A 123,678-nucleotide genomic window follows, 5' to 3' on the forward strand; every position below is an offset into this window, starting at 1 on the left:
TCTTGTTGCCCCAGCTGGTCGACACCTCTTTTAGCATAAACAAAGGCTACATTAATGTATTAAATCGATGTTAATCCATGCGTGTGGATGTGGAATTAACGGACGTGACGTTGTGCGATTGAGTTGCCAAGCAACAGCTTCGGTTCATGTTAATTTACAAACTATTCAACTACAACCGTAGTTATATTTAAAAACATGTTAGAAGGCCTCACGAAATACTTTAATGCACATTAAAATGTAAATGTGAAGGAATGTGTGTATAACAAAATACATCGGTCATTAAACGAAACCGGAAACAGACGTAGGCAAGATCCTCAGCTCGATGATTGGATGGTTATCCGCAATGCATGCTGGGATTTGGTGTTTATGTGATGTGAAATCTGAAAACGTTTTTTAAAAATACAATAATACTTTATTCCGAGTGTGCTTGCTTTTCTCTTTGAAAGTCATCACACTTTCCATCTGATGAAGGCAAATGCCTTCCCAGATGTAAAAAAGTAGAAAACATTACATTCAGTTATAACTGCCAAAACAAACGTTATTTACACTATTATGGCCCCTGTTAAAAATGTTTGTAATGTTATCTACTGTAAGTTGGTTGAACGAATCCGGAAGCTGACCGAGCAGACCCGAGCAGCAGTCGAGAGGAGCCGAGCGCATCCGCGAAGCACACAAAATGGCGACGTCAGAGTTCCCGTTAGCCTGCAAATCTAAATCTCTTCGGTCAAAATAATTTCCCTTTAGTGCAATACCGCTTCAGTTGCGCCACTTATGTGACAGACGAGAAGAGTATGTGACAGACAAGAAGAGTATGTGACAGACCAGAAGAGTATGTGACAGACAGAAGAGTATGTGACAGACCAGAAGAGTATGTGACAGACAAGAAGAGTCAATTCTAATGTCTAACACTTAATGTGGAGAAATAGATGTCCTGTATGGGTTGATTGTGCGTTGATCTGTTGGTAATGCCTCGGGGTTCCGGTGGGCATGTAAACAAAGGCATAATGCTGCGCTATACTTTGCGGCCTCACCCGGTTGCATAGCGACGACGCTTATTGTTTAGGTGTCTTTTAATAAGCAGGTAGTCATATCATTAGCTAGAAATAGCTGGATCTGATCGATATGGACATAAACGCGTGTGAAGTCTAATCTGACGGGAGAGAGAGATCAGCTGCTGCTGACGAGTCGAGACTCGACACGCAGCTCTGCATAGTCACATGCAGCGGTGAGCGGACAAAACACACACTTCAGGTTAGAATATCACACGTAGCTATTTTAATTACCTCTCAAACTACCTAAACTAGTTATAGATATGTTTAGTTTTACTGTCGGGTCACTCATTAATGGATCCGCGAGCTGCATGATACTGGCATAATAGATTGCCCGATCGGGCAACCAGCAGGTGAGGCTTCATTGCCCGAGCTAAATACTAGATGGCCCCGGGCCATCGGGCAGTCGTTAATGTCGAGCCCTGTGATTGACAAACTAAAATTACCTTGCGACCCCTTTTCTAATCGTCACCCAATCTGACAGACGTTCTTGACCCAAAAAAACTAAAACACTAAAAAAAGATGAAAAGCTAAATGATTAGCTAAATGCCTTACGTTTTTGCAGCTAAAGATCTTAGCCTGGTCACTAACTGGCTGACAAAGAAAATACAAAAATGATCGGCAACACCTCTTATTCTGATCAACTGTATTTCACATCATTTTCACAAACTTCAAAAGAACATGACACCGCATTTTAGGACGTTTGTATGCATTGTAAGGCACACTTCAGTTGCTAGCGTTAGTTAGCGCTAGCTAACATTGACACTTAAGACAACGAACTTACCACAGTGGAAGACGATGCATCATGACCAGGACTTGGGATGTTTTCGTTTCGGGAGTCGGCAGAATTGGGGCTTGCATCAGGGGGCTGTTTATTCAACCACCTCAGCATTTCTTTCTTATTTTTTTAACTGTCGTGACCGTTGCATTGGCGCGAGTCTAGCAGCAGTCAGCAGCAGAGTGGATGACGTAGAATGCATTCTATGATTTAACAGCCCAATGACTTTGCAAATAACACCCATTTTGAAGTTTACTTTTTAATTTTTTTTTCACTGTCCCGAAATAGTCCCAGACAAAATAGATTTGTGTCTCAGTAGGAATTTGTATGGTCCCCGGGACATCGTTAATTGCGAGCCCTGGTTTATGGACACAATGAAATCGGAGTTGGTTGATATAGAGAACCGCAGTGACGCATCCTAAAACCCGGATGTAAACTCCTTCCGGTTCCTTCGTCAAAAACGCAATGCAATTTCTCCATAGGATTTTGGAAAATAGCTCGAAATAAGGTCTGTGGTTGACACACATTTAAGAGACGGATCACGTTTTGTTCAGCCGGATAATATTCACATGTCTATCCTACTGTTATAATTTTCGAAGCATAAATCTAGTCGCAAGAAGCAAAATGCTAACGTTATGCTATAAAGGAACTACAGCAGGGTCGCTGCTTCAACGTCACGCCAACTTAAGATCCATATTCAAACATACAGATTGTAAATGGTACAAGTTGATGTGTTTGTTTGAACAGTTTGCAGGAAGCAGGTACTTGCTATCAAGTGAGCAAACTTAGCGGGAGTGTTTTACGTGTTCGGTGTAATGACGTAAAACGGCCTGGACAACTTCTGTAGTCCTATTCAGTCACTTGTTAACAACCATCGTTTTTCAGACACGTAAACTCTTCAAAAATCGCCAGCGGGGTCACTGCTGATTAGGGATGGGTATCGTTTGAAATTTATCGATTCCGATTTCGATTCCGGTTCTGCTTATCGATTCCGGTTCTTATCGATTCCCCGTTTCGATTCCAAAATTGTAAAATAAAGAGGTCAAACGTTTAGATAACAAAAATATATTTATTCTTAAAAGCTTTAACTGAAATTGTTACTAAAAAATATACATGCAATACAAATGTATTGCACAATAGCTGTGCTTTATTTTAACTGAGCTATGCCTGTGGCAAGCTATTAACAGGCATTACACTTTGCCTTTTATTTTTATTTTTTAGTGTAGTGGAGCCTCACTTCAGAGTGTTTACCGCGACCTATCTTTGGTGTTATGAAGTGACTGAGCTCGTGAAATGTCTACGGGAGGGCGGGGGAGCATCGCTGCGGGGCAACTGTGGACCTCTGTCGCCTGTCAGCGCAATTTATATGATGCCGTTTAAAAAAATGAAGGGCGGTGCCGGCCGTCAGCGTACCGAGCCGGCCGTCAACGGCCCGCTGACGACCGGCCGTTCTGTGATTCTCCAGGTCCGCCGTGTATTCCACCGGGTCACCGCAGCACCGCGGTGCAGACGGACCCGCTGGAATACAGGGTCTACCGCGTTTAGGAACCGTTAAGCAGAACCAAAATTGTGTATTTTGTATGGGTACCCGGTACCCGGCATTTTCTTATCGGTTCTCATCTGGAACCGAGTTTCGGTTCCCAACCCTACTGCTGATGTATTTATTGTCGTAGAACAAAACGTGACCTGTCTCTTCAATTTGTGTCAAACACGGAGATATTTTCCAAAATCCTATGGAGAAATTGCATTGCTTTTTATCGAAGGAACGATAGTTACAGCTGTAACTACGGTTCTATGAGTCCCGGATGACCGCCAGAGGCGGTGCTTTAAGCACTGGATATGTCCATCGCGCGCATGCGCAGCTCGAGTACCAATAACAACAAAGTCACCTGTGACCCACGTGACACCGGCTATATATCAGCCGGTGTCGTCAGAGGATCTGTTCCCAGAATCTTCTCGCGAGCACACAAGAATTCTGAGTGACAGGAAACTCTGGCGGTCATCCAGGACTCATAGAACCGTAGTTACAACCGTAACTATCGTTCTATTTCGTCCCTACTGACCACCAGAGGCGGTGCTTTAAGCACTGGATGACTTATACCAACAATGTCATGAAGAATCCAAGCCCTTGCTCACCACTGGAAGCAGCGGAGCTCGGCAAAAGGACCACGCCCAAAGAATGGGGAGTGGCGACATTGACCTGATGACAACTGGAGAATGTGCCAGAAGACACCCATGACGCCGCGGCGCAGATGGTCTCCAGGGGCACCACCCTCAGGGCAGCCCAATATGTTGAGATGCTCTTTGTAGAGTGGCATCTCAGCCCGATGGCAGGGGGGCGGCCACTGGCCCCATAAGCCTGTGAGATGGTATCGACAACCCAGTGGGGCAGCCACTGGTTAGAGGGCATAACCTCCTTTAGTGCCGCCAGGGCAAAATCAAGAGTTGCTCCTACTGCCGTATACAGGCAGTAGCCTTGATATACGCCCTTTGGGCACCCCCAGGGCACAGCAACTTCTACGTGCCGTACTCCTGAATGTCTCTCTCAAGAGAAGCCATACAGGCGCTACATGAATGAGCCATTCTGTAGGTAGCCAGATGCAGCGGGAACACAGCCTTCACCGGCTACCTGCTTAACGGAAAAACGAGGCAGTTCGGCGTCTACCAGGAGCGGGGACGAGAACTGCCTTCACCGGCTACTAGGGCTGTGCATCTTTACTGGTCTCACGATTAGATTCGATTACGATTATCCTGTCAACGATTCGATTCAATTCGATATCCCGATGCATCACGATTCATACCAATGCGTTGCATCCTCAATTTTCTATATTACTGCACATGGCTTATTTTTCATCAATGCATACATGCAGTAAATACATATGAACTCTCTTTTTATTATTTAGATAGTGCTTCAGAAATCAATAACATAAATGTCTTGACATTCATTTATAAACCAAAATAAATGAATTATATAGGTCTAGCCTCCCTATATCTGTGTGTGAAGTTGTTCCATCCTCAAAAACAAAAAAATAATGCTTCTGCAGTCTAGCTGCAGCTTCTAGCAATGGTCTTCTGTTAAAAAAAGGACACTGAATGTCCTGAATGTGGCATCACACACAGGACTTGAGTCTGAACACAGCAGACAACAGGAGTATTTACAACAGCATATAACAACTAAAATACTGCATGTGGGTGCACACTCACATTCTCTGTCTTACTGTTACATAAATCCCATGAATGTATGAGATTAAGTTAGCTTCATTATATCTCAGTGATTAAGTGAATAATAAAGTTTCTATCGGGTCACTATCAGCCTGTCACTCATTATTTTCAGGGAGGGGGCGGGGCTTAGAGGAACAGAGGAGACGGTGATCGCGGAAGCTTTTTTCCTCCTGCCTTCACAAACTTTACACACGTATATATCGTCTGAAAATTGCTAGAGGACATTCATACTTTGCAATCCAAGACTTAATTAAATCCACCAAAAACCTGACATGATTGTAACGCGATTATTTTTGAAAAACATAAATCCCTGTGCCGCAGCGACACGGAGTGATTCAGAGCGGGTCCTTCCTGCTGTTGGTTCTGGACTGGTGTTCCTGTGTTGGTGGATAAAGCAGACTGCTCCGTGTTTGGTGTTGCTGTGCCGCTGTCACGTCTGTTCCCTGATCTCTGCGTCACCGACCGATTTGATATTAAAGTGACAGAAAAAAAAACGTTATAGTAAAGCCGCGGCCGGAAAATCAGGAAGCAACGTTACTACGCTATAACCGATTATCTTCCGTCACTGCATCGAGACCGAATTGTCCACGTCCGCATCGCAATGCATCGTAGAAACGATTATTTTCAACACCCCTACCGGCTACCTGCTTAACGGAAAAACGAGGCAGTTCAGCGTCTACCAGGAACGGGGGCGAGAACACTGCCTTCACTGGTTGAGTTAGAGACGAATGCCAGATGCAGCGTAACCGGGAGCGGGTGCGGGAACACAGCCTTCACCGGCTACCTGCTTAACGGATAACGTGGCAGTTCAGCGTCTACCAGGAGCGGGGGCGAGAACACTGCCTTCACTGGTTGAGTTAGAGACGAATGCCAGATGCAGCGTAACCGGGAGCGGGTGCGGGAACACAGCCTTCACCAGCTACCTGCTGAACGGGAAGAGTAGAGCGGTGCTGCTACTCGCCGAACAGAAAAAGGGATCTAGCTACATCCGCATTACCGGCAGAGGGAGCGGGAGCGAGTGCACTGCCTTCACCTAGCTGGGTAAAATAAAGAAGCTTAACAGTACACGCAAGACGTTAGCCGAGCGGCTGCTGCTAACGATCAAGCGAGATCAAGTCAAATAACACATGTTTAAGACCAGATAAATGGGGCGAAGCCTGCGAGCTAGTTCAGGCAGTCAACTCGAGCACTTATGCTGCATTCATACATAACGCCCCCTTGCCACTCTACAACCAACCAAACCGAGTCTCCTTAATATGCCGCTCTATTTAACCTGCCAGATCTCTCTCCATGCATTAGGCGCATTCACACCGCAGTACTTTTCCCACAAAGGTTCATGAGAACTTAGTTCATGAGAACTCTTTTGTCGCGTTCACACCAAAAAGAGCCGTGCGGCTCTCTTGTGAGAAAAGAGCTATATTTCTGATTGGCTGGGCGGAATGCAAACCACGCCCCGTAAAACTCCCAAAAAGTTTTGTGAAGCCGCCATTTTATTATCCTCGCCTTAGCATTATTAGCATTAGCCCAGCGCAGAAACGCAGAGAGACTAACTTATGGCAACACAAAATAAAACATGGGAGCGGTGGAGATGAGGAGGTGTCGGCGTTCTGGCGATTTACTCGGAAGGCTTCAGTAGCTGCTGGGAGTCCCAGCAGCTTCTACTGAAGCCAGTCCCCAACTCCGGGGACTTCCGGCCGGGGACTTTGGGCGGCAGTATACGCCGTGAAGTGGTTTGTGGCCTGCCAGTAAACCCAAAGCAGAAGAAGAAGAAGTGACGTCGGCGGCTTCATTTGCCTAATCCACCCCCAGGGACTTATTCCGGTGTGAACGCGATCTGTACTTAGTTCATGAGAACTAAAGAGTTCTCATGAACTAAGTTCACATGAACCTTTGTGGGAAAAGTACTGCGGTGTGAATGCGCCTAAAGCTTGCTGCAGCTACCTCTACGTCGCTGCTGCTTGCCTGCTGCCACGTTCACTTGCTATTGCTGCGTTCATTTGCTATTGCTGCGTTCATGTTCCTGCTGCTGTGTTTCATGTTGCTGCTGCTTGACTGCCGGTGCTGTCCTTGCAAATGTCTATTGCAATCTCCGACTCTGGAACCGAATCATCATACGCAAGAAGCCGTAAGAAATGCCTCATTCCCGAAACACAGGCTAGCTCAGAGCATGGTTCAGACGCCGCTGGAATGAGCCACAGCTCCCGCACGACACACATTCAGGTGTCCCTTCCGTCCTCATCTGGAGTAGCTTTTAATATCCTTTGAGCCAGAGGAAGTCCCGAGTTCTACGCCAGCTCCGGTAACAACCCCTCTCTTGTGTGTCAGCTAAGAGTCGCACTGTCTCTCGGTCGGTGAGTATTTAAACACCAAAAAAGGCAGGAGCAAGATGACTCCGGCATTCCCAAAGTACCTGCCATCCTGTCCTACCTTCTCGAAGTAAAATCAGCGCTTGAAGCCTTTAATTGCACGATATATTCCCGTGAACAAACTCGATTTCCTCTACCTGCAATGTAAACAAATGTTTCTACTTCCGCGTTCAACCACGTTGTGCCGCTGACATCACACTCCCGAGGATTCTGGGAATTGGAGTCCCAGATCCAGCCACGAGTTCTAGCTTCCTGCCCCCTGCAGCAGCAATTCCTTAGGAATTGCATCTTGGCAGGTATATAATACTATTCTGCATAAGCAAAGTTTTATTATGGAAATATTTGGCCTGCAGTAAGTCATATTTGAGGCAATTATACAGAAGTTGTATGTGTATAAGTATTTATACTACTATAAATCAATGAAATTAAAAATGGAAATAAATTAATCATTTCCATCACGTGAATATGAAGGGAAGCTCGATACATTTTTGACCATCATTTTAGACTTCAATCTCCTACAGTGTCTTTTCTATGAATACCATGAATCATTCTCTGCCAAGCGGCCATGTACATTTAATCACCTACCAAAGAAGAGTTTTTCCTCACAGGAATTAAGCTCTACCTGCAATATCTGCCCCTCGCTGGGTGTGCCTCAGGAGGCTTCATGCTGCAAATCGTTTCCAAGCTCTTTCTAATCACAGATGTTCGTCAAATGACCTTATCACAGGCTTAAATCAAGGTTTCTTAGCAGGTTATGCTGGCTCCCAGGGACCCATGTCTGTTGAAACCTGCACTCAAGACTGAAGTTTGCACTGAAGGAGCCAGGAGTATTACACATGCTGCTATTTAAACATTTAAAAACACGACAGGCCCCTAGCCTAGTGCTAGGAGGAATTATTCTAGCAACGTTTCTTTATTGAGCCGTTAGTTCCTCACGATTATTCTGTTAAGAGTATTATTAACTACTAAAGATTTTTCCCGTTTCTTTGCTCTGTAGATGACATGGCAGGGAAAGCAGACATCCCATATGCCTTCTGTGGCATATATATTTTAAGGTTTTACAATCAAATGTGCATTTGGTTTCCATAGTAGCCCACGTTTCTTTGACACCTCATCAGAAGCATTATGCTGGATTCTCTGCAACACCTGTAAGCACCCCTTGGTGTCCATCTTTTAACCATTTCCTAGTTGTTAACTTTCCCAGATAAAACTTTTCAACAGCTAGGCCTACCCCTTTCAGAACAGGAACTGGAAGCCCTTCCGCACGTCTAGAATTATCGGTATCATTCTCGATAGTGTGCTGATGCAAGCTTCACTGCCACCAGACAAGCTGTCCTGCATCAGAACAGCCATAATTACAATTCATGTTATTTATTTAGCGCCTTTCCAAATGTTCAAAGTGCTCTACGTTATACTACATATTAGACTTGTAATACATTCAATACTGATTACTGCCTTCAATTATGGTCTCCCACTGGTAGTCTCTCTAAAAGAGATGTTTTATATTTATAAGGAACAAGCGCTAGCCTTTCTGTTCGAACCTTAAGGCACCATAGTCTTAAGTCACGTTCACACCTGCTTGGTTAGTACTATTGAATCGGTCCCTGTAGCGTTAACCCCTTGATGCGGTTCATTGGATTGGTGTGGAAGCAGTCCGATACCTCTGCTCCGCTAAAAGAGATGGTCTCGGGTCGCTCGCTAGTAAACTCTGGAGAGGTTAATTGCTGGTGTGACGTAGTCCGCAACAAAACATGGGAAACAACTATTTGCGCGTCATCGCTTGTTTTGCTATATGCTGTGTGCAACATCCAGTAACCTATAGGGTCATGCATTCATTCTGGTGACTGCTTACCTCACTGGTCCCCTGTGTACAGAGAAAAGGCAGTGGTACAATCTCATCAGAGCCACCTGTCATCGGTGAAACCTCCTCACTGCATAACGTCTATTATGTGTTATAATGTTTTTAATGCACGTTGTCCGATTTATAATCCTATGCGCCGGCCGCAGAGTCTGTTGATGTACTCTCCAGATTAACAGCAGTATGAAAATAACCTGCCAATGCTCCATGATGCAGGCTACTGTAGAAATTGCTGGGATCTGCATTTTATCCGCTTAATGTCCCGCCAATTGTTGAAAAAGCATCTCCGTACAATGACTTTAGTTTACAGTTCATAGTCTGTTTGAGGTTGCCTGGGTGAACGCAAACCCAACCTTCTGCAAATTAAACGATGCAATACACTTGCGTCTGGTGTAAAGACGCGGACTATTCGGCATGAATGCAATCTTAGAGATGGTTATTGCTCAGATCTTTGGTCCATAGCCCCTCTGCGACGAGTAGAAGGTTATGTTCATTCTTTTATAATGACCTTGCGGTGTCCTCAGATCCTCTCTAGTTACTTACAGATGCTGCGCCTTCTGCTGGTTTGGGGGATTTCAAAATGAGTGGTTTGCCCCACCAGCTTGCCATGCCCTTCGTTCAACCAAATGACTCTGGATCTACACGTCAAGCCCCTCAAGGATTTCCCATATTCTGCCTCCAACCAAGAGCATGATTCAAAGCATAAAATTCAGCTTGGTACTTTAGATCTTCTTCTGTCCCAACCTCCTCTGTGTACTTATGCAATAGATATAATAGTTGTTCATGCATTAATTGTATTTTCATTCGATTCCTGCAATCTTCAAGTGCTAAGTATTAAGCCACGCTAGAGTTCATTAATTTGCTCCTCAAGAGCCTTAAGAAGGCACGTCCTCCACGCAATGATAAAGACTGCCTCTTAACTTCGCACCCGTGCAAAGGTTAATGTATAAGTTCAGGCAAAAAGGTTTCACTATACATTGATAAACGTCAGATGCCGTTGTTACAGCTTTCTATTGGTTTCTCAGGTGGAGAATATACACAGACCTCTCACCTTTTAATCCTCAGCATAATCTCTCCCTTACTGAATTAACTTTGGAGATCAAATACACCCTCTTTTTTGAAACATTCAATGTCTGACAGTTCTGTTTTGGGAGTCAAGGAACCCCGAATAATCATTGCTAAAACTAACACTGTTTTCTTTGTCCTTTATCTTCCATGCTGAACTTCTCGCATCATTGCCCTCTGACACATGGGTCGGCACCCATGTTTATTCGATGGCTGCAAACCCAACGATGAGGGTTCTCCTCCAAGCTGCGTGATCTCTGCCTAAGCTGCGATCTGCCCCCAGATCGCTATTCCCACTGTTTAAGAATCTGCACAGCCACAACCGCAGCTCTATATCCGCCTACCTCAACCCTGAGTATCCTGGGCCGTCAGTCATCTTCTGCCCACCAGCGCTATATCATGCCTCACATGAATGAGATCCTTTCAGCACAAACAACCATGAGCTCTTGCACTACTCGACGATGAGTAACGTTCAAAGATGTATATCTGTAGAATTCTGTTATTGCATACCAGGTGGTTGCTGGGTTAGATTATATTTATTTCATTATAGTATATTCCCCTCATAGCTGCATGCTTGGGGGGGAAAGCTCATTGTCGCTGCCTCAAAGACCTAGACACAGCAGTCTTGATAGGTAGTATATTCCCCTCAAAGCCGCGGTGCTGTGGGGGGGGGGGGGGGGTCGGCAATGGTCACTTCCAGGCCTACACATAGCAGTCTCTCTAGGTAGTATATTCCCCTCAAAGCCGTGGTGCTTAAGGGGAATGGCTTTTCGGGCTGTTCCCGGGCCTTCACATAGCAGTCACTAGGTAGTATATTCCCCTCAAAGCCGCGGTGCTTAAGGGGGATGGCTTTTCGGGCTGTTCCCAGGCCTTCACATAGCAGTCACTAGGTAGTATATTCCCCTCAAAGCCGCGGTGCTTAAGGGGGATGGCTTTTCGGGCTGTTCCCGGGCCTTCACATAGCAGTCACTAGGTAGTATATTCCCCTCAAAGCCGTGGTGCTTAAGGGGGACGGCTTTTCGGGCTGTTCCCGGGCCTTCACATAGCAGTTTCATTAGGTAGCATATATAGGTAGTATATTCCTCTCAAAGCCGCTGTGCTCGGGGAAGAATCGGCTCTGGGCTATTCCTCAGGCCTACACATAGCAGTCTCACTTAGTAGTATATTCCCCTTAAAGCCGCTGTGCTTAGGGGGAATGGCCACATGGCAGCTCGCCAGGCCCTCTACTTATCAGATTTACATCACCAGTGTCAGGCTCGGGCTACGCAGTTTTGGGGGATAGTATCTAATCTCCACGCAGTTTTGGGGGTTAGTTATTTAATCATCACTCATCGTGCTATGTATATCTATGGAGTGATGATGCCCGAGCCTAGTCGCCAAACTCAACTATATGCTGCTTCTAATAAACATGTTAAAGGAACACGTGAGTTGTCTGACTGAAATGGGGCGAAGCCTGCGAGCTAGTTCAGGCAGTCAACTCGAGCACTTATACTGCATTCATTCATAACACCCCCTTGCCACTCTACAACCAACCAAACAGAGTCTCCTTAATACGCCGCTCTATTTAACCTGCCAGATCTCTCTCTATGCATTGCTTGCTGCTGCTATTGCTGCAGCTACCTCTACGTTGCTGCTGCTTGCCTGCCCCACCACCACCCCAGCTTCCACCTGTAGGCTCGGGGGTTAGTTATTTAATCATCACTCATCGTGCTATGTATATCTATGGAGTGATGATGCCCGAGCCTAGTCGCCAAACTCAACTATATGCTGCTTCTAATAAACATGTTAAAGGAACACGTGAGTTGTCTGACTGAAATACCTATATCCGCCAGCGGGTAATATTTACCTCATAGAAAATGCAGCGTAAACATGACGTGTTGCTATAGCAGCGCCTTTTGTCTACTGCGGTTCCTTATACAGTAGATAGAGAGATAGATAGATATATATATATATATGGATGGAGAGATAGACAGATAGATAGTTATAGATAATGTAACATCTTGGAGAATACAAGATCTTGGATGACTGAGCTCACGTTGAGGACGTAATGCATGTGTGCAGGTTACGTGCCAGTTGAATAAAGATGGACACTCGGAATGAGAGAAGTAGTCCGCGTAGTCTGTTTATGTAGACAATTATATGTCCATAGAACAGAACATTATAGATAGAGAGATTTGTACCTAAACAAAACACAAGTCTAACACCAAGCATTTAAATCAGCACTCTTAGCGATATGTTATACTTCATGCTATCTGCACAAACGATATCATATGAAAAGCTGAGAGTCCACAGATTCTATTGGTATAAGTTTCATCCCTGTGCGATCAAAACTCACCGTTCTGTATGATCAATAAAAGAACATTGTACCTTGCAAATCAATAGCCGGTACATTTTACCCGTTGGCGGTTTTAGGTATACAGCGACCTCTGGCGGTTCTAGTGTTAATATGTAAGAGTGTGTATGAGTTTGGGAATGAGGGAGTGAGAGAAAGAGAGAAAGAAAGATATGAGGCGAAAACTGCGACTTGCTGTAAACCAAATCTACTGTATATTGTTGTCTCTGTGCACACACACTGTACATCCAGACACACACACACACACACATTTTTCAGCTGATACCACTCTTCCACATCCATACCAACACACCTACATCATATTAGTTGCATACATGTATTCCAATGGCTGGCAGGGCCCCATTATACAACAGGCAAAGAAACCAATAAATGACAAGCATGTAATTCAATGGTAAAATGTCACATCTGGTCATATACAGTAAAAAGGACAAATTGAACTATTTTCCTCCAATATAAAACCCTGACATTACAAAATGCATGATTTTATACCGGTATGGCGGAGAGATCAAAAGATGTGGTTATAATGGGAGTGGATGGGACATTTTTGTCCGCGAGTGGCTAATGTGTGACTTTTTTGTTTAATCTGATTCTGTGCAAAAACTAATTATCCACCAAAATCAATGTTGTTGCTAATCTTTGACATATCCAAGACTGTAATAAAAAAAAAGCTGACCCCCCCAACATTCATTATATGCAAAATAACTGCCTTTTTGTGCATGTTTTTCATAGAAAACGCAAATTCATGTTTTCAAACTGGCAGTTCAAGGGTTAAAATCCTAAACATAAGTTAACATTTGGAATTTTTGATCAGGACTGAAGTTTATTGAAAGATTTAACCCCAAAAACTTAAAAAAAATATTAGGGATGCACGATATTGGTTTTTTGAAACCGATAACTTCCTGCTTCTCAAGACCGATACCGATAACCGATAATAATATAATATATATATATATTAAATGTACCTGTAGTTTTTGCACACCTGGTGGTAAAAAAAGACTAGTAGTGAGCAAATGACATGAGCATTACTACTATGAACAAAACAAAGCCAAGAACAGTTTTGACTCTCGTCAAGCGCCATCATTTCTATGATGAAGTTAGAGATCGTTTTAGCCCTGGGGTCGTCTCTGGCAAACTTCTTGCCTTTTTCAAAAGCCTCGTCGATAGGTAAAAGCCCCGGTGCCTTTGCAGCTGGCTTTGGATTCGCTGCTAGTTTAGCAGCGCAGGCGTCTTCGTACGCTTTTAACACACCATCGTAGCGATGGCGATGTTTCAGGTGACAAATCAGGTTGGAAGTATTATAGCTCGTTGCCTTTTTCCCTCCTCGTGGAACTTCTGCATTGCATTTGTTAATACAAATAGCAAGCGAACTATCTAACTCTGAAACTTTGAAATAGTCCCATACTACCGGCGACATGTTTGTTTACTGTCCTGGCTTCACGGCCGCACACCATTTACGTCACAGCCAGGCATGAGTTAGGGAGCGCTGGATTTGTGAAAAACTCCCCTCTTCCTAAACCACTAATACCACAGTACTGGCAAAACGGGAGGAGCCGAGTGAAAAACAAGCGCCCCTCATCCCAATCCACCCACACCGCAGTATTTTTGTCTTTTTTTTTACCCAAAAAATATATTGTATATTATCGGGGCTATTAATACTGTTATCGGGTTTATCGGGATGACGTCATAATCCATAATATCGGACCGATAATTATCGGGCCGATAATTATCGTGCACCACTAAAAAATATTAATCTGTTGTCATTTTAGAGCAGTTTTTGGAAGTGGACATTTTTGTCCCGAATGACTAATTTGTAACTTTGTTGTTCAATCTGATTTTGTGCAAAAACTAATAATGCAAAAAAATTCATTTTGTTGCTAATCTTTGACATATCCAAGACTGTTATAAAAAAAAAGAGCCAGTCCCCAGATATGTATTTTTTGGAAAATAACTCATTTTCTGTGTTTTCATCATGAAAAAAAACAGCGGTTTCATGTATTCAAAATGGCATTTAAAGGGTTAAAATCCTGAAAATGATTATATTTTTAGTATTTTCTATTAGGGCGGAAGTTGCTTTAAAGATTGAACCCAAAAAAGTTGTGAAAAAAACCTTTTAATATAATGTTTTTATCAAAGTCTTTTGCAGTGGACATTTTTGTCTCGAATGACTAATTTGCGTAGTCCAATCGAATGATACCGGAGGGTTAAAATGCTTGCAGTTAAATATGTCTTTCGACTGACAATAAAAGCAAAAACAGCTGTTGTCATAGCTGTTGGATAACATCAGCTAATCTGGCATGAATTGTTTGCCTGTCCTCAGAGCAGCTCTGTGTACCCACTTTCCCTCTTCCTTCCTCTGGTATGCATACATCGGACATCTTAAATCAAATCCTTCTGCTGCTATTTATTCTCTCATATTTTTCAATGACGCACCAGCATGGGACCAGATGAACCTTTTGATTCTTCACAGTTCTCCAAGTTATCGAAATCACACATCGCAGCCGGATTAGCTGCTAGCCCAGCATGTTGGTTTTATGACAATTCCCTCAGAGGCTGCAGCTGGCGACCAGATTATGACTAATTGTATTAGTGTCCTGCTTGCTTTGAACATTATCTCCTAACCTCAAAGGCTACAATCAGCAACTTCTGTGCCTCTGGCTGGTGTGAGTGTGAACACTTCTGATGGTGTTTTTTTTTGCCAAATATAGTGTTACATATTAATCTATGGCAATACAGATGTATTATGTCTATGTTTTGTCGCTGTTACATGCTGTAGTGGCTTTTTTTTAAATATAAACATATGCACTTTTTCAGTAGGGTTGTCATCAGGCATTCGAGAAGGTCATTGTCCAGTCAAGATTCATGTTTAAGTATTTCTTTATTTTAAATTCAAAAGCAATCATACATCTATTCATCATTCTTTCTCGTTCTTGCGCATGCTGGTGCATAACCGGACATTTACGCACCTGCCAGCTTTGTGATTAATCCTGCACCTCAACAAGTGCCTGGTCTGGAGCTTACGATCCCTGGTGTCGACAACAAAAGATACACATACATTAATAATAATGATTATAACATCACAAACTATGGCCTCATGTTATCCAGCTCCAATCAATAGGATCATGTTTAAGCCATGTCTGATTGTATAGAAGTCTACATGAGCCAACTTCCCCCTTGATTTCTTAGCTCAGTAAACCGTTTTCTAATGACTTTATGCTCTTCATTTATGGTCTTAATTGCTGGTTTAAAGTCTTCTTCAATACATAATAAGATTATTTGGTAAATGATGATGCTATTTAGAGTCAAATAGATGAAAAAGCAGCTTATGCTTTAAAGTGGGGCTACCTTGGGAGAAGGTCACCTTGTGTAGAACTCAAATCCTTTTTACAGTGTTTATAGCCCTTGAACTTAATTTGAACATATTGTTCATTTAAAAATGTCTTGTTTAGTGTTCATTTTTACTTTGTGTCACGTCTCGTTACAATTCAATTCCAGATAAACGCCTGTGTTTCCAGAGAATCATGCTTGGTGTAGGCTGTGATGATGATGTTTCCTCTACCAATAGTGTGATTTTGTAATAAATTATGTGGTCAGATATTATGTGTTTGAATGCCTCCTACTTAATGAAATAATGTTTTTATATTCATTTTGAATATAAGGCTGTAAATCAACTGCTTTCTGGCCTTAACCATCAAGAAGACTGTCTTTTGACATTACCCAGAGCCACTGTTTCTACTTCAGTGACATTCACACAACTGTCCACATGGCGTTGTGTTTTTACATCATCTTTGGGAAAAGGAATACAAACCAAACAGGTTTTAACCATGTCCGGTAGGTTGAGGCAACATAAATATAGGAACAAAATAGACTGCAATGAGACATGTCACGCATTTCTAAATGGAAATAAAAGTCATAGATTGGAATTCAGCGTTGTAAGATTGTCATCTTCTCAAATTAAGCAAGATGGTTTGCATTCAATACGTATTGGATTGCTTGGTTGACCTCTGGAATCCTAGTTGCTACATACGTATGTAGCAGATAAAGAGAGTGTATAAAGCAGACGCATACACTACTACGGCAGGCAATGTTGTTACTCTTTGGGAATGTTTATGCAAACTTACTTAAGGAAAGATGACTTGAAGAATTCCTTAATATTTTCTCCATAAGGTTATCAAAGTAGAGGTTTTGGATGTAAACCAATTCCTTGAAATTGGTTCCATATCGAATTTTTTTTTAGCAACATTCCCAAGAACAAGTACACTCTTCACTGTTGGCCCTCATATTTCTATGTACAAAATGTAGGTACTGTTGCTTAAAAGCATTGAGTTTGCATAACCTTAACAGAATTATTATTTTGTACCATTGTAAAATGACTATTTCCGCTAATTTCTCTTTGAATAAACTGAGTTCAATAGGCTTACATTTTTGCCTCCATATTTTTGCCTTAAGGTTTGTTTATTGTCAAATAAAAAGACAGGCATGGCATTTTCCCGGACGTACTTCATTGAAAGAGCTTCACTGAAAGAGCTTCACTGAAGAATGTTGTTTGGAAAAGCCAAATTATCTTTAGACAAAAACACCAACATTTCCACCCTAATTTTACAAATATGAATCAGATGACTTCAAGTTAAGTTCACAACAACATTTTCAGTTTTTAAGTAAGTTTAGTTAATTTTACATGAATACAAAATGAATCCTCAGTGATTAAGATCATGCAAACAATTCATGGTTTATTATCAGCGTTGGGTAACCTAAACCTTACTTCCTGAAAGGCAGTGTTTTCATAAATAAACTGAAGAACCCACCTGAGGCCTTGTCATTTCCCCTTTGTGGAACAAATAAAGGTATTCTGATTCTGATCTGATCTGAGGCAATGTGCTTTCTGTCTGGTACAATTTATGAACTGTTGTTGGATTGCAAAAGGGTTATAAAAATACATAGCCTACAATACAAAAATGTGCATTTGCTAAAGATCTATAAAATACGATTTTAAGGATGAAAATATGTCAATTTAATTATCCTTTTTAATAAAGGTGGTGCATTTTGTGCGTTTATTTGTGAACAAAGCCCATATACGGTTTCCTAAACTTAAGTATTTGCTAGCTAACGGTTACCCCCATGTGCCGTTGTTAACTCTTTTAGCATTGTTGCCATTGTTAGTACAAGTGTCTCTAGTGGCTCCGTCAGTAGGGGCTTGAACTGCGAGCCGTAGGGTCGCCGGTTCAAGTCCCCGACCAGACCTAAATATGGAGTGTGGACTGCTACTTGGAGAGTTCCCAGTTCACCTCCTGCCCTGCCGTGGTGCCCTTGAGCAAGGCACCTTACACCCCCTTCCCCCCTACTCCCATTGCTTCCCGGGCGCTGTGCAATAGCTGCTCCTAGTACTAGACTCCTGGTACTAGGATGGGTTAAAAGCAGAGAACAAATGTCACTGTGTGTGCTGTGTGACCATTAAAGAGGGTTTCATCCCTCCCACTATTATTATGCCTAATGTTAGCTAGCGGCTCAACTGTATGTTAGCACTGTTTTCTCTGTCAGCTCTGTCGCAGCAGTCAGCACCAGTGCGGCTAGCACGGCAAACACAAGCTAGCTAACTTGTGGATGTGTACATATAAGTCTATCAAGCTCTACAGGTCGATGATATTAAATAAAACTGTTTTTAACAAGGAATTTTAACTTAAAATGTTGGGTTGAATAGTAGAGCAATACGTTTTAAAAACATTTTACTGCAGCCTTCAGGTTGCAGTAATTTGGCTTTTAACTTCCGAACTTTTCGCATTTTAGCGCTAAATGTAGTGAAAGTGGCGCAACTTTCTCCATTCAGTCAAAGAGGTAAAGTCCACTCGTGTGGGCTAACAGGGAAGGTTGTTGTTGAGGTGAAATACATCATTCTTCATTCATTTCCTCATCCAAATGTTCCCGGCTGCTCTATTGTGGGGAGTGAGAGAGCCAATCACATCAATAACTTCCCTCACATACACAAACACACCCTCAGAAACCCCCACCTCTCTGCCGCCCTGCCCCCTCCCCAAAGCTTAGCTGTAAAACAACAGGGGAATCCGCTATGGTGACACAGTGCCCTGGTACTTTTCCACAGATAAAATGAAGTGAGAGGTAGTGTTGATATATGTGTTTATATTGCCTCACAATCAATCCAAGGTAAACTTTGTATAGAAAAAAAGGAAAAGAAAGATTTAAAAGCTACCTTTGCTGCTAGACTTATGGTGTCAAGTGTTTATTTCTCCAATAATATATTTTCCACTAACTGACTGAGAAGTGAGGGTTGTCCATTCTGGCCAAAGACAGTGGCAGATTACTTTCTAGATAGACGTTAGCCCAGTCTACGGTCTCAATGCACAGATTAGTGCTCAGAGCTGACTTTTCCTCTGCATGTAATCAATTAGCCACTTCCAGCTGTGGATGCATTCTCTGAAGTGCAACAAAACCACCATTCATGAATCCCCTCCAAGCATTTTATTTGAGGTTGGACCACGTGGACATGAGTCCCTGTCCTCAAGTGACCCGCAACCACCAATCTGACCCAAATAATGTGATTTATATTTTGGTCGGTGTCAAGTAACACTGCCAACTGGCCGGTTTGTGTTACAGCAAGCTCTCAGGGACTCAGTGCAAATGCTACATCTAAATAAAGGTCTTAAATGTTTGCTAAATGTCTTCACGTTACATAATTCACAAACTTTTTCTCCTTTTAATTCATTACTGTTATGATCTCAATGGAACAGCGATAAACTTCCTATGTTAAAATTATTTGTGCACCTGTAGCAACAAAAACAGCTCCAGCCTATGCCTGTCTTAAAATGTGCTGGACCCTTAAGGCAATAAACAACCCAAATAAAACATTAATTTCTACAATTCGAGGGCGGAAAGGAAACTTTTCCCCTAATTTGAAAGTCAGCAGAAGTGCAACCCAGGCTGTGGAAACCACAGATATGAAAGTAATGAAGAGCATTGGTTCCGGTTTGAAGTTGAAAAATCTAACTGTACTGTATATGAAACTCGCTGTCAGCTCCAATATGCCACATGAGAAGACATGCAGATAAGATGTGTTGTCAATTATTGACAGTTTGTGGAACATGTTTCAGCTGCCAGCCTGAACCAAATCCTTCTTGAAAGATCAATTTATAGTTGCCATGTTCAGAAATACATGCAACTTAGGAATGCTTATTGCTCAAATTCATACTCAGCCAAACTTCAATGGTACCATTGTGACCAGGGAGACTCAACTTTCTCTGCCCGGGGGCCACTATTAATAAATAAACATGATTTATCAGATACAAAATATGAATTAAACTACTATAACACAGGGGGGTTTCAAGGATTTGAGAACGTGCAGGGCCTAGACCAGACCATTGTTGGGGGGATGGGTTATTTGATGCTTTTGTTTTGCATTCTGGCAACTTAATTATCATAAGAAATACACTGAGATTTATTGGCAAGTAGGTTTCACTTAAATAGGCCATATTATGCTTTTTGGGGTTTTCCCTTTCCTGTAGAGTTTGATATAGGTTTTTGTGCAAACGCTGAAATCTCAAATTTCACAAAAGTGTGGGGTTTCTCTCCCACACATAGTGACCTTACTATGTAACAGTCTAAGCGGCAGGACGTCTCTAAGCAGTTGACCTATCACAACAGATCTGGCCAGCTGGCCAATCAGAGCAGACTAGGCTCTGGTTTCAGACAGAGGGTGAAAAGAGGTGCTGCAGGACAGGCAGTGTGAGAAAAATAAAGAGCTCTTTGAACATTAAAGCATGGAGACATGTCACAATAGAGACACTACATACAATTAGGACCTGCAAATGAGCAGAATAGGGCTCCTTTAAATGTGCCCTTAGAGCAGTGGTTCCCAACCTGGGGGGCGCCAAAGGTCGCAGGGCCTCAGATGATTTGAGGCCAAATATCATATTTAGACCTTTTTTTTTTAAACTTTTTTTTTTTTTTTTACTTCAAGTTAGTTGCTATTATAGGCATAACAAGACAGAAATGTATAATTCTTTTTTTAATAGAAATGTTTCTTCTGCGCGTAAAGTGTCCAAACCAGGCTTTTCTGGATAAGTGCATTTTTAAAACATAGTCATTGTCCATGCTGGTTTCAGTTTGATTGTTTGTCACAGTTGCTCCGATCAGATCGGTCTCCTCCATTTTGTAGATTACTTTTGAATCCACATAAACACATCGGCAAAATCCGGTTTACTTTGAGCATGTGTTTTAAACAGTTTAATCCCTTTGCGAATTGTTTCCACTTGCGCCGTCCTTTCATTTCTTCATACAGCGGGAATCCAAATAAATTAATCCTGAGTCCAATAACCATCAAAGTCACTCCAATAGTGCTCCTTGATTACGCTTTCATCCTCCTTTAACAACATACTTCACATTCATCCAGTTTGGGACAGTAGTTGTAGCATTTTTGAGACTTTTAAACTTTAATTACCGCTGTTGCGCCCCCCCCCCCTTGTGTGTGGGGGGGCGCAACTTCCAACAGGAGTCATTTGGGGGGGCTCTTGGGAAAAAAGGTTGGGAACCACTGCCTTAGAGTGACAGAGAGAAAGATTAACACCTGGCTATGAAACGGAAGTCTTCACAATTGAATGTGTTGACACTGTCTCGTGTTGTGTTTCACGTTAGGTTAATCAAACTTCATCTAATCAGTTGGATTAGACTTCAGAACGAAAACACAACACTTTGGATGACCCCACCCCCACCCCTTCACCCTTATCTGCGGTGGACAACACATTATTGGCTTTCTGAAACCAAAGTGTTTTTCGCTGCATCCGGGTCACCTGAAGTTATGTAAAAACTGCATACCACAAACAATTAAAGTATATTCTCACTTAGTCCCACACTGGCTACATGTAAGCAGTTGAAAGTCCACTAGCTCATGGGCGTTCCATATTCAGTGTTTCATGTTCAGTGTCATGCTAAGAAAGCATATAATAAACGTTTTAATGTGTCTTGTTTTACCCTTTGACATGTTGTTCACAAGCAAGTTTTTGATCTGCTTTCTATTGCACCTGTGTGGTTTGTAGAACAGTGTATTCTCCTGCACATTTTACTCCCAAATTCAATTGCATGCTCCTAGTTTAAGAGAAATGAGCACTTCCCATTCTTCCCCCCAAGGCTACGTGTCTGCGAGGACGGAGCTAGTTTCAGAGTCATATTTTACCGTTATGGTCTTTGACCCCTGTCAGGGAACCATGTGCCTGGGTCATGTTTTAGAACAGGCACATTGATATCCGTCTGCGTCTCAGGCCCAGGTCAGCGGAGTTCACGAGAGGGGGTGGGGGAACGCTTGTTAACACATACGTAGCACAGCCTTTTTCTCACTGGCAGAGGAGGAGACGAGAATGGCAACACATTGGTTCCAGGGTTGGCTGGAAAAATTCCATGGCGTGTTGTTTTCATGCATTCTTCAAACAGGCACTGGTGAAAATGATAAAGGATGTCACACGAAAACACTTTTTGTTGATCTTTCTGCAGCTTTTGCTGACGTTTATCTGTCTTTTTGTCATGGCGAGTGCTCTTCAATCAATCAAGAAATATTCTGTGTATTTGCTTTCTATTTTCTTTCACCTTTCAATGTGAGGTTGGGCGCAGAGCCTTGCAGTGAACAGTTGCAAGCTCCCCTGTTAGCTTGCACCGCTTAGCACAACCGTAATCTGATTGGTTGGGCTAAAAGGAAAGCGGCAATCAATGTCAATGTTGAAATCATTTTAATCTTAAGCGCAGCACTTGGTGAGAACATTTTAAGCGGTGCTGGATGGCATGGGTACCAAACCACGTCAACATCAGCACAGTGCCATACTGCTTGTCATGTGAAGGCCGCTTAACCCTATGACATCTCCTTGACATCATTAGGGTTTATTTAGGGGTCGGCTTGGAGAGTGTGGTCTTTGTGGGAATATACATGTCTAGGGCAAGAGATTGGTCCGGTTAGCATCCAAGTGTAACCCAGATGTTATCCAATTTCCCCAAAAATCTGAGTCAATGCTCGTTTTAATCCACTTATATTACTATATTAATAGGAGTTCATTGAGATATGTAGTAGGTAGCACCAAAGATCTGGAAAAAAATAATGATACCATTGAAGAGCCACAAGATGATGTAGTTAAAATAGTATACATATTAAAATCTGAATGGAACCATATTTGTGTTGGTGTTTGTGTAATGAGGGGATTTTTCTTCATCTATTCCGCTTCCAAGCTTCAGTAGATTTTACGTACAAAATGTCCCAACTTTTTTCTATCAACACCATCCGTCCACCCCCACCACGCATAAAACGATTGTTTTTTTACCATTCTTTTTCATTTGTCTCTTAAAAGCCCAGCAACATTGTGGAAGTGCAATAACAAATACTGGCATGCCTGTTTAATTGCTTTGACAATAATCTCCTCTCTGTAATGAACAGCAATAACAGACACATTTTTGCATGCCAATTGAACTGATCTTTTTTTGGGTAATTATTTATGTCGTGTTGCAACAAGAATTATAACTTCCTTTCATAAAAGAAACAAAGTGACAGATATTTGATCTGCAAATGGAACCAGAAGCAACATGTTTGTGTGAGTAGATGCTTAATTGCTCAGCTATCTACCACACAGCAGCAGTTTGTGTGTTACACATCTGCTCTTGGTTGTCTGCTGTTGCTCTGCAGCTAACATGACATTAAAGATGCTGCAGCGATACGAGCATGGGAAAAGACTGACTGATCAAATCTATGCACTTCTTGCAAGCAAATAAACACTACACCAGGAAATCAGAGGTGAATTTTTTCTGACAAGGCTCTCTGTACTAACTGACGGTTCGATCTCTGCTTAAAAACGTTTCTTTCAAAAGGATGTGAAGATGAACAAACCACAGAAACTTGGGCCACTAAAGATAACCGCAGGGGAAAAACATCTCGAGTGAAAACATTAACTAGAAATAGACCTCTTTGTTGCCATAGCCACCTGAACAGCTGCAATTTAGACCTGTTGAGCTGCACTGCACATTTATTTAACGGGGGAAATTCTGTCTGAGAGTTTTTCTGTTCGACAACATGTTCAGTAGAACTAATGTCAGGGGAAATTGCTGTTTTTCTCGTAAATACTTGTTTTTATGTGTAGGTGATAATTCTTGTAGTCATTTAAGATTTTTTATATAGATTTAGGAGTAATAAACACATCGTTTTTTTACTGTTACATGTGTTAGATGTTGTTAAATATGACCTATCCATAGGAATGTGGTACTACAATTAGTTTTACACAATTGCAGAGTCAATATAACAAGGTTAAAAATATGCACGCTGTTTATAAAGGGGCGTATGGTAATAATGACTATATGTTTGCAAATTCAAGGCAATCAATGCATTCTAAATGTTTATTTCAGTGACAAACATGCTCCTAAGTAAAGTCACAATTACTGTGCTCCTGCTCCTTCCTCCCACTGAATGGTCTAACCTGTGTTTGTTTAGTGAGCCTCACCGAGAGAGTGAAAGGTGAAGCTAACAGATGGTGGTTCTACACCTTCAAAAACAAGCGCAAAACACAGTAAAAACTGAGACTGAATCAGGGAGGTGAAATCAATGATCATTTCCAGAATGAATTGTTCTTGAAAAAAAAAACCTTCATAATTTGTTTTAAATGTTCCAATATAGGTTTCATTTGTGTACGGGGGATGCTGGTTAAGAGGGCGTCAGGGTATGAGCTTCAATTCCTGCATTCTAACACCAAATTCATACGCCAGGTTACAATTCAAAACATCAAAAAATAATAAAATATAGTGGCTTTAATGAAAAATGTATTGCATTCATATATTGTATGTTATCCCTGCGCACATGGAGACAAGATTTACACTTCCTTCCAATTTTGTGTCCTTCATTTGGGAAAGTAAAACCTTGCCGGCACCTTTTCACCCTAGTAATGCATTTATTCATTTCAATTTGTTTATACATTTCCAGACTTTGTCCAGCTTTGTGTTTAAGCAAGATTGATGCCCAAGTTCAGAATTTGCTGCACTCAAAACATATCTGTGTTCTTCGAGAAGCTGTATATTTTGAGAAAAAAGTAATATTACGAAAATAAGGTTGTCATTTTGTAAGAATAAAATCATAATATTTGCTGTGCAGAGTCAAGCTTCTGCTTAGGTATGGCAACACCACTTGGACAAAACACACGTAGAACTGCAGTAAACCGTAATACTGGTAGTAAATATAATGGCAAGCTTTAAAGTTTATCTATGATTATTAACACATTTGTGAATGATTATTTAGGACAGGGGTGTGTGGTTGTCCGTCTTATAGCAAAGCATTTTATTTTTTTTATTTATCAATATATTGCAATATGATCACAGGCACTCAGCTAAAGAATAAGCCTGCCAACCGTATTATAAACTATTAAATTGAGGTTACGTACCAATGAACAGGTTACAGAATAGGAGCATTTCATTACACACACATTCATTAACATACAGCAGTCTGTCTCAACAGCGGTTCTTTATTCAGAGAGAGTTATCCAGGAACTTCTTGTCAGCAGTTAATTAAAAAGCAGCACGTTTCTAACTTGTTGACTTATTTCTCATTAAGTATACATCTGGGATTGTGTGTTACCCCGATGAGTAAACAGCTGGGACGGTGGGACAGGAAGTGGTGGGAACACCAGACGAGTGCAAGTGAGCTTTTCGGAGAGTTGAGGACTTAATGTACCCTTACACACATTGCTCACTATATCACAATCGCATGACCTTAAACCTAGGATGTCATACTGCCAGATCTTCAACGCAAACTTGTATAACATAAAAAAGCAATCAAATAAATGTGTTGCAGTTAAAGTATCAGTTATGGAGTAGGATACCTGTAAAAGTATATAGAATAAAACCTTTTTTAAGTTAGCTCCACTTTTAGCAGCTGCAACATTTCAATGGTGAACACATTAATGGATCACTAATTATAATCCAGTTATATTTATTATTATGAAATTGGCCATTCTGAATAATGCATTATTTTTGTTTTGGTACTCTAAGAATGTGTGATGCTAATATTATTGCACATTAACGTGTACTACATGTAACAGAGTATTCCTTCACTGTAGTACAACTACTATAAGTAAAAAGAACTCAGTATTTCTTACCATCTTTGCTTACTAGACAGTTAAATCCACATAGCAACTTAAACTGGCTGCTAAACTGCAGCTAGTAAGACGAAGTGGGTAGATGTTAAAGAAGAAGAAAACAAATAACTAAAACAGGAATATTATATTTCAAAATACTAGAAGATAATATAACTTTTCTCAAATCTTCGTTGCACCTCAGGCAGGTTTACAGCGACAACATGCTCTCATATTCCCCACGGTATTTATAACTCGGTCAGCTGACCTTGCACTTGGACCCTTCCACAACACGGGAAGATTATTTAACTACGACATAAACTAATAAACTACTTATACTTCGGTTATATTCCATACCAACCCTATAAACAAGTGTGAAAATCAGTTGTTACTGAGCAGATAAATGTTGTTGTGCACAATATTAACGATATCAGGGTGGAAATGACACAGATGTGGATAAGTAGCTCCCCCGCCTAGCAGATAATGGTACGGTCCTCTGTTGAAATTCCGAGAATTGAGCCCCTGTGTTTCTTAGAACAGGATTCTCAGAACTGGTGATGCACAGAGTTTCGAGGAAACTTTTACAAGGTGACTTTTTTTTCCTTCCTTTTTCTAAGCATTAGGTCAGAAGTGTTGTGAAGTACAAGTTGCTCTTGTGGCTGCTCCTGGGCATGATTATTTTTTCATTATTTATATATTGAAAATGTTGTGATATCTTTAGACAGAAGTGAACTAACAGATTGAATGTATGACTTTGACAGCTGCACTGCTTTTGACTGTTTTAAACGGAAGTGTGACTTGTTTAGGTTGTTTAATGTAGTCACTTAATTACATTAATAGCTGCCGTTACACTTAAAAACAAACAGCAGCCTCGTGACGTGAACCTTTAACTAACACAGCAGTTTGAGTATTTATCCATATTTGAATACATGTATACCTTTTTATAGTTGTGTTTGGTGCAGCATTTGGCAATAGAGGCTGCAAAAGTGTCGCAACAGGACTAGTCGGGCTGGTTTTGTGACGTCTAATTCTTTCTGCGCATTTTCTCATGTCTTGAAACAATCTTTTCATCTCACCGAGTGTTTAATATGCAAAACTGAGGAATTTCCCTTATTAGTTTCCGTCGTGATAACACCATTTGAGACACATAATTAAAGCCGTCCCCTGACTTAACCCCGTTTCTAAACTTGTGCTGGCCTGCTCGGTGGCTCGCTGCCTCGCTGCCGAAAGAAGTTAAACAGCAACAACTAACCACTCCTTGGAATCACAACCTGCCAAAACACACCGTCGCAGTTTAGTTTCTCGCCCTGATAACTCGCGGTTCGTTTGGCGGGAGAAGAGTACATGTATTAGTGGGTTCATGTAGATGAGTTGTACTTATACAGGGGGGACAGGAAACCTCTCTGTGTACTCGCAATCTAATCCGAGCAGTCAGGACGGAATGTGCTCAACGTCAAACACGTTTACAACCCACAGGCTGCCAGCACTGCGCTGCGACATGCGGGAGAACCGCAGAGTACACATGAGGACACCGTTATCAAACTGGTTATCCTAAAAAGAAGTCCGCCATTAAGCTATACTTTGTTTTATTATTATTTCTGTCAGTATTTTACGTCGCTTCGAAATGATAAAGTCACTGTTTTTTTTCGCAAATCCATTGCGTATTTGTTCTTGTTTCTAATTAAAATATTAAGTGAAACTCCCTTCGACTTTTCTCTCTACAATGGCGCCTCTCTTTGATGAGGCGCTGTCAGGACACTTGTTAGCTTCAAAGCTTGTTTTGATGTCAGTCCTTGAAGGCATCTGGCTGATGTTGCACACGAATAAGCCAGAGGTGATGACACATGATAAAAGCGGTTATTATTATATTGATATTTTGTTCATTCGTGTATAATTGACGCTTTATTACAAAAACAGATTTTGGTGAGGCTAATTTGTGGTTATTAACATTCTTTACTCAGTGTAGCAGAATATGCAAAGTGAACGTTTTTGTATTGTTAGTCTATTATGTTAAAGAAACTTGACATTCAAAATGTTACTGACATATATTTCAAGTCCAAACATGAAACATATATTTCAAGTCCAAAATAATTACTTACAATGGCTAATTTTAGAATACAAAATAGTATTGTATTCTAATTATTGTTGCATCAATGTCTTCATAACTTTAATGTTGCAGCTTAAATACTCTGTGTAGGCTATATTGTGAAATTCACTAATAGATCATCATTTGTTGATCATATGTTGTGGTATTCATCTGAATAATTAATGTATGGAGTAAAAAGTACAATATCTGCCTAGAATTGCAGCTGAGTAGAATAATAAAGTAGCGGGAATTTAAAATACTCAAGTAGAGTACCAGTAACTAAAACATGTACTTAAGTACAGTACTTGAGTAAAAGTACTTAGTTACTGTGCACTGACTGTTCTGTGAGGAAATACTGAAGGCTGGGGTTTACTATGATATTGACATTTCTTACACATTTGAAATGGCTCAGCACGCCATCTACTGTTTGAAGTCAGTACTGAAGGCCAAAGCTGACCGAGTGACAATAAACAAAACCACACAACGTTTTAACATTTCAGAATAAGAAGCAATGGGTAAATTACACTTTAAGTAAAATTACTTTTGTCTGAGAATCTGCTTGAGTGATTTTGAGTGATTGAGTGAGGTGCCAATGTAACCGCATTGTTATTCATCTACCCAGAACACTTTCAGCAACTCACTCTCAGTTTATGATTTTCGCCCTCCATCAGATTTCGACAGCATGGCCATGACTGCTGATGGCTGCATTCAATTCACACGCCATTCGGGTGACGTCCTGCTCAACTTCAACCGCCTCCGCAGCCGCAACATCCTGACTGATGTCGCCATACAGGTGGACGGACAGCATTTTCACGCTCACAAGGCCATCTTGGTAGCCTGCAGGTATGCACTATCAGATCTGACACAGACAGCATGAGTACCTATGGACTGTACTCAATAAAGGGCTTTTTCTTGGAGCTTATGTTTTAATTGAGTCGATCACAAGGTGTGTTTCCTTCCACCTGCCTTTATGTTAAATGTGTGATGTATTTGAAGAACTGCTGCTCCTGACACCGCCGCCACACCATCTAATTTCACAACTTGAATGACACTGAACCACCTTTTCTTTTATTATCTTACAGTGGCTTCTTTTACTCTGTCTTCATGGACCCCAAGAATGCCAACCTAAGTGCCATAGACTTGGACCCCAAAGTGGACGCCAAGGGTTTCTCCATCCTGCTGGACTTCATGTACACGTCCTGTCTGGACCTGAAGGACAGTCTGGTCCAGGCCACCATGAGCACAGCCATCTACCTCCAGATGGAGCACGTGGCCGACACCTGCCTCAGGTTCATCCAGTCCAGGTACATGAGTCAAAGAATGTGGCACACTGCAATATCTCCGTAAATGAACGAGTTGGAGTTACTTTTCTAGCGGCGAAACAAATAAACAAAACTGAAGATGTAACCAAAAAAAGTGAGCGAATCTTACGCAGGGGAATTTATCCAATGTCCAGGCAACAAAGTTGTTTTGTAAAAGTATTACCGACAATGACATATTGGTGCACCAATCCCACCACCACCTGTCTCCAATTATTTTTATCTCCAGGGTCCAAATCACACGGGGCCCAAAACCGCCTTCAAAATAAAAGCATAAAGAATTACTTTACTTAACTAAAATAATAATACATTTAGAATAAAGAAAAACAGCAAGAAAATAAATGTTTAACTATTAATACTATAAATCAATGTATCGCTCCAACACGTACTTTGTTGTTGTTTCAGCAGCCATCAGATTGAGGAGGCCGAGATCTGCTCGTCACATCTGTCCGAGGACATCCTTGCTTTGAGGACGTTTGAAGACAACGAGCCAAACTTCAGAAACATCCTCCCGTCCCCGCTCCAGGACTGCAAGGGCTACACCCCCAATGTGTTCAGGGGCATCAACACCTCCGGTTCCTATCACGTCTACGGCGACTCCCAGCTTCCTTCTACGAAGCTTGAAGGCCCCCACCAGCTCAGCGACGTTCCCAGAGGAGAAAGATGCTCGCAGGTGACTCACAGCGATTCCACCACCATGCTCTCCCACCCCAGTTTCCCCACCAATATTACCCAGAGGTCCATATCCCCCATGGAGGAAAACGGCTGCCCAAGATTGTCCCATGGTTTTAGTAAAGGTGTGATCTGCAGCCCTCAAAGCCCCCTCCGATCCGACTGCCAGCCAAACTCGCCGACCGAGTCCAACAGCAGCAGGAACGCAGCGCTGAGCCTAAGACAGTCCTCAGAATGCTCCAATGACACCAAGGCCCGCAACTGGAAGAAGTACAAGCTGATCGTTATGAACCAAACTCCAGACGAAAACGATAAGGAGAGCCGGGAAGGCGGCGCTGAAGCTACACCCATGTCCCCGACGCTGAGCCCCTGCAGGAGCGCTGCAGCAGGCGAGGCGCAGGGGGAGGAGGCGGCGGCCGGCGAGCACAGAGAAGAGATCCACACGGCTCAGAGCGTGGAGAGTTGCAGCAGCAGCACCTGTAGCAGCATCAGGTACAACACTGAAAATAAGAAGATGATATGGTGTTTTTTCTGTGGTAGCAAATAACTTATTTGAACTCTGAGGTTGTATTTCTACCCGCAGCTACCGCAGATGCTCCTCCTGTGGTTGTGACAGCCCGCAGTGCCTGGATATCGGCCACCTTTCTCCGGACTCTTACAGCAGAGAGGACACCACCAAACTACACTCAGAGTATTCCTCCTCCGGCTGCGGTAGGTGGCCGTCAACACTACTACTACTACTTCAAAACAAAACCATGGAGGTGTGCTAAAATCTCATTGTTTTTATTGCTTCTTTGTGCAGAAAGCAACATCTACTTCTGCAACGGGTGTGACTGTAAGTTCACGGAGGAGGACTCCCTGAAAGAACACATGGCCCAGGTGCACAGTGACAAGCCATACAAGTGTGACTGCTGCCAGGCCGCCTTCCGCTACAAGGGGAACCTGGCCAGCCACAAGACTGTTCACACCGGTGAGATTAACATTCTTTTTAAAAGTATTCTGGAGCATCTCTGCGTTAAAAAGCCTTCAAACCACTAGAACTATGTCATATAGCTGTTGTGTTATGCAGAGTTGGGTGTAACTCGTTACAAAGTAACGCGTTACTGTAATAATATTACTTTTGTCGGTAACGGAGTAGTGTAACGCGTTACTTTTATAATTTAGTAATCGCACTACAGTTACTAACATTGCCCCGACACGTGTTACTTCGTTTATAAAATAATCACACTCACTGACAGACTAGAGGGGTTTCCGCCGCAGGTTTATATACATGTAGGCCTATGTAATCTGCGCGACTTGCGAGACCACATCTCCACGTGCAGTGCTGCATAAACATGGCTGAGTCTTCTCATCTGTAAACTCCCTCAACGGGGCCGCTCGCTCTCTTTTGTTGATCGCCCTCTCACGGGTGAACAGTTCAATGTCCCGCTTCATTGTAGGAATTCTGCCATGTCTCTACCACTTTAGTTTGACCATCTCTGTTACTAAGTTATGGAATACTAAATACATAAGTAATTAGATACCTTACCGTTATGTGCTCATAAAGAATGATAAGAATAATGCGTCTTGAACTGGTTTCATTCATTAGTGTATTTACGTTTCACAGACTGTTAGCTTGTTGTGTGGCTGGTAGCCTATTTTAGAGCATATCAAAAGAAAGACACGTGTTATGTCTTTCTTAATGCAATAGTAATTGGGGGTGCAAGTGGAGTCTCGCAGAGGCAAAACTGTGGCGCGCACACTGTAGGTGCGCCGCAGTCTGCGTGATCTGCCTGTAGGGAGGGGCGGGCCGGCCCTGCGAGTAAAGTAACGAGTAAAGTAACGAGTAAAGTAACGAGTTACTTTATGTAGAGAGTAACGAAGTAGTGTAATATATTACTTTTTTTTTAAAAAGTAATATGTAATATGTTACTTTTTTTTAGTAACGACCCCATCTCTGGTGTTATGTCATTATTTTATCCCAATCTCCATCTTTGTTATTGTTTTGATTGAGGGACCCCTAGTGGCAGGACATGACATTTTGTGCCTTTAAAGTCACTTTAAGTTGACCTTACATGTGTGACTGTTATATTCATCGTTCATCATGTACTTCCAGGTGCAAAGCCTTACCACTGCAACATCTGCGGCGCTCAGTTCAACCGGCCAGCAAATCTCAAGACACACACCCGCATCCACTCTGGAGAAAAGCCATACAAGTGCGAGACATGCGGCTCCAGATTTGTCCAGGTGAAGAAAACAAAGGAATCTAATGACTTTAGAATCAACTTGAAACAAATCAAAAGATACTTGCAACTCGAAATGGGCTCTAAGACCAATAGCTTTTAAAAATATATATTTTGGGCCAGTTTCTTTTATCAGAGAGATAGATTTCTTAAATAGGGAAAATAGAGGGGATAAGAAACAACAAATGGATTCAAACACGCAGGTTAAAGATACACAGGGAGAAGCATTAAGATCTGTATATATACTATGCTATAGTGTGTAAATGTGTTTGAATGTATGTGAGTATATCCCAGGAAGAATAGCCAATGCTAATGGGAATCCTAAGAAAGACTTCATGTTTAAAGTATATATATTTGTTCCCACAGGTGGCCCATCTCCGCGCCCACGTCTTAATCCACACCGGAGAGAAGCCTTACCCCTGTGAGATCTGTGGAACTCACTTCCGCCACCTGCAAACGCTCAAGAGCCACATGCGCATTCACACCGGAGAGAAGCCTTATCATGTAAGCTTCCTCCTTATCCATTGAGCTAAAATGAGAGTAATCCCTTCCCCCCGTGTGCCTATCATTAGTATTAAATCCTGAGTGGTAATCCTGCAGAGCACCTGTAGCTGTAGGGGATGAATCTGCCTTTTTAAAGCGGGCACATAATGCATTTCGAGGTTTTTTCTTTGAAGTGTGCTCTATCAGCTTTTGTGCGTGTAAATGGTCTGCAAAGGCAGACCATTCCAGAGGGAGTTTCTCTCCCACACACTCCCCCCCCCCCCCCCCCCCCCTGAAACGCCTCCATTGGACTTGTTTGTTTAGTTCCGTAACATACTGACATCACAATGTTACACTCTCACTTCTATCGGCTAGTGCTGAGACATATTGTACGTGATAGGCTAAGGGGCGTGACATCTCTAAGCAGTTGGCCAATCACAACATAGCCGGCCAGCTAACCAATCAGAGCAGACTGGGCTCTGGTTTCAGACAGAGGGTGAAAAGAGGTGCTGCAGCACAGGCAGTATGAGACAAAGAAAGAGCTTTAGAACATTAAAGCATGGAGACATGTAGAGACACTACATGCTGATGTGAAGCTGACAATGAGCATGAAAGAACCCTTTAAAACGTACAAATGTTCTCTTTTTTTTCTCAGTGTGAAAAATGCGACCTTCACTTCAGACACAAGAGTCAGCTGAGGCTTCACCTGCGGCAGAAGCACGGTGCCGTCACCAACACCAAGGCTCAGTACCGCAGGACCCCCAGCAACATCCTCACGGGCCTGGTGAACTCCTGCTGAGAACCCCCCCCTTCCCCTGTCATTTCCCTTTCTCTTTTGCATCGGCCGCGGTGCTGTACAAATATATTTTTTCAAACAGAAACATAGATATGATATATGTTTGCCCTTTATGCATTTGTAAATGATGCACATTTCCGTTTGGTATTTCAAAGATTGTAGAAGTTGATGCTTTCCATGTGAATGTCTTAACAGAATGTACGTTTTGAATGTGAATTTTAAGCAGCATTGAAGGACGGTCCTGTCGTTCGGACTGAGATATCACTGTTACAGTTTTGCTTTCATAACGGTATGAATTTGCCCAGTAATGTGATCACACTTTCGCAATTTGTTTTTATGTAAATAAGATAATATATATTTTCAGATTGCCATCTGCTGGCAGAGTACGAATATATTTACGTTACATGTGTTGCTTAAACAAGAGCTTTTTATTTTTACCGTTTGGTAGTTTGTGGTACGTATTTTATTTTCATGTTTCATCAAAAAAATGCTATGTACATATTTTTCAATCATTTCTAGCCTGTTGGTATTTTGCACGTGCTCATGACATAATGCTGTAATTCATATATTTTCATACTTTTCTTTCAAATATTTCTACTTAAGCTCTTGACATGTTGAAATTGTTTGTTAAACTCTGCACTTGCTATTTATACTTTTTCTTCGCTGTATTCAATTACATTTTGGTGCTGCAATGATTCAGCTGGATCATTCAAGTGTGATGTGTCTTACCGTGTGTATTACAGTGCACTCGTACAAAGGAGTGTATTAAAGTGCCTTACATTCACGCTTCTCTATTCGCTACCGTCACAGTCTAACTACTAATGTGTTATAACGCTGACCATATGGAAGCCCTGGTCGTTATTAACTGCTGTTGGTATGCATTGCCCTGTTGTCATGTGTACGCATGGCTGGTACTCTTTGTTTTGAAAGCTGATTATGTGTTGAGTGTAGCTCTTATGATGCAGAAGCACCAGGCCTCAAGCTAAAAAAAACGCTCAGGAATATTAGTAATATGTAAGCAAATGTCTTTGTAACTGCAGATGATATATATATATGATACATGAAAATAAAAATGTATTATGTAGCCCGTGTTCATTGTTTTCAAGTAAATGTAACGGATTTTTCAAGTAGACTTGTGTTTTCACTCTTATACAAAACACAAGTCTCATAAATAGAACAACTACTTGCGAGCACCTTGTTGTTTAATTGATTCTCTTCTTTGTATGTGTGGATACTCGAATATATACGGAAGACAAAAGATGACAAGAATAAATAAACTCTTGCAAAAACAAATTATGAATTAATAAAATACTGAAAAAGTCAAAAGAATAAAAATGTAGACTTAAAATATAAAAATATACATTTAAAGGTGAGGTAGGTAATTTCGGAGAAACCAGCTCACCACGGCTTCCACAGATGACATTTTTTGTATGTATTTATTGTCAAAGCATTTCATATATTCATTGCTATCGGGATGTTAAGAGCATTCCATGGAATATAACAAAAAGTGTTTCTGAAACAAATTACATACCCCACCTTTAATTAACGATTTTTTTATTATGTAGGCCTATATATAGCCTAGTATATATTAATAGTGTATATGTTAAATGTTCTATATTCTGTCAAAAATATTTCTTCATTTTAGAAATGAATTTCCTTATTTATTTATCCTGTTAAACTTCAACTGACTGAAAATAACTTTGAAATATCTGTTCAAATTATTTAGTGATGTCCAGCGCCTCCTGGTGGCTGATTAGGATGAAAGCCACAGCCTGCATGGGTTTTTTTAACTTCTAGAATCGTCTTAAAATGTTTACTTTAGCATCAAAGTGAAATACACAAAACCTACATAAAGAAAGTTCATCATATTGTGTATATAATGTATAAAATAATAATAATAATGTATATAATGTAGATGAGTTTAGAAAAACAAAGAGAAAAAAGTCATTGTTTTTACTTTTCAGTTTTTTTTTATCTTCATATTTTATTAATGATCTCATGGGATGAAGCTCATCAGGGCCTTCTGTTAGAGGTCTAATATTCATGAAGAGTGAGCCATCTACCAAAAACCATGTAGCAGGTCTCTTCTGGCACAAAGGCAACTGCTCCTGTAGCCCTGTCCATTAAAAACAATGTTTTATGCATTTGATATGGAAGCTATGTGATGTTCTTACACAAATCCCTGTATGAGACCAAACTATTTGGTCTGAAGCATTATGGCTGCCTCAGATGACATGATCCTCTGACGACATAGGTGATATAATACCAGACTACTAGAAGTGTGTTTGATTGACCGGAAAGTGTCCAGCTAAGCTAACCATACATTTTGTTCCTATGCGAAGGCCTCAGACTACGAGCTGTGACCTCTTCTGATCGCTAGGAGCTGCTTAGCAACTCAAATGTCATTCATACCGATACATATTGTACACACATTCACAAAACAACACTGCAGCACTTTACAAAAGAGATGTAAAACAAAGGAAAAAAATGTAACCAAAGGTCAAAAGTAATATGAATTGACATAACTTATTATAGTGTACTTGATACAAAGAAATCTTAAGAAGTAAATGAATGTTGTTGGCAGCTGGGGAGACTCAACCCTCTTTGTCTAGGACGGCTTTCACATCAGCAAACACCTGAAAGAGAAAAGCAGAGGAGTTTACACAAACAACTCTGATCAAAAGCATTCTATTTTTCTTGATTAAAAAACAATAATTCTGATAGCTTGCTAGTTTTGATAATGATCGGTTTTGTAACGGTTACGGGGTTGCTGTTGAATATATTATTCTCATTATTGGATTACATTTATATAATGTTTTCTTTTTAAAAAGACCTCAAGGTGACTGATTTGTTGGACCAACTGTCCAAAACACACACGTTTTTTTATTTGACAAAAATACCCAAACAATTCAATACTATAAAAGATACATTATATTAATGATTAAAATAAACAGCAATCAATAAAGTTACAAAAACAGTAGCAGATTCATGTTATGCAGATTGGTTTTTCATTCACACCTTGTGGAAACACTTCCTCATGGCAGTATATTTGAGTCTCAATATAGCCAAATTAACATTTAAAAAAGTTGTGTTAGAGCCAGTATTTTTGTTTATAAAAAGGGCCACCTAATCGTGACGTCTGTAGTCAAGGATGTATAAAGGACTACATTTACCTCCTCTAAAGAGACAGAGATGGGAAGTCTGTCGGAAAGGCGCCTTCGAGGCACATTTTTTCTTAATTAGTTCAGTTTTGCCTCTTTTGTCTGATTTGTTTTGACTATTGTAAAGGCCTGTTTTCTTTGTTTACTGTATGAAAAGTTTGTTATTTTATTTACAGCAAAAGCATATCACAATATCATTTGACACTTTAGGCACTTTCACACCGGAGTACTTTTCCCAGGAATATTTCCGTTCACACCAAAAAGATCTGGAACTAGAACTTTTTTTTGCGAACCTTTTCACCCCTTTTTAGTCCTTGCTAGAGAGCACGGACTTTCCTCGGGAGGAAAAGGTTCCAATTTCTGATTGGCTGGGCGAATTGCAAACCACGGCCCGTAAAACTTTTGTGAAGCCGCCATTGTATTTGCTGGCATTAGCCCCGCGCACCAACGGAGAGAGACTAACTTATGGCAACACAAAATAAAACATGGGAGCGGTGGAGATGAGGAGGTGTCGGCGTTCTGACGATTTACTCGGAAGGCTGCTGGGACTCCCAGCAGCTTCTACCGAAGCCAGTCCCCAACTCCGGGGACTTCCGGCCGGGGACTTCGGGCGGCAGTATACGCCGTGAAGTGGTTTGCGGCCTGCCAGTAAACTCAAAGCAGAAGAAGAAGAAGTGACGTCAGGGGCTTCATTTGACTAATCTCCCTCAGGGACTTATTCCGGTGTGAACGCGATTTACTAGATAGTTCTGGAACTAAAGATTTCCGGGGAACTAAGTTCCAGGAACTATTCCTGGGAAAAGTACTTCACTAAAATCCTTCACAATAATGTTGAAGCCAATGTGGAAATTCCTGTCCACCCTGCCTCATTAAGGAACTGTTTGTCTGGATTGAGAGGTTTGTAAAACCTCCTCCCAGTCTCCAACCCTATTAGGCCATAAGGTGAACCCTGTTATCGTTTCATCCCGCTCCACAGAAGTGGAACTACACAATCTTTAGTTCATAAAAAAGAACGAGTCATGCTTATCCACCAAAAAAAAGTTCGTCGCTAAAATTCCTGTCAATTCTTCTAGGCACGTAATTATTGGCTGAACTAGTCCCTTCGAAGCGTAATAATATCTTGGTCAAAAGTAGTGCCACGGTCCGTCACGTGATCGTGCTACACCAATTGGGTAGCTGCATATACCGGTATCAACAAACAGATTTGGAAAAAATGGCGACCGCCATGGTTTCATCGAGTAGCGGGGACGAGGAAAACGCACCAGAAAGTCTCAAAACGTCAAAATTATCAACACACAAACATTGTTACATGCATATTACGTCTGTGAAGCACGAAAAGGTTGATTATTTTACCAATACAAGATGGAATACGTACAGGACAAGCTTACAACGGTGGCATTGATTTTGAAGTTACAAATACAATATTATCATATTACAATAATAATAATAATAATATAATATATATATCTATAATAATAATCTATATATATCTATAATAATAATCTATATCTATAATAATAATCTATATATCTATAATAATAATCTATAATAATAATAATGCAATTCATCAAATTATTATATGATGAATGAGTAAATAAATGAATCAATGGTCATTGGTATAAGTACTGCATTGTATTGATCTAAATTACTTAACGTAACAAGTTAACCTTCTTGGACGCAGCTATGTATGAAATCAAGTCATGTTTATTGTAAGAGTGCATTTAACGTGTACAGGGTAACAATAACAACAGACAGACAAAAAGTCCTCAGTCTAATGGAATAATCCACGAGCTCAGCCAATGAACCTAGCGATGCGAACATGGTAGTCCAGGAATGTTGTTGTAGCTGGAGTTGGCTGATAAACGCTGCTAGCCAATGTTGATTCGATGGTCAACTCTGTTCCCAGATAGTAAAACCTCTCACAAATACCGCGTATATAACGCAAATACCTCGGACTTAGTGATGTATTAAGACATATGACAAAACATGACATAAAACAAGCATACAGCACTGTTTAGAATCCATTTGGTCTGGTTTAGCGTAACCATGTAGGCGGCCATCTTTCACTTCTGTTGAAAATATGCAGCTACCCAATTGGTGTAGCACGATCACGTGACAAACCGTGGCACTACTTTTGACCAAGATATTATTACGCTTTGAAGGGACTAGTTCAGCCAATAATTATGTGCCTAGAAGAATTGACAGGAATTTTAGCGACAAACTTTTCTTTGGTGGATAAGCATGACTCGTTCTTTTTTATGAACTAAAGATTATGTAGTTCCACTTCTGTGGAGCGGGATTTATTTTCTAAAGGACTTTTCGAGGTTCACCTTGCGGCCTATATACTATATTTCAGGAATGTTAAGGTGGTGGTTAAAAAAGGCAATACCCTTTACTCACCTCATCCACACAGCGAGAGGCGTCTATAGTGCGCACCTTGCCGCTTTCCTCATACAGATCAATGATTGGTCGTGTAGACTGCAGGTAGGTCTGGATTCTGCAAGAAGAAGAAGAAGACTGGTTATTGGGGTCAGACGACACAGGGGACTCAAAGGAGACAAATTAGGTCAAAAACACATGCAGATATCAAGCTAAACAGGTCAGACAAACCCATACGATCAGATTTGCTTGTTGTACGTTGCTACAGACGGAAATATTCAATCAGTGGATAAAAGGCAGCAGGACATACTTCTTGGGTTCAGTGCCGTTTAACTGTTTTACCTTTTCTCCAAGCTTTCTCTGTTGTCATCACTGCGTCCACTGCTCTTCCCTCTTTCTAAACACCTGTCGATGCAAACCTGAGGGAAAAAGATATATAGATGGTGTGCTCATTTGAAAAGGTCTCTATTTGTGTTTAAAAACAGCTGGAAGAGTTATAGCTTCCTGGTTTTCATGACGCACCTCATTGCCGCAGTCAAAGAAAAGAACAAATTTGACATCTGCTTTGCCTTCCATGACCTTTTTCCAGCCCTGAAGGTTGTCCCCGTTGCGGGGGAAACCGTCTATGAGGAAGCGGAACTTTTTCTCGTCTTCCTGCATGGTCTCTTCCATTGCCTGCAGAAACGGAAGAAAGATTAGAGCCCTAATATCAATGTTTTGATAGAGCTGATTTTTCAAATGAAGCCAGATGTTAATAAAGACATGCAGATTCTACTTAATGTTTTTTTTCTGTAGAAGTCAATGAAAAACTCTTGTTTCATGTTGCTGACAAACTTAAAGATCCCATCATATGTTTTTCTGGTTATCACCCGTCCCCTTGTGTGTTATGAAGGTTTTTCTGCATGTAAACGGTCTGCAGAGTCAAACCCTCAAAGTACTCCCTGTAGCGAGTAAAACTCTAACACAGAAAAGACCTGTCTGTGCTGCCCCAGAACGCCTCGTTGGACATTTCTCTTTTTCCATTTTATTCTTCCGGGGCCTATTGAAGTCACTACGTCCAAATGGACCAATCCGCACACACACTCACTCAGCCTGAGCTCCGCACACACACTCACTCAGCCTGAGCTCCTCACACACACTCACTCAGCCTGAGCTCCGCACACACACTCACTCAGCCTGAGCTCCTCACACACACTCACTCAGCCTGAGCTCCGCACACTCACTCACTCAGCCTGAGCTCCTCACACACACTCACTCAGCCTGAGCTCCGCACACTCACTCACTCAGCCTGAGCTCCGCACACACACACTCACTCAGCCTGAGCTCCGCACACACACTCACTCAGCCTGAGCTCCGCACACACACTCACTCAGCCTGAGCTCCGCACACTCACTCACTCAGCCTGAGCTCCGCACACACACACTCACTCAGCCTGAGCTCCGCACACACACTCACTCAGCCTGAGCTCCGCACACTCACTCAGCCTGAGCTCCGCACACACACTCACTCAGCCTGAGCTCCTCACACACACTCACTCAGCCTGAGCTCCGCACACACACTCACTCAGCCTGAGCTCCGCACACTCACTCACTCAGCCTGAGCTCCGCACACACACACTCACTCAGCCTGAGCTCCGCACACACACTCACTCAGCCTGAGCTCCGCACACACACTCACTCAGCCTGAGCTCCGCACACACACTCACTCAGCCTGAGCTCCTCACACACACTCACTCAGCCTGAGCTCCGCACACACACTCACTCAGCCTGAGCTCCGCACACTCACTCACTCAGCCTGAGCTCCTCACACACACTCACTCAGCCTGAGCTCCTCACACACACTCACTCAGCCTGAGCTCCGCACACACACACTCACTCAGCCTGAGCTCCGCACACTCACTCACTCAGCCTGAGCTCCTCACACACACTCACTCAGCCTGAGCTCCTCACACACACTCACTCAGCCTGAGCTCCGCACACACACTCACTCAGCCTGAGCTCCTCACACACACTCACTCAGCCTGAGCTCCGCACACACACTCACTCAGCCTGAGCTCCGCACACACACTCACTCAGCCTGAGCTCCGCACACACACTCACTCAGCCTGAGCTCCGCACACACACTCACTCAGCCTGAGCTCCTCACACACACTCACTCAGCCTGAGCTCCGCACACACACTCACTCAGCCTGAGCTCCGCACACACACTCACTCAGCCTGAGCTCCTCACAACACACTCACTCAGCCTGAGCTCCTCACACACACTCACTCAGCCTGAGCTCCGCACACACACTCACTCAGCCTGAGCTCCTCACACACACTCACTCAGCCTGAGCTCCTCACACACACTCACTCAGCCTGAGCTCCGCACACACACTCACTCAGCCTGAGCTCCTCACACACACTCACTCAGCCTGAGCTCCGCACACACACACTCACTCAGCCTGAGCTCAGACCCCACACAGCAACCGGGAAATGACACCAGTAACCCAGCTCACACTGTCCGCTCTTCGCAGCAGCGAGCCGCGCAACGTCCCGCCAACACGGCAGCCAGACCCCACGCAGCATTCTCATCTGTTTGTCATTACTGGTATTTCCTGGTTGCTAACAAACGTAACACAGAAACACTGATGTTCCGCTGTACGGTGGTGGACTCATCAGAACAGAGTGGGCGAGCTGACCAATCAGAGCACAGTGGGCTCACAGGGGGGAGTGAATACACATACTATACAGAGATGCTGTCTGAGAAACCAATGTGAGTTTGGAACATTGAACAATGTAAATCTATTCTAGTAGACCTCAACAATGGAACTATGATCAGTAGAAATGGCCATGACATGGGACCTTTAATAAAGAAAGCGTACAGTTTCACAATGTAATGATCCGTCGATTGAAACTTAACAGTTGAGGTTTAGCACTTTATAGCGTACAGGAGGACTTTATTATTTATTTGAATAAAAAAATATATGAAATGTTATTTTTTCTTTGAAATGTCTGAAATAGTCCAATAATAAAAACATTTATTCCATTTTTGTATGTTTTTGTGAACTGATATAAAACAATTGTGATAATATCGTGGCAGAATTTGTGATGTAAGCAAATATTGTGTTGCTGTCCAAAGGATCAATACGATATAATATTGTTCTTATATCATAATAATATTGGACGGTGACGAAACTTCAGATACACATCCTTACTCACACTGCCGGTGTGATTATTTATATTAGCGTCAAATAGTTTCAGGAAAATCATTGGCAATGATCCATATTCATCTCAGAAATTGTATAAGATTGGACACCCGATCATTTTATCAACTGATTATAGGTTTTAATTTAAGAGGCAAATGTTTGTTTTGGTGCATCTACTTCATAAAAGTAGCAACAATATCCATTGTTACTACTTGTTTACTGCAGCATGGTCATGAATAAAAGGGACTGGCCCCAGGCAGACACACAATCCTGTCCTTTGCTAGGCAAACACAAACCTGATTGATATGTTCCTGTTTTTACATGTAACCCTGTATTTGGTGCATACCTTCTTGAGTAAGTTGATGGTGATCTCCACAGGGACAATTTTGCCCTCCTTAATGTAGTTGGAAATGAGCTGTCCAGACTCCGACCCCTCTCGAGCCCGCTCCGCCCGCAGCAAGTCCCCCGCAGACAAGTGGGTGTAGTTGAAGCTCTGAGATACACAAAAAAAAAATTATTTTAAAAGTTGATGACAATTATATATATATATATATATATATATATATATATATATATTAATATATTAATATTTAGGGATAACCATTGGGAACAGTTTCCAAATTGTCTGAACCCATTGGAATCGTATGCCACAGAGGTAATGCAATCATATGAAGAAATACAACTTTTGTATTGGCTATGCAACTCCTAAAAGTGAAATTGAACATTGTTTTAGCAATTTCAGGACAGGTAATGCTACCCATATGAACTCTTAACAAATACCGGGGAAGATAATCAAAATATCTAATATTTACACTGTATGATAAGATTCCTTTAATGGGTGCCGGCATGTTTTGTTTCTGACAGATACGTCTTCATTATGAACAAACAAATGTTCAATAAGGAGTCATAAAGGAGAGGAACAAGTGCAAAGCGAAGCCTCATTTATGAAGAAAGATGATAATATCAGTCAAATCATTATTTTGTATCATGTTTAAATGTTATTAGGGAGACATTCTACCATGTGTTCAGAGTCTGAGATAATAAAAACAACTTGTTTGATGCTGAAGAAATGTGTCGGTTAACTTTTTTTTCTCCACATGGAAAATGGACCAGGAATCAATAAAAGAATCAGAACGATAAGCAGAATCAATGATGGCATTTGTATCAAATCCTATCAGTTCCAATTCTATCGAAACAAAGCACTCCGAAACCAGTGATCAAGAGAACATTTCTGGAGAGGAGAAAGCAACAGTTGGTCAGACAGTATAATTCTAACTTTTGAGAAGCCAGCCTAAGGAGAGGCTTACGTGTTCTCCATCTTTGTACACGCTTGAAAGATGTCTATGCATAGCTGCCAGACAGGCCTGCTTATGGCAGCGCCCAGAAACATGTACGTGTACCATCCTTGTAAAACACATTTTTTTGAGTTTTGACCATTTTAAGTCTTTTAAAAGTATGTGTTTTTTTATAAATGTGTACATGGACTGCCCGCCCCCCCCCCCCCCCCTAGGGGAATTCATCCACAAAAAACAAACTGGACGCTGCACTAGGTCAGAAACCAGAGGAGACTGTGAAGTCTCTTTCCCTCCTCACCTCATACCTGAAAGACCGTACCTACAGGGTGACTTGGAGAGGGTCTGAGTCCGACCCTTGTCAATTAACTACAGGGGTCCCTCAGGGCTCTGTTCTTGGTCCCCTCCTCTTCTCCCTGTACACAAACTCGCTCGGATCAGTCATTAGCCATGGTTTTTCATACCACTGCTACGCTGACGACACCCAATTAATTCTGTCCTTTCCCCGCTCAGAGACCCAGGTCGTCGCACGCATCTCTGCTTGTCTAGCTGACATCTCTCAGTGGATGTCTGCTCACCACCTCAAGCTCAACCTTGACAAGACTGAGCTGCTCTTCCTCCCGGGAAAAGATTGTCCCACTCTTGACCTAACAATCAACATCGGCACCTCAGTTGTTTCCCCGACTCAGACTGCAAGGAATCTGGGTGTGACCCTAGATAACAACCTGTCCTTCACTGCAAACATCGCTGCTACAACCCGTTGCTGCAGATACACGCTTTACAACATCAGGAAGATACGTCCCCAGCTGACACAGAAAGCGACTCAGGTTCTGGTCCAGGCTCTCGTCATCTCACGCCTAGACTACTGCAACTCCCTCCTGGCTGGTCTACCTGCATGTGCCATCCGACCTCTGCAGCTCATCCAGAATGCAGCGGCTCGTCTGGTCTTCAACCTTCCTAAATTCTCCCACACCACTCCGCTCCTCCGCTCCCTTCACTGGCTTCCGGTAACTGCTAGAATCCACTTCAAGACACTGGTACTTGCTTACCATGCTGCGAATGGATCTGGCCCTTCCTACATCCAGGACATGGTTAAACCGTACACCCCAGCGCGTACACTACGCTCTGCATCAGCCAAACGACTCGTTGCGCCCTCGCTGCGAGGGGGACCCAAGTTCCCATCGGCAAAAACACGTGGGTTTGCTGTCCTGGCTCCAAGATGGTGGAATGAGCTCCCCATTGACATCAGGACGGCAGAAAGCTTGCACATCTTCCGGCGCAAACTGAAAACTCATCTCTTTCGACTCCACTTCGAGCGTTAGAACTATTAACGAAGCACTTTTATACTAATAAAGGACTGGATTACCTAAAGCCAGTTGAGTAGCACTTGAAATGTTTGGCTCTATGAAACCTGATGTACTTATATGATTCTGTTTTCTTCAAGGTTGTGTCTTCCTGGTCGAATGTACTTATTGTAAGTCGCTTTGGATAAAAGCGTCAGCTAAATGCAATGTAATGTAAAGTCCATCGCAGACGGACCACTTTTGGACAAAATGTCCTCTAATTAAAGGCAGCTCTTTGTGGAATAGCCTCCCAACTGAGATACGGGATTGTCCCACTCTCAATAGCTTTAAAGGTCAACTCAAAGAATGGTTGAGAAACAAACAGACGTGCAATCAGCGCTAAATGCACTTTAACACAGGGGTATCTCCTCTCGCACTTTATGTAGCACTTTAATCTCATCTTGCACTTTATATACCATCGCTGCTACATTGTACTGCCATGTGGTAAATGCGTGTATGCTGCTCTTGCTGCATATTATGTATTTATTTTTGCTATGTATATAAATGTCATGTTCTTGTATGTTGTATGTAAGCAGGGACTACGGATGGAAATTAGCTCAAAGCAAAAATCCGGCTCATTTACACTTGTAAGCATTATTTTTGTTTTAAAGTGTTCATCAATGTGCTCTGTCCCGATTCAAATAAACGAGTAAATGAAAGTCTCTCAAAAGCGCCCTCTTAGTCAAACATGAAATAATCAACATTGGCTTCCAGCAGAGCTGTAGCTTCATAAACCTTCAAGAGTTCAGACAAATATCAAAGCTGCAGCATCAAGTAGGGACTTTGATGTGAAGTGTCATGTATGGGTACTTTAGCAACAACTTCTTAAATGTAAACTCCAAATGCAGGTGTTTTATGTGTAAGTATGACTCATCATGTTTAACAGCTGTTTGGGGTGATCACCAAAAATCTCTCAGCCAGTGAATGGGCCTACGTGCCCATCTCTTTCTGTTTGATCAAAGTCAATGGTGGAGAGACCAAGCCCTCTTCAGACTCACATTGACCATTACATAACCTTTACTACATACAAAGTCAAAGATAGTGTTAGAACACAATGTCAATAGGGTGTGTCCTGCTGGCTTCATTTGCACTCTGTGTGACGCTAACTAGCCGACATTTAGCTAATTAATTCAGGCGTTTGACCACACAATATTAAACAGAGGGCTAAAAGCCTAAACCCCATTTAATTATAATAATGCCTTGACTAAGGTGTCAAAAATGAATGCTGAGGATATTCAGAATAGTTTAAAGATAATACAATGTTAATTTCTAGCACCACAGGCTGAAATATGAGCACATACAAATTAGGCTAACTAGCTAGCTGCTAAAACAGGTTCATTTTAGAGGACAACCGGAAGTCATTTAAATGTAGACAGTACCTTATAGAAAAGGGCGCTATTAAAGTCATAACCATCCTAAAACTGTACTAAATATCATTTGTATGACGGCATAAACATGAAAGTCGTTATTTTCATTGTCTTTTTTTCTCGCCATCAGTCGTACCTCCACGATTTTGGAGCACTGGGTCCCTTTGCCAGCTCCAGGCCCCCCCAGAACGAACACAACCTGCGGCTTCATCATCAGCGACACCCGGTACAACAAGCTCGGCACCCTCTGGAATACTTTAGCGAACAAACCGCCGATCATAAACCAGCAACAGGATAATAAGCCGAGCTAGTGCCGGGTGAATGTGTGTCCGTGTCCGTGGTAGGAAGTCGAGGAGCAGCAGAATGACACTGCTTCCGCTGTTTATTCCATCGACCAATGAGGATGCAGATAGGAGTGATGCAGGCGTGTAGCCCCGCCCCCTGCACTTGTTATTTTTTTCTTCAATGCAGAGGTCGGGTGACGCCCCTCCCCTGCCTCCCTAGCATCAGCACCTCCACACGAAAGAAGACGGCTGGGAAAGGATGCTCTCCGCGCCGCGAGGCTCACTTTCAGCTCGAGGACACTTCACGATGAGACGACACACAGAGAAACGCTCGAGCAGCAGGGTATAGTCACCGCTTTCTCCACGCTCATGCTGCCTCGCTGCCTCCATTCATGATGCACCATTCATGCATCCACAAGAATGGAAGCACTTTGCGAGGAAAACATTAAAATAACCGGTTGTCTTGCTTTTATAAGACGCATCCTCGCGCGGCTTCTTTTCATGTAGGTCAAGGTGATGAAGAGCCCAATTTTGTCTTTTGAGGGTGCCGCTCGAATGTAGGGCTAATAATACAGGAATAAGCCAAGCAAACAAAAGACATCCAGCCCCCCTCCTCTGACGCACCTGGCTGCCCTGTCGCCACTTGACATGACAGCGCAGAGCCGGGAGCAGAGCAGCAGGATCAAGGGGCACCGACGTGCAGCCGGACGTGTGGACTCGACAAGGAGGGGAGCCTCCGGACGCACGGCGGAGACGCAGCAGCAGCCCAGGGGAGGCCGGATTGCAGTTCCCGGGGACGAGCGCCAAGGGCAGTGCGGCAGTCAGCAGGCAGACCGGGGGGAGGAGGCTGCGGAGATCTGTGATACTTCCCCCCCAGGCCCCACTGCGCTCTCACCTCCATATAATCCTGAGCACATCATGCTGGAGGCTTTTATGTTAGATGAGTGCTGACTGTGATACTCCCCATCATTTCTCTCCACCCTTTTCCCAACTAATGATGTGCAATTAAAAGATCTGCTCTCCAGGCAAGGGTGGACCCCGGAGGGGACTGATGTGCATACTGGCCAGGTATCATCTGCTCCCTTCTTCTCTGGTTTTGCTCATTTTGCTTGTCGCCTGCAGTATGGGCTGTATTCAGAGCATCGCATGCAAGCCCCGCATCAGACGGGAGAACATTGTGGTGTACGAGGTTTCAGCCTCCATCGACCAGTGTCCCACCATCATCGAGGAGAACTCACCGATTGTGCTCCGCTACAAGACGCCTTACTTCAGGGCCTCGGCAGGGGTTGTGATGCCTCCAGTGCCCCGCAATGAGACCTGGGTGGTGGGCTGGATCCAGGCTTGTACCCAGATGGAGTTCTACAACACCTATGGGGATATTGGCATGTAAGTATGGCATCAACTTTTTACCACTGAAGGACTTTTTGTGTGTGCACACCTCCTTTACACGACCCTGCACCTGCCCAAGGAGAGCACCCTCTCACTTTGTCCTCTCCTGTCCCCTCCACAGGTCCAGCTGGGAGCTACCAGAGCTGCGAGAGGGTCGGGTGAAGGCCATCAGCGACTCTGACGGTGTCAGCTACCCCTGGTACGGCAACACCACCGAGACAGTCACCCTGACCGGACCCACGTCCAAACCGTCCCGCCTGACGGTCAGCATGAACGACAACTTCTACCCCAGTGTGACCTGGGCGGTGCCCATCAGCAACAGCAACACGCCCATGCTGACCCACATCACCAGGGACCAGAGCTTCATCACCTGGCTGGTGGCCATGAACTCCGTCACCAAGGTAGGGGAAAATACACAGAGCAGCAAAGTATGGAGATGTTTGCTTGCTTTGAACTGACCGTAATGTAGTTATCTCTTCCTGCACTTTTATTTTCTGGTGTAAAGTTACAAAGTACGTCACCTTTGGCTTCAACTCTGCAGAATAAAGCCTATGCGGTGGATGTGCATCACAATGCTTACAGTATTCATGTTTTGTCTTTGTGGAATAGTTATACTTTTAAGGCTATGAGGAGAAGGTTGTCAGAATAGCTTTACCTAACGTTGGGCAATAAGAGTCAAGCAAGTCCCCAAGGGGACTGAAAACTAATAGTAAAATACTTTTCTGAGAAAGATATACCAAAGCCACAGTAATACATAGTTTATTAGGATGCACTTTGACTACATCTATTAGTAGTAGATGACAAAATAAACAATCAACTTGACCGGCTTCAAAAATACACTCATGTACTTAAAATACACTGTGGCCTGCATACATACAGGAAAACAAACATCATTCTTTCATGCACTGATCTTTTTTTAGAGTTTCGCCTCCATATCATATATTACAGGCTATTATATATATACTAGTGCAAAGAAAATATCTAAAATACACATGTGTGTTTCTTTTTCTTTTTCTGTCAGTATAGTTCTCCTAAATTCACCCTAAGTTATTATTAGTAATTGCCTCATATACATACTTAGCATAACATTTAATTAAACTTGTAATAATTAAAATAATTAGCTTAATAGAAGCAGTATATATTAGCGATTTCGTTCACCCCATTCTTCTGTGTAGCGTTTTGCTAAATGAATGATACAGAAATACAAACTTAAATACATATATTTAAAGTAAGTTTTTCTCAACCACAAACATACACCAAACATTTTTGACAGAAGGGTTTGTTCATGTATCATTTATAGCTACATGTATTTCTTTCACTAATGCCTCATTTGCATTCAAACAATTCAGAAAACTTGGAGTTAAACAAAAATATTGTCTCTTTACCTGTATTCACCTGTAGTGTCTCCCCTTAAGTACAATAAAGTGCAAAAATACTCCATAACAAACAAGTCACACAAGTACAAGTCCTACATTCAACATCGTATAGCTGATATTTCCTCTCCTGTAGTGTCATAGGTGTTTGTGAATGTAAATGGTCTGCAAAGGCTAAAATCAGTGTGGGCTCTAGTTTCAGACAGAAGGTGAAAAGAGGTGCTGCAGCACAGACAGTATGAGAAAAATAAAGAGCTTCTTGAACAGTAGATCATGGAAACATGTCACAGTAGAGGCACACAATACAAATGAAATTGAAAATGACCGTAAAAGGGCCCCTTTAATGTCTTCCCTTGATGTTACGCTGCTCTCTTGCAGGAGCGCATTGTGCTGCAGACGGTGCGGTGGCGGATGCGTGTGGACATTGCCGTGGAGCCCGACATGCCTCTGGGCTCTCGGGCCTCGTTGGTGGGGCGTCCCTACCAGGAGCAGCCGCACATTCTCAACTACCAGGAGCCCATCCCTCCCAACGCACTGGGGAGGCCCAACGCCAACGACGCCCAAGTGCTGATGTGGAGGCCACGGAGAGGGGCGCCACTAGTGGTCATACCGCCAAAATAGGAGCGTGGATTGGTTGCAAAGACAAATTGTTCCCTCTTGCAGAAAAGGTGATGAAGCCTATCACAGAAGAGATTCCCTGATGCCAGCTCTCACTGAAAGATTGAAGTGGACCATGAAAACAAGCCAGAATGGATATGGCACTGTACCGTATCAGAAATGGAAGTCGACTAAAAACTAGTAACAATGGCCCAGATGGCATCAATGGCTTTTTTGGCCCCAGATCAGTTTTGGACTCCTTTAAAGAGTTCTGCCTGCTTTTTAGCCAAGAAGGAACGCTGTTTTTAGACTGCATCCTGCATCCTTATGTAGATCTTATTGCATGAGAGCGTGAGAGAGACACAAAGCTGTCCTTGAGAAGTTTAAGCATTTGTTTTGTACATTGATACCTGAAGACATTTTGATTGAAAGTCAGCCAAAAAAAAGAAAAACACAGACCCTGCGGGCTGGTTAAACCTCTTCAGTGCCAACAAAGGCCTTCAACACACTCAGTTCCAGAGTTACCGGATGTATTCAGAGAATTTAACAGAGACAAAGTATTATATGAGTCTTTTTAGGGTTAAGATTAACACATGCATCGATCAGATTGTATTAAGAGCACCCACCTTGCATAAAAGTCTGGAAGCAAAACCTGCTGGAGTTTTCACTGGAGTTTTTTTTAATACACCATACTTATGCACACACATATTTTCAACTACATCGTGCAGCGGATATTTTATTTATATGGATGACAAACTATATCAGAGTAGACCACATGACATAAGTCATTTCAGCTATGCCTTCAACAAGTGCGGTGTATATGACTTGTAATGGTGCCATACCACAAATGTAAGCATAGCTGGGTATGAGGCCAAATTGTACTCAGACTTAAAGGGAAAGTACACCCCCCACAAGATAGTCCTCACACCTTGTTGTTAGCAGTTTTATGCAGGTCATTTGTTTTCCTACCTTATCACCGCACAAAAGGAAGCATACATCTAATCATGGAGGCTCCTATTAGCTAATCTTTAAATAGCTAACGCTAGAGCCGAGGAAGATGGCATTACAATTTTCATCTTGCTTTCTCTAGCCTCTGTTCAATAGCATTATCAAGATTATTTTTGTGTAGTGATAAAGTAGAAAGAAAAAAGTGACTTCATAAAACTGCTCTCAACAAGGTCTGTGGATTATCTCTATTAACCCGGTCATGTATTCTGGAAATATGTATTATTGTTGATTTTGTCAAATGTAATTATTGGTGTTTTGAGAACCACAAGCGCCAACTAGTTCCATTAAACTGCATTCACATGACTAGTCGTAAAACAGCTCTGCGCTGGCGTTGCCGTTGTGTTTCTAAAGAGAGTCCGGTGCTGCCACACTCAGCTAAAGAGCCACCATCGGTGTCGCACACTGCTCAAACTTGTCACTGAGCAGTCAAAATTCAAATTATATCAATTTTGAATTTGTTACCACTGACCTTTCGACATGCAACCAATCAGATGAAAGCTGTATGTAGGGACCCAAGCTAACAGAGAAGGTTTCCATATAATGAACCGCGCCCGACTGCTTGGTGAGCAAAGAGATGATCCTGTATCATGTGAATGCAGCTTTATACTGGATGAGGCAGTTACTCTATGGTGCACCATCTAAAAAGCACCATCCAACACCTAAATAGTCCAGACTGATAGCACTGCAGGTAAGAGGGGAAATATGTTTTTTATATATTGGGGTGAATTCTCTCTTTAAGGTAGATTGGATGTGGCTCTAATCAGGACATGTTGCACTACTAAGCAACATAAATCTTCCTACGATCAGGGAATCTTAATGTACTCTTAATAGTTTCCTTGAATTAAATCAGACTTCATTTTGAAAATGATTGAATTAGTAACATTCTTTAACCATGGTCCGTATGAAGTCAGCTTCTCCTCATATCGTATTATTTTGCAGTAGGCGGCTGCTGATAATCGCAGATGAATTTCCTGTGTCGTGGTCGGTCCAGTGGCTCGTGCTGAGCTCGGTCCAAAGCTCTGCCTGCCACTCCACACAGGAGTCACATGACTCATCCTCCATCTGTGCTTCTCTCCAGGTTCACACCTCACCTTCCCAATCTGCCTGCTCCTATTCTCTCCTGTCTGTCCACCTCCTCACACACACTCTCCATCCAAACACACTCATTTGCTCTGACTATGCAAAGATTATCTGTGACTGTAAAAAAGGAGAAAATAGGGAAAATATGTATTTTTGTTCATCTGCCTAAATCTGTTTTTTATTTGTCAGGGTCATTGTTGAATAAAAATTGTAAATGTAAAGTACTCAAAGAGGTTAAAATAGGTTATATTGATTCATTTGTCGCTGCACCACAGCTCTTTCAGCCATCTGTTGCTATAGAGACTGCATTGGTTTTCCCAACGTGCTGCAACTGGAGCTGAAAAAAAACAGATCAAAAATATTCATGGGTGTGCCTAGCTCTGTGTGTATGCATCAGTGTGTATGTAAGAGCCTGTGCACGCACGTGCACACACACACACACACACACACACACAGTGTTGATGTATCCATTCACTTAACTTTGAAGTATGAAAAAAAGATCAAGGCAGAGCCGGTTGTTTCAACATAAAAAAAGATGCCTTAATTTATTCATTTGTTCTCACACAAAGACCTTTATTTGCATTTCATTTAGATCAGAATGAGTGCTTTTGATATAAATGCTCAGACTGTGAGCAGCAAGGTCAACGCAGCCATATCCCATCTTATTTCATCTCATTTTCAAAAGGACATTCAGCATCTTTGACCAGAGGCACTTTCTCTGCAGCAGGTTTTCTCCTCATTCCACCACTAGATGGAAGCTGTCGAGGAGTTTCCTCCCTCTGAGGCATGAGCTGCTAGCACCATGAATACCCTTTTTGTTTAGTATAAACCCCTTTTCCTTCATCCCATTACATTTAAATACATTACCAGTATATTTAAATATATAAAATAATAGTTTTCAAATATAAGACATGGTTTGATCGTAATCCCTGTAAATTGCATTAACAGTTCATTTCCATAACTTGTATTCTGTCATTCCCACTCTTGGTATAAGATGTAATAAGTAATTTAACGATTTTGATAGCTTGAGCTAATTAATAACACACAAGCATTGTAAACCTTAGCAATCAACAACATTTTAAAACTAACTAATTCAATAAAAAAGTTATTTCTTAGTAATTGTTACTGATTACAACTTTTGTACAACGCAGCAATCAGTCAGGAAACTGATGGAGAACATACAGCCCCAGCAGCCTCCATTTGTAGATGTTTGGCAGTGCCAGGTTTGATCACTTTCAAATTTCCGGCTTGAATAATTCCTGCACGCCATACTTAATGTCACAGTTCATATATTGCGGAAGGGTCTATGTCAGGTGGCAGACGTCACTCCTCTCTTGTAGCACACTTCACAGAGGTCTCAGTTTAGACTTTGATGGCGCTGCCATTAGCAGGTTTGCGCTCCTTGCTGTAGAGGAATGTGGCGGCAATAACCAGCATTGCCCCCATGAAAAATAAACTATGAGAAAGGTGGAAACAGATAAAAAGAGAGAACAAAATAAAAGCATTAAAAGTTAATATAAACAAATAATAATTGTGTGATGATCATATCATGTCATGTTAAGAGGTCTATGCTAGTAGCTAAGTGACTCTTATGTCGATAATTCGAGCTAAATGCTAACACCAGAATGCTAACATGCTGACAATGCTTAGATGGTATAAATGTCATGTTGTTAAGTAGGTATCATGTTTTCATTGTTCACCATCTAATGGCATGTCATTCTTTTTTGAATGCTCATTGTACCCAAGCGGCAAACTCTGGGGCAGAGCCGGGACGCCAATAAGGAAGTGCCACAAACTGCAGTTCATCTATTGGCCGATCGGCAATGGCTGCAGAAAGGATCAATTTCCACAGACCCCCATGTTAAAATGCCCAATTTTACAGAAGAAATAAACATGTTTCTGCCCCTGGATGCAATAAAATTATTCGGGATATAGTTGGATTCCACCTCACTGTCAGCTAACAGCAACTTGTCCACTCTGCTAGGCTACAACGTTAGCTAGTTGTAGTTACTGTACTTGATATATATATATACAGTTTAGTTTATGATTCAGCCTTGGGTAAGACTTTTATAGTCTATGGCTATGACGCCCATAATGCTAAACGGGAGCAAATGTTAAAAGGGGACCCAATTATCCCAGTGGTGGCCGCCGGAGTCCGCCGGCCGGAGCTAACGGAGCCGCAGGGGGCTAGCTCCGGCCGCACGCTGCGGCTCCGTTAGCTCTGGCCGGCGTCCCGGCGGCGGAGTCCGGTGTTATAACTGGAGATCAAGGAATGCAGCGAAACGCGGACTTGGTTCGCCTGCAGCCCGCTGTAGTATTAGCTAAAGAAATTATGTTGAACAAGGCTTATTAAGCTGATCATCGCCACAATTGTTCTGCTATGTATACTTATTTTATTTTATTAACGTGTGAATGACAAGCATTAAGAATAACAACAAATAGCTAATTCTCTTGCAGATTGTCTCGTTTGATTATGAATGTAACATTTATATAGTGGAACTACACTGTTTTATCAAAAGGAAAGTGCCACTCAGTAACTTGGTATGCATGCATTTCAACAGGAAATGTGCAACGTAGATGACATTTACCAACACAGACTATATAGAAATATTTGTAAAAGTTGTTCATGCGTTATTAAGTGAATATGGCATTAAAACACCTATGCTTTTTGACTGTCACATTTATACATTTCAGCATTGCATCACTAATTTAAGTTCTATGTTTTGACGTCACGGACACTACGTCCATTTATATATACAGTCTATGATTGTACCGTAACCATATAGAAGTCCCAAAAAACATCCCATTGGGCTGAAAGCCAAATACCCAGATAAAAAACCCTTCCATTGTTCCAAAGGCTCATAGCTCCTAAATACTGAGTATACAGTGGGTTAAGCCAATATGGCAAGCCATTATATAGTTGTTAGATATTTTTGTCAATACTTCAAAACAATATAGTCGTTGAGCTAGATGAAAAATCACAGCATCATAAAAGTATGATACATTACCTGGGAACCACGAATGTCTGTAGTCATATATAATTTGACAGTTTCAACTGACATACTGCAGTGTTTTCCTTAAACCCACACCTCTAGCATTAGTTAGGCATATTATGAGTAATTATTCTCAAATCCAAAAATGTAGCCTTGAGGGACTGTGGGTGAGCAGCATGATGTGTTTACCTTGTAGGGTTGAAGTCCTCCAACAGGAAGTATGAAATAAGTGTGGACACAATGATGGACAGAGAGGTGGCGAATCCTTTGAGGATGTTGTCTGCATATTTAATGACCACCGCTATGACCAACCCACCCAGAGCCTGCACACAGAGAGTTTCAAATTACTCTAAACAGTGTACACTGAATTCATTTGATGACATTTCGATGAATGTAAGAATGAGAGAAATATAATGATCAAACCTGCAAGGCAACAACTGTGCAGGTGATGGTGTTGTAACCCTGAAACATTCCCGATTCTCTAACCCTCTCGCCGTCATAAACTGTCATTCCTACAATAGCGAACACAAAGCCAAACAACCCTGAGGAGAAAAAGAGAGTAAATTGGTCAAATTTTAAAAAGCAAGTGTTCACAGTGTGTACAGAATATCAGTATGACAATACGACACCCTCTGTCCTTAGACCCTCACATCGTACAAGGAAAAACTTCCAGAGAAAACCCCACAGTTTAAAGGGAAAAATGGGAGAAACCTCAGGGAGAAACCTAGCTACTGTTGTTAGCTAGTTAGCTGTTAATTCAGTTAACCGGCTTCTGTTCTACTTTTCACATCTCACATAAGAGTTTTGACTGCCAGTAGGAAGACATTTACAGACCCAGGGTGGGGTCTGTAAATGGCGCCAGTGTCAATGCAGAACAAGGTTTGAAATATTAGCTAACTTGCTATGTTTTCAGGATTAGCTCATGCTCTATTTTTGGCATGTTTTTAGCTTTTAAATCATAAGAAATGCTTGTATAGCCTTAGCTCTAATAATTCCTTTTAGAAAAAATGTATAGAGAAATAACAAGAATAACAAGAAAAAAATGAGGACAGTTAAACAGGATAACAGTGTAATAATGAAAAGAAATTCATCAAAAAGTCTATCCCTTAACTTTCTTCAAGGGAACTTTATTATTATGCTCTATTCATCACAAAAGGCGGCCATTTTTTAAATAACAACAACTAAAGTGTAAGTTCAAAGTTAATACTTGGTCAAATTTTATATTTGGATTTTATTTTAGTGCAACAGAATCACAACTATTCTAGGTTCAACGTGAACACGGAATTTACATTCATAGAGAGGTTCATTTTTATTATTTCATATTTTTTTGTTAGTTTCAAAGTTTGTTAATTAACGTTAAACAGTCGTTTAATATGGTTTAATAATTCATCTTTGTTGGTAAAACTCAGCCTCAAGGTGTCAAGGCTTAACAGAGTTTAACATTTACACACACACACACACACACAGCAGTGAGTGTAATAGTGGGCCATTCCCACACCGACAAACGCCTCCCAGTGATTGCTTCGCTTGTGAATTTTCATGGTCACAAAAATCATTGAATCGAGAAGTTTCAACAGGAGGAGGAAAAGAGAGTACGTAATCTGTGATCTTTAACCTCCTGCCCTCTGCTCTGCCCCATAAACTGAGATGGCCTCATCACACCAACCTGTAATTAGGGAGTGAGAAAGTTGTCTGAACCAACTTTTGTTGTTCTGTCCCAGCCATTTGGGAACAAATAACTCTTTTGAATTGTTTGTGAGACCATAAGGGTCAAATAACAGGGCAAGTCTGTAGCTGGAGGGACCAAGAGAGGGAGGGCCTTAATGATGGAAATAAAAGCAGATATTGACAAATATTTCTCTGAATCCAATTAAGTTTTGTTACATGTTAGATCAACTTTCAAAGGGAACATTTTATTTCTTCTCTTATTAAATGTATCATCATTTCATATCAAACATAAAAACAAGATAAGAGAAGCTGTTATGATGTAACATTTCACCAGATTGAGAATATGGTCATTTCAGCTTTGCTTTCCATAACCATCCTCTGGTGATAAATTAGCTATGTGAAAGTCCTTTTTCTTTACACATTCATTCACATTATTTTCAAATTAGGCTAACCCATAACAGCATAGTATTTTTTTTCATCTTCTGAAGTAGTGTTGAGCCCTCGTCACAAAAGAATACATAAATATTTAATATATATATTTTATCTTCACAAGCATACACTACATTAACTCCTTCAGTGTGAATGTAGAGTGGATGGGGAGTTTCATATGCACAACTGGCAGAGATGCTGCGATTAATGCATGACTAAAGAGGAACATTCAATAGAGGCTTGCAGCTAGAGATAAGAAGAGACATTCTGCAAAAGTAACACAATTAGTGCTATTAGAAAAAACTGGAGTGACACCTCCTTATCTATGAATATGTATGTGTCAACATTAGGTATGACAGTGAAACATTAAAATGTCAGTTAGGATTTTATGATGCTGCACATTTATACTGGTTGAATTACACCTTAGATTGGCTCTACTAGTTTGATCTAACAGCTTAGCAGACATATAGCAGTCAAAGCTGTTTTTCTGGTACAATCTTCTAAAATAATAATTTATGATGAGTACTTAAAAGCTGTAACTAAGGTATTTCTCAATCTTAATAAACCATTAATTAACCCTTAACCCTCTGGAGTCTAAGGGTATTTTCTCGATTTTTAGATGTTTTCTTAAATCACCTTTTAAATGTATTTCTTCTAACATGGCACCCATGTGTTACATATCAAAATGTTCAGGACAATCTCTAGTATTGCTATATATGCAAATTACTCACCTTAGAGCACTGTTTGAGATAAGTAGCTCAAAAGCTTAAAATTTGACATCCGATTTTCGGAAAATCTTCAAAACTTTTGTGAAAACACACATTTACTCATGTGATCGAATTGTTTTGGTGTTTTAGATTTGGTTACCAAAGTCTTAGGATCACAAAAGCAGTGAAATATTTGAATTACACTGTATATAAATGTGTTATTCATGTCTAAAATGAAAAAAAGTTAAATTCAAATTTTGAGTAAAATAGGTGTTCATCACTCTACTTTCACCACAGCAGGGACTGAGATACATCAGGACTGAATAATGACTTCATATTACATACCAAGGTTCATGTGATGTGTACAAATACAAATTGAGCATTCAACCTTTTTTTTCAACCAACAATTTATTATAAATGTTTTTTTCAACCAACTATTTATATAAATATAAGAAACTGGAAAATCTAACTATTTACAATATTGAACATCAGAACTTTCAACCAACTATTCATTATAAATGTCAAGACAGTGTCTAGGTCTTTGTCTGTCTTCCAAGACAGTGGGTCTGGCTGCTGTGAAGATGGGGGTGATCGTGCATGGGCTGCCGTGTAGGTGGGGTGTACAAGTGCTATACGAGACCTCCACGAGACCTCCTTGCTGGCTGAGTTGAAGGTGATGGCTGTGGTGGAGCCTTTGTGCTGAGGTGTATCTTGACCTGGTGGCAGCCGCAGATGGAGGTGGAGGCAGCTGTAGTGATGCTGGTCTGCTGGTCCTTGGTGGTGATGGCTCTGGTGAAGGCCCTTGAGCCACGGTAGATCTTGACCTGGGGGCCGGCACAGATGGATGTTCTGGCTGCTGGATAAACGCCGCCTGTGGGCCAGACAGCTGTGAAACATCTCTGTAAAACAAATTAAAACGTAGGACAATAATTACAACTAATTTCATTGAAATAAAGTTCAAGTAAAATGTTGCTCAAGCACAAATAACAATGCACACATAAAAAGAAAGTTTGGGAGGTTGGAGGACACACACACACACACACACACACACCACACACACACACACACACACACACACCACACACACACACACACACACACATACACACACACACACACACACACACACACACACACACACACACACACACACACACACACACACACACACACACACACACACACACACACACACACACACACACACACACACACACACACACACACACACACACACACACACACACTTCCAGTTACTTTACATTCAGTATAAAATCACAGAAACACATATACATAGGCTACATCTGATTACAAAGTCTCATCTGTACAGGACGGTAAAATAATAACAGGCACACATATAAATAAATCTATGACAAAGTCTCATCTGTACAGAACAGTATGATAAAATAATCGATGGCAAAAACATGTCACTGTAAATGTCTCCGTTGTGGGACGAATAAATGATTAATTTAATCCTCTACACATGTAATCTCACTTTTACACACCAAAATAACGTTAACACAGAGTAAACGTTTGCTAATGGAGAGTCTATTTTGTCCAATAAAAAGTTCATGACTATCGATAAATAATATATATCAATAAACCTATTGTTCATTTTCGCGGTATTCCCCACACATTGCCAGTACACTATTACTGTAATATTTACACTTACCCATGCCCAAATGGATCCTTGTTGTTGTCTTTGTATTCTTCTTCTTCAGAAGAGTCGAAGACTTCACGTTCTGAGGCTCTATCTTCACTGCTGCTAGCGAAAGAAATCTCTAGCGAAGTCGGCAACTGCAAAGTTTTTTTTAGCCATTTTCTCTGGCTCTCTCTCTCTCCTCCAATACGTAAAGTTTAAACTGATGGGAGACACGTGGTTTATGTTTTGTTTACTTGGTGGGTAGGTCCTTGGTGATTTCTCGATGTCCATTGGTCATTTCAGACCATGATGGCTGCCGGCCGAGATTTCCTTGACGGACACACGAATCCACCAATCCCACACAGTGTAAAGTCAAGCTGCTTTGAGCGGCCATATTGGCTGCTGTGCCCTGGTTACAGTCTCACAGGAGATACCGCTGGAAAGCTACTCTTCCAGCGATTACGCGGATATCTTAATCATATTTCTACTCCTTATAATCGGAAATATATGATTAAATACGTAAAATTATGCGCGTCCACCGACCAGAGGGTTAATACCAATAGTATCATTAAAGCCAACGTTTGTGTTGCCAGGTTGCCAAAATTCCCTTTCCCCAGCTTGAATTTTTTAGTTAAATGTGCGTTGTATGCATGACAATTTAGAAGATGTGTTGCTAAGCAGTGAGCTACAATAAAGAATTTGTATTGAAAATTATTAAACCTTTTTATCAGTTAATGTTTGTGACCAAAATAACATGAATTTGTGTCCACGTGTGAGGGCAGGCTGTTCTCATACAGTGTTCATTCAGTACTTACAGTATGCCTATGAAAAGTGGTGTGCTAATTCCTTTTCTCTAACCCTAACCCAAGTCGTTTGGTTGCCTAAACAAGCACTGCTCAGGTGCACTGTTTGCTTGTGTTGCTGGATATTTTTTGAAGAACCCACAAAGATTTAAAAAAGAACTATGAGGATATGTTGGCCAAACACACACAGGTTGCTGCTCTTTGTGTAGCACTAAAAGGGTTGTGTCATTTAAAGCAAATGCACCAGCACTTAAAATGGTTTGACTTATTAAAAGGTAATGTACTTGCAGGATTATTTCTGTCTGAGTATGTATCTTCATGGATGATTGCACTCTTTGTAAGTCGCCTGGATAAAGGGCATTGTTAAATAATATGTAATGTTATGTAATGTATAATATACTTTCTCACTGCAAATAGGGGGACCGTGGGTGTTTCTCAATCTCGAGTAAAGCTGCTCCAGAGCCACTATTTCAAGCATACTACGTCATCGAGTGCAGCAGAAGGACTGTTCCAATGTCCAGCATACTTGGAATTCTACCGAGCCCGGCGTACTTCGTAGCGAGAAATTTCGAGGCTGCACATGTGTAGACTCCGCGGTCTTAAAATCCCCACAATGCTTTACGCACGGACCAATTTCCCCAAATCTGTAGCGGAAAATGTAAGGCGGGGCCTCTCATATGACGCACACCTGTTAGCCTGGTCCATTCTTAGTTTTCCGAGGCTAGGAAGTATTGTTGCCTCGCTTCGGAAGCAAGACATGTGCTACCAAGCAAGCGTACTTGACATTGAGAAACACCCCAGGTGTCCTGCTTTGTGTGGGACTGCTCCGAATTTTATTTTATCCAATGGCGGTGTAGAAATCAAGAGAGGGACCATTGCCTGCAGTCAGATGTCAACCAAGCAGCTCACACAAGGGCTCGCCAACCTGTCACCAGTCTCCTTACCTACACTGAGAAAACTGAAACGTTGACCTCAACTAAATGTAGAGTTAAAGTTGAACCTTTTTTATTTAAGGTTCAACTTTATATTATTGCTTTCAACTAACCTAATACAGTTATGTGAAATTTGTTGACATAATACATTTAATTAGAATCAACGTTGCAATTTTTCCAGTGCATGTCACGCCCTACTGGAACAAAGCAGTACAAGCTACCACTGCACCATGCACTTTTTAGCGGAGTATGATGGAAACTATTAAAAGAAAAGGATTTAATCATGTGTGTGGTAGACAAATCCCATGGAGTTTTTCTTTGCAATCTTGCATGGAGGTAATATGATTTGAAGCGACACACTACATGCAGGACTTAATTTCTAAACTAATGGTTTCAGTAGACGTTTTTATTCAATCCGTTTATATGGAGATTATATCGAAATTGAAAATGCCTTTCAGCGTCGCAGTAACTTGTCCCACATTGTCCCACACAAACATACTCTTTGTCCCAGATTTGGCTTGTTGGAACCTGGAAGATGTCCTGGCTCCAAAAAGTGAAACACTTTCTTCCAAATAACAACCCCTCTCTGTCTCTTTTTGTCTATACATGTAGCACTTGAAGTAAATCAACATATTTCATGAAGATAATGTACTTGCTTGATTCTTGCACCTTTCTGACTTGTATACAATTAAATGCATACACATAGCATCAGCTGATTAAATGTAATGTACGTTTTCTCAACACATATAAGTCCCAAACATACGGAGGCCTTGGTCACTCACCCAGCTGTATGTTTCGGACCCACACACTCTGCTTAGTTTCCTTGAGGATTTTCTCAAAGTAAACTCCAGCAAAGCCACTGGACAAACAGGCCGTGAGCACAGCCATCAGCCCCACAAACTGTGAGCCTGCAGACAGGACCGCCTGCTCAGAGTCCACTTCAGACTCTGTGGGCCACTGAGGAAGGAGAGGACAGAGAGAGTGCTTTACATGTGTATAACTCACTTATGACTTAAACATCTAAGGAGTCTATTAAGACATATTCCATGTTAATGAAGCAGATAAGCAGAAAAACCTGTGTTTTCTCAAATTGCTCAGGGACTTGGTGCCGCTGGTACCTGCACTAGAGTGACTCCAGCCATGAGGAACAGTAGGGAGAGCCACTGGTACAATCCTAACCTCTTCCCCAGCATGGAGACAGAAAACAGTGCTGTGGTGAGGATCTTCAACTGGTACGTAACCTATGTAGAGAACGACAAAAACACACCAGTAAGATAGAAAGCAAGGTAGTCAGGTATGGACAGGGGAACATCAGTTAGATACAAGGATTGTGGATAAGTCAAAAAGAGTCTTTCGTCCTGAAGTCTTTTGTCCAGTTATTTCGGACTACTTGCCTACATGTCTTAATGAAGGGATTTGACTCTTTCTGAAAATCTAGAGCAGGGGTGCCCACACTTTTTGGGCTGGTGAGCTACTTTTGAAATGACCAGCTCACCGAGGTCTTCCAACCAAAAATAAAATCCCAAATTGCAAGGGTTGCTGAATAACACGTTTTATTTATACATGGGATAATAGGGCTGCAACAAACGACTAATTTGATAATCGATTAATCTATCGATTAATGAAACGACTAATCGACTATTCAGACTATTATGCCTTGCACAATTTCTCAAACCCTCTTGTTTAGCCATCAACTTTTAGATTTAGCTTGAGGTTGTTTTAGGCATGTGGAAACTAACAATGAAGACAATAAAGATGAATACTTGATTCAAAAATACATATATTATTAAATTAACAAATTGTGAACAAAACTAACATTGCTTTTTATTTAAATTAAATAAATAATATTTCACATCAAAAGAAACAACAATGTTTTAACAAATCGTATTAAATAATCTGATGACAGAACTGTAAACAGAATAGTTGAAACTTTAACAAAATAAAGAGTAACTCAGTTTCCTATAATCATTAACCCATGTTTGAATCATTGAGTTAACTCCGTGTGTTGCTGCTAGCATACATAACACCTGACGTGGAAACGTTACTCGTGGACGGGGCTGCAGAGCTGCTAGAAAGACAGTCGAACCCGGTACATTCCTCCGTCTGGATGTGGTGCACTTTTGCTAAATGTTTGACACATTGCTCGTGTTACCGCCCTTACATGCTGAACTCTCTTGGCAAGGAGCATTGTCCGCCTCAAGACGGATAACATTTAACCACACCTTGGAGCGCTTCTCTCCGCCATCTCCTCCGTGTGTTGCTGCTTGTAGCAGCCGCGTGTGTGTAAACTGCCCCGCCCCCTCGCGCACAGACGGGGAGAGAGATCTCGTCTCGATTGGAAAGATCGAAAATACACCGACATTTGTTTGTCTTTTTGCATGTTAGAAACGAGTTGGCGACACTAAGATTGCGAGATAATGTTTGTGAAGCAATAATACAGACCTTTCTCTTTCTCAACTCGCTACTCGGAGGGAAGTCGCTGTCATATGCCTTGTGAACACTCCGATAATGCCTCTCCACGTTACCTTTCTTTGGCAGAGCGACGCTTGCTTTACAAATAAGGGAAATAACCTTTGAATGTGACATCACAAACAAATATTCTTCCTCCCATTCTGGGTGGAAGTGGTTTGTCTTTAGCTTCTTGCTCGGTCCCGCACTCATTTTGTTGTTTGTCTCTTGTTTGTCTCTTTAACTTAATTTGAGTTTTCCCGGCACTTGACTGATTTTGTATCGCTTTGCATTCTGGGTTAACAGACTGGAAAGCGATAGGTCGCTTTTTCTGTCAATCAAGTAAACTCCTCAATTAAGTGGCAGGGAGGCCAAGGGAGGCGGGATCAAAACCTGTTTTGTCTATTTTAACGGAACAAGATTTTTTTTGTTATGAATGACTCGCGATCTACCAGCATTGCCCCCGCGGTCGACGTACTGGGCACCTCTGATCTAGAGGTTTTCGGTTAAGAATCAAAGGTAGATATATTCTGTACTAGTTCGAACAATGCCTTAACAAGCAGAAGCCTCTGTTTCTGAAAAGTTTGAAATGTGAAAGTGCCTAGTATTCTTTAGAATGGCCAGTCCAACTGTATGGAAGTCGATGAGAAGATTGCCCTGCTTCTGACTTGATGTATTGCCTCCATAAACACTTTCCTAATGTCTTTATGGTCTTAATGACTGGTTTCAAGTCTTGTTCCCTACAGGTGTTCATTTAGTTAATTATGGTGCCATTTAGAGGTTGGTTAAGGGTGGGACTAGCTTGTGATTGACAGGTCGTTACCACAACTTTGTGCAGTGCTGTTTGGGCGTTGTTATGGTTTCCTTCGTACAACTTTAACCCTTTCACAGTTTGTTTTCAGTCAATGGCAGTAAGTTGTAACATTTTGGTTGCATAACAAAATATTTTCTCTACCCTCTGAGGTTCCTTCAGGTTACAAAAATCCAAGATGGCGATGGCGATGGCCAAAACAGTTGTCCGCAAATCAAAGGGGTGAAATCTATGTATGTATGAGGAGAACTGGATACAGTGTTGGAGGCGGGACCCCGTTCAATCCTATGAGAGTTGCTCAGTGGGGCATTATGCCAAAATGGCCTGACTCTCAAGAGCATGTCATTACGTTTCGCCTAAGCCCCGCCTCCAATCTGCAACGTCAGTGCCGATCTTTGCTCAGTCAAATTAATGGAGAGAGAAAATCACTCGGATTTGGCTTGTAGCACCTGTCACAACTATTGGACCCTGATGGCTTAAATAAGGGTTATTCCTCTCTTTATCAATGAAAGTTTAACATGGCTTTGTACATTTTCATTTACAAAGCCATGTTGGATAAACTACCATCTTATATCTGCTCCCTGATCTCTCGGCGAATTGAAAGTAGTTATTGCCTGAGATCGCATGCTGTGGTTTTATTAAATGTGCCAAGTGCTAGGACTGTCTTAGGGAAGAAAGCTTTTAGATGTGCAGCTCCACTAACATGGAACAGTCTGCAAAAAGAATGGAAAATGACCAAGCTAGTACCACTACATGTTTTTAAAGCTCGGTTGGATGCTACACAATCAGATGCTGTTTTTACCTGTAAATGTGGATAGATATGTAAATTGTAATCCCTGTACATTTTGCTGTATGATGTCCTTTTGTTGTTCTGTTGTTTATGTTTTTATGTCTTCATGTGGAACCTACTGCTGCAGGTCTCCCTTGAAAAACAGTTTTGAATTGAATTGAATTGAAAGTAAATTGGAAAAAGTATTTTTGGGACCAATGCATCACAGACTGACACATAAGTTGTAGTACCACTGTTTGGGCACTCCGAACATTTGCTTTAACATCCAGCGCACTTCCTGGGGGCTTGGTAAATCATGTTAAATGTCCTCTAGTTATATACAGTCCAAGATACATCAAAATCAATATTTAACAACACAGACAGTTTTGAAGTGTGTGTAAGTTGCTTTGGACAGCTAAATGATATTTAGTTAATTTACACAAACTTCTGCCTGCTATTTCCACCTAAAGATCCCTGTTGCCATCAAAACATAGACAATGTTTTTTCCCCACAGACACATACCAAGCACTGTAAAAGTGTTACAAAGTAAGGCAACAAAGTAAGGCAAAAGCCAAACCATACACTGGAAAAACTGAAACATTGACTTAAATTAAATGTATTATGTCAACAAATTTCACATAACTTTATTGGGTTAGTTGAAAGCAATAATAGATAACTGAAGTCCTTACAAGTATACCCACACTCACACACTCCTGGTGAACCTGAGGCAGCTCATTCATGAGTTACCTGATACGTGGCTGCGTCCAGGTTGGATAAGGCAACATAGAGCAGATTGTTCTGCAGTGTGTAGATCCCCGCAGGAATGGCCAGCTTCAGGGTCTCCACGGGCTTGTTCACAATCTCCTCCTTCAGCAGCCGCACGCTGAAATCTGGCAGACAGAGCGTTGTTAGATGGGACCACCCAGGGATTGAAGAGAAAAAGTTGGTAAAAAGGCCTTACTCACTGTTCTCCATGAAGACGATGAGAGTGCAGACCAGGATTTTGAGCACCTCGGCCGACACCACGGCGGAGGAGGCCAGGTAGCGCGGGCCGTCCTCCTTCAGGGTGCGGGAGTACCGCATGGTGAGCACTAGAGAGGTGGTCTGAAACACCAGGACCCCCAGAGACACATACTTTAGCCTGGAGGAGTGGGCCGGGGGCAACACCATCGTGGAGGACTCAGGCTCTGAGGTAGAAGACAAGGATGGAGTCTTTGGGACAGACAGAAGATATAAAGAGAGAACAAAGTGTGGTTCAGTCAGAGGAACAAGGCTCAACCCTGCCGCTCCTACCAATGAGAGACTAATGGAGGATGTCCTACAGCATGAGACAAACTTCTGCTTTGGGACATTTCTGTGCATTATTACTCAATAAAGTAAAAATGTGCAACTATGCAGTCACATTTGTTCTATTTCTCTTTCTTCTTGCAGTATTTTTATGATGCATTATTGGAGGGACTTGGGTAGCTATTCTGCATATGACAATAAAGCCTTTGACTCTTGGATTTGAAACTATGAAGCTAGCCTAAATCCTTAATCATAAAAAATATCGCATCAATATCTCATACACTAGGTTTGGGAAATACATGTATGTATTTTATGCTACACAAGATAGCTTTAAGAATGCAACAGAGCAGATCATCATGAACAAAACAAACTATTATATAATAATATATAATATATGTATTTGAGTTGTGTAAGGTGACACAAAATAAATAAGTAAGTAAACCTTAGTTCAATTCAAAGGAGGATAGAGTGGGGGTCTCTGAAGACCCTGAGAGGAGGACATTTAGGAATGCTGGTCAGTATTTAAAAGGCAGTTAAACAGAGTGCAGCCTGGGGCAGTGCGGGCATTCCTGTTAGTGACCCACATAAAACAAAGATCAGAGCAGAACCAGAAATTATGGGGACAGGTTAAAAAACATATAGACTATTTTACAGCACAATAAGTTCAAAAGGAAAAATTGTCATATACTCTACGTAGTATGCAAATATTATCTCAAATGCCAATCGTAAGGCTGAAACTTAAAATACACAAATGAGGCAATATCTTAATGGGGCCCTATTATGTTCATTTCCATGTTCATATTTGTATTTAGTGTCTCTACTGTTCAAAAAGCTCTTTATTTCTCTCATACTGCCTGTACTGCAGCACCTCTTTTCACCCTATGTCTGAAACCAGAGCCTAGTCTGCTCTGATTGGTTAGCTGGCAGGATCTGTTGTGATTAGTCAACCGCTTAGATGTCCTGCCCCTTACCATCACGTACAATTTGTAACACTTTAGACCCCCCTGTGGCCCCCCTAAAAATGAAAAAAAAAAGGTTTATGATTAAACGATTTCTTGGCTGATGGACTAGGCGGAAGTAACGATATTTGTCATTCTAGTCGGACCCATTAGAGAAGGGGTCTCCAACACGTCGATCACGAGCTGCCGGTATCTCGCAAGCCCTCAATAGCCCCCACTTTACAAATATATTTTGTTTTTTAACGCAAGCCATCATCGCCACGGAGGAGCACACAGCCTCTGTGAGCGAGCGAGACAGAGAGCTAGAGAGAGCACACCTTTATCTATTTAATGTGTTGTAAAAAATAAAGAAGTCATTCCAATGTGTACTATAGGACAGTAAAAAAAAAAACAGTTTAAAAGGGGAGTGATTAGTAAAATATGCATACATAAAAAGAAAGGATACCAACTATAGGTAACATAAGATAAGAATAAACTAGTTTAAATGATTTGTTATTGGTTGTGATCATATTCTAAAGATGTTTGGATTATTGAAAAGTATACAGCTCTCTTTCATATGAGTGTTGAGAGCTGTATCCATAAATTCATTTTGTGCTCAAAGTGCACCAGATTGATGCATTTAACTTCAACTTTTTAAAAAAACATAATGAAACTGCATACATTTTCTTTTAGTAAACACTTAAAACGGGTCCCACAGACCCAAACAGCACACAAAGGTAAGCATATAATAATGTGTAATGAAACAAATACCAATAACTGTATTGCATTGTTTTCTTAGGTGTATGCGCAATTACTTCATACTGTCTTTGTCTTTTTGGTCCTGAATTTATTGTGCCCCCCTCAGAACATAACTGGCCCCAGCCTGGCCCCCCCAGTCAAATTGGAACCGCCACTGAGCACGAGCCAATAGAAAAGGCGTGTGTTACATAGGGAGGGAGTGGCGCAGTGGGCTGTGCATTGATCATCAGATCAGGGGGGCGTTGGGGAACTCCAGTTCGAAACCTGCCGCCGCATGCGTCTGTAAAGCTGTTGTGTCCTTGGGCAAGACACTTCACCTGCATTTTCTCCTGTGGGTATTGTCCACAGTACATGACCATTACATGTATGATATGTGTGTAATGTGTATTTGTAAAGCGCTTTGAACATCTGGAAAACCGCTATAATAAATGTAAGGAATTATTGATAGTGATGTCACTATATAAGTAAACAAAACAAAAATAACAGTCTACAGGAAAGGGAAAACCCCAAAAAGCATAATATGGGCCTTTAAGACACTATTCTTACATTTCCTAAAATTGTAGGTTGCTCCTGTGGGGATTGCCCCCGGAGGTTCCCCACCCCTGATTTATATAAACACCTATCATGACAGGGCACCCACAGCCAAGTAACTACAAATGAATTAAGTCGGCACGGCGGCCCACATTGAAAATTACTTTGATGATCAAATCACTTAAACACAAAGTCAATCCTACTGTCCTTTTGGATGAAGCACTTGATGGCGGGTCATTCAGCTGATCCTTTGCCACTCCAGTTTATCATTGTAACTCAATCTTGAAAATGACTCGGTTAATAATTTCGCAACGATGTCATCACTATCACTGAAGTGAGCCATCATGAACAAACTTATGCTAATCATAAATCTATCGATTAGATTTATGATTCGAAAATAAAAAAAGTAGGGTATACATGTGGATATTATCCGGCTGAACAAAACGTGCATTTATCTAACAGGTTCGTTTTCCACAGACCTTATTTCAAGCTATTTTCCAAAATCCTATGGAGAAATGATATCCCATTGCTTTCTGTCGAGGGAATCCGAGCGCAGCTTACTTCCGGGTTTTAGGATGCGTCACTGCACCACTTGCATAGACTTCACAGCGGGCGGAACTTGTCATAAAGTTCGCGAAAATAAAGCCCTCCTATTTAGAGGGAAGATATGATTGGTCAATTGTACTGTCATTTGACATTACTCACTCGTTGAGTTACTATGGCCCATTCCCAAACCGCCCCCTACCATGGATGTATAATAAGAACTACATAGCCCCCTACACCCTACGCCTCCGTTTGCGTGTTCACGCCAAGCCCCCAGGAAGTGCGCCGGACTCAGATAAAAATATTCGTGCTGGCCAAACGGCGGTACTACACTTCCATTTGGTTGTCAGGCCCGGAAACACTTTTTCCCATTGACTTACATGGGGAAAGAGTGGTCTGTAAATCGTTGGATAATTTTTTTTAAACTAAATAAACTACCCAGTATGAACACTTGTATAGCCCTTATTAAAAGCATTCGTTCCTCAACTTGTAATAATGTGCTAATAACGTTATTCTGAGAGTTATTTCCCTTTGCATTATGAACGCGCATCTAACCCACGGGACCGCGCCGCCCGGCACGTTCATGTTACGTGTCCCGACCAATCAGAGCACACTGTGCTCACGAAGGGTGGGGGCTGGAGCTATTGGAGCTACAACGAGCCGTTATAGGCAGAGAGTGAAATTCAGTGAATACAATACACGTAGTTTACAGAGATGCTGTTTGAAAACCAATGTGAGTTGCGTTTATCTTTACCCATGGATGCACAATAAGAACGGACCCATATCGTCTTACTGCCATCCCACGGAGCTGTAATAATGGATATATTGCACATGTTTGCTATAATTCATTATCATAGGCCTACTACATGGGCTGTATGATTAAATCTTGTACCGTAAATGTTGTATTAAATAAAGTTAATATTACTTATTATTATAAGTAGGCCTATATATACAGTGCAATCATGCTTTCATGCTAAATGAAGCTCTGTTGCTTGGATATCACTAGATCCTGTTACAGCGTAATATAAGTACATAACGATTGATGTGTACATTAGCACAATGACTAGCTAGCCGCTAGCTGCTAACTGCCGCCTCGTTAATATCAACCATCATAATAACAAATCATTACCATGCTGTCATGAACGTGCGGTGCTGTTACGTGTACGCAAATTGACGTGCTTGATGTGAACGAGCATTTTGGTTAAAGTTGCTCAAAGCGAGCGCACATACGGGTACTTCTCAGGCATGCCGGGTATTCTGTGACGTTTCACTCTCTCAAAAGTTGGGCCATTTTATCATCATGCGCTAATGAGCAACTCTCATAGGAATGAATGAGGCCCCGCCTCCCACGCTGTATCCAGTTCTTATTATACATCCATTAGTCCAGATCAGTGCTTCTCAAAGTGTAGTCCTCGGACCACTGGTGGTCCGTGAGTGCCCCCTAGTGGTCCGTGAGTATATTGGTAACATTTCACATTTGAAATAAATAAATACATTTAAGTTTTCCGCACTCTCGTGGGAATATCTCCGCAATGGAGCGAGCTTAAGTTTCACTTTCGATTGCATGATAAAGCCCAGGGCAACATCTTCGTCACACATGTTGTCACCTGTTTGTACCATTTTCAGGCGATTTGTAATCTGTTCTAGAAAAACCATGTGTTTTTTTTATAATTGTGGAGTTAGGTGGTCCGCGAGTGTTTCTTTATTGGTTAAGTGGTCCTTGGTATGAAAAAGTTTGAGAAACACTGGTCTAGATGGAAATAGGGGTCCACGCACACTCCTCGGAATTTGTTATGCCACCTGATTTTTCTTAATCCTTAAAGTGTCTACTTTCAGAATCTGCCAGGTGCCAAGCTGAAATAATGTCCGAAAGGCTCCATTTTTAACCCTTTATTGCACCTAACCCAAAACCGAAACATTAAAATTTGATGTAGCAAGAGGCATAACCTTTGAAGTAAACAACATACAGAGACAAATGAATACATTTTTCCATACAATTCTGACCCTAGGAATTCAATGGGATGGTTATTTTTTACATTTGACAACATTTTGACTGTATTTGGACAAAAACAGCAAAAAAATGCTAAAAATGTGTGTCTGACCAACTACTTTTTTATTTTTCAAACGCATCGAGTGAATATTTGTTGACAATCAGTTTTTTTTTCAATCCTCCAAGTGTTTATTTTAAGATTATATTGGGTACCAAGCTGAAATAATGTCCCAAAGGCTAGTTTTAACCCTTTATAGCACCTAACCCAAAAATCGAAAAATGAAAATATAATGTAGAAGAGGCATAACCTTTGAAGTAGACAACTTACAGAGCGAAATTAATAAATGTTCCCACACAATTTTGATCCTAGGAATTCAATGGGATGGTTATTGTTGACATTTGACAACATTTTGACTGTATTTCTGGTCAAAAACAGCAAGAAATGATCAAACATGTGTGTATGACCAACTACCTTTTCAACACATAGGGTGAATATATGTTCACAATCAGTTTTTCTCTAATCCTTTAAATGAAATTAAATGATTAAATAAAATCTTGTTGGGTTTATTTTTAACTCTTTATTGCACCAAAATCAAACATGAAAGATTATGTAAAGTGTGATATAATTACAACTTGAACAATGAATACATTTACCTTTTCATGTCACTACCAACTTGCTGACCTAAACTACTCATCATCCTCATCGTCACTGAAGAGATCTTCTAATTCAATTTCTTACATCTCCAGCTCTTCATCCTCATGCTCGTACTCTCCATCCACTTCACCCACAGACAAGTTATTGTTGGCGTAATCGGTCACCTTGTCAAGAGCTGCGTGCTCTTCTGACTCTGCTCTCTGAGCCAGTACCTCAACAAAAGAAGGAGGGAGGATGGGTCCAATTGCCCAGACCGGTTCCAACACCTCCTCTTCTCCTGTCTTCTGCCAGCCCATGCCTGGATCATGTGGTTTTGGGCTCTCGATTATTGCCTTGTCTGCTCTCTTATAGAAGGCGACTCTGTAGTTGGCTCGCTGGACATGTGGAATGAGACAGACCTTGGGGGGAGGCAGGCGTTCCAGGTCTACTTTTGACTTAGAGTCCAGGACTTTGTCAGCGCCGACCATCTTTCTCATCATTTTCACCCGTACTGTGTCAACTGATGTCATCCGTGCTTGGCCATACATAATGCATGTGAAGCTCTCCATCTCCTCTTGAAGCTCATCAGTGACTATCCAGTCTGCACCAAGCTGCCTGAAAGCTTTGTGGAGTTTAGGAGTCTTCTCCAGCTTCTTCAGGGGATTCACCTTGCCTTTGCCTTTAAAAGCGCTGGTACAGTCCTCCCCAGTAAAGACGTAGAATACCAGCAGTGTGCTACAGTAGTCAGGGAACTGTCAGTGATTCCGACAGTTCTGTCACATTTATTAGTGTGCGATGTTTGCCAGAGCCGTGGTCAAGGTAGATGGAGAGGTTGATCCTGCTGGCATGGTAGAGGAGGATCATCAGGATGTCTGTGTCAGGTGTCCTCACCACACTGGACTTGTACCCCCATTTGACAGCCTGGTGGAGGTACAGGACATTCCGGCTGTCTGTCTCCTCCTGGTTGGATCGCAGTTCATAGATCTCAGAAGTCTGGACCTGTAACAATCAAACAAAGTAAATGAATACTACTACATATTTTAACAAATTAACATTTTAAGTTATGCAGTTTTTGTCGTATGTATTAAGAGCCCAATTATGGTCTGCAATTGTATGTGTGTGTCACGCTTTTTCTGTCAACGTACTTTTCCATTTGTTGATGTTAGGTCATAAGATCTTCCGTCAACACACACCACTGCTTTCATGCTCTTCTCAATCCGGGATGCTGCCTCATTGCTCCCCCAGACCCTGAGAAGCAGGTCACATAGCTGCTTCTTGTTAAGCTCATTGCCAAGGAATGACTTAAAGTCATAGGGCCTCCGGGTGTTTGGACCATCAATTATGCGCTTCTCAGAAGAGCCACGTCTGAGCCTCTCCTGGGCTTTGATGGAATCTGGCTGGTAGCAATCTGTAGAGAACACAAAATGTTGCTTGGCAACCATTTGGTCCAGAAGCTGCATGCAAATCCCTCCGAAGGTCGGTAGGAGGTTGGACATCATGTGGCAGAGAGCGTTGCCATCCTGTATGAAGAGGGCATCATTGGGGTAAGGTACGTCTTCGTCCCTGTCCTGCAGCAGATGGTGAAGGATAGTGGCTTTGTTGGTTTTAGCAAAATAGCCATCCGGAGAGCCAAGGGCATGAGGAACAGGTGAGAGGGGATACCGCATGAGTTCCTCAAGGTTGATGGGCATCTCCATAATCTGCGACATAACGAGCAGCTGAAAGGCTCGGTTGCTCTGCTCCTTGTACACAAAGAGCTGGAATGGAAAATAAGGAAATGAGGAAGGCATAAATACAACAGAGTTTTACGGTTTCATTCCTTTCTGAATAATGTTTTTGTGTAATTAAATATGCAAATGGTATAAGTAAAATCAATATCCACCTTCCCCTGCACAGATGTAAGTTTGACCCTCTTGCTGCAGTAATCCATTGTCTTGAGCGTAAGTTTCTTGAGGCGATCAAAGAAGTCTTTCCTCTTGGAAATGAAGCGCTCTTGGATGAACTGCTCCTTGGCAGCCCTGCCTGCAGCCTCGGCCCGCAGCACGTCAGCCTCAACCTCTGGATCGATGGGAGCTCCAGATGCGAGGGAGTACAGTCGACTTTTGTCTGGGATTCTCCAGGGGTTTGTGAAGCCATTGATGGCAGAGATGACGCTCTGCACCGCTAATTCAGACTTTTTGATTTGGGCAGGCTCCAGCTCACGGTGCTTGCCTGCTTTCGGCATCTCAGGGTCGTCAATCATGCCACACATCTCAAGAGTAAGCTCATAGAGCTGAGCGCGGGCAGAGGTTGTGCGGCACCATTTCTGGTATGCGCCACAGTTGTTGAAGAGACCTAGTAGACCACCTGCAATGTAGAGAGGGAGAAGTCTGAATTTTAGCGTCACAACCAATATGAACATGGAAATTAAATATAGGTGACTATGTTTGTGTCCACAAACTGACATACCTGAAGTCTTAGCAAACCTCATGAATGTCTCCTCCATGGTCTTGTCCACTGCTGCGAGAGCCCCTGTGATCAATGATCGTGCAACAGCTATAGCTCCAAGCTTGATGTAATCAAGAGCACCAGGATGGGAGAGGTCGATGTTTGTGAGAAAGGCCTCAAACCAGGTAAGGTACCTGTAGGAAATTAATGATAATTAAAGTTTATTACAACAACTACAATAAGCTCCCACTTATTTTTATATTGAGTATTCAGGAATGAGTGCATAAATTACCTGGCGTAGTTGTGGCCATCATACGCAAAGAAGAGATCTGCCATGGCGCCGTTGCAGTGATGGAACAGCTTGAAATTGTTGGTTTTCACAGCAAAATCCATCATAAAGACCAGCCTTGCATGATCCATCATGGAGAGCCAGAACATACCCGTTTTGCCCAGGTGGCCCCTGCGTACCTTGTCTTGGTATTGGAGGTAGTCACCAATCAGCTTGAGCAGTGTGGGATCCTTCAGAGTGGAGTTGAGGCTCTCAGAAGTGCAAGAGTGGATGAGGTTGAAGAGGATCTCATATGGGATGTCTGGTTTCTCCCCCTCTAGAAAAACATTGAACAGCAACCGTTCGAGTGCCTCTGTGACCGCCTTCAGACTGAAGAGAGCCTTGGCATATGACTTCCCGCTCATGGTTATTTTTCAGGCAACCACTGTTTGCGAGGCCAGCTTCTATGACAGGGTATATGCAGGAATCCTGAAGTCAAATTTAATACCTTTTAAGACCTTTTTTAAGACCCTTTCCATACATTTTAAGACCTCTTCGCAACTTCGAGTTCTAACCGGTTACATTGGCGACACACTTTACCGCACAACTAAACAGAGTGCAGACAGACTACTGAAGCCTTCTCTCCACATGAACTTCAACCTCTCTGTGAAGGTCAGGTTTAATGCAGTATGCTGCTTTGTTGCTTCTGTACTCTGTGCTCTTTCATTCCAGTAAAACTCCTCAGAAACCATTAGAAACCAGTATTTGACCAATAAACAAAACAATTGACAAAACTTTGAACTATGAAATATATTAAACTTTGGTGAGCTTCAGCGGGGTAATGCCATATAGGAGCTCCCTCACAAATACCCAAGGGTTACATTGGGCTGGGGCTGTCCGGGGCTAAGCCCGGCACATAGGACGATGCTCTGACGTCATCACCCTCACACATTTGTCTTATGTTTACAAAAAATGATATATATGTTAAGACTTTTCTCGTTCTTAATATAGACTATATTTAGGGTCGATATGTGTTGAACTTACTTTAAAATAGCAGATCTCTGTGACCTGATATAGTTTGGCTTAGACCCCAGCCCCAAGAGGACGCATACAGTAAAACGCATACGCAAACGCAAAAAAGTCTTCCGTTCACACGCATTCGATTCATTAACGTGTCCGTTCACACTAGACCGCTGGAAATGCTGGAAACGCTGTAGTACATATGCCAGGCCTGTAAGTGGCGCTGCTGCCGCCACAAAATACACCAAAAGCAGCGAAGAAGACCCCGGAGCATGGTTGTCATGGTTGCCCTCCTGTTTATTCTCCGCGGTGGACGGCGTGTTCTCCTGCTGTATATCTCTCAGGTAGTCCACCAGCAGATAAACCCACCCCCCCACAGAGCGGAGCAAGGCAACGAAACTTAAAATAAGAAGCAGCATGTTATGGCACGCTATGCATGGGGCCACCTTGAGGGGGTTTCCCGACATGTTGTTTCAGTAAATTAAAGGGTGTTTAATGTTGTCGTTGCTGTGGACCTTCTTAATACCTTGGAAAATGCCGTTTAATACTTTTTAATAGCCTTAATTTTCGCTAAATTGATTTATTAATTTTTAATACTTTTGAAGACCCCGCGGACACCCTGTATGAGGATCTCGGCGTAGCCAGCTCCAAGACACTTGCGCCCAGTGAGTCTGGCTGTGTGGAACTTGCCAATGAGGTTCACATGCTTACTGAATTTCTCCTCGTACTTCCATACTATAGGACAGGCTTTCATGACGACTCCCAGGTCAAATGTGTTGATGGTGTATGGCTGTCCAACCTCCTCAGTTGCTGCCTCGGATCTCTTGAGTAGCTCATACACTACTGCGTTGTCTGTAATGGGCTGGTTGATGGGGATGTAAAAGTCGATGGTAGATTTCCTAGGAGGCACTTTCCCTGTGCTTGAAATAAAACCACCAAATCCAGGCACTTGCTGCTTGCCCTGGCTGCTCAACCATCTGCTGAGGAGGTGGGTGTTGTACTGCAACATTGAGGCATCATATGACACTTGGTTCTCAGCAGGAGGGGTAAAGTTGGCATTCTTGGGGAATTTGGGGCCAACTCTTTTGAATGCCAGCTCTGGCAGCGTCTCGGGAGGCGTGATCTTAAGGCTTCTCATCTTGGATGACCTGTCATAGAGAGGAAGGGTCCTTTTCTTGGTGCTCACATGGCTCTCCTTCACTTCTTGAATCATGATTCCCCGGCACTGTTTACCACATTTGAACCATGAACGTTGGTGGTGATTCTGTTCAGGTTGTCCCACTCGCTGTGAAAAACAGTGTTTCCCTCGCCAGTGATGATTTGAGGGGTCAGGTTGGTGGACATCTCATCAAAAGCCTTGGCCATGGCTGTCTCAAGTTCCATACTGAAGTCATATGTCTCTGAGTGTCCTAGTCGTGAAAGGATGGTTGTGAGCTGTAAAGATAAACAAATGTTTTTTTTTATCAATATCAAATACCTGTATGAAGCATAGTTGAGCAATGACAATGTAGGACCTCATAAGCAATAAGTTAGCTGATCACTCACCTGTTTGCTTCGACAGAGGTGCCGAAGTGTGGCACACAGGAAGATGAGCTTTGGGAGTTTCCACTTGCTGTTAGTTGCTGCTTGACACACATCTTGTGTAATCGAATAGACCAGCCTCTGCGTCTTCTCACACTTTTCTTCATTAAGTGTCCCAGTCACCACTGAGCTCAGAAATTGTACAAGATGCTCTGGGAGCAGTTCATCCATTTTCACAGCATCCAGCTCCTGTGCAGTTGGGGGCCATGGTAGCTCCTTTGACTCTTTGAATGCCTTTTTAATGTGAGAATTGAGGGTGAGTGCTGCTTCTTGTAGTTGATCAGATGTTCCAAGTTTGTACGCACATTTAACTGCTTCATCTACAGTAATGCTTGAGCTGTATATAAGGTTCAACTCAAGACAACCATGGTGTGGTACCTTTGAGAATGTGAGTTCACGAGATATGTCTTTGTCTCCTTGTAAACGTCTTGCCAATTTCTCACTGCGGTATTCAGGATTAGGAAAACATTCACCTTCCAGTGTCTTCCTGTACAAGCTGCACATGGATCTTAGCTGAACGACTTCTTTGTGTTCAACCACATTCCTAAGAATGTAAACCTTTACTACACAATAGGACTTGTCATGTGCTGCCATTTTCCGGGCCTGAGGGCTGTCAATGTTGTCTGCTGCCTTTTTTCCTCTCTTCCTTCCACGCTCATGGTTTTGGTACTCATTGTTGAAGTTATTTCTGCATATTGGATGATACTGAGCTTCCATAGCAAAGAGGTCCTTGCCCTGCACCTTGCGATAAAGAACCTCTTTCTTCAATTCCTGTGCCCTAGGTTCGATAACTTTCCAGGCTGGTTCTTTGTGTTTCCAACTCTGAAACTTTTTTAGCTCTTCAGTCTTCCCACTTGGTTGTTGTTTTGTCACAGAAGATACACTGATTTGGGAACAAGAAGGAACACCGAGCCCCTTCAGTTTGACTTGAGAGACATTTGGGATGGCGTAGGGAGTCCTTTATCGATGACGATGATTCACCAGATGTAGAAGCCTTTGACACTTTTAAACGATCCAATTTCCCTGTGAAGGTTTTGTAGCAGTTTTGATGATAGCCAGTTTTATCCAAAGGCAAGCCTTCTAACGTCAATGGTATTTGGTCACAAATATCCTTCATGCGGTATGGTGAGGTGGCTGTTTCGCAGAGTCTCATATCACGAACACTGTGTAGATACGATAGCTTCTCGCTTGCCCCCCCCTTGCATTTGCCGAGCATGATACAATTACCATACTCAGAAGTTGAGACATGTAAAATACATGTTATCGATCTCATCCTCTTTGGAGGCACTTCAGCTGTGTTACAATGTTTCCTTTTTCAGCAGTTTATGAAGTAATCAGCCTGAATAAAGAAATTAGAAACATTAGATAGCTACCAACACTCTGAGGAGGACCAAATGATGAAGTATACAATGTTTCCTTTTTCCTATGGTTAGTATGAGTAATCAAACTGAAAATAAAGAAAAACATTATCTAGCTACTAACTTAGCTAGCTACCAACACTATAGTCAATAATACAATGTGTTTTCCTTTCCCCTATTGTTAGTAGTGAGTAATCAGCCTGAAAATGCTGAAAAACATTAGCTACCTATCAACTCAGCTAGCTACCAACTTAGCTAGCTACCAATTTAGCTAGCTACCGACACTACTTAGTCAAGATTACAGATGTGATTTCTGTATACCTTTTGTTGAAGAATTACTTGTATATGACGATTAGGTATATCTTAATAATAGTTAATAATAATTATTAATAATACTTACTAAGAAAATCCTTGAGATTGTTCCCAAAGAAAGCAGTGGGAGACTGTCATCTGCAGGTAGCCAGGTACCAGGTAACCAACGGCAACCAACTGTCAACCAACTGCCGAGCCCCGGTCACCAACATCATCAGCTTGGTACCCAATATTATCCAAAAAAAACTGATTGTGAACGAATATTCACTATGCACTTTAAAAAATGAAATTAAGGTAGTTGGTCATACACACATGTTTGGTCATTTCTTGCTGTTTTTGTCCAGAAATACAGTCAAAATGTTGTCAAATGTCAAAAATAACCATCCCATTGAATTCCTAGGGTCAGAATTGTATGGAAAAATGTATTCATTTGTCTCTGTATGTTGTTTACTTCAAAGGTTATGCCTCTTGCTACATCAAATGTTAATGTTTCGGTTTTGGGTTAGGTGCAATAAAGGGTTACAAATGGAGCCTTTCGGACATTATTTCAGCTTGGCACCTGGCAGATTCTGAAAGTAGACACTTTAAGGATTAAGAAAAATCAGGTGGCATAAAAAATGCCGAGGGGTGCGCGTGGACCCCTATTTCCATCTAGACTACATGGTTCACGCGGAGGGTCCGCCATATTGAGGGCTGTTCCAAAGCAACGAGTGTGGAAGGGTAGAGTGGGCTATCAAGCCCTCAAACAGCGAGTCTGCAGCGGTGCTGACTTGAGACCGGTGTCAGTACCAGATATGTTCGGGCTACCAGATATGTTCGGGTGTATTTCCGTCGCATCCGTCATCCGTCATATTCGTCATATTTTACGGCAACTCAAGAGGGCCATCACGGTCAAATTCCGAACATTTAAACATAGCCGACACTTCATTCTTTAGTTTGTCCGTTATTATATGTAGAAGATTATACTTTTTCTCCGTCATGTTGTTTCCTTAGCAACAACTTCAAACAGGCATAGCGTACACTTCATTCTTTACTTTGTCCGTTATTATATTATGTAGAAGATATTAATTTTTTCTCCGTCATGTTGTTTCCATAGCAACAACTTCAAACAATAACAACTAACCGCTAGCCGCAAAGCTAGCTTCACAGCCACTGCTCCGTTTTCGGAAACTTTGCACACGTTTTTCACAAACATTTTCACACGCTAGGAGTACTTCCACTAGCTTCGTCTTGATCTGTAGATGTGATTTGATGTGTCGTGTGTCCCCCAACTCCTCTCCAAAGTTCAGATATTTAATAAAATACTCAGGGGAGTTTCCTGAATTTTCATGCCCAAAGCCAAGCACTAAGCCCTGGGTAAATTAAGAGGCTGATCTCGGGCACTTTTGTCCACTTTCCCTGGTGGTCGAAACTCAAGCCAGACATCCCTGGAATCGTCTCGGAGAGTAGATGATCAGTGGGGCCTTGTTTTTACTGAATGATGTGTTTTTTTTTTATGATGAATTCAAATATGAGCTTATTTTTAGGATTTTCGTAGACTTTGCACACGTTTTCACAAACATTTTCACGCTAGGAGTATGGGAGTACTTCCATTCGCTTCGCCTTGATCTGTAGATGTGATTTGATGTGTCGTGTGTCTCCCAACTCCTCTCCAAAGTTCAGATACTATATAAAAATACTAAAAGGTAAATAAAACATTAAACATAATGACAAAATAACAACCTGAAATATATGTATTCTATCTACACATTTCGTAATTATCTAATCTAGTGGCCTTATAAAAGTGTTGGCTAAAGTAACGCAGAATATATATATTTTTTAATTGTAAATAATTAGAAACATTATTTATGTGCACAAGTACATGGGACCCCACCATAGCACCCCACACATAACAAGCTGTCCCGAGTTCCTCCGGCTGCAGTTCCGCAGACGGCCGGTGTGTGGCAGCAGAGCGCTGGGAGCAGAGGGAGGTGAGTATATGACGGATATGACGGATGATCATGTGTGAACGATCTAGATCCCTCCGCTTCCCCATAATTACCGCGAACATTTTAACTTTCATGACAGAAATGGAGAGCTTTTATGCTGAGATAAAGCAGTACGTGCTCAATGGTGGTTACCACAATCTCACCATCGCCGCTGAAAAGCATGATAAAAGGAAGGCGTTCATTCGGAGGGCATCCAAACAATACCTGATCAAAGGTAAGTAACAGAATAAGACCATGGTTAAGTCACGAACATACGTTTTTATTATGAGGTATAAACCCCCTGTACATGTGACATCATCACATCCCTTTACTTATAGGGATCAATAAAGTATATATCTATCTATCTATTTATCTAATGGTGTTTTTTGGTGCAAAAGTGATCATACCTCTAATGGTTTATCATATTGCAATTCCAACATTTTTCAGTAAATCGCAAGGACTCCACAGCTTGTTTCTCCTTTTTCTTTTTATACACACTTTACATTACTGTAGTTGTTACGTCTAAACCACATTTGCCACTGGATTTCTTCAACAGCTTTTAGTCATAATGTCATCTCTACACATGTCTAAATGATTGTTTTTTTGTTCCTGTTGTGCCAGTTGGAGATTTGTACTACACATACAAGGACAATGAGAGGATGGTTGTGTGCACCAAGGACCAAATTATCAATGTCCTGAAGGAGTGCCATGATAACCTGGGTTCCGGAGGTCATGCAGGGAGAAGGCGCACCACCGAGAAGGTTTTGGCAACGTACCACTGGTCCACTATGCGGGAGGACGTGAAGAAATGGGTGGGAGTTTTTGACTGACTGACTGATTATTGATCTACAGAAATGTGTTGTATGTGTACATTGAAACAGAGTGAGACAGTTTGAGCTCCATCAGAGCAGAGAAAACATATTTCAGAACGTTAACAGTTTAATTCTGTCTCCTCTGAAAGTTTTCTCTGTTCTATCATTTTTATACCTAAAGTTTTTTGTTTTGCTGATTGAAAATGTATGATATTTGCTAAGGTTGATGAGTGTCCCCGCTGCCAGCAACACGAGGTCATTAAAACGGTTGCACCCGTACTGCATCCCATTCATGTTCCCGAGGCATGGACTGTCCTTGGTGTGGATCTCATTGGCCCACTTCCCTCCACTGCTAAGGGCAAAAGGTACTATCATGATGGGCTGAAGCATGTGTAACCTCCTTTAAAGGTTCTAAACGTGAAGAATCTGGTTTAAAAAGAAAGGAAATCATTTTCAGTGATTCTGTATGTATTTACAACATTCTGCATTTTATATTGCAGATACATTCTAACAGCGACTGATCTGTTCACAAAGTGGGTGGTAGCAAAAACGCTCTACCACAAAACAGCTGTTGAGGTCTCAAAAAAGATTGTAAATATTCTTCTCGATTTCGGTCTTGTCGAGAAGATCATTACCGACCAAGGACGGGAATTTGTCAATGAGGTATAATAATCTATCTAATACAGTGTATGTGTTATGTGTAACAATGTAATACGATTTTTCAGGTAATTTGGTAATTGGTGTACACTAAACCATCTGCAGGTCAACCGTGGTGTTTTTGATGCACTGGGTGTAAAACACTGCATCACTTCAGCGTACCATCCCCAGTGCAATGGCCAAGATGAGCGTACAAACCAAAACATAAAAAAAGCACTTGCAAAGTACTGTGGAGAGGACCAGAATGACTGGGATTTACATCTGAGGGGCATTGTGGCGAGCATTATCACCTCAAAGCAGGTACAATGTTGTAACAAATGCAGATGGAAACAATACTCAACAGAGATACTAAAAGGAATTTTTATGCTTTCAGAGGTCAACCAAGTGCACGCCCTATTTTGCCCAGTTTGGGAGGCACCCTCGCGTCCCGGGTGTTATAAATGCTACAGTCAATGACAGGGATTATACCTCTGTTTTGGTGCCTGCTGATGAGGCAGAACAGCAGCTTGAGGCAAAGGCTGCAACCATTGCAGATTTGCACTCGAAGGTGAGAATAAAATGGCAATATTTAAAACATAATAACTCCTAAAAAATGCAAGCGTATGTTAAGGACTGTAAATGATAACTGTTACATATCTTTCTCAGATTTACCAGAACATCCAAATAGCACAACAGAGACAGAAAATCTCTTTTGAAAAACGCAAGGGAAAGAATGTGAAATCTTTCCTGATTAACGTTGGAGATGAGGTCCTAAGAGCGAATAAGAGGAAGGAGGGCCGAAAAGGTGGAAAACTGGAGTGCAACTGGTTTGGCCCTTATGTGGTTTCCTCAATCACCAACAAGGGTGTGGCAACCCTGTTGAGCTCAACAGGAGCTCAGCTGAGACAGAGTGTGAATGTGTCTCAGCTGAAGCCCTTTATCAGGCCTATGTTGAGAGGTATTTTGATTATCAATACAAGGACACATTTTAGGTATACTTCATGTGTGGTACTTCAATAATACTGTTTATTTTTTGTCTATCTAATAACAGCTGAACCGAAGTTGGATTCGGAGGGGTCTGTTGCTGACCACCAGTATGCCCTCTCTGGTGCGAAATACGCAAAGGATCTACATCCGATTCAAGACAAGCTGGTAGATATATGTTTACTTCATGCACAGTGATGGAGGTGCATTGTTTTGATTTTAATTTTTCTATGTTTTCTATTGGCTTGAAGTATGTTTTGCAATCTGTTATTTGCAGCTCAGCTATGTGCTAGACCACAATAGGCCTGGAGCAGAGGTCATTGTGAAGGAGGGTGATGTGTGCCTGACCAGAGAGGACTTTTGGAGCCTGGGTCTTCCTCAGTGCATGGAGTCAAATGTAGGTATACTTGAGCTTTCCTCCCAACTTCATCTTGTCTCAAATAAATGGCACAGGTAACTTACTGTTGTTACTGTTTCAGATTGGAAACACGTGCCTGAAGATGGTACAAGAAGCCACCCAAAGACATGTACGGTTTTCAACAGACATCATTGGCCTGCTTTTTTCTTTTGAATAACACATATTTTCTAAATAGCTGTTTAGTGGTGAAACTCCAATCTCGTGAAGTGTGGTTGTCTCTTGTTGTTGAACATACTTCTATGAAGATTTCATTTTTTTTGAAAAACTATCAATATAGGGCAAAGATATATACATCGTGGATATGTATGTGGTTCCTACCTGGAAGTTCAAAACAGCTGACGCGTTGGCCAGTTTTCCAGTAAGTTCCTGTTGCTTGAGACCTATGTTTCTTGAAATTGATATACAGCAACTTAAAATCCCTTGTTTAAAATACTAGGATGACCAATTGGCCACCAAGGACATGGTTTTCATCCCTGCCTGGAGTCGGCAGCAAGGAAAGGCAGATCACTATTTGCTTTGCGTGAGTCTGTTCCAAATGATCTCACCAGCATGTACAAAATGAACATAAGTTGTGCTGTGTGGTTTTCTTCTGGTGTTTAATTATGTCTAATTTCAGCTATTTTGTCAATGGTTGACAGGTGATCAAGCCAGCAAAGAGAGAGTTATATTTGCGCGACCCTCTTAAGCCAGATGGCTTTGGGGACAATTCCTACAAGGACATATTTAGGTTTTTGTAACATGATTACCCCCACCGTTCTGTGGCTTGTATGGGAGTTCTAAATAGTTTATAGTATTCTAATACTGCAGTAACCATCTTGTAGACCAGGGGTCTGAATCTGATCAAATTCATTTATAATATATCTCCATTTCCTCAAAGTCTGGAGTGTCCTTAGTGGAACCAAAAGAAAAAGAGTCTGCAACAGGATGCTATGAATTATAATGTTCATTTTGTTATAAGCCTTGTTCAAAGGTTGTTTTCAAGTTCAGCTTTGTTTGTTTTATTTTAGCCCCGTTCAGTGGCTTTCATAACTTTCCTCTTTTAAGGCATGCAATAGTTCAATGTAAGGAAATCCAAAAACATGAATTATATTGAGTATAGCGTTCCTTCACCAAATCAATTCCCATGTCTTATCATTTCTTTTGACAGTGACCTAGCGCACCGCATTGCTCCAGGTCAGTGGACAGTAAAGTTCGGCAGAGACGTCAAGGTACATTTCTCCACCATCTCATACACCTGCTTTCACATGTCTTTATTTTCCATTTGACCATGAACATCACTGTTATATTCCAAATTCTTACAGGGTTTGCCTCACCAAACCACGGGCAATGACTGTGGTGTCTTCATACTGATGGTAAATTCCTCCCTTGACACTTTTTTTTAAGGGGTTTTGTTAGTTTTTGAAACTCATAATTTAACAGATCTTTATCCCTTCACAGTATGCACTCAACTTCAGCACAGATGCTCCACTTTGGTTTACCGAGGTCAGTATTTATCCTCTGAGTTAGTATTTCAGGGGGAAGAGGGTGCTAACATTGAGTAGACAAATGATGAGGTTCCATTCATTTTCAACTTTATTATTGTTACATTTTCTTTTAGCGGGACATAGCACAGATCCGGAAATGGTGGTGCATTATGCTCATGGAACGGTACCAGATTGAAGGGTAAATCATACATTTTAAATGTTACTTTATAGACAACAGTTTCTTTGACACTGATTTACATTTTCATCCTGATATTATGTGATTTTTATAGCCACGGACAGAGGTTTTATTACTGGACCAATGAGGCCGAAGAGCTGCTCAAAGGGGCACTGGAGCCAGTGTACAGGGTCTCAAAGAAGCAAAAGACAGAACATGAGGTCAATAGGCACACTCCTGTTTGTGATAAAGAAATGTAACAATCCAGATTATTTAACACATGCATACATATCAATATTGATAATTGTATACACATGTAATTAAACAATCACATGACCCACACCTTATATTTTCCTTCAAAGGTCCAGTTTCAAAAGTCCGACATGTGCTTCATATTGGAGGTAATATCTTTTCAGTGAAGCAGTAACTGTTTTTTGTTTAAAAAACGACCTATGATCACGGCAGAATTTCCAACTATTATGTCTCACTGCTTTTTTTAACTTTATTGATAGCTGTTTTTTACCTCAAGGAGAAGAATAACAAAACATAAGAAAAATGTGTGTGATATATTCAACATTAATATTAAAAATGTGTATTTTTGCTACCTGAAGCCCAAAGAATCTTGGTATTTCGATTGTGCTGGCAACAGTCTAGTCCAGGGGTGGCCAACCAGTCAGAGGTTAAGAGCCACATTTTTTCTATGTTGCAAAGAGCCACATCAAACACACAGTCACTGATACCGCTTGTTTCAGTTTTTTGTTTTCTGGAGACAAGATTTCAACCACGTCACTGATGCATTTTTGTGGCATTGGGATATATTTTTTTTAAATCCTCTGGAGCAGAGAGAGGAGCTGTGGACTATTGTTATTGATTAATGCATCAGTGTTTCTTAGGGTCAAAAACACTAAACTCACAACTTAAAATGAAAGCGTTTAGTTTATTTAATAAAAGAGCACATGTTCAATGTGAAAAGTGACAGTAGTTATAGATTATTTGCAATTTGGTGCTATATATATATTTTAAAAAAAAAAGTATATATATATATTTTTTAAACACCTTGAATTTCAGGGGGGGCGCGGGGCTCTGTTGGCGGGGCTCCGTTGGCGGGGCGCAGTGCCCCTCCAAGACAATGGCAGGGGAAACACTGGATAATGTTTAATCAACGATAGGTTTCCCCCCCCCCTCAAAGGTGATTGGTTCACTGCATCGCAGGTATTATTGTGATTGGCTCTTGGGCCACATCAAAATTATACGCGCTGTCATCGTCTCACACTGACACCACACATACACAACATACATAACACGGGACGAAAGTAACGGAGCGATTTTATCCGAGCCCAAACAACTTTGACCGGCCAAATTACGTCAGAATTATCAGCATTCAATACTTAACAGACCTACTAAATATCAGGTTTAACTGTCAGGAGTAGCTAGTGTTGTCACGATACCAACATTTTGGTTTTGATACCAAGTCAAGAATTGCGATTCCGATTCTTTTTCGATATTTTCTTAAAAAAAGGGAAACGGTCTTAAATGTAATTATTGTGCTTTATTTCACACCAGAACCATAACCATAACACAAACGTTTAAACAATGAGAACAATAAATAAAATAAATGACAAGAATTCATATTAAATACAATTAATAAATGTCTTACAGACAGGCCTCGTGGTGTCCGTAGGCTTGCCCTCACTGTCAGAGATATGGCTCAAATACTTCCAAATTTCGCTCCTGGCGTCTTTTTTGTTAACAAGCCGAGGCGCAGCGGCAGTTGCACTCCCACTTGCAGCCATGCTTCTCGTTTTCTCACATGCTCTGGCAGGTAGCGCGTGCACGAGAGAGGGGAGGCACTTAGAGCGTGCTTGAGAGGGGAGGGCACTTAGAGCGTGCTTGAGAGGGAGGGACTGCAGGCACGGCTGCAGTGCAGGGAGTGGAAGCAGAGCGCTGAACACACACGGCTCTTATTAAAACGGCGCTTTCTCACCGGAGTACTTTTCCCCGTCATTCTTAAAGTACCGATACTAATGAAACGGAGGAATCGTAACGTTTTTAACGGCAGGGTATCGCGGTACCTTTCAAGTATCGGTACACCGTGCAACACTAGTAAGGAGTCAGTGTCTCTCTCCCAAACTCACACATATAAAATTCGATATGAACTGAAGAGCCGCATGAAACTAGGCAAAGAGCCGCATGCGGCTCGAGAGCCGCGGGTTGGCCACCCCTGGTCTAGTCAATGTGTTGTTAAATATGTTTGATCTAGTCTGACCAATACTTCACAGCTGCCAAACTGTCTTCTCTCGGACCTTCTGATGGAAGTGGTTCTCCAGGAAGGTGACAAAGCGTACTCATCACTCACTCTAGTGTGTACCACCTTCAGAGACACAATGTCCACTGTGTCTTTCAGAAGAGGGGCCCACTTTCGCTGGCTTGAGAGTAAGTGATTCAGTGAAGGTGCAGCAGTATACGACAGCTGTGGTGTCTATGCATATTTTTAATGGCTCTATTGAAATGCTTGTTTTACACAGGTGTTGCTACATGGAGTTTGTTCTCTGCTTCATACAAGCAGGATTTCAACGTCATGTACACCATTGACACCTGCCGTGGATGCTTGGAGCCTTACAAAAACTGCAAACCAGGTAGACTTCTTATTCTGGATAATAATGTTTATGTGTCATTACATATTTAGTGTGTTGTGGTCCTAGTGTGATTCAATTACAATATTTTCTTTTTCTATTCATAGGATATGTTGGGAAAGGTAAAAGAGGAGAATTGCAGGGCATCTACTCTGATGACCAACATCCAGGCTATTGCAGTCCCTTCTGCAACCAGATATCATAGGTAAAGATTAACTCACACAAACAAATGTCAGAATAGACTAAATTGTCACTGCAATTAATGAAGATCATCCTTTGATATCTTACCTTCAAGTTTGGTTTTCCCGGACGCTGCCCGTCGTGGACTTCGGGTCGTGGACTTCGGGTCGTGGCTGAACCTGTCTCTGCAGTCCTGCCTTGGGTCTCGTCATGCTGCTTCCCTGATGGCTTCCTCATATATTCTGAACAATCTGTGCTGTTTTCCTATCCACATGTAAAAGGAACTAGAAGGATTTCTTGATACTAAGGGCTGTAGAGAAAAGTTTGGAGCTTTTTCCATTAACGTTGAAGTTCAAATTCTCAATAAACACTTGAATGCTGTGCTGTCTTTCTATTTACTTGAATGTGTGAATTCATTCAGTTGGGTAGGTAAGCTTGGGATGGATATATTAAATATATACATACAAAAAATTAGAGACTCTTTCCAATGAAAGTAGCTAGCCGCAATAGCTCCAAGATTGCTATATCTAGTTTGTAGGTCGCCAAGTTGGCATCATTGACAGTTCGTCTCTTAAAGCCTCTAAAGCTCTGCAACAAAAAAGGATCATTATGAATGTAAATACTATACATGGTAATGCAGCAGGGCAGAGTGCGATGAGGCAGGCAGGCAGAACCAGATTTATTTCTAAATATTTGTCCATCAATATTAGGCTACACTAATATAAGGCTACTAGTATTATAATATTATTGCAATAATATTCCAGTGGTGGCTGCTTAAGGTTGTTTCTGGCTCGTTTGATCCAAACATTGTCCAAAGCTCAAAATGTATTGTAATAGATGTAAGAATTCTCAAAATGTACAATATGTTTTGATCCAACACAATATTCTGATTCAATCCATATATGTTAGGGTTTTTTTTAAACAACATTTTCACCACAATAAATAGACTGCCTTCTCTCCAGCTCACCGCACACAAAGGGGGGGGGCATCTGTATTAACGGGTCAGTCTATAAGCACTCTAACAGCACCATAAATTACATTTAAATAACCACAAAAAGACAATTATTGTTTCCGATATTGATTTAACGAGATGCTGTTATAACATGGAAACGGCTTAATTTAAAAAAAAATAAGCTTCAAAAATGTTTTATGAAGCACACTGGGTACAGCCCTGTAATACATGTGTTCCGTGTGTATATAGTCTTACGCAAGAAACACATAGCATGAACAGACTGCAACAAAACCAGTCTTACAAAACAGACTTCTGCTAAACTGGTGCAGAAGCAAAGCATCTGCCTTCGATGAAGTTCACACAGAACTGTGGAAAAGGGAGAACATCTGTACTTGCTTTCAACGACATGATCAGGCTTATATATTATAAAAGTGTTGGCTAAAGTAACGAAGAATATATATATTTTGTAATTGTAAATAATTAAGTACATACACATAACAAGCTGTACCGAGTTCCTCCGGCTGCAGTTCCGCAGACGGCCGGTGTGTGACAGCATAGCGCTGGGAGCAGAGGGCGGTGAGTATATGACGGATATGACGGATGACGGATGCGACGGAAATACACCCGAACATATCTGGTACTGACACTGAGGCTGCTTCTCAGGTCGACTATTTTCATTTCCTCGCTCCTCGGTCCTCGGTCTCACCGGAAGTTGATTTGCCTGCGCCATCTTGAGTACCGTCCCATGGCTCTTATTTCTGCTGGAGGACCGAGGATCGAGGAGCGAGGAGCGATAATAGAGGAGCGATAATCGAGGAACCACCAGACCATCCTCCGATGAAATCCTCAGATACTCGCCCCGCCCCCTTACTGTGTATCGCTCACTGATTGGACGATGCAGTGCATGCACTGATCTGATGCTTCTTGACATGAGAGCAGAGTGAAGAAAATACATGAACCTCACGGGAGTCACTCCTCAGTTTATACCGTGTTTTGTTTAAATTCATGTTTCATTTAGTTACAAATATGTGATATATCTGAACAACAAAGTGGTCAAAAATCATTTTATTCATTTGTTGGAAACATTTTCATGATCGCTTTTTTCGTTTTACATTTTCATTTATTGTCATTTCCATTCAGTCAGTCATTAAGTGCTATTGAAATGTTAATGTGCTACATATCCAAACAAACAAACAAAGTGTGCAATCCAATGAATGTTAATCTAACTGGGGTTTGATAGATAACATATCTCTTTTTGTTCTCTCAATTATTTTATTTATTTTGTGCACTCTAATCAATATTGAATCAAACTATTGTTCGTTTATACATTTTAAGAATGGCGTTTATCTTTTTTGAGAATGAGTTCTTATTTTATTTTATTTATTGGGATCTACAACAGATGATACAAATGTTTGTGTCAGTAAATGTGCACTAACAGAGGCGGGGGTGTTTGTGGAAATAACGGGGACAGGGCTGGCTGCTGTCAGATGATCAGCTGTGCAGCGTCATCACAAACGGACGTCGCTTCACGTGACGCTCCGGAGGAAAGGACGTCCCATTGCTCTTAAAACTCATTTCCCTGCTTCTCGTGGTTTCCTTGCGTCCCTCCATGCTTCCCTGGTGAGAGGGACTAGACGCAGGGAAACGACGCAAGTGAGGGAAGCAAGGATTTCATTTAATCGACCTGAGAAGCAGCCTGGTACTGACACTGACACCGGTCTCTACCTGACCGGAGTCACGCTGTGTGTGTCCGTCAGGAAACACGCTGTTTACAAGTAGTTCCAGCAAACATCCACTGATAAATTGCGATGTTAACAACCTCATGATAACCTCATATGTTTTTAACTTAGGATCATACCTGTGTTTAGTCTAGAAAAAGGTAAATGTGTGCATTTTATTATAAAGTTGTGTATATTTACAGACCGTTGCAAAAACTAAGAAGCTTATAAACATCAGATTTAAAACTAAAAGAGCTTTGAAACACAATGAAAGATGTTTGGAGTTTTATTTGAGTTATTCATTTAAACTTTTTGTCTAAGAGATGCTGATTTGAAACCGTTGTTACATACAGTTACGGCATTTCCTGTTTCTGCCGGAGAGAGGGGAGGCCGTCCCAAAGCTTGCTGCTGTATTTACTCCCTCCATCTGACAGGAGGGAGCCTCGTTGAGCTGCGAGTGTGGCTACAGACGGAGTTCACTCCATCACGGAGGGGTAGGGTCGAGGGAGTGGTTTGGAATTGGGCCTATAGCTGGCCCTCTGTGAATGTAGAGAGGGACCAACAAGCTCTCCCGTCTTCACAGTAACTCGCAGAGACGGCATTTAACCCTTCACATTCCAACAGAAACTGAACAGGCAGATTCGAAGGATTTATTTCTTTGGAAATGTTATTTTAAAATTGAAATACAATTAAATCAAGTTATTTTGGTAAAACTAATGAAAAATGTAGCAAAATAATATATTTTTAAAAAAATGTTTTTTTTTTATGTTTTCAAAATTATTTTTTAGAATATCTTAGGCCCTCACAGAGGGCCTAGACGGCCCTGACGGCTCGCCACTGGAACTGAGGCACGTTGGCTCTTTTTTATAAGGTACAACTTCAGAGTATTAATAACTGGCGTCTGCGCTAACACAACCACCATGTATCACCACCATTTTTTGTGTGTGATTATAATACACTAAATACTTCCTTATTTCAGTTATATTTCTAATTTCAAGCAAATTAAGACGACTGAAGTTTTTGGGTGAAAATAACGCAGCAAAGAGAATGTCTGAATCGTTTTTGTTTCACTTGTATTGCTAAGTTGAGGGACAAAGTCCATGAAGCAACATCATAAAGTGCTGGTGTCACAGGTATCCTTATTAAAGAGGATATACAACAAGCCACGTAGGCCAAAAAAGTGTTGGCAGAACAAGGGGTGGGGTTTGGGTTAGGGTTAACACACTGCCCTCCTTATATATGTGGCAGCTGCTTAGCGGAGGGGCACGGCTGCACAATCCCTCTCTGTGTGTGTGTGTGTGTGTGTGTGTGTGTGTGTGTGTGTGTGTGTATGTGTGTGTGTGTGTGTGTGTGTGTGTGTGTGTGTGCAGTGTGTGGTGTGTTGTGTGTGTGTGTGTGTGTGTGTGTGTGTGTGTGCAGTGAGTGTGTGTGTGTGCAGTGTGTGTGTGGTGTGGTGTGGTGTGTGTGTGTGTGTGTGTGCAGTGAGGGTGTGTGTGTGTGTGTGTGTGTGTGTGCAGTGAGTGTGTGTGTGTGTGTGTGTGTGTGTGTGCAGTGAGTGTGTGTGTGTGCAGTGAGTGTGGTGTGTGTGTGGGTGTGTGTGTGTGTGTGTGTGCAGTGAGTGTGTGTGTGTGTGTGTGTGCAGTGAGTGTGTGTGTGTGTGCAGTGAGTGTGTGTGTGTGTGTGTGTGTGTGTGTGTGCAGTGAGTGTGTGTGCAGTGTGTGTGTGTGTGTGTGTGTGTGTGTGTGTGTGTGTGTGTGTGTGTGTGTGTGTGTGTGTGTGTGCAGTGAGTGTGTGTATCCCACCAACAAACTCTCCTCTCTTTTCAAGCACTTTTCTAAGAACACTATCGACTTTCATTTTCAGTTGCCAGTCACAAGGCTTCTCACACTCTCTTCATTTTTGGTTTTTGCTTACATTTAAAGATGGAACGTTATTTAATAAAGACACAACAGGCAACACTTAAGTACAATGTTTAATTTTAAGAGTTTGGGCTATTTTGCTTCCATGACGTGTGTTCTTTTAGGCTAGTGTGGGGGGGATCTAATAGTCATTGAGGTATTCATTTCACTTTCTTTGTATTTTTAAATCATTGGATAATGCACCATATGCATACCATCTAAAAAAACGTGTTATTCTTCATGGCTGTTGACGACAGTCTTTTCTAATTTATGGAGTGATCAAAGGAGAAATCCCAAATTCCCTCATTAAAAACATTTTACTATTATGTGTCAACAAAGTAGACAGCATTTTGAACCAACCAATGTTCACATTTCTGTTCTAGAAATTTACGGAAATAAGCGCAGATTTATTAAAGGGACCCTGTTCTGCTCATTTTCAGGTTCATATTTGTATTTAGCTGGCCGGCTCTGTTGTGATTGGTCAACCGTTTAGATATCTCTCGCCCCTTAGCCTATATCACGTACAATGTGTTGGAGCGCTAGCCAATGGAAGCGCAAGTGTTACATAGTGATGTCACTATGTTACTGAAGTAAACAAAGGAGTGTAATGGAGGCGTTTCAGGCAGCCTATGTCAGGTTTGTGAGATCCTTATTTACCTGCCACTGAATGGGAAAAGAGTCCAGATGTTGTACTACAGGTTAAATGAACAGAACACCTGCATCGTCTAACACAGTGAAACGTTTGCAGGGAAACAAAATGGGAAAGAACTGAGCTTACTTAGCTTGGGACGGTTGAGCGTTGATCATCAGATCAAGGGGCGTTGGTGAACTCCAAGTTCGAAACCCGCCTCGGCCGCCACTGCGTCAGGCCGTTGTGTCCTTGGGCTTTACCCGCATCTGCTCCTGTGGGTAATGTCCACAGTAATGACTCTTACATGTCTAATATGTGTAATGTGTAATTGTAAAGCTTTTGAGCACCTGTAAAAGCGCTCTAATTAAAAATGTAATGACAGGAAGATGTCAAGATGCAAATGAATACTGTAACACCATGTGATATGTGCCTCCATCACAGAACGGCCCTGCAGGGTACAAAGTTTAAGCATTCCCCCCCCCAAGACTTCACAAAGTTATTCAATACCAACCAGGAAGAGATTCAAAATGACCACAAAGAGACCAAATCAATGACTAAGAGAAAAAAACATCCACAAACAGACACAGAGACACTCACAATGAAAAAGAGGCAGAACAACCAGGAAGAGATTCAAGAAAACCTCCAGGCAAACAATCCACAAGAAAGCTTTTATAGAAGGAGGTGAACCTCAAAAAATAGATCAACAGCCTGAGTCATGTTTTCAAACGGTTGGCGGTGCTAAATTATATTATTTGTTATTTAATAGATGTTTCCTCTAAAACTCAGTGATTGATTCTTATGAATGAATCAATCACTGAGTTTTAGAGGAAACATCATACACATACACACAACATACTACAGCTCAAAACTCATATGTGCAATATTATCAATTGTCGAGCTCAGACATAATTGAATTAACACAAAAACCTGTACTTTCTACTTCTTACATTTTGAACACAAAAACACAATGAAAGATACCTGTACTTTCTACTTCTTACATGTTGAACACAAATACCTGTACTTTCTACTTCTTACATGTTGAACACAAATACCTGAACTTTCTACTTCTTACATGTTGAACACAAATACCTGAACTTTCTACTTCTTACATGTTGAACACAAATACCTGTACTTTCTACTTCTTACATGTTGAACACAAATACCTGAACTTTCTACTTCTTACATTTTGAACACAAAAACACAATGAAAGATACCTGTACTTTCTACTTCTTACATGTTGCACCCAAATACCTGTACTTTCTACTTCTTACATTTTGAACACAAATACCTGTACTTTCTACTTCTTACATGTTGAACACAAATACCTGTACTTTCTACTTCTTACATTTGAACACAAATACCTGAACTTTCTACTTCTTACATGTTGAACACACATACCTATACTTTCTACTTCTTACATGTTGAACACAAATACCTGTACTTTCTACTTCTTACATGTTGAACACAAAAACACAATGAAAGATACCTGTACTTTCTACTTCTTACATGTTGAACACAAAAACACAATACCTGTACTTTCTACTTCTTACATGTTGAACACAAATACCTGTACTTTCTACTTCTTACATTTTGAACACAAAAACACAATGAAAGATACCTGTACTTTCTACTTCTTACATGTTGAACACAAATACCTGTACTTTCTACTTCTTACATTTTGAACACAAATACCTGTACTTTCTACTTCTTACATGTTGAACACAAATACCTGAACTTTCTACTTCTTACATGTTGAACACAAATACCTGTACTTTCTACTTCTTACATGTTGAACACAAATACCTATACTTTCTACTTCTTACATTTTGAACACAAAAACACAATGAAAGATACCTGTACTTTCTACTTCTTACATGTTGAACCAAATACCTGTACTTTCTACTTCTTACATGTTGAACACAAATACCTGTACTTTCTACTTCTTACATGTTGAACCAAATACCTGTACTTTCTACTTCTTACATGTTGAACACAAATACCTGTACTTTCTACTTCTTACATGTTGAACACAAATACCTGTACTTTCTACTTCTTACATGTTGAACAAATACCTGTACTTTCTACTTCTTACATGTTGAACACAAATACCTGTACTTTCTACTTCTTACATGTTGAACACAAATACCTGTACTTTCTACTTCTTACATTTTGAACACAAATACCTGTACTTTCTACTTCTTACATGTTGCACCCAAATACCTGTACTTTCTACTTCTTACATGTTGAACACAAATACCTGTACTTTCTACTTCTTACATGTTGAACCAAATACCTGTACTTTCTACTTCTTACATGTTGAACACAAATACCTGTACTTTCTACTTCTTACATGTTGAACACAAATACCTGTACTTTCTACTTCTTACATGTTGAACACAAATACCTGTACTTTCTACTTCTTACATGTTGAACACAAATACCTGTACTTTCTACTTCTTACATGTTGAACACAAATACCTGTACTTTCTACTTCTTACATGTTGAACAAAATACCTGTACTTTCTACTTCTTACATTTGAACCAACACAAATACCTGTACTTTCTACTTCTTACATGTTGAACCAAATACCTGTACTTTCTACTTCTTACATGTTGAACACAAATACCTGTACTTTCTACTTCTTACATGTTGAACACAAATACCTGTACTTTCTACTTCTTACATGTTGAACACAAATACCTGTACTTTCTACTTCTTACATGTTGAACACAAATACCTGTACTTTCTACTTCTTACATTTTGAACACAAACACAAATACCTGTACTTTCTACTTCTTACATGTTGAACACAAATACCTGTACTTTCTACTTCTTACATTTTGAACACAAATACCTGTACTTTCTACTTCTTACATGTTGAACACAAATACCTGAACTTTCTACTTCTTACATGTTGAACACAAATACCTGTACTTTCTACTTCTTACATGTTGAACACAAATACCTGTACTTTCTACTTCTTACATTTGAACACACAAATACCTGTACTTTCTACTTCTTACATGTTGAACCCAAATACCTGTACTTTCTACTTCTTACATGTTGAACACAAATACCTGTACTTTCTACTTCTTACATGTTGAACCAAATACCTGTACTTTCTACTTCTTACATGTTGAACACAAATACCTGTACTTTCTACTTCTTACATTTGAACACAAATACCTGTACTTTCTACTTCTTACATGTTGAACAAAATACCTGTACTTTCTACTTCTTACATGTTGAACACAAATACCTGTACTTTCTACTTCTTACATGTTGAACACAAATACCTGTACTTTCTACTTCTTACATTTGAACACAAAAACACAAATACCTGTACTTTCTACTTCTTACATGTTGAACCAAATACCTGTACTTTCTACTTCTTACATTTGAACACAAATACCTGTACTTTCTACTTCTTACATGTTGCCCAAATACCTGTACTTTCTACTTCTTACATGTTGAACACAAATACCTGTACTTTCTACTTCTTACATGTTGAACACAAATACCTGTACTTTCTACTTCTTACATGTTGAACACAAATACCTGTACTTTCTACTTCTTACATGTTGAACACAAATACCTGTACTTTCTACTTCTTACATGTTGAACACAAATACCTGTACTTTCTACTTCTTACATGTTGAACAGAAATACCTGTACTTTATACTTCTTACATTTTGAACACAAAAACACAATGAAAGATACCTGTACTTTCTACTTCTTACATGTTGCACCCAAATACCTGTACTTTCTACTTCTTACATGTTGAACACAAATACCTGTACTTTCTACTTCTTACATGTTGCACCCAAATACCTGTACTTTCTACTTCTTACATGTTGAACACAAATACCTGAACTTTCTACTTCTTACATGTTGAACACAAATACCTGTACTTTCTACTTCTTACATTTTGAACACAAATACCTGTACTTTCTACTTCTTACATTTTGAACACAAATACCTGTACTTTTCTACTTCTTACATGTTGAACAGAAATACCTGTACTTTCTACTTCTTACATTTTGAACCAATACCTGTACTTTCTACTCTTACATGTTGAACTCAAATACCTGTACTTTCTACTTCTTACATGTTGAACACAAATACCTGTACTTTCTACTTCTTACATTTTGAACACAAATACCTGTACTTTCTACTTCTTACATGTTGAACACAAATACCTGTACTTTCTACTTCTTACATGTTGAACACAAATACCTGTACTTTCTACTTCTTACATGTTGAACACAAATACCTGTACTTTCTACTTCTTACATGTTGAACCCAAATACCTGTACTTTCTACTTCTTACATGTTGAACACAAATACCTGTACTTTCTACTTCTTACATGTTGAACCCAAATACCTGTACTTTCTACTTCTTACATGTTGAACACAAATACTGTACTTTCTACTTCTTACATGTTTGAACACAAATACCTGTACTTTCTACTTCTTACATTTTGAACACAAATACCTGTACTTTCTACTTCTTACATTTTGAACACAAATACCTGTACTTTCTACTTCTTACATTTGAACACAAATTACCTGTACTTTTCTACTTCTTACATTTGACACAAATACCTGTACTTTCTACTTCTTACATTTTGAACACAAATACCTGTACTTTCTACTTCTTACATTTTGAACACAAATACCTGTACTTTCTACTTCTCTACATGTTGAAACACAAATACCTGTACTTTCTACTTCTTACATGTTGAACACAAATACCTGTACTTTCTACTTCTTACATTTTGAACACAAATACCTGTACTTTCTACTTCTTACATGTTGAACAGAAATACCTGTACTTTCTACTTCTTACATGTTGAACACAAATACCTGTACTTTCTACTTCTTACATTTTGAACACAATACCTGTACTTTCTACTTCTACATGTTGAACACAAATACCTGTAATTTCTACTTCTTACATGTTGAACACAAATACCTGTACTTTCTTACTTCTTACATGTTGAACACAAATACCTGTACTTTCTACTTCTTACATGTTGAACACAAATACCTGTACTTTCTACTTCTTACATGTTGAACACAAATACCTGTACTTTCTACTTCTTACATTTTGAACACAAATACCTGTACTTTCTACTTCTTACAAGTTGAACCCAAATACCTGTACTTTCTACTTCTCACATTTTCCAAACAGGCTGGTTCCTTTAGTTTGAATGTGTGTTTGATGCGTGATCATTATTCTTTAGAGTCATTGCGTGCCTATTGATTTGAACACGATCCGTGTATCCATCATTCACTCTAAAAACAAATGCCTTGGCTCAACAAAGAAAATCAACGCAACAGTTTGCATCAATGTTCATTGAGTTAAGACAACTTCTAATGAAATTGTCTTGAAGCAACAAAGTTATTTGAGTTAGGGGAGAAGGCTTTTCCTCTACAGTCAGAGGTGTTTTTAATTACCACTTACCTAATAATTGGTAGCATAAACACAACTTTTTAAGTTGATTACTCCAAAAATTAAGTTGTTCCAACCTGTTTTACTGCATGACTTAAAAGGATTTTAAGTTGTATGTACTTAATTACCATCATTGTGAACACACGTTTTTAAGTTGACAACCATTTATAAATTAAGTTGCTCCAAATATATTGTATTCAATAGTTTTTTTTCTTAGCTTTTTCATGTTTTTGCCTTTAAAGAAAGAAATTAATTGATTCCACAACAAAAATGTTAGGCAATTCACTTTTTATTTTGAACTGCAGTTGTTTATTTAAACACATGATGTCTCAATCAGGAGAGAATTCATTTAGTTTGAACATTTATTGACACATGCCATATGATAAGGTGCATGAACACCTGAAATCACAGCTGACTGCAGGAGAGAGGAGAACCATTTTATAGTTTGGCTGCAGCACGTTGATTGGCTGCTGGAGAATGAGGTGAAATGTAATAGGATAAAGAGAACGCCTGTGATGAGCTGATTATATGCAGCTGCGGAGTGAATGTATATACACTCAGTCTTCCTGAAAGAACTTGCGCTGAGCTTCATTTAAATCTTGAAAAAAAAGATAAATAACACAAACTTAAATTGCCCCACAAATAATAAATAAACACATTAGCCATATTACCATGGGACATGGGGACACAGCAAATACATGCTGCCATCACATCGAAGTTAGAGGCCTTTGCATATTTAAAACCAGTGCCAAATATGTCAAATCTGTAAAGTCTTTGTAAAACTACAGAAACAAACTCTCAATGGCCACCAACCTGCAGATCACACACATCCATTTGACAAAAGATGTAACAAAGATGTTAACACTGCCGACAGTCATTATTTGAAACAGTATGAACACATTTAACGCAGAATGCTCATTCATTTGTTTCCCTCGACCACGATGGCTGTCAACACCTATCCATGCTGAACATTGCTAAGATATTATTGATTGGGGTGTGGCCAAAAGTGCAATATGCTTCAAAATGTAACTGACAGAGAGCAGTGCTTTTGTCCTGTGCCCGTGGATTTTATGTTATTTCAAGATTTTTAATTACGTCGCTAAAATCCTTGAAACGGTCCTCTTCCTTTTCTCCAAGGTACACGACAAGGCAGCGGATGGCTATATTTCTCTGCGTACTTCAATTGTATTGTGCTATTTTGAAAAAGGAAAAAAAGAGAAATGACCTAAATGAATATATTCTGAATGGGTGAATGCGCTTTCAATGACAACTCTAAATAACGATCCATACCTCAAAAAGCATGTCCTTGATCTGCTTCACCGAGATTCATTTTGAATAAAAAGCGATATCACAATAGTAACCAAAGTATTGTATCCTCTCACAGAACTATTCACAGTTCAAAGGCTGCTAATTTTGGTCAAACAGCAATTTGCCTATACAGTGCAACTACAAGGCTATCTACTGTATTTGAATGACAAAAGATGACACTCACCTTAAAATGTCCTTTGTATATTTCTATTTGTCTTAACTGTGGGAACTTGTCCAGGCATGTTAAGTGGGAGTGGACTTGAAATCCTTAACTCAAGGTGTAGAACAATTAAATTATCAAGCCAATTGCATTACTCACTACAACTTGAATTTTAAGTTGATGTAATTACCAACATTATTACGTCAACACAACCTATAAATTAATGTTTGCAACTTAAAATGTTTATCTAAATCAAGTAACTCGTATTTTTATCTTGCAACCATGCATTTAATTAAGTGGAGGTGAAAGGTCGCCTGAATTCGTTTTTAGAGTGTTTCCTGGTCTTCTCTAAAGGCCCTGTCACACTGTCCCGAAATTGACACCCGATGGACACACGAATATGGAATTGTGAATTTCGTACGAAGATGGCCCCGAACCACACACGAAGGCAACATTTACATTACATTTAAGACATACAACTGCAATGAAAGTACCAAAAACAATTATGTTACAGTACTATGATACTGTACTGATATCTTCAGATTTTGTTCTTTACTTTATCCGTCGTTATATGTAGAAAATATTACGTTTTCTCCGTAATGTTGTTTCCATAACAACAACAACTTCCTGTCAACTGTCCTTCAAAATAATATATTATATCCTTTTTAGTTTCACAGAACACAAATTGGGTTATTTACATAATATGTTTACATGATTTTGTTGTGCAATAAAACAACCCGATGGACACACGATAAAGGAAATGTTCAAATTCGGCTGTGATCGTAGCAACATCGGGCCATTCGTGAGGGCATCTTAAGCCATCGTATGACCGCCGGTGGAGTTTCTCAGGCTCCGGCAGCAACTTCGTGAGCGGTGGCAAAATCTTTGGCATGCCAAAAAATTGCCGAAGGACCTTGCGAAGGTTCATTTTCGTGTTGAATTCGTGTATCAATTGTGCCCTTCGTAAGGCCATCGTGAGGGCATCTTGTTATCATCGGTGCCATCGGGCATTCGCCCCGATCAGAGTGAGGGTGAATGCACCGATGATAACATGAAGATGACACGATTTGACAAGATGCCCTCACGAGTGCCTTACGAAGTTGCCGCTCACGAAGTTGCTGCCGGAGCCTGAGAAACTCCACCGGCGGTCATACGATGGCTTAGATGCCCTCACGAATGGCCCGATGTTGCTACGATCACAGCCGAATTTGAACATTTCCTTTATCGTGTGTCCATCGGGTGTCAATTTCGGGACAGTGTGACAGGGCCTTTAAGAAGAGGGACCAATGAAAATGTTGTCATGTTGCCGTTGTTCAGCATGGAAACATTCATTAGCTAACAATGACATTATTGTTCTATTAATATAAAGGGAGGTCGGGTACTCTTTAAAACAGCTGCTAGTTATGGGTACTTTTTACTTAAGGACATTTCAAAGCCTTTTTACTTTCACTTGAGTAAAGAAGTTTAGTCAGTACTTCTACTTTTACCAGAGTATTTTTAAACACGAGTATCTGTACTTCTACTTGAGTAAAGGATGTGTGCACTTTGCCATCTCTGGTAATGCGACCATCTACCAATCAGAAGGCCCCTGCAGCCAACAAGTCGATGTATCTTTGGGCAAGATACTTTACCCAAAATTGCTCCTGATGGCCAACGGTGTGTGTGTTAGTTTTCCGAAGCAGAAGGCACCTTGTAGCCTCTGCCGCTGCACCATGTTGGAAACACATGTTGTGGCTCAAAGATAAAATCTTTTGGATATTTTATTTTCTTTATCTGATAATCCAGAGGTGGTAGGTAACTAAACATTTACTCAAGTGCTGTCCTTAAGTACCATTTTGAAATACTTACTTAGGCTACTTACATTTTGTGCTACTTTGTACCTCTACTTCACAACCATTCAGAGGTAAATGGTGTACTTTTACTCCACTTCATCGATTTAATACCTTTAGTTACTTTACAGATGTGGATGAATGATGTGAAATATAATCAAGTGTTGAATCAGACTTTAGTTCCACCTGGAGTAAATCCACAAGCTACCCTGCAGTATACAAAGTCATTCAAACTAGCTGCACCTTTACCAGCTTTGAGAACACTTTCATGATCAATCATTATAAAACATATCATATATATTATTCTGAAATGGACCAATCTGCACAATGAATACTTTTACTGTCGCTACTTTCACTATATTTTGATGAGAATACTTTTCTACTTTTACTTGAGTAACATTTTGAATGCAGGACTTTTACTGTAACAGAGTATTCCTACACTCTGTACTGTTACTTTAGCACACAATCTGAGTACAAATCCAACCTCTGTGATATAATCCATTAGTAAAATTATAGTAAATTATAGGCCATCTATAACTAAGTAAGAGCTGATTGAGCTGCCATCTACGTGGAACAGTTATCTGTTTGTTTAAATGGGAGTTTACCTGAATAAACATTGACATTCACATAATCAGGATGTAGATCCGTCACGAGGCAAAGTGGGAGGGAGAGGAGCAAGTAAATAAATCAAACCAATAGTTTTTATTAAAGTGCAATTATCTCATTTCACGCTTTTCTGATTGTTATTAGTACTTACTACAGCTAATAATAATTTGATGAGACTGTGCCTGAAGGTATTTTGAAAGCAACGCCAAATTATCCCCACCAATATTTAAATATGTCCTCCCGAATATATTGGTAATAAATATAGGCTAAATTGAAACAAATGTGCTATGCCTAAACAGGTAAAAAAAGCAAATGTAAATATAGTAACAAAAAAACGTCTTCATAATTTTTATAGTAGTTAGGTGTAGGCTACTGCAGTTTGGTTAGTCCACGTGGTGCTGCCGTACATCAGCAGAGGCTTCGCACAGCTGACTGTATATTCATTAAATCACAACTTTGTTCTTGTTGTATTACTTTTCCCCCAAAATATTACAATTTCTGAGAGAACACATATGTTTTGAATGTGGATAAAGTTTTGGACATGAATACATATCTTGCTTTAAATCAGACTTTAGTTCCACCTGGAGTAAATTCACAAGCTCCCCTTCAGTACAAAGCCATTTAAACTAGCTGCACCTTTACCAGCTTTGATAACACTTTAATGATCAACCATTATAAAACACATCATATATATTATTCTGAAATGGACTAATCTGCGCAATGACTACTTTTACTTTTGGTAATTAGCCTAACTATATTTTGATGCTAACACCTTTGTACTTTTACTTGAGTAACATTTTGATTGCAGGATTTTACTTGTACCAGAGTATTCCTACACTCAGGTACTTCTACTTTAACTCAAGTACAAGATCTAAGTAGCCTACTTCTCGCACCTCTGCCTATACATAAATAAATCCACGCATGCATAAAAAGAAGTCCCGTTATTAAGTTGGGGGAGGACCCCAAGACCCCGGTCCATGTACAAACATCCAAATGTTTGATCAAATACAAAATAAAGTCGCTACACTAACAAACCCATAACAAATATCTCCGATTGAGCATATTTCTGCTTTTTTAAATAGGCTAGTCTAACTTTCCCCTCCGAGAACCCCTTCCTCCCGATCCCCCCATCACACTGTTTTACCTGTCGGACAGTCTCAGCTGGAGACGCGGTGAAAGTGTCCAGATGCACATCCGCTCACATTCTTTAGTATTCTCCTTTTTGCTCCCTATACACGTATGATTCCACTCCTCAAATTAATCGGACTGATAATGAATCAGTGAAACAGAGAACTCCCTCGAGTTTGGGACATGTCGCGGTCCACAGGACTGAGTCTCTCTGCTGCAGGGGCGGATCTAGAAAAATATTCATGGAGTTGCAAGAGGGTGGCAGGATAATTTGAGGGGTGGCTTCCCTGGCAGAAGTATATATATCCATATATATTTAATCGCAGTCATATCAATCAATGTTTACTTGGAAAGCCACAATATTAATATTTGAACTCAATAACATCAGGATACATTATTGTGGCACATTAGTAAAGCCTTAAATATAAATATATAAGATGGCAGACATAATTGAATACATTTTAACTGAACAATAACTGAATGAGTTTGTCTCACTCTTAGACCAGCAGGGGTACCAATCAATGCAGACTGCTGCAATAAGTACATTAATTAACTGTCTCATCTATGTTTGTCTGTATGAATATGATACTATTAACAATCATATTATTCCTATCAGCTGTCAATCACTGTTATGATTCACATATTCAGTGTTATTATTAAATAAACTATATTTTTTGGAGGAGTTAATGATGAATGTTCCTCAAGATGCTTGCTCACCCTCCTTCAAATTTGAAAGACAAGTAATTACTATCATCATATATAAAAATTCAAAATAATCAAAAGAACAGTTCAGCGCCCCACAACTTTATTGCAAACAGTTACAACCTTGACTTTACATCAGAAAGAACAAACAAAGTGCGGAGAACTGCGCTGAGAATTGCGCACAAGCCGAGCTCATAAGCCGAGGCCCCCTGCACGAGACCCCTTGCGCAATGTGAGGCCCCTATGCAGCCTGCATGATCGGCCTGTAGGGAGGGACGGCCCTGCATATACATCACTGCAGTTATTGTTGTGGAAATATTTTCCAAGGCCCATAACTTTGACCCAGTTTATCAGTTCAAACTGTCCTGACTGAGCCCACGCACCTCGTAACCTTGGCTGCTGTGCTCTCAGTGTTATGATTATATGTTCCTGCCTGTTGACGTCAGCTGATAGAGGTGTTATGATTTTATCTTGTTATGCAGCAGTTTGATGATGTTCTCAGAACTAGTTAAATACATGGGTCTTAGGTAGAGTTCTTTAGAATTGACGTGGCAACCCACCCGTGCAGTCCCACCGGGACAACCTGATCTCACCAGAATGCGTGACTCCACCACGCAACCTTAACACCGCATTGCGTGGTGGAGTCACGCATTCTGCTACATTTGCGTGTCGGCACCACGCAAAAAACCCCAATGTAAAGTGAATGAGGCTCTTTTGTCGTGGTGCACACACGCATTTCTACAACGTCCCGCAGTGAGCTTTTATTCTATAAAACGTTAAAATCTACTTTATAGCTTGTCACTCACGGGAGGCTTCTTTTATTTGATTTGTATTCATAATAATTTTTATTTTTCGTCAGAATGTATTATGGTGCATTATTTATCAATTTCTGTTCTCAAAAAACAGTGCATTGTGTGTAATACAACTGTGATTTTTATTAAATTACTTAGTTTTTAAGGAAGGCCAGAGCTTCAGCTGTGTCAAATAGATTGTTCCCTTTAGTTTACGTTATTTAAAAGACAATTATATTCCTATTTGATCAATAAAGGGGTATTGTAGGCCAATATTAGTCATTTAAAACATATACAATGATGATAATGATGGTGAAAACCACTCCCCCCACTGGCTACTGACTGTATTTGAAATGCTTTTTGTTTAATAGTAATAATAATCATTTTTATTATAACAACAATAAACCAGAAGAAGATTCCGTAGTTACCCCGGCAACGTTACGTCGCGCTTTACGTTAACGTGACGTAGCCACATTACCCACAATCACCTCACTTTCATTAATTTCATCCGATTTAATCTGACAACGGACAACAGTAAGTATCTAAAATCAAGGGGAGTTTATTTCTTTAAAACACGAAATAATATTGCTTTTATTTATTCCACTGTAGCACAGTCTCTATAGCGTTTCATTCCTGAATATTAGTTTGAGTTTTGTAGTGTGTTTAGCTTTTACAATAGGCCAACTAGCGGCCACGTTCAGCTAGCCTCCGGCCTTCCGGTCAACGTTTTGAGCTGGATAGCATTTATAGTTTATACAGCTACATTACATTAGCTGTCACCGGCACAGTTGGATAGTGGAGGTGCGTGCTAGAAAAATATGTTTACATTTATGTATTTGCACATGTGTTGTAAAGACAGTGTTCAACACAGTTTTAATAGTGGCTAATGCATCGGCTATGGAGTGGAACAAAAATGTGGAACTGGAGTTTTTCCAGAGGATTTGACTGGCCACCCAATGTCCCACTCTGAATCAGAAATACTTCATTGATCTCCGGGGGAAATTGGGATTGTTACATTGTAGAATTTAAATATATAGTAGAAGATATAAGAAAAACAAGTGCATAATATAACAATATGCACAGTATAAATGCATAATGTATGCCAGAGTATTGCTCAGATGAATTATTATTGCATATAGACTAATGCACAGATTAATTATTATTGCATAGAGTATTACACAGATGTTACTGTTATTCGAAATAATCCTAATCATGTTTTTCTTTTTTTCTGTTTTACAGCTTCATTACAACACTTAATATCACCAACACACACATATCCACACACACACACACACACACATATAAAACCAACGGCACTTTTAAGAGCCACTCTTTCTCTCACTGTCTCTCTTTCTATCACTCTCTCACTTTCTCTTTTAATCACTCTCTCACTTTCTCTGTTAATCACTCTCCTGTCTTTCTCTCACTCCTACAAATGGCTGGAGGGTCACAAAAAAAGACCTGCCCAAACTGTAGTGAACAAATGTACTGTGGAAATAAAATCTGTCCACTATGTGAACATCCACAGCCAAAAAATGTGAGACTCAAAAAGAAAATGGACAAATTCCAAAGCCAGCAGAAGCAGTGGTTGTCATCCAGGACTAAAAACAGAATCAAGTCCCACGTTATTGATGACGCCGCCCTTCTGGTATGTAGTTTACAGAATTATCTCATTCACCAAAAGTGTGAAAAGTAGTTTTATTACTTTGACAGAGGATTATAAATTAACTGGTATTGCTTCACATCCACATTATTAATTGTATCATTAATGAGAATATAATTCATGATTAATGATTTTCAAACAGAATGAACTATTATGTGTAGGAAGTTTAGGAAGTGTCTCATAAGTTAAAAATCCCAAATGTATCCAACAAAACATTATGAACAAATCATTGTTTTTATTATGATGCCAGGATATTAGTGTAGATGATTTATTTTGATGCTACTTCAGGGCAAGCTTGCAGATAAATTCAAATGTAAACAACAGTTTTGTGTATTTATCTAATTAATCTCTCTACCTCTCAACAATTATTTTCCCAGCTGGAAAAGTGACATGCCCTTGGCTTGAAGCCCCTGCTGCTGCTGGCGTATCCCCCTACCAATTTGGTGCCACGGACATCTAAAACAAAGGTTTTGATGCCCATGCATGCCCAGCTTAGCACATCAGCCAAGACATGCCTCGACAATGTGGAGGCCATCTACAAGCTGATGGTTGCAGGTGAGATTGCATTTATTTAATAACCATCTGCACGAGTCACTCATGCATATATTGACTATCTGTTATACAATGTGTGGTGTTGATTTGTCCTGTTTATTTCAAAGCAACAAAGAGTCATTTTAAAAAGCTGGGGTCTCATTTATAACTGTTATGTATGCACAAAACAGGGCTTGAAAGAGATGTATGCCACTTCCCATGCAAAAGTTGTAATCTATATTTTGAAAAATGTTTACAGAAGATTATGGTGACAGGGGAAACTGTCTATGCAGATGGTGAGGTGGTGAATTGAAGCCAGATTGTAGAAATACATGTTATAAGTATCATTATACATATAATAAAGCCTCTCTCATATTTAATTTCAGTTACTATCACACGTTTCTTAAAGATCCTACATTCAAACCATCAGTGTTATTTGTGCATATGCTTGTGAGCCATAACTAATTCCATAAGCATCTTTCAATTGTAAAAGAAGTAAGCCAACTCAAATCTCAAATCAAATCCACTTTGTATTTCATCAGCACTGTCTCGCCATCACATTCCCCATCGGAGCGCAGAGGAGACGGTTGAAACAGTATAGTACTGACACTCATGGTCAGTTGTGGAGCGCACCACAGCTGATGACAACAATCCAAGATAACATGAAATAGCAGTAAACAATAGCAGAACAGATGCAAGTACCAGACTGTGTCTCCAAAGCGTTCTGTGGTGCACAAAGAGCGCGCTGAAGACACTGCGGCCCCCACACACGTCTTCTCAAGTGACCTCACCCAGCACATCTTTCCCACCTACACATTTGGATAGCAAAGTCTAGAAGTAAAGCCAGTGACAGCTCTCGCACAATCTCACATATGAGTCCTAATTATATTGCTGGCCAAAAATTAAATAAATACATTTTGTTCACTTATCAAACTTCCATTTTCCAATGATAACCCAGTGTGGGGGATACCATTGACTTTTGCGATCATTGATTGCTGTAAACATTTAATTACTGTATGATACTCGTAATGCTGCATGGTGGACCACTGGCACTGCTAGGACGCCCTGAATGTAAGAATTAAGAGGGGACAAGTGTTCTGGGACCTCCTCCACCACAATCAGAGTCACAGTCACATAGTCAGAAAAAATTGTATCTTCTTCAAATAAATTGCGCTGAGCAGTGGCTCTGTGGACAACCCTCAGCTTCTCTGGCTCCTCTGCCCTGATGCCAAGCAGATACCTGTGGGTGACATCATACTCAATCAATCTTTTACAGTTTAGGTTAGGGTTGCCTTTGTTTGCATGTTTTTCACATTGATAATGTATGTGTGTGTATTCCATGTTCCTGTTTTCGAACATTCAATGTTCAAAGGTGTTATTGTCATATGCACAGCTACAGCGTAGTTGTTGGCAATGACAATCTTAACTCCCAGGCTCCTCCAACAATGCAGCATACAAATAGTACAAGAAGAAATAAAATAGTGCAAGAAGAAACTAGTCCAACAACGTAGGTGCAAAACTTACATGCAGGAATAAGTCAAATATATACATATAAAATAGAATAAGATAAAACAGAAAGTAAAATGAAATACTAATATGGGGAGGCATGAATGAAAAGGTTGTATAAACAGATGTGGATATGTATATAAATATATTATATATGAACCAATGCAACATTTATGGTATTATACATAATAAATAAATAAATATGTGGGCTTTTAAACAGATTTGTACAACAAACTCTTTGTAGGTTGGACACGACTCAACCCAGACCAAGAGGAGCACCCTGACACACCAACACCACCCCAAGACCCACCCAACCAACTGCCCGATGGAAGCTACATCTTAAATTTGGTGCCATGTGATCCATCACCCATCACCCATAACCAGCAACCACAGGAAACAGCAGATCCACCACCAAACCAGGCTCCCAGCACCCACCCACCACCAAACCAGGCTCCCAGCACCCACCCACCACCAAACCAGGCTCCCAGCACCCACCCACCACCAAACCAGGCTCCCAGCACCCACCCACCACCAAACCAGGCTCCCAGCACCCACCCACCACCAAACCAGGCTCCCAGCACCCACCCACCACCAAACCAGGCTCCCAGCACCCACCCACCACCAAACCAGGCTCCCAGCACCCACCCACCACCAAACCAGGCTCCCAGCACCCACCCACCATCACACCAGGTTCAAATTATGCTGGAACCATCACACCAAATCCCACCAATGCGGCAGCCACGTAAAAGAACCAAAACAATTAAAGGTATGTTTAGCTTGTATTCTACTCACATTTAGAAGCCACATAAGCATCAGTAAGTTAATGTTGCGATTTTTGTAGACGTTCCAAACATTGATTTATTAAAGGCCGGACTCATATTTGCCTTCAAATGTTATGCATGGATGCTATATTTATGTTTCGCACACATGCACATTTTGGAGTTAAAACAAAGACACAACAGAGTAACCTGTATGTATGTTGTCTGATAAGCTGAAGTCACATTCATTAAAACCTTTCTATACTTTATAATTGAATAGAAAGCTTGCACATCCTTGCTTAATGTAATATAGTGCTACAGACCCCAAGTACTAGTGTAATGAATATAAGACTAAAACATATCCACTCAGTAGCAAGCAATGTAAGATGTAATCAGTCCATTAGCAGACACAGCAACATCCCGAAGGAATGGCAGAGAAGCTAAGATTTAGAATGAAAGCATGTGTAGACTCTTAAACTTCTGTGATTGCTCAGTAGGAAACACTAAATGTGCTTATGTCACACAGTGGAAATGTTTGTGCATTCTGAGATGAGCCCAATACAAAACGTACTTTACCTGTTCTGCACATTTGTGCAAATAATGTATTCCATACAATTACAGATTGCTCTCACAACCATCTGGAGGTGTTCCCTGTCCGCAACATAATAAAGACAAGGAACCGAAAGGTAGGATAATGATTACCTGGATGACAGTGTTTGCTGTTGGATAACTTTTCTGAATTTGTATAGCAATGACTTTATCTTACCTTGAAGGAATGCTGTTGTCCAATTCACAATATTAAGCTATTTGTGTAAACATCCTGTAAATCCCTCTAGTCGGTCAGATGTCTTTTTTCATGACTATTTTTTTAAATATATGCAAACTATTTGAACAATACATATATTATAAGTACTTGTGAAAGTACAACGTTCAAATAACATACAGATGTACAATGTCTTTGTCTGCCTACCACAGGGGGGACGGAGCACCTTTATGACTGGGAGCCCTGCACCATTTGGTATGTTAATTGGCTTTTGTACAATTACATCTATGTGTACATTTGTGGTAATTGTTGGCATGCCATTATCTTAGGTGGCATTTGTTAAAGAAAAATGCAAAAAGTTCTGCTGTCTGTAGCACCAGCTATACACAAGTTATTTTAAATGTGCAAAGTCCACACTAAACGATACATTGAAACTAGGTAGTTTATTTAATTAAAGCTGTGTCAATATTTGATTACACCACAGAGACACCAGGTTCACGTTAGCTACTCTGGCGTTAAGTCCACACTTACTAAAGTATTAGTAAATAATCACCAAACAACAACAGAAATGTAAAGGAACTAGGTCAAAGAATTATGATTAGACATTCATCTACAGATAGTGCAAATTAACAACAGTGATGACAATCAAGTGGTGAAACCGTAAACTACAACAAAGGGAAATATATCGGTACCCTATTATTGGGCAGATAAAATTGTAACGTAACAAACGCATCATGATATAATTTCCCCAAGGGGATCTATAGACTGTTTGTTATCTATCAAATGCTATTTTATCCCTTATCTTAGAATACAATGTGCCTGTTGGAGGAGTTATTATTCACTTGAAATGTTGTGCTGTAAGGCTCTAGGGATGCAATGATTTTACATTTTGATGCTATGATAATAGTCTGAGGAAACATCACCTTTGGGTTTTACAATTATTACACTAAGGATGGATGAATGTGTACTTATAATTAGAGGTTTTATAGGATTTTTCCACAACATTTTGGCATTTTCAGCTACTGTGCCTTTTTACCTTTGTTAACACGATTAACCCGTTTTCCATATTTTCCAATGAGCAACAGTTGCTGTAATGAACCTTAACATACCATAATGTCGTTTTTTAGAGAGTGAGAACAAAAACACTCAGTGTAGCTGAACTGTTAAAAGTGACATTGGTTAATCGCTGCATCCATACAGTGGAATACCAAATACTTCATACAACACTGCACTTGTCTTCAAACGTTTATAAAACAGTATACAAATGTTACAGTAGCCTAATGAAAATCAATTGAATGTGTATTACTGCTCACTAATTCTTCTTCACCCTCCCTTTATTTTATTTCTTTCTCAGTGGTATGGGCTGGCCTCCATCCTGGCAAGCAGCCTGATTCCCACCCCATGCAAATCCCATTGCCAAACAAAACAATAAATGTTTTGGTGTTTGTATGGAATTAATAAAGTGCAACAGACTTAACATTTTTTTGACTTGAAGGATCCCTGTATGCATTGTTTTATGGCCACTGGCAATTAATTTCACAGGTGAATTGCATATTGATGTAAAATGAAGCTGAGCGCAAATTCTTTCAGGAAGACGGGGTATATATAATATATATATATATATATACTGTATATATACATTCACTCCGCAGCTGCATATAATCAGCTCATCACAGGCGTTCTCTTTAACATATTACATTCACCTCATTCTCCAGCAGCCAATCACTGTGCTGCAGCCAAACTTTAAAATGGCAGTCAGCTGTGATTTCAGGTGTTCATGCTTCCGCCCGCCTCCTCCTCATCCACCTCCTTTCATCACATCCAGTGCCAGGAGAGCTAATCCAAAGACCTCATCACACCCCCTCTTCATCCCATCTCCTCATCAAATCCAGATCTTCAGCATCACCACCAGTGACTAGACCCCGGAGGGGTTCCCTATATGCTCACAGCTGCATTTCCCCCTTTCGATATACCATTTCAGGATCGGGGTCTAATCGAGACTTAACATTTAACGTATGGCATGTGTCAATAAATGTTCTTTAAACAAAATGAAGTCTCTCCTGATTGAAATACACAGAAGCAGCCCACAAGCGGTCCTTGGGATGATAGTACATTATTGAAAACATTAATAACAGAATGCTTAATGCACAACATATCAAGAAATAAGTAGCCAATGCTTCAATCCTTTGAGAATACACTGTTTGTAGGCTATTTTAATTTAATAATACATTACATTTATAAAGTGCTTCTGGTCCTCAAAGCGCTTACAAGCAAGTAAAAACAAAAATAACAACAAAAGTAGAAAGTGCTAAGCTAGGTGGAATAAGAGAAAGGGTTAGTTGATTAGGAGTTGAAGGCAAGAGTGAAAAGGTGAGTTTTGAGAGATTGTTTGAATGATGTTGACGGATCTGACGTGGCTGGAGAGGGAGTGGGGGAGGCTGCTGCGAAGGCCCTGTCACCCTAGGTCTGGAGCTTTGTCCTGATGGGCTGCAGTAGGTTAGCTTCAGCTAACATCTGAGGCGACGGGGGGGGCAAGGTTGTTGAGGGCTTTGAAAGTGAAAAGTAATATTTTAAAGTCAATGCGGTGTTTGATGGGGAGCTCTTGATGGGAGGAATTTAGTGTTATTATTCTTTCTCCAGTTAATATGCTGAAGTGCCAGTAGATAACTTCTAAATATCAGTACAGGGGCTTCAAAGGTTTTTTACTCGTTTTTTTGTGGTCTTTTTGGACAGCGGAAGGCTAGATTACCCATGATCCTCAGCCACCGTTGCCGTGGAAACGGAGCCGGACCACTCTCCGCTACCTGCATCACCCTAATTTATTTCAGATACCAAACACACTTTTTCCGAAGATTTGTGTCACAAATATCAAAACAATATATGTGTCGATAACAAAATACATCCATCATAAACTAAACTGGAAACAGCAGTATAATTTGTCTTGTTAACACTTTAAAGTTTTTTTTAACCCGTACCGCCTAGTGGTTAAAGCACGTTATTGAATTTGTTTGTTGAATTATGTTATATTTCATGAAACATACAAATATTAAGAGTACATACATAGGGGGAAAGTAGAAGGTCAATCATATAAATATAGATGAAAATATCAAGAAGATACTGTTGTGATCTCTACAATAAAACAGTTTAGTGCCGGACGTCCAAAGATATTAATAGGAGGATGTGCAAAACAGACAAACTAAATAGGCTTCTTTTTAACATTAAAGATTACTTTAAGTTAAGGTCTTCTTTTAAATAAGAAAAAAGCTTTGGGGGTATCTACAGACCAATATTAAGTCTGACAAAGTGCTTAACGTTTAATATATTGCATAGTTTGTTTTGGAACTTGACAATCAACTTTCCTGCAATGTTAACTAAGTTGAAGCACTTATTTGAACTGATATTATACATATGTAGTATACTCTTATAAGATGTATCTAGATAGTATAAGAAATGTGCAGAATATGACAGTTTAATGGTGGAGGTATACACACATATCGATAGATGTCTTGTAATGCACTGTTGAGGAACCTGCGACCAAAGTTTTTAATCTCTGACCTTTTTAATCTCCGACCTTGTCAGGTATTGAACATCCAATAAATGAGGAACAGAGAATTATTAAATATAAAACATAGAATTTGTGTGATTATACTAAATGATTTCTAAATAAACACCACTGCATATTTCCAACTGTTACACATGCTGCTGTAACGAAAAAATGGCCCCGCTTGTGATCAATAAAGTATATCTTATCTTAAGATGATCGATGGCTTTTGCCATATTTGCAAAATGTGCCTCTGAACCTTGACAATAGCATGTTTCAGGCTCATCAATGAACAACAGGAGGGGTCACAGACATAAGACCAGCTGTTAAATAAAGATCTTCTGACCTTAGCTGTCATGTGGGTAATGCTGCCCATTATGGACACAAGCAATTTTCACCCATTTATTAATTATATGTTTTAAATGTGAAACACATGTGTTTCGTATCCCCTAAACCTCCAGGGATGTACACAGTTTAATACTGACAACTTCTTATTATGGGAAATACGAAAACGTCTTTTAAAACTACAATTCCCAGTAGAGACGTGCCATAGAACATGCGAAACCTATGTGCGAAACACACAATAGCCAGCACGTGTAGTTCTGGTGACGGGGTGGGGGAGGGGGTGGACCCGTCCGACTCCAGTTTTGGACAGTCTGTCGTGGTTCCATTCCATTTCAAAGTGCTGTTGGACGCTCTGCGCACTGCCACTCCAATATCCAATCACAGAGCTTGAGGACTATCACGGGGTTTGTCAAGCAAAGAAGAGAGAATACTTACTTCCGGGTGTAACATTCTCTAAAGCAACTACTATGAGCTGCTCCGACCCTCGGTCCTGATGGACTCCAAAAGTCCGACATTATACAATCAAACAAATAAACACAAGAATAATTGTGTGTTATTGTTGAGTAAATAACAGTGTGTGGTTTAGAAAATAATACAAAATTAGAAGTACGAGTTGGGAGTGAGAATGTGTTGGTATTTACCCTGCATTATGCACGTTACTAATAAAGAATTATGTTATTGTATTGTATGTATTTACAATGTATTCACATTGTAAATAGTTCATAATCAACGAATGACAAAATGCAGTGACAAGAAAACAACCATTGTATAGCACTTGTTTGAGTAATAAGAGGCAGTTTAATATAAAGGCAAGGCAATTTATTTTCATACACATCAGCAAGTCAAAGCGCTTTAAATAAACGGAAGTACAAAATATAAACACATTTTCACATTATTATGAACTCAGTCGGGCGAAACAAGTGCATAGTTTCATATTGTTCTCATATATAGTGTTTTAAAATGTCTTTATTTTGTAGGCCTTTATTATGGCGTGCGCCAGCGTGTGGACGTGACACTTCCCTTGTGAAAGAGCTCTCCAGTGCCTCTGTGTTGCTTGGCAGAAACCTTTACAAGGTCTTCTTCCTCAGACTCAGGGCTAGTGTAGTCATTGTCATCCGACTCCTCAATGTCCTGCTGTAATTGAAGATCATGGCATTCCAAAGCGGCTACACCGCTGTACGCATGTACAGCCTGTTTGTGTTGGCTTTTGAGGCAGTGCCACCTCCGACTGAGGACACTCTTGAGCCCATGTGCAGCATCCTCTGTCAGGTCACCGAAATCTGTATATATAGGAATAACCACACAGAAAAAGGGCTCAATGTAAACAAACCATGACAATTGCAAATCTCTTTGCATTGTACAATGCTGCATATGTAAAAACACTACAAAGTAGGTAAATCCATCTTAAACTGAAGGATGTTAGTATATATTGGGTGCCAAATGGGATATGTTGATTAATGTTTGATATAGTGCTTGACAATTAGTCAATAGACAGAAAATAATCGATTATGATCTTGATGATGAATAGTTTCAGTAATTTACTATTTCACTTCGGCCTGACACAGTGACAGATGTGTTCTACTTATGTAAGACATGCAATGTGTTGAAGAGTGGATGAAAATATTCAAATGTTAAGATCTCAGACATACTGCTGGTTTTGATGCCCTCCAAAGTCTGTCCTCTCAGTGCTTCCACTTCTTGCACTTCCTTCAGAAGGAACATGATGTGCTGCGACATCTCTTTCACCAGGATGCTCTGCTCCTCCTCCAAACGTCTGACCAGCATTACCTGCTCAAAGACAGACCTCTTCAACCTGAAGGTGTTGCCTTTAGGTTGAGGAAAGGAATGGAGTAGTAGACAAGGAATATTTATTCATAAATTATATTATTACAGAATGATTTTCATTTCTGAGACACAAATCTTTGTAGCGATAGCATTGGTTCTCTATAATGTAAACTAATAACAAATATTATATATTTGCAGGTATCACCATTGCTTTTTCTGCCCCATGATAAACTGTAATATTTTGGTATGGACTAAAAAAACAACAAGCCAAACTAGCAATTACCCTACCATTTGCATGCCTCTCCCATGGTAGGGTGTAGCCCTCTGTCAGACTGCAAGCCAACTCCTCGTCAATCTGTTCTTCCTGCACTCCGGTGTTGTATTGCACAACTTTTTCGCGAAGCTTCTTTTTCAGCTCTCTCATTCTCTTCCTCTTTCTTTGCCTTGCCTGGTTGCTGTCTGCAAAGTGAAACGGAAACAAAAATGTGTCATGGTGCCAGAATGTTTTTGCTGTTTTTGAAGTGTAATTTCAATAACTACGTTTGACAACAAACCATGCTGACGATACAGATCTTGCTTCCTGCGCAAAAGAGTGACGGTGATGTTCTCAATATCCACCCTTAGTCCTTCAGTACACCCTGGGGCGTAAACTCTCTCTAAATAGTTGCAATAAAACAATTGGAGAAGAGATACAATCAGTGACAGTCTCAGTTTCAACATATAGCCAACTTATATTGTATGTCTAAACTTACAGTAATTAACAGATGTATATATGGAAAACCTGTGGTATGTCTTACCTGTGACCGCCCATTGCCTGACATCATACACCCACTGCTGTATGGTCTCCTGATCAAGGTTGTGCTCCTTTTTGAAGTCGCTGAAGCTGGCAGCTTCCACCTTTGCCCTCTCTGTGATCTTTACAAAAAAAAGAAAATGTCAGAGCAAAAGCGCCATGCAACACCATAATGCAAAGAACACCAGTTTTCAGTACAAGACCTTCAGAAGAACAGTTGAAACATTCCATGACACCATCTGACTTGCAAGAGGAAGTGTGGATAAGGGAGAACATAATGTATATAGCCATGAGGTTACATTGCAGACATCCTTCATATGTAATGTCAGATGAGAAGACAATTGTAATTTGCCCTTACTTTGACATATCTGTGTGCTAAAACTTGATGAAGGTTGTCCCTCTTCCTTCTGTTCCATCCCATGGCCTGTTGAGTAAGCATGTTCACTCTTCCTAAAAAACACAAAAATATATCCACAAACAAAAAAGTAAGTATTCACATCAAAAAGGCAATACTGAGTGAGAAACCTGATAGACATGACTAAACCCAATCGTTAAAAGGTTGTTGAACTGGTAATACACCAATAATGTTTTTACGGAGGGAACTCTCTGTAAAATACTTATCAGGGCTGCCTTATCACAGTGTGTAGTGTTAATACCAACCTGATTTTGTCATGTATTTTGTGACCAGCGCTGCCCTGGAGAGAAAGCTGTTCACCTATAATGAATGTTACAATTAATGTTCGGTCACCATTACATAACAATATTACCTACACATCATAGATCTTGAACTGGATGGTTTAAGAGAAAACTTGTGTACTGACTTCCTACAATGTGCATGCATGTATTGTTGCTGAACATATGAGCTGCCTATCTTTCATTTGAACTCAGACATAAAGGATATGCTTTAAACTAATCAACAGGCTTGTCACTGAGATGACACATACATATTTGTACTGCTTTCTATTAAGACCTCTTGTATCCATACAGTTATAATAATGCCATTAATAACATACCTGCTCTACTTCCTCTCCCACTGTGTTTCCTGCCCCGTCCTGACTTCTGCCACCCCATCTCACCTGCAACACAGCGCAAATAGTGTTATATAGCAACGTTTTTGATATCCAATAAGGCATGCCATGCACAACATTAAAAATCCTTTGCATTAAAGATGTTATGTACCTCGCATTTTGCTGTATGGGCTTTAGCATGCATCACGCTAAGAAATGGCCTCATTTCTGTCAACGGCAGAAGCTCTGGTAATCCCTCGGCTATTTTATTAAGGTATGGCCAGTACCTAAGAAGCAGGAGCAGCATTTTGTGATTGAGTGTTACAAAGATAAACTTTTAATTGACATGACAACAATATCAATATCATCTAAAATGACTGCTGAGGCATAGGCCATTTTAAACATTGTTGTGGATGTGCAATATGACAGTGAGGATTACCTGCATGTTACATCCATACAGAAGAAGTCAACATTTGCCTTCATGGACATCTCTTTTTGGAGAAACATTGGGTACGCGTATATTTCTCCACGGAAGTGGTTCAGTCCTCGTAAGAGAAACCCATGTCTGATTAATCAGAAGAAAATCTAGTTGTTAATAATAAACTGACACAGCAAGGCCTGGCTTAAGCACTCATCTCTGTCATCTAGGTGGCTATAACAACAAATATCACTTGGATGCTACAAAGGATGGATCAATTCCGCTCCACAATCAAAAGTGTTTAATGCTTCCAATTCTTACAAAGACTTAGACTTGGATTGCTATTAAAACTGAAATAATGAGACCAGACTCAAGAACCAAACACATATACACACACAGACACACTTACAAATACATACCTGCAAACTGCCACTTGAATGCCCTCCTCGTCTATCTGGGCACCAGACTTTTTTGACATCTCTCTGCCAGCGGTGAATTTGGCAGTACCACAGACGGCACTGTCATTTCCCTTATAAAGTCAGTTTATTACACACAAGTTTTGACATATATAAAAAAGAACACCACAGGTGTAACTGCAACTATCATAATAAGAAAAAAAACGTACACTTTTCATGTTGCCTCTGACAAGGTCAACAAATGTTGCGACTTCCTCATCCATGGCCAGGAACAAGCCCTCATAGATTGGCGGCTCCTCAGTCCTGTCCATGATAAGTTAACATACAAGTCAATAATAAAAATCACAAAGCACTACATTACTATGATTTGTTTTAATGTCTGTTATGGCTACTCAAACACAACCCCAAGGGCTACTATTTGTATTAGCGGTGTGTTCTTTATCATTTTCAATAATACCTATACATACCCTTTTGACTTGGAAAAGCGGTAATGCTTGCCGTTTCCATCACAGCAGACAGCCAGGCTACATGTCTGGAGAACATGCTGGACAAACAAAGTGATGGACCTGGCACATATCCTCTTGTTTGTACTGACAGAAGCAAAACTCGAAGAAGCTTCGCTGAAATGTATCAGCACAGATAATACCTGTCTGTATATTGATTTAAAAAAAGTAGATTAGTAATTGTTTTGAAAGCAATGCCAACAATTTATGATATGGTATACAGTAATATGATATTGTTTGTTGTATGTTTCCGTGTGATTCAGGCAGATTTACCCGTCCAGCTTGAACAGATCTGTGCTCCAACATTTTCAGAAATGCCTGCCTGGACATGGCTGGTGCTGTCACCATCATGTGCTCGAATAAGGTGAACACATCATATTTCTAAAGCGTCTGGCAGCTGGTGCTAGCTGGCCAGTACCGATACAAAAGCAGGTCTTTAACCTCAGGAGTCCATTCTGCAGAGCAGGATGGACAGGATTTCCGAGGCAAGCAGACATTGTATCGTCCTGTGAACAAATGGAAAAAGTAAAGGTATTTCGGTAATTAAACTGTGAGTTTGCCTTAAAATATTGGATTTTATACATAGATGTGCATATATGATATATTAGCTATTTGACATGGCATTTGGGTGTTGTCTGAAAATGACCAGGTGATACAAATCTTTGCATTGCACAAAGTGGTAAAACTCTGCCGTACAATACTACTTGTACAAAAAGAAGGGCTTTCAGAACAACATACCGTTGATGGTGACCACAGAAATATGCTTCCAAGGAGTCACTGTGACGTCATCAGAGCATTCACAGATTGACCTTGGAGTAGGAACAGGCAGTTGACATACTGCAATATAGAAAATAAATTAGGAAGGGTGTATTTACAGTTTTTCCTTAATTCTCCAGATTATAAAGATATTCAATAAAATGTTGCATAACTTTCCACATATCTTGCAGCCCTAGTCAAAACCAATCATACTTTTTTCAATCAGCTATGTACACTTCCCATTCGCACTTAATTTTGGGAACTACATTATAATGGGACATTGTAATGTAATGTTAACCTTTACATACTTTGTTCACAAAACTGAGGCTGGCCATTTTCATCCACCACCACAGCAGTTGTAGGGGGAATGGGCTCCAGAAATCCATCGAACACAGCCTCTCTGTCATGGAAGATATTCCTCTTGTGATATTCCTCCATGTCACAGGTTGCACAGAGGAACTCCATGTCCAGTGGAACACAGTCCAGGCACCTAATAGCCGCTTCTTCTGCACAGCATCTGTGGCACTTCTGAATGGCTATTCTCTCAGCTGAGAGTTTTGCATTAAAAAGCATTGGCCTAGCCGTTTTCATTCTCACATCTGTGAGAAGCTGCCTTTGTGCCCAGGCAGAAACCGTTCCGTCTGTTGCCTCCGGAACCTGTACTGCAGTTAGGGTGTCCCTTAACTCTTAAAGATGAGTTTCTAAAAAATAAAACAGCTGTTAAGCCGCCACCCTAAAACTGGTATGATGGATATTAAGGTAGTATACTGAACCACTTTTGAGTTGGAAAAATATATGCAGACTAATAATAGCAACATGCTATGAATCATCATATGCATCCAAAGCAATATTAGCAAGTGATACTTATACCAAATATGCATTCACTTGTCATGAAACAGTCAATACTCAATACTTTATTATGATTAGCTAGATGAGTATAAAAATGGAAACATTGGGGAAAAACTGTAGTGCCAGTCAACTGCTGTTATAATCAATATACTCACCAAGACTACCAAACTCTTGATGTTCTAGCTGAAGGCCTTCCTCATGCACAGGATCGTCTCTTCTGGCTTGTGAAGCTGCAGAGACAGTCATTTTTGCTTAACCCTTCAATCAATCTAAAATGACACCAATTCATTGTAATATGAAAATGCTCTGTAAGGACTGTAGGTAATGAAACTAAGAACTTATTACCACAGCATCACAATGACAATTTACATTTGGCATACTTTTATCCAAATCGAGGTACACATTTTAAAAAATACAACACAGGCAAGGATTATCATCACAGGCTCTTAAAATATCTTGATTTCATTTGGAAATGTTTTAAACATTGCAACAGATTTGTCAAGAGGTATCTTTAAATTACATAATTTCATACTGTGTACACCAAAATAACTTTGTTATGAATTATCTTTATTCTTAGACTTAGAAATCATGATATAGTAAAGAACTAACCTGATGCGGGGCGTTGTGTTTCCCGTTGTCTCTCACGTCTGCGTGTGACCACTGGATTAGAAAGAGGTCTCTTCCTGCTTTTTCTTTTCTTTTCCGGAGGGATGGCAGGGGTTTCCGTGGCCATGGCAGTCTATATTTTTTCAGAGGTTGAGATCAACAACAAAGTTGTAATACAACATAAGACAGCAGCACTTATATTTGAGCAATTATTTAACGGTTGCATAAAAGGGACTAACTGTCCCTTTACATTACATCAATAAAAAGCAATAGCAATGATTATATTACAGACTTGGGTATTTGCTTATCATGAAAAGCCTCACCCTGGCCTCAAGGAGATGAGCCTCGCTAATCAATGATGCCATGTGCACCGTGGCCTCATTGAGATCCTCAAAGACCCTCACTTCAGGGTTGAGGGACATGGCATACAAATAATACAAACAATACACAAAATGAAGAGTGAGAGAAAGACAGGAGAGTGATTAACAGAGAAAGTGAGAGAGTGATAGAAAGAGAGACAGTGAGAGAAAGAGTGGCTCTTAAAAGTGCCGTTGGTTTTATATGTGTGTGTGTGTGTGTGTGTGTGTGTGTGTGTGTGTGTGTGTGGATATGTGTGTGTTGGTGATATTAAGTGTTGTAATTAAGCTGTAAAACAGAAAAAAAGAAAAATATGATTAGGATTATGTCGAATAACAGTAACATCTGTGTAATACTCTATGCAATAATAATTAATCTGTGCATTAGTCTATATGCAATACTAATTAATCTGAGCAATACTCTGGCATACATTATGCATTTATACTGTGCATATTGTTATATTATGCACTTGTTTTTCTTATATCTTCTACTATATATTTAAATTCTACAATGTAACAATCCCAATTTCCCCCGGAGATCAATGAAGTATTTCTGATTCAGAGTGGGACATTGGGTGGCCAGTCAAATCCTCTGGAAAAACTCCAGTTCCACATTTTTGTTCCACTCCATAGCCGATGCATTAGCCACTATTAAAACTGTGTTGAACACTGTCTTTACAACACATGTGCAAATACATAAATGTAAACATATTTTTCTAGCACGCACCTCCACTATCCAACTGTGCCGGTGACAGCTAATGTAATTTAGCTGTATAAACTATAAATGCTATCCAGCTCAAAACGTTGACCGGAAGGCCGGAGGCTAGCTGAACGTGGCCGCTAGTTGGCCTATTGTAAAAGCTAAACACACTACAAAACTCAAACTAATATCCAGGAATGAAACGCTATAGAGACTGTGCTACAGTGGAATAAATAAAAGCAATATTATTTCGTGTTTTAAAGAAATAAACACCCCTTGATTTTAGATACTTACTGTTGTCCGTTGTCAGATTAAATCGGATGAAATTAATGAAAGTGAGGTGATTGTGGGTAATGTGGCTACGTCACGTTAACGTAAAGCGCGACGTAACGTTGCCGGGGTAACTACGGAATCTTCTTCTGGTTTATTGTTGTTATAATAAAAATGATTATTATTACTATTAAACAAAAAGCATTTCAAATACAGTCAGTAGCCAGTGGGGGGAGTGGTTTTCACCATCATTATCATCATTGTATATGTTTTAAATGACTAATATTGGCCTACAATACCCCTTTATTGATCAAATAGGAATATAATTGTCTTTTAAATAACGTAAACTAAAGGGAACAATCTATTTGACACAGCTGAAGCTCTGGCCTTCCTTAAAAACTAAGTAATTTAATAAAAATCACAGTTGTATTACACACAATGCACTGTTTTTTGAGAACAGAAATTGATAAATAATGCACCATAATACATTCTGACGAAAAATAAAAATTATTATGAATACAAATCAAATAAAAGAAGCCTCACGTGAGTTACTACAAGCTATAAAGTAGATTTTAAAAACGTTTTATAGAATAAAAGCTCACTGCGGGACGTCGTAGAAATGCGTGTGTGCACCACGACAAAAGAGCCTCATTCACTTTACATTGGGGTTTTTTGCGTGGTGCCGACAAGCAAATGTAACAGAATGCGTGACTCCACCACGCAATGCGGTGTTAAGGTTGCGTGGTGGAGTCGCGCATTCTGGTGAGATCAGGTTGACCGGGACTGCTGTGATTTGTGATGTGAATGCTCCGGCCGAAATTCCAATAAATCATCAGTGTTTTGACATCAAAGCTACTGCTCCTACCGTGTCTCCTTCCTGAGTCGGTGACTCCCACTGCATAGCTACACAGAAGTTTCCTTTACAGTTATTATCCAGTGGAATACCCTTACCTACTGGCCAAGTTAAATTAATGTGGTTACTTTTTTTTGGC

General features: G+C 40.7%; 7 protein-coding genes and 1 long non-coding RNA gene across 13 annotated transcripts; 3 read left to right on the forward strand and 5 right to left on the reverse strand.

The window, feature by feature from the left end:
• The first annotated feature begins 26,321 nt into the window (after positions 1-26,321).
• LOC117545599 (B-cell lymphoma 6 protein homolog) lies at positions 26,322-34,490 on the forward strand. Of its 3 annotated transcripts, none has more exons than XM_034215440.1 (9): positions 26,322-26,373; positions 28,543-28,714; positions 28,954-29,175; positions 29,596-30,354; positions 30,446-30,573; positions 30,665-30,832; positions 31,958-32,088; positions 32,451-32,588; positions 33,223-34,490. In XM_034215440.1, exons 1-9 carry the CDS (start codon positions 26,343-26,345, stop codon positions 33,364-33,366), a joined length of 1,893 nt encoding a protein of 630 aa, XP_034071331.1. In that variant the 5' UTR covers positions 26,322-26,342; the 3' UTR covers positions 33,367-34,490. The 3 variants fall into 3 exon arrangements, with proteins under 3 accessions (XP_034071331.1, XP_034071332.1, XP_034071333.1); XM_034215441.1 differs by having other exon boundaries at positions 29,599-30,354; XM_034215442.1 differs by lacking the exon at positions 26,322-26,373 and adding an exon at positions 26,411-27,619.
• Positions 34,491-35,310: 820 nt separating this feature from the next.
• On the reverse strand, positions 35,311-46,498 carry cmpk (cytidylate kinase). The gene is made up of 6 exons (XM_034215444.1): positions 46,229-46,498; positions 42,437-42,583; positions 39,426-39,578; positions 39,246-39,322; positions 38,925-39,021; positions 35,311-35,999 (listed from the first exon to the last, which is right to left on the reverse strand). The coding sequence occupies exons 1-6, from the start codon at positions 46,370-46,372 to the stop codon at positions 35,958-35,960; spliced, it is 660 nt and encodes a 219-aa protein (XP_034071335.1). The 5' UTR covers positions 46,373-46,498; the 3' UTR covers positions 35,311-35,957.
• A 905-nt stretch (positions 46,499-47,403) lies between these two features.
• On the forward strand, positions 47,404-51,046 carry fam78ba (family with sequence similarity 78 member Ba). The gene is made up of 3 exons (XM_034215443.1): positions 47,404-47,762; positions 47,887-48,166; positions 49,517-51,046. The coding sequence occupies exons 1-3, from the start codon at positions 47,428-47,430 to the stop codon at positions 49,757-49,759; spliced, it is 858 nt and encodes a 285-aa protein (XP_034071334.1). The 5' UTR covers positions 47,404-47,427; the 3' UTR covers positions 49,760-51,046.
• A 1,291-nt stretch (positions 51,047-52,337) lies between these two features.
• Positions 52,338-103,835, reverse strand: slc35a3b (solute carrier family 35 member A3b). 3 transcript variants are annotated; one of them, XM_034215448.1, is made up of 10 exons: positions 103,644-103,835; positions 93,288-93,406; positions 88,050-88,205; positions 65,991-66,237; positions 65,773-65,915; positions 62,116-62,238; positions 61,780-61,954; positions 55,240-55,358; positions 55,006-55,139; positions 52,338-53,279 (listed from the first exon to the last, which is right to left on the reverse strand). In XM_034215448.1, the coding sequence occupies exons 3-10, from the start codon at positions 88,176-88,178 to the stop codon at positions 53,186-53,188; spliced, it is 1,164 nt and encodes a 387-aa protein (XP_034071339.1). In that variant the 5' UTR covers positions 88,179-88,205; positions 93,288-93,406; positions 103,644-103,835; the 3' UTR covers positions 52,338-53,185. The 3 variants fall into 3 exon arrangements, with proteins under 3 accessions (XP_034071339.1, XP_034071338.1, XP_034071340.1); XM_034215447.1 differs by having other exon boundaries at positions 93,288-93,412; XM_034215449.1 differs by lacking the exon at positions 88,050-88,205 and having other exon boundaries at positions 93,288-93,412.
• Positions 71,075-74,953, reverse strand: LOC117545602. The gene is made up of 5 exons (XM_034215445.1): positions 74,427-74,953; positions 74,156-74,328; positions 73,590-74,053; positions 72,853-73,464; positions 71,075-72,706 (listed from the first exon to the last, which is right to left on the reverse strand). Exons 1-5 carry the CDS (start codon positions 74,825-74,827, stop codon positions 72,452-72,454), a joined length of 1,905 nt encoding a protein of 634 aa, XP_034071336.1. The 5' UTR covers positions 74,828-74,953; the 3' UTR covers positions 71,075-72,451.
• LOC117545604 lies at positions 75,346-78,241 on the reverse strand. Of its 2 annotated transcripts, none has more exons than XM_034215450.1 (2): positions 76,968-78,241; positions 75,346-76,856 (listed from the first exon to the last, which is right to left on the reverse strand). In XM_034215450.1, exons 1-2 carry the CDS (start codon positions 77,718-77,720, stop codon positions 76,632-76,634), a joined length of 978 nt encoding a protein of 325 aa, XP_034071341.1. In that variant the 5' UTR covers positions 77,721-78,241; the 3' UTR covers positions 75,346-76,631. Both variants share the same exon structure in this region, with proteins under 2 accessions (XP_034071341.1, XP_034071342.1).
• On the forward strand, positions 85,263-87,430 carry LOC117545605. Its single transcript, XR_004568861.1, has 3 exons — positions 85,263-85,384; positions 85,491-85,529; positions 87,408-87,430. It is a non-coding gene; the product is annotated as an uncharacterized LOC117545605 (long non-coding RNA).
• An 11,376-nt stretch (positions 103,836-115,211) lies between the features above and the next one.
• LOC117545613 lies at positions 115,212-120,328 on the reverse strand. The gene is made up of 16 exons (XM_034215468.1): positions 120,214-120,328; positions 119,888-119,986; positions 119,423-119,655; positions 119,114-119,292; positions 118,856-118,949; positions 118,650-118,759; positions 118,252-118,377; positions 117,985-118,099; positions 117,819-117,881; positions 117,466-117,520; positions 117,164-117,255; positions 116,810-116,927; positions 116,567-116,668; positions 116,301-116,471; positions 115,877-116,053; positions 115,212-115,507 (listed from the first exon to the last, which is right to left on the reverse strand). The coding sequence occupies exons 3-16, from the start codon at positions 119,498-119,500 to the stop codon at positions 115,212-115,214; spliced, it is 1,776 nt and encodes a 591-aa protein (XP_034071359.1). The 5' UTR covers positions 119,501-119,655; positions 119,888-119,986; positions 120,214-120,328.
• Between the last annotated feature and the right edge of the window lie 3,350 nt (positions 120,329-123,678).

Source organism: Gymnodraco acuticeps, unplaced genomic scaffold (assembly GCF_902827175.1).
Source record: "Gymnodraco acuticeps unplaced genomic scaffold, fGymAcu1.1, whole genome shotgun sequence".
NCBI classification, from domain to species: Eukaryota; Metazoa; Chordata; class Actinopteri; order Perciformes; family Bathydraconidae; genus Gymnodraco; species Gymnodraco acuticeps.

What these genes read in the sequence shown, in the direction of transcription:
- cmpk (XM_034215444.1), bottom strand. Translation starts at nt 46,372, where the DNA reads ATGATCGGCGGTTTGTTCGCTAAAGTATTCCAGAGGGTGCCGAGCTTG. An exon ending in AGTGCTCCAAAATCGTGGAG is followed by an intron (nt 42,584 to 46,228) that starts GTACGACTGATG and finishes TGTGTATCTCAG; the next exon opens with AGCTTCAACTACACCCACTT. An exon ending in TCTTTGACTGCGGCAATGAG is followed by an intron (nt 39,323 to 39,425) that starts GTGCGTCATGAA and finishes TTTTTCCCTCAG; the next exon opens with GTTTGCATCGACAGGTGTTT.
- LOC117545613 (XM_034215468.1), bottom strand. Translation starts at nt 119,500, where the DNA reads ATGATGGTGACAGCACCAGCCATGTCCAGGCAGGCATTTCTGAAAATG. An exon ending in CCCATACAGCAAAATGCGAG is followed by an intron (nt 117,882 to 117,984) that starts GTACATAACATC and finishes GCTGTGTTGCAG; the next exon opens with GTGAGATGGGGTGGCAGAAG. An exon ending in GGAGGGCATCAAAACCAGCA is followed by an intron (nt 115,508 to 115,876) that starts GTATGTCTGAGA and finishes CTATATATACAG; the next exon opens with ATTTCGGTGACCTGACAGAG.
- LOC117545599 (XM_034215440.1), top strand. Translation starts at nt 26,343, where the DNA reads ATGCACAGAGTTTCGAGGAAACTTTTACAAG. An exon ending in GCGGCTCCAGATTTGTCCAG is followed by an intron (nt 32,089 to 32,450) that starts GTGAAGAAAACA and finishes TTGTTCCCACAG; the next exon opens with GTGGCCCATCTCCGCGCCCA. An exon ending in CCGGAGAGAAGCCTTATCAT is followed by an intron (nt 32,589 to 33,222) that starts GTAAGCTTCCTC and finishes TTTTTTTCTCAG; the next exon opens with TGTGAAAAATGCGACCTTCA.
- fam78ba (XM_034215443.1), top strand. Translation starts at nt 47,428, where the DNA reads ATGTGCATACTGGCCAGGTATCATCTGCTCCCTTCTTCTCTGGTTTTG. An exon ending in ACCTATGGGGATATTGGCAT is followed by an intron (nt 47,763 to 47,886) that starts GTAAGTATGGCA and finishes TCCCCTCCACAG; the next exon opens with GTCCAGCTGGGAGCTACCAG. An exon ending in CCATGAACTCCGTCACCAAG is followed by an intron (nt 48,167 to 49,516) that starts GTAGGGGAAAAT and finishes GCTCTCTTGCAG; the next exon opens with GAGCGCATTGTGCTGCAGAC.
- LOC117545602 (XM_034215445.1), bottom strand. Translation starts at nt 74,827, where the DNA reads ATGAGCGGGAAGTCATATGCCAAGGCTCTCTTCAGTCTGAAGGCGGTC. An exon ending in GATGGCCACAACTACGCCAG is followed by an intron (nt 74,329 to 74,426) that starts GTAATTTATGCA and finishes AATTTCCTACAG; the next exon opens with GTACCTTACCTGGTTTGAGG. An exon ending in GAGGTTTGCTAAGACTTCAG is followed by an intron (nt 74,054 to 74,155) that starts GTATGTCAGTTT and finishes TCTACATTGCAG; the next exon opens with GTGGTCTACTAGGTCTCTTC.
- slc35a3b (XM_034215448.1), bottom strand. Translation starts at nt 88,178, where the DNA reads ATGAGGAAGCCATCAGGGAAGCAGCATGACGAGACCCAAGGCAGGACT. An exon ending in CATCGTCTTCATGGAGAACA is followed by an intron (nt 65,916 to 65,990) that starts GTGAGTAAGGCC and finishes TCTGTCTGCCAG; the next exon opens with ATTTCAGCGTGCGGCTGCTG. An exon ending in TGGACGCAGCCACGTATCAG is followed by an intron (nt 62,239 to 65,772) that starts GTAACTCATGAA and finishes TTCTCTACATAG; the next exon opens with GTTACGTACCAGTTGAAGAT.
- LOC117545604 (XM_034215450.1), bottom strand. Translation starts at nt 77,720, where the DNA reads ATGGAAGCTCAGTATCATCCAATATGCAGAAATAACTTCAACAATGAG. An exon ending in ACCTCTGTCGAAGCAAACAG is followed by an intron (nt 76,857 to 76,967) that starts GTGAGTGATCAG and finishes TTATCTTTACAG; the next exon opens with CTCACAACCATCCTTTCACG.